General features: G+C 38.0%; 2 protein-coding genes and 2 long non-coding RNA genes across 10 annotated transcripts; 2 read left to right on the forward strand and 2 right to left on the reverse strand.

The window, feature by feature from the left end:
- Nucleotides 1-2126: 2126 nt before the first annotated feature.
- KCNK13 (potassium two pore domain channel subfamily K member 13) lies at nt 2127-51549 on the reverse strand. Of its 3 annotated transcripts, none has more exons than XM_053980350.1 (3): nt 51088-51239; nt 18086-18158; nt 2127-3651 (listed from the first exon to the last, which is right to left on the reverse strand). In XM_053980350.1, the coding sequence occupies exons 1-3, from the start codon at nt 51154-51156 to the stop codon at nt 2759-2761; spliced, it is 1035 nt and encodes a 344-aa protein (XP_053836325.1). In that variant the 5' UTR covers nt 51157-51239; the 3' UTR covers nt 2127-2758. The 3 variants fall into 3 exon arrangements, with proteins under 3 accessions (XP_053836325.1, XP_053836326.1, XP_053836324.1); XM_053980351.1 differs by having other exon boundaries at nt 18086-18162; XM_053980349.1 differs by lacking the exon at nt 18086-18158 and having other exon boundaries at nt 51088-51549.
- LOC128808799 (uncharacterized) lies at nt 21253-23611 on the forward strand. The gene is made up of 3 exons (XR_008437535.1): nt 21253-21290; nt 22040-22142; nt 23362-23611. It is a non-coding gene; the product is annotated as an uncharacterized LOC128808799 (long non-coding RNA).
- A 4438-nt stretch (nt 51550-55987) lies between the features above and the next one.
- On the reverse strand, nt 55988-97208 carry TDP1 (tyrosyl-DNA phosphodiesterase 1). Of its 5 annotated transcripts, XR_008437663.1 has the most exons (18): nt 97135-97208; nt 95876-96426; nt 94924-94967; nt 94214-94269; nt 92146-92242; nt 91022-91056; nt 89866-89958; nt 88101-88271; nt 86448-86526; nt 83357-83542; nt 82544-82592; nt 79314-79380; nt 74403-74510; nt 72780-72882; nt 71924-72019; nt 68902-68950; nt 68169-68228; nt 63892-63981 (listed from the first exon to the last, which is right to left on the reverse strand). XR_008437663.1 is itself a non-coding variant. In XM_053981074.1 (17 exons), exons 2-17 carry the CDS (start codon nt 96420-96422, stop codon nt 56389-56391), a joined length of 1920 nt encoding a protein of 639 aa, XP_053837049.1. In that variant the 5' UTR covers nt 96423-96426; nt 97135-97208; the 3' UTR covers nt 55988-56388. The 5 variants fall into 5 exon arrangements, 3 of the variants coding, with proteins under 3 accessions (XP_053837049.1, XP_053837050.1, XP_053837051.1); XM_053981074.1 differs by lacking the exons at nt 68169-68228; nt 68902-68950 and adding an exon at nt 55988-56462 and having other exon boundaries at nt 63867-63981; XM_053981075.1 differs by lacking the exons at nt 68169-68228; nt 68902-68950; nt 97135-97208 and adding exons at nt 55988-56462; nt 96909-96916 and having other exon boundaries at nt 63867-63981.
- Nucleotides 97209-97265: 57 nt separating this feature from the next.
- Nucleotides 97266-103656, forward strand: LOC128808921 (uncharacterized). Its single transcript, XR_008437568.1, has 3 exons — nt 97266-97625; nt 98289-98386; nt 103536-103656. It is a non-coding gene; the product is annotated as an uncharacterized LOC128808921 (long non-coding RNA).
- Nucleotides 103657-144179: the final 40523 nt, after the last annotated feature.

Raw genomic sequence — 144179 nt, forward strand, 5'->3', positions numbered from 1 at the left:
CTCATTCAATGTTGAGTGTGGCTGCCGTAAGGGAGTTTAATGACAAAGTCAGAGGTCTCTTAGGGACAGGATGATGTCATGGTACAAGATGGCACAGGGACAGAATATGCTAGTCCTTCATCTCTGGCAATTGACATCTGAACAGAGATGATTAGTGCAGCTATTCCCTCATTATCTTCAGTGGACATGAAATCCAACCAGAAAACCAGAGCAGAGATCTTGCACCTGGCAGGCGTGGGTCACGAGGAAGGCAGTGCTTGAGTGAGCAGAAGGTCAGGGCTGATCAATGAAAACAGAGCTAGCGTACACCAAAGATCCCTCACAGCCTTGCCAGGTCTCTTGGATAAAGACTATTTATTAGTCCCTTGCTTTCCTAACCATAGATGTTTTCAGACCTATTGAAAATAGCTGACAAAGATTCCTCTGTGGTGATGAGAAACCAACACTGTACCAGAAAGAATGGAACACAGCAACACAACTGTCTCATGTCTTGAAACCATCTGAAGACCCTCTTAATGGTTACTGAAGCAATGGGTTAAGTCCTATACTATTTCTGTTAGTTGGCAGAGGAATACATCAGTAACAATGAGATCTTAGGATTACAGGCAGTGAACAGAGGTGTTTCTGAATGAATTTGGAAAGCAGGCTACAGAGCACTACAACTCTGTTTTTATAGCCAAGTACTTTTATTCAGTGTGATTAAGACAAAGAAGACCTTGAGATTAAAAAAAAAAAAAAAAAAGTGTAACAGTGTAATAATGGATCTTGGGTATTATATCATCTGAAATAACTCAGTGGCATTTTTTACTAATATCTCCAAAACCACAAATAAGACTGCTTTTCTCACAGAAGTGAGGTTTGGAAGCTGATTCAGATTTTACATGGATGCAAATGTGAAGGGATACTGTTAAGACTATTCCATTGCTGCACAGATGAGTTGACAGATATCAGAATCTGGACTGATGACTTCAGCTTGAAGCTTTCCTTGTAACTAAGAACAGCAGGATTTGACGTTAAATCAGGATTTTTACCCCTAATAATGTAAAAAAAGCTTGCAATTTTTTCACTAGTTAAGTACATTTGTTGAATATCTTGGGTTAGCTTATTATATGAAAGGATTCCAGGCTTCTGTTTTCAAATTCTAATATTGATAAAATGAGTATAAAAATGTTATTCTACAATATTAGAAATGTAAGTGAAAGAACTATAGGCTAGAATGAAGAAAAATAATTAATTCCTAATTCAAATTAAACTGAAGAAGCTATCTTCATTGTTCCATATGAGAGAACTACATCATGATGTTCTAAATTTTTTAATTTTGCAGTATTCTGAAAGGCTTTCCAGCTGTGAGAAAACACAGTCCTGATGCATATACTGTTCTTTTCAGGGGATGGGGTCCTTTGTGACCAGTTCTGCTTATTTATACTCTCATATATTGTTTAGCTTTTATGTGTTGCATATTTAAAGGAGAATCAGGAATTCAGCCCAGTCTTCCTTAAATTTTTGCTAGATTTTATGTTAATTTAATTCCTTATTTCTCTAGCTACCTAATACAAAGGATGATTTCACTGTCATTTAAGATCACTTATTTTCCTGTTTTCATCATCTTTTCACTGTTATTATTCTTCTCATTGAAATTTCCTTTCTAGTCATAATGAGCACTCAGAGCATTTCATTGAGAAAAACAAGGAATTAAAAAATTTTTTATTTCCCTAATCAAGACCCTGTCATTATTATCACTGAAAGCCAGAGAAGCAGATGAAGAATGACAGAGTTGCATGAAAAAGAAAAAGGACACTGCCAAAGTGATTCTTTTATCACTTTATCATTTATAATAACACTCTGGATGCTGGTATGGCAATCTAATTGCATACTAAAGCCTGTTGTGTAAACTCAGTTACTAGTTGCATTACACAATGCTGGTGCTTCAGTCACAATTGAGGCTAATATGAACAGAAATTTGGAAAATCTTTGACTGCTATTGTGGAATAATTCATACCACTCATCAGTATGTCAATTTTCAATTTAATTTGACATTTTTGTAACAGAAAGCCACAGTGATTCAAATCTAGAAGAAAAAGTATTCTTGGAAAAGAATCATGTTTTGCAAATGAAGAGAAGAAAACAAAAGTAAGATAAGTTTTTATTCTATCACTTTTGACAATATCCTATTATAGGAAAGACTAAATCAATTCTAAAGGCAAAATTCTCTCCCCATTCACATTACAATAGCTCCAGAATATACCTACCAACTTTCATACTATTTTCCATTAAATTAGGTCTGCAATATCACAAAGGCTGATTCATCTTTTGGTCTCAGATAAGTCACCTCCAGGAAACAGGCATGATGAGAGTAAGACAGAAAGCTCCAAACAATTTCTGAATTAAGAATGTGCTCAGTAGACACACTTAGTTTCTTCCCATCCCACAGATTTCTTATCCTGAAATCTGTATGTCACATAATGGAGAAGAACAGGACATGGAAATTTTATCTGAAGGCTAAATTAAAATCCTCCTGCAGTAACCTGCTTGAGGAGCAGAATGATGGGGGAAAAGGAAGGCTGGGACTGGTACAATGCAAAACCATTAAGTGACAGACCCCATAAAAGTCAAGAGGTCTTCCATCAGGAATATGTGATCTCTTCACATCATCGCACCCACTGGTGGTGCTCTCTCCCTTGCTATTTCACTTGATTCACATTGTTTCAATACCTGTTGAAATGGTTCACACTGTTTCAGTGCTATTACTGTTATTATTTTACCTATCCACACTTGTCTCTGCCAGTCTGTTATTCATAATTGCTAGGGCTCCAACCCCACCAGAGAACCCATTTTGCTTCGAGTTAGAGCTCATTTGCCGTGGATACCCATTAGCAGTTTCTGACAGCTGTTTCTGCATGATGGCCAGTGAGACTTTATTGGAGGCCAGGAAGTCTTTCATGGAGATCATCTCTCCTGACAGACGGCGTCCGTCCGTGTCACTCTCATTGACACCGTCTGTCTCAATAGAGATGTTCCTCCGGCTGCGCACATTTCCTGGCATCACCACATTCCTCCGTGAACGAAATAATCTCCTTTGGCACCTGTGGCAGCACTTGCAGGCTAGCTTCTTTAATATCCAGTTTATGGACTGTTTGATGACAATAGAGATCACATTAAATAAGGAATAGATGCAGCACACCCCCATGAGTATGAAGACAAAGTTGCCAAAGCGGTAAAGGCCTTGGCTCTCATACCTGATGTTCTGGCTGCTGACCAGATCACCAAAACCAATGGTGCTGAAGGCCACAAAGCAGAAGTAAAGTGAGTCAAAGTAACTCCACCCTTCAATCGGTGTGTACATTGCAGAGGCACAGCAGGAAATGATGAGGGATGCTACACATAAAATTAGCATTACATAGTACACAGAGGGCTTCCAGCCTGCCAGGCTGTCCACCTCAGAGGTCCCCGAGCCCCGCCGGCCGTTGTGAGGGAGAACCCCTTTCCTCCTCAGCTGTCTTTCGTGGCAGGACTTCATGATGTAAGCTATGACAGTGATCAAGCGCTCCAGGAACAGGTTAAAGAACAAAATGGTCCCTGCACATCCTATAAGGCCGTAAAATATCAGAAAAATTTTGCCTCCAACGGTGGCTGGGGTGGTCATACCAAACCCTGGAAGACAAAAAAAAACAGTTGAAAAAAAGAAACCTGTAGGTACCATGTTAGGACTTTCATCACGTGCAAGACAGATGAACTGGTAGCAAATCCTTGTGGTACAGCTCAGCTTTGAAAAAAAATACCTTCTCCCCAGATGTCACCCACTTGTGCTTGACTATGTCTGAGCTGTAAGGGGAAGGAACACATGCCAGCAATTCCTCCAGAATCAGAATGAAACAAAAAGCAGAACAAAACACATGAACAGGAAAAGAGAGTTTAGAGGAGGCCAGAATTTTGGTCTGGTTGCTAGGTTCACTCTTTTTCTCTTTGTGCTTTGGATTGCTTCCAGGCTTTGGCGTTATTGCAGCCGCTTTCTTCTATCTGATGCTTTTCTGCACCATGGCTAGGTCCCAGGGGTGGCTCTTGCCTTCCAGAGACCCATCTGCACCAAATCTTTGAAATACAAGGTGAAATTTCTCTGAGGCTCACTTGACTCGTGGTGATAGTGCAGGTGGCACATCAACCAGCACTCAGAACCCACTGTAGCCTGGCTTTGGAAGCCCAGGCTGGGAGTACACATCAGATGACAGCCCCTGACAGGATCACCATGAACGTCCCAGTAGGAGTTAAAGATGCCCTGCATCTTACTTGGCTGTCTGTCACTCATTATCAACCCCTTTTTAAGTCAGCATTGCTGAAGTTTTTCTATTTCTCTGTGTCTCACTCCATAGCTCAATTCTGCATGTGGATCTTATCAAAAGTCTCCTCTAGTCTGATTCCTTGTCGTGGGATTTCTCAGGCCAGAGGTGCTTCAGTCTACTCTCAAATATTTCCCATCCTAAAGCCTGAAAATAGTAATTTTGTTTTGGTTAAAGCTGTTGATAAGACAATCTTGCTTTAAAAAGATATTGCTAAAGAATAAAAAGATGTCCAGAACATCACTGAGCAAATTGGAGTAACACTCATGACAAACCTTTACTGGTGTTTTATTAAGATTATTAAAGGACTACATAACTGACTAACTAAGCAAAAACGTTTTTGTTGACAGGACAGAAAAATCACAGGATTTTTTTCTTTCTCTTTGTAAGGATGAGATGTCAATTATGAAATAAACACATTAGGCTCTGAGAAACAAAGGAAAATATAGTCAGTATATCGTAAATATAGTATATATATACTATATATATATACACACACTATATATAAAGAGTATATAGTATATAGTCACTTGTACTTCAAAGACAAGAAAAGAGCAATGTGAAAAGACCATGTTTCCAACAGTGCCAAACTGCACCTCTCTTCCTTTCACTGGCAACCTGCTGCCAGCTCAGATTCCTCTCTAACACTGGCCCTGCCTCACAGTGTGAAGTGTCAGCCCTCACTCTCACCCCTCCAGCTCGAGCCCCACTAACACCAGCTGCAAGCGTGGGCTCTCCAGGGTCTGCACTGCACTTTTGCCTGCATCCCCAATCAATCCTCAAGTGGTCCTACAGGAGGCTCCAGCCTCCTCATTAAATTTCTGTGCTAGGGAGAGCTGGACCACAGCTCTGTGGTGTGGAAAACAACATGACAAGTGACAAACCACAGGCAAAGTGTACTTCACGACAAGAACTTTCTCCTGTTGTTGCCTTTGGCACACAAATATTTCCTCTTGCTTTCCACCCTCCCTTTCTGTTCCATGACTTGATCCCTCTATAATTGTAGTTTTAATGCTTATTTTTGGTGCAGGCTCGCTTATATGCAAGTCATGACCTCCACCCTGTGGACAGACACAAAAAAAACAATGGACAAGAGGAATCTCTCAGCAGCTGGTGAGATCAGCCCAAAGAAGCTGTGGGAGGGAAGTGTCCCTGCCCTGGCCTGTTCCTTGAAGAAGGGAAGCAGCTGTAGGCTGGGCAGAGATGGAAAGGTGGGGAGCCCCTGGCACAGGTTGAACAGCATTTACGGAGTGGCATCTCCTACAGCATAAAGCAGATGCCCTGGAAAGAGGAATGCAATTAAGGCTCACACTCCAGAGCAGTTTTATGCCTTTGGGCTGCTTCCCACTTGTCCCTCTCGGGATCCTGCCTCTGGCATCTTGGCCAGAGCCTGAACTCCTCAGGCTGTTTTTTTAACTGACTGGATTTTGTTGGTGGGTTTGTTCTGCGACCCACTAGCAAAGGCTTTACAAAGGCATTCAATAGGCATTCCAGGGAGTCATGGTGAACTATGAAAAAATGACTTAGTGAGCAATTAGAGCACCAAAGTGAGCAATTGAGCACCACTGTGCTCAATGGGACCCATAGAGCACAACAGCAAAAGAACAAGAAGTTACACTGCAGATTGGGAAGCAAATACAAAATGAAATTATAAAATCATATAATACAGGAAATAAAAGCAGTGGCTGACACTTGGAGACTATTTGAAAGTACAAAATTGCTTCTCGTGATGAAGATAAAAAAAAGGACACAACTGCAGGAAAAAAATGCCGGTGATTTTATGATATGAGAGAATGCTGATTAAGTTTAGCGAATTTTATTTTACAAGCTGGGTGACATTTCTTGAAAACACTGTTTCAAGTAGCAATTGAGATTATAGCTAATCAAGTGGAAATCAGATCATTCTGAGTTGGGAAAAGAAAATGTTTTTAAGGTAGTAAAAAGTGTTTCAATCAATTTGTTAGACATGTCTTCAGATATGGCATTAGATTATCACTATTGATAGAAATGCATGACAAATCCTGACTTTACCAGCCCAGCAATGAAGGCAGCATTCTTAGTAAAAATTTCAGGATCCTATTTTGAAATCAGTATAATACTGATTTGCCTCTGTCCCATGATCCATTGACTTATATAAATTAGTGTGATCTTTCTTAATATTCCGTTGAACTGACCAAATACATTCCTTATGCTTCAATTTTCCTCCAAATATTGTGGTTTGTTTTTTCCACCTATTGCTTAAGCAAGAATTCTGGGGTTTTTTTGGTGAATATTCATTTTAATTCTGAATTTCTCTGTAGCAGATATACTTTAATAGAAGCTGGAGGAAATTTAACTCCAAGTAGAGTCAGCAAAAATCTTTCTAAACACTGCACACCTCCTATGGAAAACAAATCTTTAGATTTTGTTTTGGTAGCAAAATTTCTGTTATGAAGTCTGGTACTGCAAAGCACGCTAAAATTCACCTGTGTGTTCAGGTTATATTGTGTGGATATTCCAAAAGTATACACTTACATTAAAAAAACAACTAAAATGGGAAATCACATCAACACTATAATCACGCTTCATTATTTCTTGAAGTAAGTACTGGCTATAAACGGAGAAAAGCGAGCAGCTGTAATTCTTATCAATAGCCAGTTTGATAAGGAGGACTGAGGTGCAACAGGAAGTTCTTCTAAAGCAGATTCCTCCAACAGTAAATAGTAAATAACATCAAGCTAGTATTAGTCTCAATCTAACAGTAAAAAGACTATTTTGAAATCAAACAAGAGGAAATAGACATCAACTGCCTATTCCAAGGCAATATTAGGTAATTTCATCTTTTCTGTTGCAAACTGCTCCAGTGCTATCAACTGCTGTAAGTGTTTCTCCAGGGGCATTACCCACACTCATCTCCCTCTGCCTGGTGACACATGGTTTGGCATTTTGTGCTTTAATTCTGAATGTCCTGACATTCACAAGTTACATTAATTAAACTTCAATATGAGAAATAGTTCATCAGTCCTAATCTGAATGAAGTTTGTGTATAGGGACTCTGCGACAAACATAGAGATTTCATACTTAATTTTAGATCATGCAATTGGATCTTTCTATTGTTCTCAAAAATATCTCTCTTTTCTGAGAGGTTTCATTTCCTTTCTGAATGTGTGCAGTTCACTGCTCCTGCCCTTCCCACATAGAGGAAGTAGGTAGAAAGAGAGGGCAACAATGAGTCATTGTGATGTTAGAAATATAAATATCAACACAAAACAGGCTCCAGTTTAGCCTACATTGAGAACTCTTTCTGATGTTTTGTCTGTATTCCTAATGTAGTTGATATTTATTTCTTTTTTCTGTCAGTTTGGTTTAGACATTCACTGGGGAAATGATGAATTTCCAGTGAAATAGACAATGGATAATAATTGAGGTTCCTGATATGTGTGAACCAAACTAAATAGGACAACGACTTTCAACTACAAAAAAAATCAAGAAAATAGTAATTAGTAAAGAGAAATACAGGAAGACTTAGATACCTGCAAAGATGCTGACCCTCCTTTTTTCAAACACTTTCTGTACTGAACTATCTACATAAGGATGTTTAGTTCTTCTAAAAGAGACAGAAGAAAGAACTCTAACAGAAGCTGTACTTCAAAGGCTTCATTGAGAAAATGTCCTGTACTTTGCATTGTTCCAACAGTGTGCAGACATCAATACTTTGGCAAAATTCTCTTCTGCTTCCTCTGGTGCTCTCTGAGCAGGATAAGTACTCCTAACAAAACTACTTCTGCTGGAGTAATTCTCACCTGTAGAGACTCTTGTAGGAACAGCTAAAGGACTCTCAGATTTGACACATCACTGCCCTCATGACACAGCTGTGTCAGCAAGCTTGTAAAAGTGCCTTGTTCCAGAAAGGAAGGAGGACATGAAGTCCTTCTTTCCAGAAAGAGAAGAAAAAGACTCATTTCTGTGAAGACTTCCACTGTATGAGAGGACACACTGATGGAAGCAGGCATGGTATTGTCACAGTTAACCAATGGCAACTTAGGTCCAATTTCTGATATGAAAAAACATCTTTAGTGTTGTTGATTTTGTTAAGTCTGTGCGGAAAAGCACACACACACACACATGCACACACATGCACACAGACACTTCTGATTTTCCATCAGTGGAAGATCAGCCTCTGAACTGTGCAGCTGGCTGGTGAGACATACATCCATGCATCTTGTCTTAAACATTAATTCAACATCTGGATCTTGTCTCTTATGAGGAAGGGAGAATGAGCTAGCCATGCAAGTTTCCTTTAATGCAACAATTATTTGACAAAGGAATATTTTATCATGACAGTCTGGAGTGTGGTATCATTTATTTAGTTGTCAATGCTGTTTTCTTGTGCAGATGGCTAAGTGGTGGGGAAAGACTCATCCTGCCCAGGAAGGCAGGGATACATAGCTATAATGGCATTCCTTTGTGCTCTATGCTCTTCTGTTTTTTTTTGATTTGTCTGCCTGAGCAGCCTCTGCACCTCCTGCCCAGCATCTCCAGCACTCCAGAGCTGTAAAACCTGGAAATGTCTCCAGGGCTATTTGAGCTGAGCCATAACAGCAGACTGCTATGATGAGTGCTCAGCTGCTTGGTGACCTGGGACCTGCCCTGAGTGCTGCTGCTGCTGCTTCCATCTGTGTCAGTGTGCATCTGCTATGTCATGCACAGGCAGGATGAGAGGGATGTAACCTCCTGCAGACCTCCTGGCAGGGTTCAGTCCGTTCCAAAAGGACAAACACTGATGCTGGAACTAATGGTGTAGGATGTATTGATGAAACAATGCATATATGAGATCTTTTTCCCTCTCTAACTTGTTTGGAGACTCATCACACCTGACAGACAGCACTCTGGACACTGTTTCAGTGCAGCTGAAGGGCTGGTTGGAGATAATGATTTGAGGACAGCACGGATGTCGTACTTGGTCTGTGCCATCCCTGGGACAAAAGCCTTGTCTAAGAGATTGGGTGTAACATTTCTTGCCCTCTGAGAAAAGGCTTCTGTAAACCCAACCCTGTGACACAGATGTAGGTTGGTGTCACACTAAGTGTGTGAATGGGACTTTAAGGTTAGAAATAGCAAAACCTTGGGCTTTCACTGATTTGTTCTGGAAGGCATAAGAAAAACTGGTTTTGTGTTAGCGTGTGAGGCAATGTCTCTATTTAACACAGCAAAGTTCAGCTCACAGAGTCATTGTTAAACCCTCTCTGGGGAGTTGGATGCCTGTTACTGCCCTTCTCTCATTTCACATATGGGAGCCGCATGTTCTGCCTCGAACAGAAACCTACCTTAAGAAAAGCTTCCAATGTTAAGGAATCTAAAAGACATAAATAGAAGGAATGCTAAAGGGACAACATTAAATGAACAATGTCATCAAAAAATCAGTTTTAATAGACATCTTGAGGGGTCTGTTGACAACTCTGTTATCATGTCTGTGTAGTCCTTAAAGAATAGATGACTGTAATTTTCATTATTGCAAAATTTTCACATAAGATAATTTATGGAAACCTTGTCATTCTGTTTTATATAGTTAAGGTTATATTTTATTTAAAGCTCACACGAGATCTTCTATAAGAAATGTACACAGCCTTATTACAGCTGCTGTGTGATCATAAATTCAATGTATAAATGTTTTATGCCTACCTTCAGGTTTCTGTTTATAATTTTTATGTAGTTTTTGATGTTGGAGGTGCTAGGTCTAGTGCCTTTCCATCACCCCTAGATAGATTTGTACCTCTGTACAGCTTTTGTGTTGCTATAGGGATAGAACAAAGTTCAGTTTTGAAATACCTTATTACTATTTTCAAACTTCATAACTTGTTGAACAGTCATTTAAAGATTTTTATTTAGCCTTAAAACATAAAAACATTTATCTAATTAAATAATATACATTGAATTTTAAATACAATTTTTGTATTTAATACAAAATCATATTTTTGTTTTAGTATGTTGTATGAAAAGGCACTTATGCCTACATGTGCCTGGCTCCAAGACAACCTGAAATCCTGTGCTCAAATGTGTTGAACAGCTTCTGCCTTGGTATGGGTACAGTAATACTGATGAGTGGTAGTTCTGTGGACAAGGTTCATAACTGAAAAATATACAAAATTACATCTGAGTCAGATATATATACATATATAGAAGTCTTCTTTTTTGTTGAAAAGAAACATTTCTTTTCTGCTGAATAGTCTACCTTACTAACAAATAGCAGAATTTCAAACCATAATTCATCTTGGCAGGATAATAGTTTATCTGAATTGTGAATCAAATTAACACTGTTTCAAGGGTTTGTTTGCAGTCATTCAGTCTGTGTAAACATAACAACCCCAACTATCATGGAATAGGAACATAATACTGTGTACTCATTAAGCTATAAGCTCATTTACTCTAAAGTTTTCCTTTTTAAATCATACAAAGCTGCCTATATTTCAAGGATTTTCAAAGGTTAGTTTAAAATTGCTTATTGTTACTTTATTGCTGACATATACAGCTTTTCTCTGGAATAAAGTTTCAGCATTTCTTCTCATTTAGGGGTAAAACTATGGAAAATAAGGCAGGCTTTTTGGCCCCCTCAGGAGAAAAAACACAAGTGGTGCCTGCTTGAATCCTCTTGGTAACCTGAGCTGGGGGACATATTGTTAGGGGTATCTCAGTGGAGGGGATTTAGTAAAATTAAAGCTCTTCCCTGGCTTTATATACCAACAATTTTAAACAACAATGTCACTTGTGATTCAACTGAAGCAAAAATATCTCAGCTGTGAGTATTAAGCTCAAAAAAGAAAAGTAAAGAAAAATAAATCTGCAGTATTACAGACTGTAAGGAAGCTGGACACAGATAAGAACTTATTTTTGATAAGTTGAAGAAACAGTACATGTGCAGGTGGTGTCTGTGTGTGATTACATTTTCCTAATCAAGCCTTATCTGGATGTCAGAGAGGAAGTTTGGTAGCCATTGCTACCAGAACCACCACGTGCCAAGGGCCTCAGCATTGCTACTTCCCAGGAAATAAAAACCTCATCCAGAAAATTAGTTTGGCCTGATGCTTGGATACATCAAACTAAAGGACAGATCAAAAGACCATGGCATAAAAGACAGTACAGATACTGCTTTAGTTTCTTGGAGACTGACAAAAAGCCCCAAAAAGCTAAGAATAAAGGAAAAAAAAATCATAGTGCTCAAGCAGGTGCTGCAGGGACTAAAAATATGAAGCAGAACCCATGAGGTCACACCATATAGAAAAGGCTGTTGGTATTGTGTGTAATAAGGATTTTGAAATATTCCATATAAAAGCAGAACCAGATATTAATATTGTAATTTTAAAAACTGACAGATGATGACAGACAACATTATCAGAGATTTCAGTGAATATTCATCACTGGACAATTGGTTATGGAGAAATGACAAATCTGAGTGGTTGTGATGAGCATATGATGATAAACTTCAACTTTGGTTTTATTAACTCTGAATTTCTTATCCATTAATCTGTGTCTCAAAAGCCAGCAGTTATGAAGGGGGCAAAGGCTATTTCTCCTTTTTTTTATATTTTGAAAGCAAACATTTATTCTGGAGTGGGGGGCACTCATGGATGGACACTTGGAGAACAAGTCTGAGTTTTTCAAGCAATCACAGAATTACAGAACAGTCTGGGTTGGAAGGGGGCTTCTAAGTTCATCTCATCCAGTCCCCCTGTCATGGCCAGGGACACTTTGTACCAGACCAGGTTGCTCAACCTGAATAATGCTGGGCTTCTCCAAAGACAATACCACCTACCAAAAAAAAAAGCATTTTTGGCACCAGATGCAAAAATGTCAAGACAAGATACCATAATGAAGAGAAAGAAAATCAAAGAGATGTGACAACAGTAGAAAGCACAGTGAATTTTAGCTCAGTGAAAAGAGTAAGTCATTGCTGAAACCTTGTGCTGTCTTCTATCCACACAACAGCAAAGTGTGTACCTTTGTTTTTGAAATGTCTGGCTTTTTCAAAATGTAAAAGGACTTGCTAAATCCCTGGCTCATGGATGTCCTAAATCTAATGCATATGTCCCTTCCTGTGAGGCCAGAGGTGGCCTAATGGCATCTCTAATGGCAAATGACAGCTCTAATGGCAAATGTCTGTAAGACAAGCATAAATTCAGTGATCAAATCTACTCACATGATTTTAAGAGGTCCAAACATTTATGTAAAACAGGGAAGCCATTTGTAAAATATGACAGGGAGGTTCAACACTCTGCTACTCCAAATCCTCCACAGTAACTTTGGCTTGCTGTCTAAGTGTTGTGCCATTGCAAATGTAAAAACACCCACAACAAAATACCTATTTCAAGGGCTGAATCTCTTCTCACCTATCTGGGTGATGATCAGTACTGCTCTCTGTGCATCAGGCATATTCAAAATCTCAGCATTTGCATTACCCACGCAAACAGTTAAACAAGGACAAGACAGGCATGCAGAGGCGGGGAGAGCTGAATGAGATTACGAGATTATAGCAAGATGTTAAGGAGTAGTTAAAAGCTACAGAGCTAGGCACTTTCTGATATAACTGAACAAGTGATGTGCTATGGGCATCCCAAAATCAGACAGTGGCTAAGGTGGGAAGGGACCTCTGGAGACTGGCCAGTCCAGCCCCCTTGCTCAGCGGGGCCTCCCTTGCATGATAGGTGCCCTGTCGGATGGGAATTCAGGTAGACATTAACAGGGATCTTTGGCTTTCCACTCAGATATTTATGGATTTATAGAAATAAAAATTATACTTTAATTATGTCTGGAAACAGAAATGTTCATATATGCAAAGATAAAACTGCAGTAAATCCTTTCAGAGGTAAAATTATGAAACTGTTTCTGAAACACTTTTGATTAAAGCTTAAATGGCCCATAATAGATTTTGACATCTTTAATTAAAGATCTTTACTTATTTCAAAAAATCTTTCTTTACTTTCGCTCTGCTTTATGAGATTTTTCTCTGCAAGTGGGTTAACTGAATTAAAAGCTTTTGTTTTGCGAGCAATCACTGCGCTGCTGTTGGAAGTGCAAGCCATTCTAGAGAAGCTCTCCTTTCTGCCCTGAGGTATCTGCAGCTACTATTTCCAACAAAATATTTGAGACCGTCCAGGGAAAGTGAGATCTTCTCTGATGACAATCCCTGAATGGAAATGATAAGGCTGAAAAACATAAGAGTAAAAACTTTGTGGGTGAAATGCCTGGCTGAACTTCTGAGAGGTTAGATGCACTCTGGAGTGCAAAATAGTGTGCTGCTCATTTTCTTGAAGCTCGATGGTCGTGTGCTGGCCTTTGTGCAAAGGATCAGGGACTTCAGAAGAGCCCATCTTTTCAAACATTAGTGTTTAAAGAAGGAAACACATTTTAAAATGCACAAAGAGAAATTTATCACAGGAATCATTCTAGAGATTTCAGATTATTTTGGAAGATAGCTTGTCCCAGTCTTTGGGAAGCTGTTAAACCTGGAAGCAGGAAGGTTCAGTGGTTGGCAGCTTATGTATGTACAACACTCAGTTTTGTAAATACCCTTTTCACAGATGTGGCCTAGTTTACTTGATACTGTTAATGCTGATCAGTCAAATAACTAAATTTACTTAAATTGTTTTTCACACTCTGCTTTTTAAAATAGTGAAGCTGAGAAAGCTTTTATTAAATATGTTTATCCAAAACCACAGTTGTATTGCCTGTTTAATTCATTGAGTATTCTTCCAGAGGAAGAAAAAAATGCCCAATTTACTCCAAATACAATCTACTTGTAAATTTAAAAACCCTTGAAAAAATGACAAAATAAAATTCTGGCCCTTTCTAGAAGTTTTGAAGATGCCACTTGTACTAGTAATAGGTTTAAAGACTTCTAACCTCATAGTTCACAGTACTTATCCTCCAGCTGAACAGCATATTTTGCTTTGGAAAAGAAGCACATAATTAAATAATAGGATTTCTTAGGACTCTTAGTGTCCAGTGGCTAACTGTGTGAACAGAAATCTGAAAGTTTTGAGGCCATTTATCAAGTCCTTTCTGCACTAGAAGGACTCTGCTATATTTTGTCTCTCTATAATGGCTTCCTGGAAGTTAAGCCCAAAACAGTTTGCCATACATAAAAAGGCAATAGTGCTTTGATACAGCATATAGTGTACATGCTGAAAAATAGGTACAAAACCCTGTGCCACAAAGGATTCTCTTCTAAAATAAAAACTTTTTAGTGAAGTACTTGAAGAGACAGAGTCTATCAGACTTGTGAAAGAAAAGTTTTTAAATTATACAGAAAAAAATCACCCAGCCATGAGCTGAAGAAATTAATGCTTTCAAAGTCACAGCAACTTTTCTAACAGGTAGAGAAGTCACATTCTCCAAATGAGTTTTAAATGAAGAGGCAAAGATTATTCTTTTATGTGAAGTTTTCAAAAAATTCTCAACACATATGATGAAAAATTATGTAGACAGAGAAAAATTAACCCTGTTTCAGCAGCATAGGCAGACCACAGCTGCCAAACTCCCACAAGTGCAAAATATAAAAAGAAACCCTAAAACAAAAAACACACCAGACTGTTGTCATGAGCATAACATGACTTAAGCATATATTAACATTAGAATGTTGAATGACCAAGTTAGCTGGTCCAGTACAAAAGTATTTTGTGAAATAACAAAAAGATTAAAAATTTGGCTAGTAATTATTCCAAAGTACTCTGCTTCATCAAGGCCATTAGAGCTCCTTGGATGCTGATACTTTAATGAAAACTATGGCTTTCAAAACTATAGCTTTGACCTGGTGATGCCATATTTTACTGTGTGCTGTATTGCTACCTTCCAGGACCTTTGGGAACACATGAAAATCTGTATTACACATACTGGATTTGACAAAATCCACCATTGTCCTTTCTTTTCTGGCCTCCTATAAAATGAAAATTGGCTGAAGTACTTTTTACTCAGTGTATTTGTAAGTGTGTGTATATATATTTATATATATTTATATATATTTAAAGATGTGATTTTAAAATTTGACTTTGAATAAAATTTTGCTTTTCAAGTGTCACAATGAATGTTTTCTAAAAAATGGTTAAATAAAAACTAGCAAAAACATAAAACCAGACACCAGCTGTTTTGCAGTCCCCAGAGTGATGTTTTGCTTACAAACACGACAGTAACATTCTTTACCAGATGTATGTCTGGGCATGCTAAAATGTGGTTTAATATAATCTTGACATATTTATGGCTTTATAATTTATCTTTTTCAAAATGCATTGCTAATAGTTCTCCTAACAGAAGAACTGGAATGACAAGCTTTAGGTAATTCAAGTGACCACTTGAGAGGTGGATCTGTGCAAACTTCATGAAGTTCAACAAGGTCCAGTGCAAGGACCTGAACAGGTCAGGAGGATCCCAAGCACAAATACAGCCTGGGCAGAGAATGGATGGAGATTAACCCTGGGGAGAAAGACCTGGTGGTGTTTGTGGATGAAAAGCTCAACATGACCCAGCAATGTGTCCTTGCAGTCCAAAAAGGCAAACAGATCCCAGGCTGCATCAAAAGATGTGTAACCAGCTGGTTGAGGGAGGTGTTTTTGCCTCTCTGTTCTTGTGAGACCCTACCTGGAATGCTGTGTCCAGCTCTGTGGTCCCCACACAAGAAAGACATGGATCTGATGGAATGAGCCCAGAGGAGAGCCATTAAGTTGATCACTGGGCTGGAACACCTTTTCTGTGAAGACAGGATTAGAGAGTTGGGGTGGTTCATCAGGGAGAAGAGAAGGCTCTGGGGAGACCTTACAGTACCTAAAAGGGGCTTACAAGAAAGCTGGAGAGAGACTTATCAAAAGGGAATATAGGGATAGGACATGGAGGAAAGGCCTCAAACTGAAGGAGAGCAGGTTTATATTAGATATTAGGAAGAAATGCTTTACTGTGAGAGTGATGAGACACTGGATAGGTTACCCAGAGAAGTTGTGGACTCCCCGTTCCTGGAAATATTAGGGCCAGGCTGGATGGGCTTTGAGCAACCTGGTCTAGTGAAAACTGTTCTTGTCCATGGCAGGGGGATTGGAACTAGGTGAACTTTAAGATAATTTCCAACACAAACCATTCAGTGATTCTATGAAATGATAAATCCTTCTGGTTAAGAAATAAAGCATCCAATGCTGTCCATTATTAAAAAGCATTTAAAGTATCTAGTGCAAAATCAAACATAAAATCCATCCTTGTTTGAACATTTAATGGCTATTCTGGTTGAGCATGCATAGTTCAGGGAAAGAGGAATGAAGATGTTTTCATGAGTGAATAGCAAACTAAACCCCATCCATCTGAGTGAATGTGCACTGGCAGATGAGGATATTAAGACGCCCTGCCAACCCAAAAATTTTCTTTTGTGTAAGATCTGTTATTGCCCATATAACACTGATGATGAGGTGTCACCAGACAGAAGATTTGAATAGACTTGAACAACCTTTGACTAGCAATGGCAGCTGTTTCATGTGCATGTTATAGCCAATTCATGTTCTCTTCCTTCTATGCTCTAATCTGCAGTTTTCAATATCAGGACCGTTTCAACATCCATCTACAAGACTCACAACTGATAACATAATGTTTAAAGCTGAAGATGTTTTAGCAGACCTTCTACTGAAGACAGAACTCACAAAACCCCTGACACCTGGATTTCAAGAAGTACCTCAGGAACTGGTCAAGCTGCTTGACCATCTGTGAGTAATTACCACATACCCCAGGCAGTATTTGACAGTACAGAAGGTCTAGCAATACCTTCACCTCCTTCCCAAATCCTGGTATGGGTGGAGCCTGTAGGTTATTCTGTTTGGTTAGATCTTCACTGAACAGGTGAGCTTATTGGAGGTCATATTAATTTCCATTTCCATGCCTAGTAAACTTGTCTTGAAAAAGACCTGCTGCTGGACAAAGGGTCCACAAGCAGAGAAGATACTTTCTAACATCCACATCCAGGGACTGTGGATGCTGAGTGCGTACAAAGGGAATGGACTGATGTCTTTGACCAGGCTTGCATCCCCAAATGGCATCACCTCCTGCTGCTGTTCGAATGGCTAGGGGACAAAGGGGACTATTGATATGGCTTTGCTGAGAATTCTTTTCGTTTTTATAGGAACCCTGCTTCCCTGCTTGCTCTGTCAGAATTTGCATGTTATTCCATCTCTGCTGCACATTCTGTCCTTCCTCCCTCCCATCTTCTCCTTTCATTTTGGGTTAGATGTCGTATTTCTGTTGTGTTCCTTAGCAAAAATTCAACCTCAGAAAATCCTTTTTACCTTGCTTCATTACTTAATAAAGCATGAATATTAGAAAATAACTACTATGAAACTTCTTAGAAACATCTCATTAATCAGCTTCCAGCATTTCATAGAGATTAAACATGACATACTTACTGACACAATAAAAACCAAAGACATGAGGGATGCTGGGCTAACTGACATCATGCACATGATTGAATTTTGGATACCTCCTCCCAAACAAGTTTTGATGTGAGAACCAATCTGTTCTCATAAAATTATTAAGGGATATTAGCAAACCAGATTTACTTTACTGCATGTCAATTTAAATTTGAGAACAAGATTCTGTGGCTAAAAATATATAGTTTGAATGGCAAATTACTGTATTTTCTCCCTACATTATCAGGGTACATATTTCTCTTCAACACAAAATAATCATGACTACATGTATTTCAGTTTTATTCACAACTCAATTATGAAAACACAGAGTGCTCTGTAGATTACCTCCTACATGTCTTGCCACAGTTGAGGCCTTGGAGCTTGTGGGGAAGAGGATGAGCAGTTCTTCCACTCTTGTCTTTCTACAAAAAATTCACAATTTCAGTTTAAGACTTTGCCATTTTTACCTTGGAACTGTTATGTCTGAGGAGATCTCTGATGATTCAGGCAAAGACCATTTGCTTTGCAGCCCATTCAGCACATGGAATTTTTTTTTTCAGGGATGTTGTTCACCTCAGGTTTACTGAAAACATCAATGCTTATAGTATATTACTTTTGGTACATTAGAAAATGCAACATTAAAAAATGCCAAACTTCCACCTTTTATATATCACCAAAAAAAGCACCCTTTTAAGGAGAATGTAGATTTATGCTTCTTTTAGTACAATTTAATATTGCTTTAATTGTTCTACTCAGTAAATTCTGAGGTTTTATTATGGTATCCCCCAATTAATTTTATTTTAAATAGGCTGAAGGGACTGTTTTTAAACTCAGCAATGTGAGGGCAGGTATTTCAGCACAGTCACAACTTACTGATGTGAGCAGGTGTGAGAAAATGACAGATTCATTCCAGTGTTGTATGAGTAAGCACATGCCAACACAGTCTGCTCAAGGATCAGGTCTTCCTCAACACAATGATACAGGCTGATAGAGTATAGATGTCTTTAAAAATGAAATGTGCTTTACTGTTTTGGCTTGTAAAATGTGAACATGTAATTTTAAAACTTCTGCTTTCCCCATTTTATACAACCCTTTGCAGCAGTGCTCTCTTTGGTGTGAGGATTTTGAATGAGTTAGAGACGGGACCTCTGAGTTCCTTTAGCTGATGCGATTTATTTTTCTTATATTCTACATAGGCAGGAAGGATGAGTTCTGCTCACACCTTCACTGTACAGCTCAGAAGGTCACAAGACCTCTAATTACAAGACATTTTAAGGATTTAGTAACCAATAAGACACTGTCAACAAGGATATTTATATTTTTGACCCAGTCCTTAAATATTTTGTCTTATGACTCATGCTGCAGTGTAACCTTTCTTAGCCAATCATGTTAAGACATTCACATGTTAAGACTACAGTACTGTACTCTAAAACTCTAAACTTTACTTAGCTTAACATATCTCTGCTTTAAATTATAAATCCACATTCTTGCTTCTAGCACCTACGTTTGGAAGCCTTCCAAGGTCTCAGATCAAATCCTGCGTTTAATTCTAAGCCTTGGCTTACAGGCCCAAAGTTGTGAGAATTCCCTGCATTTTGGATTCCAACACTTTGGAGTGAGCCAAAGCATACAGTGCTGCCTGTACCGATCCCTGAGAGCTGGGTCAGGCACACAAACAATTTGACAGGCTGAACAAATTTAAAACCTTAAACTATGGGTTCACTGCTTTGAGTAGGAAGGTATCTTGTGAGTAAGCTTTTCTACCCATTGCACTGGTAAAGGAAAATCTAGGTTCCCACTACTGTTTCCATAAGCTTCTCTTCCAAGACTTACACATCTGGTGTGTATTTTCCAAGTCTCTAAAACCCATGCTCTACATGACCAATAGGAATTCACATTCAGTTTGAGAAGCTATAATATACTTCCATTTCACCATGTTTATTAGAGATCTGCCAAATACACTTCCTTTCTAATTTGTATTTGGTCATGAGAACAGCAATAGCTGTAAGAACAGTAATAACTCCCTCCTATTAAGATAAATTAATGGTGATGCACACCAAATAAGAAAATGAAGGCATTATTACCATTGATGGGGGGCAGGCTCGAGGATTTTGAAGCCTCAATGCCCAATTTTAAGCTGTACCACTATTCTGAGTAACAATATGCCAACTTCAGCTGTTCTTGATCAGAGACCTTGCCACATCCAGCCTTGTTAATTGCTGTTGCAGTTCTGCTATTTGGTTAAATAGAATTTGTGTAAATTGATGGATCAAAAGCTGCAGATCTATGGTTTCACAAGAACAAGAATATATTGGGGATGAAGGAAGAAAATAAATAGAATGCAGAAGGAGCTTAGAGTGAGGGTAAGTGACGTGATGTAGAGTGCAGATCTGAGTCCAAACATCCCAAGAGCAATGCTGAGAGACTGGGATTTGAATCTCCAGGAACAGACTTGAGAAATACTGACTCTGTATCAGCACTGGGCACCTTATACCAAATCCTTTATACTTTCAGGTGATGGCAAATTTGAGTGCAGAACTCCAGTGGATCTCACTGTAAGTGGATCCCACCTACCAAGTTCTGCTTGGGCTCTGTTGCTGCAGTTCTGCCAGCATCACCACATAAATACAGAAGTTGCCAGCTACACTGATAAAAACTCATAGCTTTCTCAATTTACACTGAAATTTGATAAGAATTTATCTCAGTGGCAATGACAGCAGAAGCAGCTCTTGCCCACTTGACCCTGGCATTGGCTTTCTTGTGCCAGTGCAGCTGTAGCTTCACATTGATCCAAAGGAGAAGTTAAAAATCACAGAATGACTTGGGGTGGGAAGGACCTTAAAGACCACCTCATTCCAATCCCCCTGCCATGGCCAGAGACACCTTGCATTAGACTGGGTTACTCAGAGCCTCATCCAACCTGTCCTTGAACACTTCCTGGGATGGGTCATTCATAATCTCTGAGCAACTTGTTCCAGTGCCTCACCACCCTCACAGCAAGGAATTTCTTCCTAATACCTAATCTAAACCTACTTTCTTCCAGTTTAAAAATGAACCTTTTGTCAGAGTAAATGTAACCAGTTCAGTCCTGATCCAGCTAATTGCACAATCCCACAAGAAGCAGGCAGGTGTGAGAGAGGAGGTTGTTCTGGGTGTGGAAGGGGTTTGGGACAATGGGGTGCAGCACTGACTCTGAAGAACATCAGGGATAGGGTATTTCCATCAGCTCCTAGTAGGTAAGTGATTCATCAAATGCTTTTGGTGCTGGATATGCCACCCTCTCATTCCTGGAAGCTGTTGCTTTCTGGAGGTGTGTTTCCTTCACTCCTGCTTAGCAGAGGAAGCCCAGAGAGCTGAGCTCTGCCAGTGCTGCTGCTGGCACTGTCAGAGCTCCTGTCCTGTCCTCTGGGGGAGATGACAGCGCTGGGGGCCTTTCCGTGGGTGTTGCTATGGGCAACTGTGTATAGGAGAACGTAGGCAGAGGCTGAGAAACCCAGTGGGATGGAGCAGAGTAGAAACAACAGGCCAGCAGGAGCAGCTATCAGAGCAGGTTGTAAATACTGATAAAACATTATCTCAAGCAGTCTTTAGCAATTCCAAAAAACTACAGCCAATGTGCCAGCAGTCTAAAAGTTATTTTATTGCTCCTGGAAGTACATGTAAGTTTCCATCCTTTCTAAAATGAGGGCACTAAGGATGGGGAGCAGAGAGGTGCAGAGGCACAGCAAAGCAGTCAGCTCTGCAGCTTCCTCTGCTGTTTTCTCTCCTCTTTTGAAAGATAAGGAGAAGCTGACATTTGCAGATGTCAATTTACTACCTTCCTCACATCTAACAGGGCACTTCTTAATTTTTTTATTTTTTTTTAAATTTTGTAACCATCTGGGAAATTCACATTTAGGTTCTTTTAGAGAAAATTAATTTCTCTTGCAGTGTGTGTGACAGGCATTTGTACAAACCAGTTTAACCTGAACAATTCAGCTGTCCAGGAAAAGAGCAGGTTACCCTTCCATTAAACCCTCCATTGAAGTAAGGTTTTCATTCCTTCCATTACCACAAAATGCAGCAGAAACAGCTATTATACATCTGAGTTTAAAAGCTGACTTTTATCTCCAGTTCTTTTGCAACTGTAGTTAGGAGTGTAAAATGAACAGGTCCACGTATGCCACCATGCCTCAGCTTTGTAACCTTTCCATGACTACAGCAGTGAGCCAGAAAGCTCAGTGAAAGCAAGGTAACAGGTATGTATGTCAATGCTACTGCTGGAAACCTGTGACAGTGTTTTTCCTCTGTGTCCTCCAGTTTGCCATTTCCTGTTGTCCTGATCTCTCTTGTGGATACTGGTGCAGGGGAACCAGGAGTGCAATACTGTTGCTTCCATCCCAAAGGCCACCTGGACAATCAGGTAATTGATTTTTCTTATTTTAATAATCCATCCAATTGTTGTTTCCTTTCTTTTCCCAGATCCAAGATAAAGCTTAGATTAGCTTGCTTGCCTGTTTTGTTTTTCCTTAAGCACTTCACTGGCACAAGTCCAAGCCATTCAGGAAGAGGGGGAGGAACTAGGACATTACACAAATAGTCTTCTTTGAGACACACTTGTTCAGATTACATTCTATCTACTTCTGCTTTATATGATGGCAGTTCAGCTAAATCAACCTTTTTTCAAGTATGGCAAATTACTTACTTTTTAACAAACCCAAGTAAGACAAAAGTCTCCTGGGATCTTATTCAGCCAAACCTTATTCATGTGCAGCTTTGAGTTTCATGCTTTATTTATTTATTTCTATGACAAGAGATTCACTGCAAAGATTAAGAAGAACATATCCTGAAATTTGCAAGGAAGTCTATCATATCATATTTTATTTTATTCTTCTATTTCCCAGAGGATAGAATAAAGCTCTCTGAAGAAGTTGTAGCTAAACAGTCATTGACAGTTTATATTTAATTGCATTTTTTTTTCAATAAAGGATGATTTTATCCAAGCCAAACTCCAATGAACTGAACTAAATCACATCAGGAACTGTCACATCTTCAGGTCTCCAAACATTTTCCATCATCATTAAACAGACACTGCTAGCAGCTCATCGAAACCTGAGACAGCTTCTAAGTAGATGCGGTTCTACCCGAACAAAACGTTCAGCTCTCCTGCCCCTATTTTTAATCTTCTCACATATGATACAGGCATAATTTGCTAGAAATCAACAATCTCACATTCTTCACGTTTTAAGATTCACCTCCCTACTATTTATGTGCAGGTAAACTAAGGGATAATTGCAGCTCTGTACACAAAATACAGAACAGCACAAGATTTCCCTTCAAAGCAGATGCACAACACGTGCACATCCACAGATGAAGTGCTGTATTTACCATCCTGGATAAAAGGCAATATTGACACCAATAATTAAGAAATAATTGCTAACATTTCCCACTGTAAAACAAGAGAACAGTTCCATCAATGCAAGCTTGGTCTTGCCAATTTAAAGTAATAAGATGCAGGAAATTGCCACATTTACTCTTCATAGAAAGTTAAGTGTCTCTTCATGGGCAATGGATACTTATGAGTTCTTTTCACACATTCTAAGATTTATCTTTTTCTGACAAAACTTTCTCCTGCCTTCCAGGATGAATCCCACTGAGTGTCAACAAGCAATATTCTACTGCTATGAAGGGATGCTTCATTTTAGCTTGACAGATAGAAATCAGAGCCTTTCAATGGAATGTGCACAGATGGTGTGTGGCTTATGCCTTGAAGACAGAAAACATGAACTTATCCAGTGAAGACAGGAAACATGAACTTCAGCTTTTTAGAAAGAAAAGCAGTTGTTGATGGCATGTGCAGATAAGAAGCAGGTGTGCAATGTGCACAGTGAGGTAGAGTCTCAAAGACTTCTTGAGCTTCTCACCAAAATATGAATGACTGAAAATATTGTCACTACTTTCAAAAACTTGCATATTTGCTTAGTTTATCCTATGGTGAGAAATTGCAGTGCATGGGTCTTTGCTTCAAGAAATGAATCAACCAATGGATGGCCATTCAATCCCATTGATAATTCTTCTCTGCACTTTCAATTACAATGGATGGAACTGAAATTTTCTTTCAGTGATACAGAAATCTGATCTTCTGTGCTCTTTATTTTTAATGGTTTAAACCAATCCCGATAGAGTTATAACTGGATTTCTCAAATGTAACTTTTTCTCTACAATACAAATCAAAACCACCTCAAGAATTTATTTTTCTTCTTCATTGTTAATTACACAGTCATAGACTACTGAAAATGAGAAAAACAACAAGAAGAAAGCATTTCAGTAATTGCCATCTGTGGCTCTTCAGAGGATTTTTTTTTAGTTAGTTTGCAGTTAGTGAAAGCAAGCGAGTTCTTCTTTTACATCTGGGCAGATTCCTGGGCAGCAATATACAATGCCATAATATTTTGGATGTAAACGCTACAAGAAAGTGATGATTTAAAAATATTTCCATTAAATATTCACCATGTCTGCTACAATAATGTGTTTATCAGCAGATGGAGTGGTAATTAAAGGTTAGAGTAAAACATCAGACTAACATTCTTTCTATTATTTAGACTTCTATTTTAGAAGCTGGTGACAAATACCTGCCACAGAGCATTTTCTCCTGTAGTTTGATGCCTAGAATGCAGATATATGGGAGAAGTCACATTTCTCCCTATGTATCACATGAAGTTCAGAAAACATAATAAATAAATCACAGAAGACAAATAAAAAAGCAAAAACTGTTAATGTCTGAAATGAAACACATCATGTAAGATGGGAGATTATGTTTAAAGCAACAAAACTGTTTATATTATGAAACGTAACAGTAGTTTACTTGGAATTATATCAATATTCTTGCTGTCAATACTTCTTGGCATGGGAAAGTAATGAAATTTTCAGCAGGAAAAAGAACCCCTTCTTCATACATTCTAAATGAATTAATCTCTGTCAATGCTGATGGACAGATTCTGCCATAATTCCAACAGCTGAAATGAAAGAAACACTCAAAGTCTAAGCTGGTCAAACTGTACAAACCCAACTGCTAGACTAGCTGTATCTAAAATCACTTTTCTGTTTCTCATGCAGGCACAAAAGGATCACAGCCCCATGCTTTTTCATAAATTAGAATGACCTCTAGACTTTTCTTAGAAAACAAATCTCAGGATACCCTATTATTTCAATTACTTTTTCCTAAAAATTTTATCTTCTCTCTCTACTCTTTGTACATAGCTTGAAGCAAGAAAGACAAAGCATAAACTTGACCAAGGGTGAGAAACCTGCTTTCTGAACATACTTCAGGTGTCCTATTAAAGGAAAAAAAGTAAAAGTGGAAAAAAACAAGCAATGAAGCAGGATATTAAAGACAGTCTGTTATAACAAATGTTTCAGTGCCCCCACGTTACTTATTTTCAAACCAGGTGAGGCACAATTTCCAAAGTATTTCCTAATAATTTTAAACCTGTATGGGGTTAAAATGGGGTATCTTAAAAACCCATTCCACTGGGTTAAATATACAAAAACCCCTGCATTTGGAGTAAAATCTTGGTTTGGCTGAACTCAATGGCAAAGGATCGCTTTGAAAACTGCAGAATCTAAACAAATGATGATTCACAAGGCTTTCACAATGGTATTTGCTTGTATTTTTCATAACTCATAAATGAAAATATTATATTCCATTGGAATGGAAATGGAATGTATATTCTATTGTGATTAAACTGACTCTCACTGCAGTTGTATTAGATAATTGTTTGCCTCATTTGGCAGATGTTTAAAACTAAGACATAGGAGAAGCAAAGTCGATCAGCTAGTGGTAAAACTTTGACTCCTTTTTCTTTTAACAACTTAAAGCACTAATTCCTTGACTTAAACAGATGTACCAGGAGTATAAAATATGTGCTTATCAGGAAAGCATATTAAAGCAGTAGAAGTAATAAAGACACTGCAACTCATAACATCTAACAAATTGATCCCAGTGGCTGACCTCTAATTCACTTCCCATGGACAAGTTACTCTACATGAAAGTGGACATGTGACTGCATGTCCACAGCTAAAGCTGCCCTACGCTGCTGCCGGGGGGGCAGAAAGGATGTACAGCAAAAGGCCATGAACAGCAATGGCCTCACATCTTCCTGGCCTTTCCCACAATTCCAGACTCCCTAACAAGGCAGCATGTTAACCCTGCAGCATAGTCCAGGTTTTTGGCCACTTTCAGTGGCTGCCCCCACCCCTGTGTGCTGTTCCCCAGGTTAGCACCACCTAAGTACTTCTGCACTTCTAAGAGAGGCCCAGGCACTGACAGTCAGACACTCTGCCTGCTACACAGTACAAGACAATATGCTCAGCATGGGGGCTCCTTGTCACCAGCTGGAAAAGATTTTAAATGGCATGAAAAAGCACAAGCATGTTTTTAGAATCATGTTCACTTCACCACTTCAGTGCTACTGGAGTGTTTGGTTTCCCAGGGAATATAGATATGGCATTATGCTGTTTGCATGCCCAACATGGTGTTTCCCACCTCTGAAAATAACCAGGTAACTAGCCTTGGTAAAGGGAAGGACTGCTGCCAGTTGCCTATAAGACAATATGTCTATATAAATTAGAGAGGCATTTAGCCCCCAAAGCATAGCTATTTACACAGCTTGTAAAATAGTTAACTCAATTTGTAAACATTCTCATCCACCCTACACAGATGTTCACAGAGGAAAGTTTTACACCAGCCATAGAGGTTGTCTATGCTATGTCCCCTCTTGCTTACGCCTTTGTAACTCCATTAGAAAAAATCTGTTTATACTGGGGAAACACAATGGTGAGTCAGACATCAAGAGACAAAATTTAGTGACATAGAAATCTGCTGTCAACAACTGATGTAAAACTTTGCACAAATGACTCAGTATCTAGAAAACAAAATAAATATTATTTCATAAGGTTGATAAAAACTGGGGGAAAACACCAAAATTCCCAAATAATTTCAATAGCTTAGTTGAGTAATAAGCTACATAGTCTTTCAGCTACATTACTTTTGTATTACATAGAAAAATATTAAACGATTTAATATGCTGAAAGCTATATGTTGGACTTAGCATTTCTGTTAAAATAAAGTTACATGGTATTCCTGAATTTAAAGTAGAATTCTTATTATATCAAGATTTCTAACTCACTGAAGTTACTAAATTGGCTAAAATGTAACATGGATCTTAAGTAGGATCTGCATAACATCTAACAAAATATCCCTCGTTGACTCATAACATAATCAAGTCTTTTCCTGTGCAAGAACTCCATCTTACTAGAAGAGATGTTATGTAGGTGCCTCTTCTGCTTATGACTGAGCATGTCAGCTCTCCCAGCATCTGCAACTGTAGTCCATCTCACACTCCACTCGGCACAATTAAAAACTTGTAAGGAAATAATAGGAAAATATTCACAAAAATTTTAATTGACTTGCCCATAACCTAACAGACAATCCACATAGCTGGGACACTTAACACTAAGCATCTTCTAGATCACTGCTGATTCAAAATCACAATCTGCTATCTAATGATTAAAAAAACTTCTGTTTTTTTCCCTGATATTTATCTTATACGTTTTCTTGCTTAATATTAGCCCATTACTATTAATCATGCCTTTTCAAGTTAACTAAATCCGCTCTTCCCATAAGGTTATGTTTTCTAAAACTTGTAGACTGTCACCAGTTTATCTTGTACTATCAAATATTTACAGGCTATTACATAAGAGACTCTTACCATGCAATTAAATATTTGCCTTTTTTAAATCCTGTCATCTATTCACACTTTGACCTGCTGGAAATCAGTGTAGCTCTCCCTTAAGCTCTCTTTATTTGGTAACAATTTTGTTTACAATAGGGAAAAAAATAGTCAAAAAGCTCTGTGTGCTTACCCAGATGAAGTTGTGAAAAAGCACTTCAGGGCCCCAAAAGACTCCTTCGCTTTGGCCAGGTGTGTGAGGAACTGGTTGAAGAGGGGAGCTGCCCCAGCTCATTGCCCACCCTCTGGCACCATTTGTCTCTCCTCTGCCTGGCTCTGGACAGGGATGGTGACACATGATCTGTTTGATCCACTGCCAAACCCTGTGCAGCCCTCTGGTATCCAAACAAGCTTCTAGGAAGCTTTAAGAGGCATCAAGCCGAGGGTTTTCTAGAGAGGCTTTGTGCTAGAGAGCTGGCACTGCCCCACTAGCTAAATGAGGGAGGCAGAGCTCCCGACTGCAGACATCTGCAGAGCAAGGAGAAGGGCATCTTTCCTCTCCTTCCTTGTCACCTTCACAAAACTCAGTGAACTGACTAAGCAATAACTGAGTTTTCTGGTTTCTAGAAGTACAGTGGAAATACATAATCTGACTTGCAAAAAACAATTGCATTTTCCTTGCCACTAAAGCATTTATCATGAGGACATGCCATTAGTGCTTCTAGTGATTGTGACTCAGAGAGGGAAGGGAACTGTTGGGTTCTATTTTAAAGAAAATACTTCCTTAGAAGAGTGTGGGCTTATTTTTAGAAGTCTGTAAAAGTAATTTTGATTCCTCAGAGTTCTTTCAAAATTACTGGAATGTGTGATGTATTCATACTACAATAATCACATTAAGATATTTGTTAGGAAACTCATGCTTAATAAATACTGTTATTTGCTCTAAAACTCAATTTCCATTGATGCTCATGTTCTGAACAATTATCTGTTAGAGTTAACTCAGGGCAGCTCTAACAAGCACTGAGGAGAAAAGTCTGTATGTAGGTCCCTGTTAAAGCTTGTGGTGACTCTCCAAAATCCAGATTTTCAGTGGTAAACAGTTAGCAGTAAATTTATCCCTCCAAATATCCTGTGTTATAGATTAAATGGATTTTTTTTCAGGTTTTTTTTCTGATGAAGACAGACTGAATTAAAACTTTATTTCTAAGCATCTATTCCAAACCACCATTCATATTTATGTGCTACAATGACTAACAAGGGCTACTTCAACTGTAGCCTTTCTGATTTCATTATATATTCTGTCCATGGGCAAAATTAAAAGGCATACCAAGTGCTAAAATGGCAATAATACAAAATAGAGAGGCTGAGTTAATTTTATCACTAGCAATTTTGCTGTTACTATGGCAAGTGTGAAAGCATTCCCATTATTTAAGGCAGGATTTTGCAGTGCTACAAGTCCTCATCTCAGAGATACTTAAACCCTTTTTTAATATATTAATTACTTCTACTATCCACCTTTGACTTTTCCCTTGTGGATAAACTTTGCCAACCCATGGCCTCATTGGTTGCAGCTTTCAAGACACTTTCAATACAGCATTTGGATCTGATTTTGTCTAAAACTGCATACATGAACTGGCTCTGCTTCTGAATTTATCTTTGGCCAGGGAGACCACAACTGGACCTTGAATTTTGCCAAGAGAATGGTTCAGCAAAGAATCTCCCTGAAGAAACAAAAATCATCAGACTGTTGGGGAAAAAAAGGAAAATATATATGGAAGAAGTAGCATAAAATATATAAAAAAAACCTATTTTAATGCATCAGTGTATGTAGGTCTCTCAACTAGCAAATTATTTCTTTAGCAAACTATGTCCAGCCTTTCCCTGAGAAGTCAGACTCCATGGTTTGTCTTCCAGGGAAATAATCACAAAATACCTTCCCCTAATTTTCTGGTGCACTTGCTCATTTTCAGTGGACAGCTTCACACTCTTTCTATTGTCTTTAGTTTCCAAGTGATTAAGTGGCTAATCCCTAAAAAGCAAGCAGCAAAGCCATCACAACAGGTAAGGAGCAAACCTCCTAATGCTCCAATTTGTCTTCTTACCTGTTGTTTAAGGGAAGACTGTGAAAAAAAATGCTTCATCCTTGCATGGGAAGATGTGGGATGACAACCTCATGAGATAGAACACTATTCTCCTGATTTCTTTTTACCTTGGCAGAATATCACAGATGATTTCTATTTGTTGTATAGCTTCTAGAAAAGTAGGGAAAAGTAACGCCAGCAGACGATTAATCCTACTGTGGTAAAGGCTGGGAGCTTAAATCAACAGCATTCATTTATGCACTCTGCAAAACATGAAGAATGTGTGTATAACAGCCACGTGTTCACCCCTCACAAATGCATCATGAACAATATATACACATACATAAGTATAGTATCTTGTGTATCTCATATATTACATCTTAAAATCATACAAGCATTTTACTCCTGCTACATTTCTGTAAGGCCTCATGCTGAGACATTAAGCCAGTGTTTCTTCTATTCATGCATGGTTGCTGTGGAAGCAGGATGTAAAGATCCAGCAGCATTTAAAAGGTGTGGGGAAGTCTTGCTGCCCTACCCATATCCCTATCTCCTTGTCTGCCAAGGCATTCATTGCTTTCACTCTGAGAAGGGTATGCCCCAAATATCACTGTGGTATGAGATCAATTTTAGAAAAACAGGAAGATCTGCAGGAAAACATTACTTCAAAGATAACAAACCACTAATTTTCAGTAGCTGGCAAATCATTCCTGACTTACATAAACAGGAACTCCAAGGTGACTGAAATTCAGATTATAGCATAGTCCACTTTAATTTTAATGTTCAAGACCATCTGTAACAAATTGACAGCAACACCTTGGCTGCCACATCTGCTTAAGTGTGAGAATTAATTTTAGGGTCTAGTCTCTTCTACTGAGATAATCAAGTCCATATAGTCCAAAAGGGAAATTTTATTCTAATTTCCTACTTAAAACACCTTGTTAAGGAAGGCAAATTAGCAAGATAACACTGTGTGCAGTATTGTAAAGACCTTAATCAAGTCACCCCTTTGAGCAATATCTGGGAAGTGTAGCTTGCTGATTTCTTGGCATTTTTCCCATTCCAAAGCACTGAGCCAATCTTAAGGTATTTCAGGACTAAATACAAATCACCACACCTAACACAACTGGATGCATCAGCATGAAAATATTAAGTTACCCATTCCTTAAATACATTTCTTTCCTTCCAGATCCGTGTTTATTTTTAAGAACAAAGCACCATTCCTCAAGGAATATATCCAGTAATGCAGAGTTTGGGGTAAGGAAAAAATACATAATCCAAACCCACGTAGGCGAGAAACCGAGATATGTACTTTTCTCCTTACCTATAATAAACTGACTAGCAAGAAATAAATGTGTTGCTGAGTTCTCAAATTCAGGACTTTCTAGGCTTAGGTAATTACCATCAGGCTTTAAACTAAGAAAATAGACCTGTGACTCAAACCACACTCAGTTCTCAGTGACAATCAGTGGCATTGCCTCTATAAAAAAGGAACTAAAATCACCATTAACAGCAAATTTCATATCCCTATGTGCAAAACAAAAACATTACGATTGTAAAAGGTGCAATCACCATTTTTCCCCTAATGGCAGAGCAACTAATTTCATTGCAATATGGCTCCTGAAGTGAAGACAGAAGTCTAAGGATGATTTCATACACTCACATTATTAGCAATGCATTAGCAGTTATTTTTCCTAGCAACTGACAAAATTACAAGGACAGCAGGCTTTCTTGCCTATGGCTGCAATACTGTTCTTTCTAGTTGGTATGTTATGTTGGTTCTAAATGGTGGTTCCATATTTTAAAAACTATAAATATCTGGGTGAATTGGTGTATTTTTTCCATTCTTTACATTTCAGGGTTTATTATTTGTCCTGGATTTTTCCTACTGAGTACTGAAAGCTCTGATAATTTATGAGCCTGAGGTTTATACTGGGGGATGGAAGAGTGAAAATCTCCCCCACAGAATTTCCCTCAACTGACTCAAAGGCTGCTTTCTCTGGTAACTCTTATCTTACAACTGCTGAGGAAGATCCATCATACTTTTGATTTTCATTAAATGTGATCATGAGCAATGTGTAAGAGTGAAAGATGATTCACTGGATTTTATGGAGGAGAGAAGCACAGCTGTTCCATTTATACACAGCAAATTTTTTCATAGTCCCACAACAATGAGGAGAAATGGAATATTTCAGCAGAAAAACTGATGAAGGTAACAATAAGGATGCTGTATACTGATTTCTAAAAATGAAAGTAAAGTTCCATCTCAGTAATTTTCATAAAAGATTTCCATTTCATCTTACCCATTTCTGCTTCCAACTCAGAAGTTGCTCAACTTTTAATCCAAGTATATATGAATATCCAGTCTAAATCCTTCCTTCTTATCCTTTATATTCTAGTGTATTTAGATTATTATTATTATTTACAAAGCAAAAATATTTTCAGACAAAGATCATAGTTTCCCTGACTCATTCTGTCATGAGAAGCCTCCCATAATTCTTTTGAACCTATGTGTGTACATTTATATACTACATGTGAATGCAAAACTATTCTTTTCATGCCTAGCTTTGTATTATAAAAAGTAATTACACCCACAAATATGTTGTGAAGCTCAAAGCTCTCAGAAATCTAAAGAAAAGCTTGGCTTAGGAAAATCCAGTACTGATGGCATCTAAAACAACAACAAAAAAAGGGGCATATTTGCAGTTTTACTCAGGCTTTGCAATAAAACGGAGGTTATGTGCCCACTTGCCCCCTTCTCTCTGATTATCTGTCAGTCACACTATGCTTCAGTAGTTTTTGGAGTTGTTGATCAGTCTCTATCAAATCTCCAAGATAATTATGATCCTACACATTTTCTGACAATATGAGTTTAGGTGACAGACAGAGATGCTAATTCATGTTGTTGTAAAAAAAAAAGCAGTCTGAGAAAACTTCTATATATTATGTTTGACAGAGATCAGCATATTCACATTGCCTAGCATTTAGCAGTGTAACTTCATAAGACACAGCATGTGCTGACTTTTGTGAAATGAAGGTGATCAGAAGGTACTTAACAGTTTCTGTAGAGGGGGTTGGCTAAAGGAATGAAAGGAATAAAAGGAATAAATCAAAGGAAACTCAGTTCAAGTAAAAATTAAATTTAAATCAATACAATCTTAATCAGGTTTCAGTAGATCCTCACAAACACCAGGCCATTTGGAATGTTAACACATCCACAGTCCATTTGAAACATGAGTTACAACCCTACTCTCTTTTCTGAGGTTATTACCAGATGTGTGAGTGCATCAGGTACAGATAGAACTAAAATCACTAAACTCAGCTCCTCTACAGGGATTTGACAGTCATTACTAATGTCTGTATGACTTTGATCAAGTACACACATTTTCACATTCATTACTCCTGCATTTTGATTGCTTAACAAACACAGAAGTCATCTACATGATGCATATCGTTTCTACATGAAAACATCCTATCTGAAAACCAGAAAATCTCATATCAAGTACCATCACAGCATATGTTGCAGTTGAGATGGGCACAATACACAGAGTATCATCACACAATTTCAGAAGGCTTTAAGCATTCACCCATACAGAGTAACATCACATCACATGGCTACAAGTATCTGCCCATACAGAGAAACATCATGGCACTTCAGAGGGCAGCAAGCATCTACCATTTCTTGTTCTTCAGCCCAACCTTTTATGCCCCTCATGCTCACACATTGCGCCTGTGTGCCCTCTGTTCCCTTTGGGGATTGCTCAGTGCACCTGGGCACTCCATGGCTCATTGCTTTCAGTGCTGCTCACCTGCTTTTCACAGCTGTACCCTCTGGGGATGAGGCTTGGCCACAGCCCCACTCCCAATTACCATAAACTGTGTACCTACAAAATACTGATCAATTTGAAGGCGGATTTGCAGGTTTGGTTCATTTTTATGTATTATTTCACTTTCTTGTGTAGATGTGTAAATGAATGCAGGTCTTCTACATTGTGCCATGTGTCAAAAACACATTCACACAGAGGTGTCACAACAGCCTGGGTAGCCCTTCTCTGTAACTTCAGCAAGGAAGCAATCTGTAAGATTAGAAATCTTCCGTGCTGATGCACTGAAAAAAGTAATTTCTGCCCATGACTAAGCCAATCACAGCCCTGCACCTGCAGATCAGCACAGTCTACAGGCATGGAGGCCTTGGCACTTTGGCTCCTGGTGACACATTCAGGCACCCTTGGCAGTGCGTTGCCTTGTGATAAGGGCAGAAAGGCTCCCAGTTTAGGCTTCACACTTCAGGCACAGGCTTTGACTAATGACCATGAAACTGTTATTGCCATGGTTCATTATGTTATGTCAAAGGGGACAATGACAGTTTTTCCAACAAAATGCTCTTGATTTAATGAAACTAAACTGGTATCAGTTGCAATCCAGAAAGGTTCAAAGGACATAATAATCTCTCAAGTGCTGCAGGGTTGTTATTTCAATTGCTAATTTGTGCATATTTTGACAGTAATCACTGAACCCTGTGATGGTCCCAGAGGTTCCCATAGTGCTGCTATAAAAAGTTTTGGCAGATTCTGCAGTCCTCAGACCAACACTAGGAGGATTCACTCAAGAGCATATACTGGGGTTTTTAATTTGCTTCACACATCAGAACTTCAAGCCCATATATTTTTGCCACAATACTTTGAAATTTTTAAATGTAAAATTAAAGACTTGAAATTAATAAATCTAAAAAATAGCTTCTTTTTTTCTCCAGAGATTCAGGTTTTACAGAACACCTCACTTCCTCTTCTGTTTCACCTTGCTGTAAAAATGCCAGTATGAAGAAAATGAGCAATATTTAATTGTACTGTGGAGAAACTGATGGAGAAAAAAAAGGCAAAAAAGAAATTTTAACTACATTTTTGTTTTGTGTGTAATTGCAGAAGAAAAAAAACAAAACTCATTTCTGCAGAGACCTGTTTATATGTTTTACTTACCCCAAGTAAGAAAATGAGTAGTTGTTACTTCAGGGTCATTACTAAGGATGCATAAGATTAACCATTTGCATAAATTCGGACTGTATTTCAGACTGTATTTCATTGTTCCTCCATCAAGTACCCAAAGCACCTAAATATCAGTTGCTGTGAATAAGCTACAGCAATTCAGCCAGACTATCCAAATCCTGCATGGTAGGAGTCATGTAGAGAGATGTCCAAACTCTCTTTGTATCTTTGACTTGTATTTGTTGACTTTACTAGGCACTGGCAGTTATGGATTCTATTCAAAAGCACTAGTGGTGTTGCCTGAATTTACTGTATTGCAAGGACTGAAATAACCAAACACCTGGGAAGTCAGAAGCTTCAGCTCTAAGTCTTGCTTGGCCACAGGGAGGCTTCAAGCATTGCTTTCATTCCCCAGAGCACTACCTAAACAACCAACTTGAACACAAGGCTGGGACTGAGCATTTTCTGTTCCTTCTTAGGGAACCTGTGCCATGGTGCTAACTTCACGGGAGGAGACATGGAGCATGGACACAGAGCTGCCAGGGAAGGTAATGATTGTGTTGCCTCCTCTTTCATTTCACCTGTATAGCGAAATTTTGACACTGACTATAACCACTCACAAATTCTGTTAAGAGGTCATCTTTCATCTCTGCCCTAGGAAAATTAGGTTCTTCACATGAATCTGCTTCTGGAAAAACCATTCCTGTCAGCCCCCTAGCTTATTCCACAAGACAGCTGGCTCAGGTAAAGCCTGAGGGAGCTTCTCCAGACCTCTGTCCTAGAAAAGCACTCTTCAGGGAAGCCAACATCGAGTTCAACACAGCCTGAAACCCTCAGTCATGCCTGTGTTGTCATCAGGGGCAAGGTAATGGTCAGGAAAAAACAAAGAAGTAAACAATGATGGGGGAAAAAGGAAGATTGAGGGCAAAGTCTGTGGTTGTTGAAAGCAATTTCATATAAAGTGGAAAAACCATTCATAGCAGCGTCTGTTGAGCTTCTGCTGACTTCAGGTGCCACAGCTTTACTGAGTCCTGAAACAAAAGCAAGACCCAGGAAGGCTCTGAGAGGGATGTGTTTCTCTAAACAAACTAATGGCAAACACAACATTCTCCATTTTAGAAATAAATTTCTGAAATTAAAAACCCTACTACTACTGCTGCTATTTGACACAAAAACTGAAATTCATTATTTTAGGAAACAAAACAACCTATGTTATTTCTGAGTCTGATTCAGTGTTTGATTATGCATCTACTCTGCTGAGTATCTTTTTGCTTCATATTACTTAGTTTTGTGGTGTCTTGCATAGATTTACTTTTTTGGATTTCCTCTGAAAGGGCAAGTGCTGAAGACAGTACATGGCTACAAAAACAGTAGTCATATGCTTCAAAAGTATTCGTCATTCTTTTGATATAGCTGTTATTCCCGGTACTTAAAAGCTGTCTTTGATGTAGTTGAGGATTTTACTCCTCTCTATCTATAGGGCTTTTGATCACCTCCTAATTAATGAATTAATGACAACCAATTATATTTACATCTAACACAAAGCATATTGTTAAAGTTTGTCATTACCACTTTCCTTTCTTGCATGCTAACATAATGTTGTAACCCTAACATTTTCTGCCTCACTGCTGCTGGGAGCATCAACCAGTAAAGTTATTTATTCCATTTTAACATTTTTATTAACTGGCAATTATATATGAAGAGATAAAATGTCAGCATAACTCATGACTCTCACAATGCTTCTTTCAAGCCAAGTAAAGTTATTTCTTCCATTTTAACATTTTTATTAACTGGCAATTATATATGAAGAGATGAAATGTCTGCATAACTCATGACTCCCAGGATGCTTCTTACAAGTCAAGTTTTCAAAATACTTAAAATGTATCAGGATCTTATTGTTTTGCTCTAGACAAAGCTTCATTAAACCTATGGGAGGGAGCTACACACCTCTCTGCAGATCTACATCCATGTTTTATCACTGGTTTCAATTATCTAGTCTGAGAGCTCTGCAAGAGCACAAGCCTCAGAAATGGTGGGGAAGGCTGACTTCACTTTCTTAAATTCATGTTGATCAGCACTGTCGGGTTTTTTGCCAAGGAGAATTTGAATTTGGTGATGTATTTAAGGCAGAGGTTTCTGACATCCTCTATGAAACAAAAAAGTTTGTTTGCTTTCTCTGGATTTAAGTAGGATTCTGCTGGCCACCACAGATGAACTTCACCAGGCAGAACAAATTGACTTCTTACCAAGTCCCATTAATAGTTACTTGACGTGAAGAAAAGCCCATGATGCCAGTGGCTTGATTATTTTCTAATTCTAAAAATAGAGCATCTTTGAAAAATGAAAAACAATAAGGGAACAAAGAAAGAAAATTACTTATATTAGAATTGTTTCTGTGTAGTAGAATAAACTAGGAATTTTCTAACAAAGCATTTTTTCATGGGATATAACAAAGCTTCAAACCCAAGTGATTCACAGAAACATTTTGGTTTTGACATATTTTTCCCAAAACAGAAACAGGATTCTGACAATTGAGCAGCCATCATCCTTAGTGGTCTGCTAAAGAGCCCTGGTTTCTTTGTGTGTGGGTCAGGGACAGCCCCACTCTGTGGCTTGTCCAGTCACAAGTAACTCATAAACCCAACACGAGTTTGTCACAGAGCCAAAGGTCCATGACAGCCCAGCTCTGCTGGCAGTTCTCAGACACACAGCATTTCTCAGGCTCCCTTTGGCATGGGGAGAAACTGTCCTTATTCCAGGAAAAGGTCCCCAACTGTCCCAATACCAGAAAGGTTCCAGAAAGCACTCTCTTTTTTAGATTCAGCAAGTAGAGTGTAGAATCCCTGGCATTACATATCTCTCTGCTCCATGCTGCTTTGAAAAATGAGAAAAAACATATATTCCTGCAGATAACTTTTTGTGTATGATCTGTAGAAACTTTCGGAGTCTTTGTATCTGAATGGTATCTTGAGCCTGAACTAGCTCCATGAGGTCACCTGCTTCCTGTGACTCCTCTGAAGACAGTGCTATGGCAAACTGTCCTGTGGTACTCTGAGCACCAAAACTGTGCCCTGCAACAGTTGCAGAGTTGAGGATTTCACTGGGCCAGTTACCAATTACCAGCCAGCTCCTTCCTCTGTAACTTGAGTGTCTGCTTTGTAAATACTTCTGCTAAGAAAATCTTCCATTTGATACCCTTATCTGTATTATGCAGTAGCACTTCAAAAATGAAGTCTCAGATATTCTGCAGCCTAATTTGCCTTAGCCAGGAGGAGAATTTTCTGCCATCAAGATAGATCCTACCAGTGGCACTCACGGTGTAGCTGCAGCAATGTGAGCTGTATCTCTGCAACAAGGATTGTGCAGAATCTGCATAATTTTCTACATCCTTAGGAAGGTTCCCAGCATGTTCAGGACACCACAGGAGAAGGTTCTCAGCAGGAATGCCAGGCTGAAGCTGAGACAAGAGGGAAGTGATGTATATAGAGAGATAATTTTTATCCTAAATATGTTCCTGGATCATGTTAGTTCCTTGTTCAAGAAATTCTTACAACAGCTATAGGATGGATTTCTCCCCTATCTGTACATGTAGATGAAGTTTTAAGTTCAGAGCTCTTGTTTACAATGAGATGATGCCAATTTTAAACCTTTGCCACAGTCATAGAAAACACAAACTGCACCTACTCCAAGTGATGATATTTTGTGCAAATGCTCTAAGGGATTAAAACACTTCCCACTAGAATGGTGAGAAGAAAAACAGGCATTTCCTGTGTGAAATAAATTATATAATTAATGAATGGATCCTTTCATTATGTTAAAGGTCTTTTCCTCTTTAGAAAGTCAGCAACAAAGGCTCAAGCTCAAGGTAATTAATAAAGAAATTAAATGTTGTAGGAGTAAGCACCTGTGCAATACCCTACTTGTCATGTGTAAGGACAAAAATCTATCTTAGGACTGATTATAGAATCACAGAATCATTTTGGTTGGAAAAGACCTTTAAGGTCATTGAGTCTAATTGTTAACCAAACACTGCCAAGAGCACCACTAAACCATTACAGCAAGTAGTCCAGGAATACACAAGGCAGAAGGTTTTGGAGCATAGATTCATTGTCAAAAGGCAAGTGTCCACACTAAACATGTTCTTTATCCAGGCCTACGACTTCAAAATATCTGAAGCACCTGTGAATTAGGGACAAAGACATTTAACCTGGATAATATTCATTGGCACTAAAAGACAGCTAGATCACTTCAGTTTGAGCGAGGCATAGTGAGTACATGTGCTGCTGCTGTAGGTCAGCAGGTGGCTCTAAGCCTGTGATGCTCATCCTTAACACCTGCCTGCCTACTGGCCCATTACAGGGAAGTCCTTTTTGTCTGCAGTTGCCTTGATCACCTCTGCTTGTCCTTCCCTCCTAATTTCTGCCAGCTTGCTGCCCAGGTGTCTGCTTAAAAAGAGTGATGATATCCAGATAACTGCAGCTCTGCCTTTAACGTGGACAGAAGATTGAAAGCAGGATTTACATATGCTTTTATGATGTGATATTTAGGCTGATGAGCCTCAGTGATAATGGGAAAGAACTTTAGGAAGAGCAAATATGTGAATTAGTATTAATGGGTGATATTGGATGTTTTTATTTAAAGGAAACTAAATTAAAAGTGCAAGTTTGTTATAAAACATGACTGTAAAATCACCTAGTAAAGCAGATCTGTGTGTATTTTGAGTCATTCTAATGTTTTCTTCAGGGTGAGAAGACTCTGCAGACAGGTTGTATGAAACAGTATTTATCCCTTTGAATGCTAGTAAGATTAAAAAATCTTCAAAATATATGCAATAACCTCAGTGCAACAGTGTTGCAAGATAAAACATAGACTTGAAGACTAAATAAAATCTTACTTCTAAACTCAGTATTTTGTCCTTGATTTGAGTAGCGAAACACTTTACAATCTGTATAGAAGTACAGTGCAATAGATGACTTTTAAAGTGATTGAAAGTCACCCACTTTGTTATTTACTTGCTCAGTTTTAAACACATCAGGAAAATGGTTCAAAAGTTTCTACAGTAAAACCTCATCCAGTTAACTTCTTTTTCCAGTACTCTCCTGAATCAGCTCTTGAGGCAGGAGATAATTCATTCTAGGGGAACAACAGAGAAAAACCATCTCTAGTAGGAACCTTTCTCCTTATAAAAGGACAATTTGCAAAGCTTTTTTTAATGCAGTTTCAGCTGCATAAATTACAAAATATTTAGTATTTTGTTATGACAAGCCTATTACCAGCTACCTTCTATTGTTCTGCTCTTGTGGATTCCAGACAAAGGAATTGGAAGGAACAAATGTAGAAACATTGAAACTATCACTAATGGACACCCATGAGTAAATATTTTATTTCTTTTTGCAATACTTCAATACTGTAACTTCTGAGAGTTTTACCCCATGGGGTACAATATGGGTGTTCTCTGTCAGAGAATAGCCAGAATACAATATCCAGAAAAAACATGGCAAAAATTCCTTTTATGTACCTTTACCTGAAGGATCAAAATTAAACTATGGGCAAGGCTAAAGTTTTACAGAGGGTGCCAGGACTCTTCTAATATTGCAATGTTTTGGTTTACAGCTTGTCTGAAAGGCAGCATCTCCTTCAGCACAAGGATATTTATATTTGTGGTGAAAGAGGAAATAATGGCCAGCACTGCTCCCTGGAGCACACAGATAGTCTTAAGAACCTTCTTATTAAGCCACAATCCAATTGGACGTGCTGACTTGACAAACTAGGAATATTGCTGCCTGAGAGGAACGAGGTAGACTCTAGGTCTTTGAGCAGATGAGAATTTCTATTTAAAGCATTACACATGAAAAATGAAAGGAAGAAGAGCAGCCTGTATAACAAAATTAACTCCTACTTAGAAAAATTAGAGAAACTGTCCATTATAAAATATTTTTCTTGGAACAAACAGCAAAACAATGCCAGTACATAGCATACAGGGAATGGAAAAGAGATGTGATGTAGGAAGACTACAAAAGGAAGACATATTATAAAAAGGAATTGTTCTGCAATATGAAAGAAAAGTTGCATATATAGAGATGATTTTACCCTAAAAGCACTATTCTGTTTATATTTTTATGGAAATAACTTCAGAAAAAAAAATATTTCTGCCCCTAACTGGACTATAATATATCTTAATTTTCCATGCCATTAAAGGAACATGGTTTTGCTCTAAGTGGTTTAAAATTTTTGAGCTTGACTATATTAAGAACATCATGTGTGTGCATAAAAATATGGAATTCAGTATTGTGCCCATTTGGTAGGCATTATCCTCTACCAGAGAGAATCAACAAAGCTCAGCTGCCCTTACAGGCAGGTATGAATGAGAGAATCACCAGCACAGATGTGCATGAGGAACAGTCTATTTTAGCAAGAAGGCTGAACAGCTGTTGCTGTGAAGTTCTGACCAATTACCAAAAAAAGAGTCTTGCAGAAAAATACAAAATGGATGCAAATACACGCTTAAAATAGGAAACTGGGATTTTTAAAGTCTGCACCTGCCTTTTAGTACTTTTAAATTCAGTGTTTTGCTACTCAGTTTGGAGTTTTTTTGCAATGTTACATTTTTACACTAAAGGAATGCATGCTTTCCACTTCTTTAGTTTTCTGATAACATATTTTTAGCAGAACTACTTTCTGTTAAAAACTGTCACACTTAAAATAGGCATATTAGTTCTATGTGAATAAAATCACAGAGTCTTATTAATATTCTCACTGTGAGAACAAAACCACCTCAAACTCAAAACCAGTTTGAGGTTGCAAAAAGCCTGGGCTATATTTGCAATCAACAGTACCTACTAATATATTGAATTTTTTCACTTGTCAAGAAGTCTGAAACACTTCCATGAGCCATATTCTGCCTTCAGGGATGGCAGTGTGAAATCAATGGAACACTGAAGTCTCATGAATGCTATAAAAATCTCCATGCTATAATACTAAATATTTTTCCTGGCAATTTAAATTATAAAATAATATTTCACTATTTAGCCACAAAAGTTCTTTTTTTTTCACTTTTAATATTGAAATAATTCTGGTTTTAAGTATTCTTAATGTGCTGAAAAAGCTTTAATATATGAACAGCTGGTATACCAGTCACCTGAATCTTTAACAGTAGAAATAATTCCACTGGACAAAGTACTATCTATGAGTAAACATAAATAGTAACAAAGCCTTTATTTTCAGTATTTTATATCCTGACCAAATTATTCTAAAACTCAGTTAAGACAGTCAAAGTCAGTCAGTACAATCAATACTGGGACTTAAGTTTGCAAGCCTTCCCCCAGCATTTATGATACAATTTAGAAAAAATTTCTCCCTCTTTGTATATGTGGGTTAATCCATGTCAAAATAATTATTTATATAATTATATTAATAACTACAATATATATCATTATTTAAACTGACTAGTTAATAATCACTTAAGTCAATATAGTCTTTTTTTTTTTTTTTTTTTTTTTAGCCTCACTATTCTGCACACTCAGACACTCTTTGTTCCTAGAATTCATCCATGGGCCAAATTAAGACTGCTGTAACCAGCAAGTAATTTGTTTAAGTAAGTGTTTTTGTTTTCTCCATCCAACTTATTCCACTTCATGGCATGTCTAATCTTCTCAGCCCTGATTAAGCTTCTGCTTTCAATTAAAAAAGCAAGTTTTCCTCCAGGAAATAGGAAAATTGTGTCACCACTCTAGTCAGAAAACCCTCACGTGCTGAGTGCTTCAGTCTGTAGAACTGATCTCCAGCTCAGCCTGCAGCAGGCTCCTTAGGGAGCTTTTGGCTTGGAAAATGAGAGATACCTTAGAAGTAAGTGTTAGGCAGCAGCAGAAGGATCATAGCAGGGCTATCAGTTCACGAGGCCAGTAGGCTGGAGAGTGGCTTGGCTGGGGAATGGATGCATTCTCCAGTTGGCCCATCTGGAGGAAGGCAACACCTCCTGGAGCTTTCCTTGGCGTGGTGTTTGTATGCCCAGTCTGCCAGGGAGCTGCAAAGGCCCTGATTTCCTCCCCTTTCTGGCAAGGGCTGCAGTGCAATAGCCTGGGGATGGAGGCTCCTTCCAGAGAGCTGACAACATTTCATTCAGACACACAGGACTCCTACATGGTCCCTGCTGCATGTCACCTGAAAGACTACATTCAATTTTCAGCAGCGTGTTGTGCAAAAAATGGACAATAACAGTACTTTCCTCATGCTCTTTGTCTCCAAGTCATACTAGTATATCAAACACAAGAAGAAGGCGGTACAGCTGCCAGAACAGAGACTTCCAGCAAAGTACTTAATTCCTTGCAGGACCAAGTTCTTCAAAGTAACATTCTGTTTATTTTTAGCTGGTTTTCTTGATGACTATTCTTCCATCCAGGTTTTTGTTTTTTTTTTTTTTAATTCCAGCAGCAGTAAATATATTGTTATATCTGATTTCACTGCTTTAATTAAGTAAGTACTTTTCAGTCCATGATCAGTTCTATTTTGGGCTGGTTTAAAGTTTATTTAATTTGAGACATATACCAACCAGGGTAGCATAATGGCACATCTCAAGGCCTGCTTGATCCTAATATTAAAATGCTGTTTCATTTCCTGAAGGTAAAAAAAAAAAGCCAAAAAAAGAGTAAGAAGTTCAGTGTAAATTTGTCAAAAAATACTTTTTATCTGCACTCTAAAAATACAAGTAAAAAATGGCCAAAGAACAAGACTCTATATGCAGTGTGATTAACACCCTGCCTTTTTTTTTTTTTTTTTTTTAATTAAGGAAAACAGGAATAATGAACACATATTATGACTGAATCTGGGGAATAAAAGCCCTGGCAGAGGCAAAAAAATGTCATCTCATCCATTCACTGCACAATGAGGGAATTAAGGAGTCTGCATAATTCTTGTGGAGTGTCTGGTTAACCTGAGTGTAAAGGACTCTGGTGATGAAATCTCTATGTCATTCCTAGGCAGACTGCACACTTGCTTCACTTCTTTTAGAAAACTTTTTCTCATATACAATCGGAATCTTTGTTGCACTTTAAGCCCATTCTTTTTTATTTCTTCCTGTCATCATTCCTTTTTTAAAGTCTGGCAAAATGTTTGTCATTTTAACTTACCTGGAATTTCAAACCCTTCTATGAGTTGCAAAAGTGCTCATCATTGCTTTAGTAATTTCTTTGAATATTCTAGAATGCAGTTGAGTTACCTTAAATGATTATAAAAGATCTGACAGATTTAGGGATTCTAACCTATTCTTTTACTTTCCCCTTTCTTACAAGTGTTAATTGTACCACACAACAGTTCAGAGTTGACCTTTTCAGAAGACTGATACAGAAAAAGCCATTACACATTTCAGCCTTCTTGGAATCATTTGTTGAGAGCTCTTCCTCTTTTCAGTACAGCAGACCAATGTTTTTTTTAGTCTTTCTCATCACTGTTGTGCTGATGAAACAGCATGATGCCCCTTGCTAACAGCACAATTTTGTTAGAATATGTTTGTGTTATTTCAATTTTATTCCTTTTATTTGTTTTCGCTGATCTAATTTTCTATCCATTTTCTGTATGCTTTCTTCTTGTGACAGAAATTAACTTTAAATTTTTACATCTGTCTTTTACTATAGTTCCTATCCTCCTCCTATATTTCACATTTGGATCCCTTGAGCCATCATCACTCATATCTTTTGTCCAGGAAACTGAAAGTCCCCCTTAAATAATTTTTCTTTAGTTTTGGTTTCTCTGAGATTCCAAACTGCAAATCTGTATTTAGAGCTTTGCTCTCAAAATCCCCTGGTTTTCTGTACTTCTTCCTTTCCCTCTGAAGAATAAATGAACTTTGCCACTGCATGGTCATAGAAATTGCCTTCTACACTTACTAGGCTAAAGTCAAATTCAGAAAGGTTTTTTTTTCTTAAGTTGCTTACATATTTCAAAAAGTTACTAGGGAATTTGTGCTCAGGTCCCAGCATATTCACCTGGAAACAGAGATACACCCATATTATTATAAAGTCATGCCCTGGAAAATGCCAACTCCTCACAAAAAACCTAATCCCGATCTTCTTAAAAGAGTGTAACTGATAACATGACTTCCTTTACAGAGTTAAGTGCTTTTAACTGCTTAGTGATCTCATTTCAATGAGAGAGGGAGAGAACCTGTGGCAGAGAAGTTACAGTCAGCACTGCCAACAGTGGCATGCTGAGCTGGTTCTGCTGCTGCCTGGGTGTCCATCTGTAGATTGATAGGGTGGGATTTATTTCACCAAAATTTCAACACTAATAGTAGAAGTATGAACCTTTGCACTTGGCACATCAGCTGTTTTATTCTAGTCAGGGAACAGACACATTAAGACATATAAATTCATGTGATTTATTTTAGATATCTTCTGTAAAACTGTAGTAACAGTTTTACTGCAGTTATAGAAGTAAGAAAATTTACATGTGAGACTGGACCTGGCCTTTCTCCCAACCTTGTGGATTACAACCATATGGCTTAACTTTTATTTTAACCAGTATTCAAGAGAGAACATGCTAAGCTATCACATGCTTGCTTATTGCAAGATTTCCAGGTTGCTTTAATTTTGTACTTCCTTTCTACAACATGATTTGCTTTAAGTTTTCTACATTGTTCTGCATATAGCAGAGACTGGTGACAATCCTGTCATTATAACCAATGTTCTCCTTTTCACGTTTTCTCTACATCTTTGCTTTACACAGATCTGTCATACATTATAGAAAGCTTTTGGCAAAGTTAGGGTAGACCATCAAACTCATCTTTCAAAGGTGGGAAATGTTCAAGTTTATTAACAGATGCAATCCAAGGCTGGTGGCACTTACAACTTCAGTGAGTTGACAACTACAAGGTAGTCTCTATAAGGCAAGTAAATGGCTTCAGTTTACCTGCAGCTTCCCTAAAAAGCCTTTTGCTCTAGAGATGCCTTTTTTGCTCTGCTTATGGCTCAATGGCTAAGGCAGGCAATTTTGAATTATTGGAGCTGTTTGCAGCTTGTGTGCAGTTTTGGGCTCTACAATATTAAAAAGACATTAAGCTGTTAGAGAGCATCTAAAGGAAGACCATGAATATCATGAAGGGCCTCGAGGGGAACTCTATGAGGAGCAACTGAGGTCACTTGGTCTAGTCAGTCTGAAGGAGACTCAGGGGAGGCCCCGCTGCAGTCTACAACTACCTCGTGAAGGGAAGGGGAGGGTCAGGCACTCATCTCTTCACTCTCATGACCAGTGACTGGACTGAGAGACCAGCCTGAAGTTGTGTCAGGGGAGATTTAGGTTGGATATTAGAAAAAGGCTCTTCACCCAGAGGGTGACTGGGTATTGGAGCAGGCTCCCCAGGGAAGTGGTCACAGCACCAGCCTGACAGAGTTCAATAAGTGTGTGGACACTGCTCCCAGGCACATGGTGTGACTTGGGGCTGTCCTGTGCAGTGTCAGGAGCTGGACTTAATGATCCTTGTGGATCCCTTTCAACACAGGATGTTCTACAATTCTATGATTCTAAATACTTCAGGCATGGTACTGTTAGGTAAGGGCAGATCATTTGGTCTCAGTGACACCAGGAGTAAGCTTAGCCATGGCCCCAGGTGGAGCATTTACTGCAGCTGCCACTCTTTGCTCAGTCTATACACAGGAAAGACAGGGTGACCTCAAGGCTACAAGCAGTAGTCCAGCTCTCTGGGTTTAACGGCCTTGGTGGTTTGCTGGGCATTATCACACACACTTTTGCACAGCTGTAACTCCACTTAGCAGGAACTGCACTGACAGGTGAAAATGAGGAAACAGGCACTTTCTGACACTTTTCAGAACTCCTTCCTTCACTCCATGACACGGCTGTAACATGGACACTGTGGTTGTTTCACCCCATACAGACTTTCCCATTAACAAACAACACTTCCATGAGCAACCCTTTCTATGAGGCTGCTTAAAGAAGATGCTATGACTCCTTCTATTCCTTCAGTACAGTACACCCTGTGGTTGGTCATTGCTGTCTATTGTAAAAATCCCAGCCTTCACTCCAGGCGATTTTATCTTTTGGGTCTCAGGTAATGAATCAATTGACAAATTTATTTTCTCATCTTGTATCAAGACTTTACACCTCCAGCCCAATTTGCTGCAAATTTCTGCAGAGAGGAAGGATGCAAATTTTAACAATTTTTCCAGAAAATGTATCTCATTTTGTGAAGATGATATAATTTCCTCCTTTGCCTCACTGCTCACACAGTTCACATAGAGAAGACAAGGAGCAACAGGTTCAAATTGAAATACTGGAAATTCCATTTGAATAGGAGAAAAAAACCCTCTTGTAATGTGAGGTTGGTCAAACACTGGCACAAGGTGTCCTGAAAGATTGTGGAAGTCTCCACCAAGAGAGATACCCAAACTCCAACAGGATGCAGCCCTGAGCAGCTGACTGTCACTGACCCTGCTTGGAGTATGGGGGTTGGACCAGACAATCTCCAGAGATCCCCTCCAACTTCCAGTGGCCTGTGAAAAGGGCAGGAATATCATAAGTCAGTTTGAGAAGTTGCTTCATGTTATGTGTTTTTAACAAGATACATTTTATTCCAGCTCCCTACTTCTTGGAGGCACTACTGTGCCAAAGTACCACAGAAGTCCTTGGATATCAGAGCACCTGATGATGACTGTGACCCTACAGTCTGATGCTGCTGAACACCCAGTGCCTATCTAAGGTAGTATGTCTCTGTGTAAAACACATAAACATTCACTGAAATGCAAATTGGTACTTAGATCTTGTTTTATTTTTTGGTCTGCAGATGTTTTATTAGGCCATGCAAAGTGGAATAGTTTCAGCAGAAAACACTGAGAGTCCCGCCTTAAAATGATTGCCCAGCGTGGTGGGCAGGGCACTTGGATGAGACACAGGAATTGCTTCAAGTCCTGGCTGAGAAAGAAGGTGATTTCTGACCACTTGATTTCTAGGCAAAAGGGACACTACATTATGTGACAAAGGGTAGATTGAGAGCACAGTGAGCTTTTGAAGGAACCCACTGGACATGTGTGGATTAGTTAGGCACCTGCCTTAATGAGATTGAGAGGCTTTGACACCATCTAATTCATTGGGGTCACTTCCTGGACAGTCTAGGTAGTCTCCTAGTTGGGCAGGTATTTGTGGTTATGTTCCTTCATTCCTAACGTTTCCCTTACTGCAGAGGAAACCTTAGGACTGGGTCACACTGGACATCACTGCTCAAAAGATGCATCAATATTAGAGGTTACAGGCTGAGCACTGATAGGAATAAACACTTTTATGGAACAAACCCTTTAATTAGTAACCTGATAAATTAATTATTTTGTACTAATTCAGCTCTGTTTAGCTTTGTATTTTCTTAACAAATGAAAATAGGCTGGTTATATTTAATTTTGACTTCTTGACTTGATGCACTGATACTATGTTCCAAAATCCATGTATCAAACATTTAATGCAAATCTTAATTAAAAAGACAGGATTATTTCCTGAGTAACTGCAAAACTCTACTTTCCTCTGAAATATATTATGGTATTTCTTTCTAGCTAAAGTACAGGAAGCAGTTGATGTGACAAGTAACATTTTACTGATGCTTTAGCAGTAAATCAAAATGGCTAGGTTCACCTTATTTACTGCAGAAGAAATAAATATTCTGGTGGAGTAGCAAAATAATTCCTATTATGCAAAAGAGAAAAAAACCCCATAAAGTTTACTAAAAAAAAATTGTTTTTACAGCAACTTACCTGCTAAATATAAAGCTTCTATACCAGCACATAGTACTGAGTGTAGAAGGTGAGCTGATATCAAGAACATGTCATAAGCACCTATTCTAAAAAACTGTTTTTAACTGAAGACATCAAATTTTGTTTAGCTGTAGGAATGTACAGAGCCACCAGAAGTATAGACTGAAAAACACATTAAATAAGCCTTCATACTTTCCTAAGATTTAGCAAGGTTGCAGCTAGAATAATACATTAATATTGGAGCACTGTACCGGGGCATAAAAGAAGACATGGACCATTTGGAAAGGGCTGAGAAGAGAGACAAAATATTGATTTTAGAGGTGTAAAACAAAATCTATTATTAGGATGCCAATATGGTCGATACTGTGGTTGCCTGCAGGAGAACACTCCTGAGTGGCACATCTGAGGAGACCTGGTCGAAGCACAAGCCTGAGAATGCCTAGAGAGCCCAGCCTGCAGCGCAAGCTAAGTCAAAGCATTGAAATGCACAGTCAGTACCATAAAGCAGAAGTTCTACTGAGAAGATTAAAAAAGAGACATGCTATCGATATGATGAAGTAGTGCAATGCCACTGACTAGATTAAGAAAGAATGCAATTCATAAAACCCACTGATAAAGTGTCATCACTGATAAGATTGAGAAAAGCAATGTCAGGTCAAAAGAAGGGACAGGATGTAAACTGCCAAAGTCTCTAGACCATACACAGTCTGAAGGAAAACGGAGTCTTGAGGACATTTCTACAGAAACATTAAGGGAGCTCATTAATGGAAAACAGCAAGTCATAGAAATTACCAAAAAGTATGAGTGGGTAAGTGGATACTTGCGTTTGTGATCATCTGCAGTTAACAGGATCACAGATACACTTCTCTCCTTAACAATCTTACTTATATAAGACATACATTAATGTAGAAATACAGGCATCAGTTAACACCTGTGAAAAGTAACTGTATCACTGCAAAAGGGGTTACAACACTGTGGTTTTTCTGAACTGAAAGAAGGCTGAAGGGACATACTGACAATGGTCTTTGAGTACCTAAGAGGCCATTCTCTGAGTACAAAGGATGGCAAGACAAAAATAACGCAAGTCACTGAACTGCAGTAAGGCAGACATCGGAAAAACCTCAGGGTAAAAATGTACAAGGATGCACAAGGCTGGATTCCTTGTTGAAGCTGCGGAATCTCCAACACTGCAGGTTTGAAATGGCATCTTGGACAAACATCACAAAGAAAAGGAATAGGATATTCTTCCTCTAGGAATAGAGGCAAAGCAGGTGGAACTTTTGAGATCTGGTCCAATCTGATCTGATCTTTTTACTATGATTTTATGACTGTAGCAAATGTTTGCATAAACTCTGCTCATTTATTTTAAGCATACAAGAAGCACACTTCAAGGGACATGTTATAATGGCAAACAAACTACAGCAATCCACAAAAATGGACTTAACAATGTTATAAATTACTTTCAATTGCCAGTTCAGCAGAACACTGAAGCACAGTTCTTGGGTCTTAAAGACTTAAAGTCTAAGGACACAAACCACTCAATGTTTGAAGCCCTGACGAACTACAAAACCAGCCCAATGACACTTTTAACAATAGAATAACCCCAGACTTAAAAAACCTCAGTATTAGAGAGGAGTGTGCTGCAGGACAGGGCAAACTCTTATACATCCCACATAAAGTAAGGCACCTCTAATCTCCTCTTCAGAAAACAACAAACAAACAAACAAACAAAAACCCCCAAACAAACAAAAACAAACAAACAAAAAAAAACCCCAACAACAAAAAAAAAAAAAAAAAAAACAACTGTAAGCAGAGATTTCCTGGAGAATTAAATAACCATACCTCAATGGACATTTCATTCGTGGAGAGAGACTGATGTGAACTGTCTATACCATTACTAAGATTTAGTGATCCCATTTGTCACAGTGATAACTGCATACAAATTGCCTGTCTTTAACTAAAGAAAGCTCCCTTCCTCTGAGGCTTTTAGCTGTCTGCAGATGCCTAAATGAAGAGTTTCTGTTGAGACCCATGGGCTCCCTGGGGTGCTTATGTCAGTTCCTGGTGCTATCCCTTTTCATCTTGATGTACACCTGTCAGACTGCTCGGAATTTCTATTCAGTATCACCTTCCCCTGAAGGCTCCTTCAGCCTGAATAAACTTGGGTTTATTTATTACAAGTGCAATAAACTGTGCCCATCGACTTGATGGTTCTGCCTTGAAAAGCCTGAAGGAGCAAAAAGCCAAGTGGTTTGAAACCAAATCTTTCCAAGTTGTACACTTTGCAGCTGGACACCACAAAATCCATTTAAGTGTTCTCGTTAAGGCCAGACGATCCTCAGAAAGGGCTCTGAGAATACAGCCTATGAAACTGTCAGATCTAAGATTTTCTATAACATTTCCCAGAATTTAAAGACATACAGGATCGTTTAAAGCTTTCGGCTTTGGATGCGACTGGTCGCTCACGAAGTCTACCACCGTATCCCGAGCACAAGTTGATCCGTGCAGGTAAATGACACCCGCGAAGAGCATCCTTGTGTCCGCTGCCCTGCCTGCCCGGAGCTCGGCCCCTAGGGCCGGCCGGGCTGCCCGCAGCCTCCGCGGCGCTCCCTGAGCTGAGCGCTTCCCGCGAGAGGCGCGCCCGCGGCAGCGGCTCTTTGACAGCAAGAAGGCAAAAAAAGGAGCAGCGAAGAGACAGGACCATGCCCGGGCACCGACACCTGCCCGCTGTGAGCCCGCGAGCAGGCGAGGAGGAGACGAACAGCGCATCCCCGGGCCCCCAGCCCTGGCCGCAGTGCCCGCCCGGTGCCCGCGCGTCCCGCCGCTCACCGATAGTAGAAACGACGGTGCCCACGAAGTAGAAAGCGCCGGTGAAATCCCATCGGGGCCGGATGTCATCGACGCGGATGCCGGCCCCGCTCGCCTCCTCGTATTCGCGGAGGAAGTGCCGGAGCTCGGCACGGCTGAGGTTGTGGCGCCGGGTGAAGTTCTCCAGGCGTTCCTCCCAGCGCTCCTTAGCCTCCCGCTCCGTGGGCAGCTCGATGGCCGAGAAGACGGCGGCGCCGCACAGCATGTACAGCACGATCAGCACCGCCAGCAGGAGGAACCGCGCGTTGTCCGCGTTGAGGCGACCCGCGCTGGAGCAGCAGCAGGCGCCGCGACACGCCATCCTCCGCCCGCGGGACCGGGCTGCCGCGCCGCCACGCTACGTCGGGGCCCTGCTGCCGCCGCCGGGCATCACGGCGCCGCCCGCCAGCCGTACGCGGGGCCCGGGGCTCAGGGCGCCGCGGAGCCCGGCGGCGGCGAGCGGCGCTCCCGGGAGCCGGCCGGCACCTTCGCCCCGTGGGCAGGGCGCGGCCCCGGCACGGCCCCGCGGCGGGCGCGCTTCGGGCTGCCGAGCATCCTGAGGGCGAGGGAACCGCTCGTCCCGTCCCGTCCGGCAGAGCCCCTCAGCCCCAACGCCCGCCGCGCGGGGCTCCCGTCCCCGCCACTTTCATATCCCCTTCCTGCCCCCGCCCCGAGCACGTCGGAGCGGGGCGCAGGGACAGGCACCGCCAGGCGCCTCCTGCCTGCCGGGGGGGGACGAGGCGGGACCGGTGGCAGCTCGCCCCCCGCCCTCCCCCTTCGCCGCGGGGCTCCGCCGCCCGGGCCCCCGGGCCGCCCGCACCATGGCCTCGGGGAGCCGCAGGCCGGGCCGGGCCGGGCTGTGCCCCCGGGGGCAGCTCCTCCCAGCAGAGGCACGGCCGCCGCCTCCGAAGCTCAGCGCCGGCAGCGGGCAGGGCGGGCTGGCAGAGGGCGGCTGCCCCGCGGCCTCCAGCCCTCAGAGGGACCGGGGGCTGCCCCCCTTCCTGCCCTCAGGTACCCGGCCCCGGGCGGTGGGGCCGAGGAGCGCCTGAGGCAACCGGGCGTCTTAGAGAGACCGGGCATGAAACCCGTCAGTCGATTATATGCCCCCCATCAAAGCCATAAAAATTAGCGCCTTTTGGCAAAAGAGGGCACCTCCTTCTCCACAGGTCTGGTTACCCACTGCCGTCCCGACAAGGTGTTATATCTCTGTCCTCCAGCGCATGGTAGTTGAAGGGACATTGTTTAGGGAAGAGAGAAGCAGCCTCTCCAGCTGCAATGTGGTTTTAAAACGCGTTATTTGCAGGTTCAAAGCCCAGAGCTGTCGATCCAAATCTGCTGGAAATATCATTCTCACTATAAGAAGAAAAAGCTAAATTCAGCAATATCTGGTAGTTGCTACAGTGCTGCATTCTACTTTTAAATAAATGGGGGCTGGAATTCAGCTCTGCTAAACATCATAGTATACAAGCACATTCTCCAGGGAAGGACAACCTACACATATTTTTTTAGAAAGCAGGTTAACAAACTACCACATCCACTTCCCTTCCCCCCCCGCCCCCCCAATTTTCTAATAATTGTGTTGAAGTCAAAATGCAATGGGAATGAACACTACGATCTTAGAAATCTCCCTTAATGGCAGATAATTGTACAATCTGTGTAAGAGCCATTGATTGCCTCACGGCCTGAGGTATATTTGAGTATTGGTCTGAGCCCCAAGGGTGCACTGTGGGCAGTTCCAATGCCAGTGTTTGAGAAAGGATCACCTGTGTGGCAACAACTGCTAGAGCAGGAGGCACGGGGAAAAATGAGTCCTTTTCTTATTTTGCATAGTAAACCAGCAGCCAGGGATAAATGGGAGCTGTGTTTAATTTTTTCCTATTTGTTGTTATTCATAGGTGATACATCATGCTGCAGTTTTTATTCCCTCATAATTAGTCTTTAGCATAGACTTTAGCATGGAAATTAAAATTAGCAGCAATGCTGGAAGACATTAAATAGCCAAAAATAGGAAGATGAGATGCCAGCCAAACTAAACAGACTGTGCTAAAGGTAACCACATGCTTCCATAAAAAACCGCTGGTGTATCTTTAAAAATGTTGGCAGTTTTAAATCTTTAAAATTATTGGCAGCTCCTATTAGAAGAAAAAACCAAAACCCAACCTATACTTCCCTGCTTTGCCAGTCAGAAGGAAGACAGAACTCAGCCAGTGTACGCTCAACCAGCAAAGGCAGCAGAACTGAGTGAGCACCCTCTGTCCACACCAATGGCTCCATCCATCAAATCTGTTCAAGTGTGGCTTGGATTAGCACAGTGGGAAAAGGAGCCTTTAGCTGCTTGCAACCATGACATCAACCTGACTGCCCAAAGGAATATGAACAACAGTAACACTATTCAAAGGAATATTCAAGGCAAATTATTCAAGGTTATTGAGTTCTTCGTTATTTACATATCATTTTGTTAGTGTGGAATAGTCATTTTTGTATTTGTCTTGGGCATAGAGATAGTTATTGCATTAAAGCAGGTAAGATCATCTGGCAATTTTGAAAGATACGTGTACTACTGTCATTGATCATCAAAAATTGCAAATTCCCTTAATTTGTCAACTTTGATCTTGGCAGTGATTTAATCATCTCTTGAGAAGGTGGCTTTTTAAGGATATGCTCCCTATTAAAGTCAAGAGCAAGTTGATATTGACTGGAATTTTGAAAAAGAAAATGAGAATATGGCTTATTCTAAAGAATACTTTGTTGCAAAACAGGTCACCATTCCCACTGCTCTTGGGTAAATAGCTGGAAAAACTGGAGTGTGTGGAGAGCACCAGCAGTGTAATCAGTCAGCCAAGCATAACATTTAAGCAAGGTGGAATACAGAAATGCAGTGTATTCACTGGCATAAGAAAAAAAAAAAAAAAAAAACAACATTAAACATATTGCTGACATTTAACCCCAAATCAAAGTGAACATCTTGCGAGCCTGAGCCTTGAATGCAATGCCGTTACCCTCAGTACAGCCACTTGGCATCACTATCAGGAAACATGCTGTTTTCCCTACCCCTCAGCACCACAAGCACACACTCCCTAGTGTCAGTGTCTGCAGGCATTTGGTGACAACAGATTGGTGGTGGTAAGGCTTAGCACAATTGTAAAATAATAGGAAAGAAAAATTAATATATTTACCAATTCTGTTGATAATATTTACTGTCAGCCCTGTAATTAAGAAAGCTAACAGTCACTGAGTACCCCAATAATGATCACTACTATGTGTCTGGTCAGAGTAGAATTATTATTAATGAATCATGAAATTATTTGGAAGACTCATGCAGAGGTTTTGTTACTCTCACTGACAGTGTCAGTACTTTTTAATTAGAAGTCTCCTTTAGAAGTGATTAGTTGGTACACCTAACCAAAACTTACTGCTTTTCTTTAGTGAAGCTATAGAATGGCTGCAATGTACTCCTGAGCCAACTTTTAAGCCTAATGAAATATACTGACAGAGAAGCAAATAAACCAGCCCTCTATTACTTATGTTCCTCTTCAGGAACATAATAAGCTTGACACTAACAAACTAATTTGAACCAAAAAAAAAAAATACAAAACTTCATGAACATGTGAAACTGGGCATCTAGAGTAGGCTAAACTTTTCAACATCCCTATTGCTTTGCTAGGAGTTTCAAAAATATTCTGTCTTTGGGAGACTCCTTTTGAATGTGAGGTAGGGAATCACAGAAGTATTTATTGTGTCCAGTTCTGGCCCCTCAGTTTAGGAAGGACATTGAGACACTTGAGCGTGTCCAGAGGAGGCAATGAGGCTGGAGAGGCGCTTGGAACACAAGCCCTGTGAGGAACAACTGAGGGAGCTGGGGTTGTTTAGCCTGGAGAAAAGGAGACTCAGGGGTGACCTTATCACTCTCTACAACTTCCTGAAGGGTGGTTATAGTCAGGTGGGGGTTGGTCTCTTTCTCCAGGCAGCAACTGACAGAACCAGAGGACACAGTCTTAAGCTGCACCAAGGGAGATACAGGTTGGGTATTAGGAAAAAGTTTTTTACGGAAAGTGATAAAAGTTCTGGAACGATCTTCCCGGGGAGGTGATGGAGTCACCATCCCTGGATGTGTTTAGAAAAAGACTGGATGTGGCACTCAGTCCCATGGTTTAGTTGAGGTGTTAAGGAATGATCTTGATGATCTCTTCCAAACTAGTGATTCTGTGATTTAAGATCATTTAGTCCAAACATTAGCAAAATACTACCAAGTCTACCACTAACTCATATCACTAAGTGTTACATCCACACATCTTTTAGTAACTCCAGGGATGGTGACTCCACCACTTCCCTGGGCAGTCTGCTCCAATGCCTGACAACCCTCAATGACAGATTTTTCCCTAATATCCAATTTAAACCTTCCCTGGTGAAACTTAAGGCTCCTCTTGTCCCCTCACTTGTTACCTGGGAGAAGACGCTGATTCCCACCTGGCTACAACCTCCTTGCAGGTAATTAATTGTAGAGAGCAGTAAGATCTCTACTGAGACTCCTTTTCTCCATGCTAAACATTCCTAGCTCCTCCAGTTACTCCTCAGAAGACTTGTGCTCCAAACCTTCCAACCAGCTCCACTGCCCTTCTCTGGATATGTTCCAGCCCCTCAATGTCTTTCTTGTCATGAGGGCCCAAAACTGGACACAGCACTCGAGGCGTGGCCCCCCAAGTGCTGCGTGTGGGGGGACAATCACTGCCCTGGTCCTGCTAGCCACTCTATTTTTGATACAAGCAATGTGTTCTCTATTAATGGGATGCTGTCAATTTTATAAAATACCTGGGAGTACAGTTGCAAGATACAAGTTCCAACCCAAACTGAAACATACACATTTAGAAGATAGAACAAAGGATATATTAACAAGATTGCCTTTATTTTAATTTGAATTTTGAATATAATTTTTATTCCAGCTACTGGGGTCAACTGACAGTCTTACAGAACTGTAATTTTTAAATTAATTACAGCTATAAATGCAGAGAGACTCTCTGAGAACAGTTCTTATCTTGAAAACCACATTAGGAACCACAGGAAAGAAAAAGCATATAAAAAGGTATTAAAAAAAGCAGGTTCACTTGTAATAATATGGTTGCAGATTCTCCAAGAATCTCTCCCTTATTAACATTTTAATGTTTCAACTACAAATTAGCCACTACAGCAGACATTATAGCTTACAGAACAGAAACAAGCAGTTTTTCCAAGTAGCACAGCAGGCTCAGTGTCAGCAAGTGGAACATCCCAGAGTACTGGAAACACTTATGATGGAACCCACATATTTCCATGTGTATCAGGAGCATCAGTGTAAGGAATATTCCAAATCCATGGTTGATCTGTAAACCAAAAAGAAACATACTCATGACAAATTAATTTATCAAATACAAAATTTGGTTCTCTTCCTCTTTTCCCTTTAGGGGAAGAGGAAGGTCAAAATTCTCACTGATTTTCAATTAACACCATGTGCAATTTCAGTTTAGTGGACATTTTTGTTGTTTTCTTTGTTTAAACTGTAAGATAAAGAGTTTTCAAAAAGCTTTGCTTTCCCCCCAGATATTATTTTAAATATAGTTATAACCCAACATGCTCACCAGCTGTATAAGAATTGTATTTCAGACAATATACAAGTACAGTAATGCAGCCAAATTTGATATGGCCTGGTGCCAGCAAGTTTTGTGCTGCATCTCTCTTAACCCAATGTAATTATAAATAAGCACTGTAACATATTAATATTTTTCACAGGGACAGTAAGAATTCAGTACCTAAGAATGACACTGCCTGACCTCTGAAGAGTTCACATTTACCCCTCACTTCTTCAAACATTACATCTTCAGATGAGCAACAGGTTTGCACCACACAGTTCCCTCCCTCCCACTTCTCAGAATACAGAAGCTCTTTCCACTCTTGGGAAAGAGAAAAGGCAACACCAGGAGTTAGCTGCTAGCTCCACAACCTGCTCTGTGCTCTTCCTCCTACCATATGTGTGGCAGAAATGCAGCTGTTCTGTGAATCCAAGGTATTATTCTACTTCTTGTAGGCTACTCTTACTGAAATAGAGAAAAATCCTTTAACCCTTTTTTCAGTGAGTTTTCTCAATGAAGAAATTTATATAAATCTAGCCTGCTTCTTCTCTCCATGTACAAAATGAGCCCTGAAGGAATACAATTACATCAATCTGTAATATGCATAGATTAAACTGAATTGTACCTAGGATGACAGGAATAGCTATTGACTGAGATTACTTTTATCCAATTTTAAATTTACAGGACGCAATGACAACTCTGACAATATAGGAAGTGAGAATTACTGTAGCAAGGAAAGGAGAGTAAGAAAGTGACAAAATCAGTAATGAAGGGTAATATAAATTACACAACAGCACACTGTGACAAGTACCATGGCAATTAAACATGGGGCAGAGGGACCACTGCTACTAAGTACTCATTATTACTCACTACTAGAGTGTCCTTAATTCTCATACTGTAGTTCCGAATGTTGCAGTAAAACATATCCCAGCTACACAGATGTTTTAAAATGTGTCTATTTACAGCAGGAAGAGAGCAATAGGTAATTGGTTTTTTTTTTTTTTTGGTTTGTTTTTTTTTTTTTTTTTTTTTTTGTTACAGTGGACAGGTGATTTCAAAGCATATAAAAAATAAAAGGCATCAGAAACTGGAAACAACTACAGCACTTAACTCACAGTGCACTGCCAAGAAAGCTCTCTAAGGTTTCTGGCTCAACTGCAGGACATTTAGACTTTGAGTCATCTCTTAAAAAGAAAAAAAGTAGCACCATTACTTCCCTAAGCTTGTTTTATCAGTCTCTTGCTGGAGAGCCATGTGTACCTTTTGTATTTTAGGTGAATACCTTACCAGATAGTAAACATTAACAGTTAAAAAAATGGATACAGAATAAAGTAAATGCTGGCAAAAGCACTGAGGATTTCAAACATACATTCAGATTTGAATACTGACCTCTATATATGACATCAGAATAAATCCAGTCCCACTCAAGCACTGGAATCTGTCACTCAAGAGTACATTATGCAGCTTAGTTCTATCCATCTTCCCTACTTTCCTACCATATGGCAGTTAACTCTGCTTAATTCAGCAAAACATGCAGGCAGAGGAAAACTTAAGATGTACAGAAATAACTCCAGTCACCTCCTTAAAGCATGCTGAGAGGTCTCAATACCTAATTTAGTTCTTTCTAATTGTAGCGATCTAAATAAAATTTGCTCAAGGTAGCTATTATTGTACTTGGAACTTTGTTCTGTTAATGGGATGCTGCTGATTTTATAAAACAGCTGACAATATTTTAGTAAGTCATGTGTAGAACCATTGCTGATACAAATTATAATTCAGTTATTTATAAAATGTCAGATTCAATTTTAAATTATTCATCACTTTTAATAGGATCTATAACAGCAAGAGAAAGACAATGACTATGTACAAATACTGTATTATGGCAGCTGCTTACTGTTGTACACAAAAATGACAGCCAAGCTTCTCAAAGTTAATTCCTTTGATCTTCTTGGGGGGTGGAAACAAAAGCCTCATTAAATAACTTTTAAAGTGTCCTTACATACCTACCTTCCACACATTTCAAGATCAGCACTTCATTTCTGATACCCCAACTTTGTCTCAACAGCACCTCATTGGAGTTAGTGTTACCTGCTAGGCTGGTACCACAGCTTTGCTCTTGCCTCATTTACAAGCAGCAGAACTCCAGCAGTAGAGTCAGCACTCAGTAAAATAAATGGGGCCATTCCAGCCCCACTGCTACTTAAACATTATCTGAAAGCTCAGGTGGAGCACTATTTCAGTTATACGCAGATTTTTGAACATCCCCTCACAACTAAATAGACAACCACATTTTACTTAAAGGTAGAGAGGCTCTGGAGAACAAGATAAGTTCTTTTTGAGTAACACCTGAGTACCACTCAAAGAATCCATGCTGGCAGGCCACATCAAGCTTCCATGTTCTCACAAATATGACAGATGGCAGTACAGTCAAAACTAGGAACACACAATTGAATAGCAAAGTATAAAACACAATGAAAGCGCCTTTGTGATCCTCTTCCTATGGGTGTCTCTTGCACTGCGAGTGGAGATCTGGATGAGAGAATTCCTGGTTGATTTTTAAACACAGAGACTGAATTCTTACCTCCACTTAATTCAAAAGATAGCTTCAAGGCAACAAGTATTCACATATATAGAAAGGTTACAAATAAGCAGACTTCTTCAAGCCATTCTACATAGCAAATTCACTCCCCGCTGCATGAATTTGGAAAGTTCTTCCTTAAGCATTTGCAAAAGGTGCACTCTACACTTCAGTCTCTCTTGTCCCCTCCCTCTGGATGAGCATGGCATTTGAAAAGGAATGAATCTCGTTCTTCTCAATGAAAAATCATACTTAAAGATCTCAAGGAGTAAAGGCAGATGAGGAATAGATGTGGGATCTATATGAATATTCACAAACAAAGTGATGATTTCTGAATGCCAGGACAATGACCACTTGTTTGGGGAAAAAAAAAAAAGATAAAAAAAAATCACAACCCAGTACTGCAGTTTTAAATAAATGATTTACTTTGTTTCTCAAAGTGCTGATGTGATGAGGGAAAAAGTATTTTACACTTTTCTGAGATCTCCCCCAAATTGTTATTAAAAAACCTTGATATACTTATGAATTAGAAGTTTCAAGTTCCCTCCACACAACAGATGATTTCCTGTAGTCAGTGTAATACCTAAATCACAAATGAAGTAAAATTCCTTGAATACAGTAAGTAACTTGTATTGGCAAGAGAGAGAATAGCAATACTGCAACAGAGATATGATGATGGGAGCTCAATGAGAAGATAATGTTACACAATAAAAATGCTATACAACAAAATCGCAGTACTCATTTAAAAGATTCTACAAGAAAATAAAAATCTGAGTGCTGTTAAAGATACAAAGAAATTTTATTTATAAAGATATCTTGCTAAGTAAGATAGGCTATTGTGTGCATGATTCCCAAATACCAGACTGGATAATTTTCAGCTTCCCTTCCAAGGAACTCTCAAATCATAATGCTGGTCTATAGGTTTCACTTATATTCGTATCATCGATACATTGAGCTTTGCAATAGTCTTTTTTATTATGACAGCCTGAATCCGTTAGAGAGGCCTTCAGGAAATTAATGTATCTATATGATTTATTTATCTAGATATTGAGTAGTACTGTCAGCTAACAGATTTTTTTTTTTAATTCTTTAAGTGTTTTGCCCTAAAGATACATCTGCAGACCACAAATGGCCTTCTGCTGTTCAGCTGACTATTGGAGGTGATCAACTGCAATTGCTCAAAATAGCAATGTGAAAAGAGTTAATAGTGTACCTGTTGCACACAACAAATGTTATCTGCTAAAAATTAATGAGGTCCTTTGTCATGTTAGAATAGGAATGACCTCATTCTTTATTTTAAAACTGCCAGATGTAAAATATGCATGTTATACCCTGCAACAAGGAAGCATGCAAGCTATGTGTATCATGCATAATCTAACTCTTTTGTGCTGGTAATTTAAATCGTTTGTGAAGAAACAGTCTACAGGAAAAATGCCTTGGTAAAAGTCCCCTGTGCAACCTTAACTCTGATCTGTCAGGATGTCATACTGTTGATTTCCTCAGACTTCAACTACAAATCTTGCACGCTGCACAAGATGGCCCAAATCACATGTAAGTTCCAAAACTAGACTGGGCATCATACACCTACCCTGAAAAAGAATACCCAAACCAAAGTGCATTTTAAAATTCTTGAATTGACCAACTATTGAAGAAAAATACTGACCATCTGGTGAATTTGCCATCTCATGACAGTGCTCTCACCTAATAATCTGAAGCACATCTCCTTTAGCCAAGCATGAGCTTTGAGCTCAAAGAAGTTGGCTGGTAACATGTGGCAAACCAGATAGTCAAGTGGCTCCTTCTGGTCTGCAAGTATGCAACCCGATCATAACATTACACAGAAGTGGCCAAACTAAATACTGACTCTCTAACTTGAGTTTCTTCTCATGCAAATTGTTCATTTCTTTACAGTCATTCTAAACAGCTGGGAGAACAAGTGTACTCAAATGTTACACTTGGGCTCTAGGAGGTCTTCTGAGGCAGTGTCTGGTGTCAAGCTGCATTATGAGAGCTTCAATCTCAAACTGCAGGTTTACCAGTCAATAATAATGCTTTTGGTTCTGCTGAGGAAGGAAACTGAGACCAGCACAAATGAGAATGGTTCCAACCCTGGCTTCCTCACTGTGGGCTATGATTTACAATGACAATATACAATATACTTGTTGCTTCAAAAATTGAAAACTAAACTTCTAAACATACTTTGATTAATATTTACCATTTCTCTGAATGTTAAATAAGTGAAATATTTTCTGATCAATGTATTAGAATCACTAGAAACTGGACTAGCTTCTAGTTGTCATCTACTAAAAAGAATGGATTTTCTCTTAGACATTGTACCATACTAGGCAAACTGGACGTACTTGAAGTTCTCTAAAAATTTATACAGGATGTTGCTAGTCTAGGTCTTTCAAACCCTAGAAAGTATACAGGTTTCAAGCAGCTATGCAACATTAATTAGAAAAAATGGGTAGTTATTGAAAAATATTAGATACTTTCCCAGAAGTCTTCTGTCTTAATTTCTTCAAGAATATTTTAACTGCTTAACTACTTATAGAACTTAGAAGAAGAAGCAAAGGTGAGAGAAAGGTGGAGACCACATACACTGACATTTTTCCAGAACTTACACGACCTCCTGAGAATACAAGTTTTCTCAGAACTTACAGGACCTCCTGTGAGGGAGCTCAGAGTAACAAAGAATTCCTATAGCTTTGCTGGACAAGACACCAGTCTCTTCTTTTAAGCACTGTGCCACTAGCACAAAGCAGGGCAAATGAAAACTCTTTCAACTCTTTAAGTAACAGGTTAAACACAAATACCTAAGCCTACCAGAGCTGGAGGCAAATATGCCATGAAGTCTTTCTTCCTTTTATCCAGCACATGTTATATGTAATAAATGAGATGCAGTGTTACTATAGTTTCCTGAAATCACTATAAATATTTACCAAATGTAATTTTACCATACTCCCAACTCCCACTCATTGAAAATCAGACAAAATATCAATCACTGAATATACAAGAAGTTACAAGAAAAAGGTAATTTGCTTTTCCATGTATCTGTGGCAGCGGAACACTGAACAGTGAACAGGGCCCTTCACAAGGGAGAGTGCCATTCTTTGTGAGATGTGTTAAAGATCCTTTTATGCATCCTTAATGAAATCACAACTATCAGTAGCTGAAAACTTCAGCTAGAGAACTAATGAATTAAGTGGACTGTCAATTTCTGAACAATACCTGAATTTGTATTAAAGCTAATTTTCATCTCATTCCCCTACCATTTTTCTAGCCTCCTCACCATTTTTCCAGCATGAGATTTGACAGCTTTAGTCCCCATTTACCAAGGGTAAAATAGATTTTCCCATAGGAACATAATGAAATACATCTTAACACATTTTTACAAGTTGTGAGAGTTGTTCAGGAAAGAAATCTTCAACAAAGGGCAAAACAACTAAGGTAATTAATGTAACTGGCATGTAGAGAGACTATTATGTAGCTTCACTCTAGATTCATCTCAACTGAGATGGAACCTGTCTTATTTTCTTGCATACAAATTTATCTTCTATATACTATTAATCAGCTAATAGTTCCTCTCTTTGATCTCAATATATACACTTCAGAGAAAATTAAAGGAGAAAAAAATTGTTTATTAGAATGCATTTACCCCCCTATTTTATAGGGTTCTCTTCCAGAGTGTTTAAGAAGTTTCAGAGCATTTTGAACTAAGAGCTCATTCATTAGTTCAAAGATTTACTGAAACATTTGTGTTTCAATAAACTATGTGTGTTACTCCTATTTCAAGCTCTGTCCTAGATGCTGTCTTTCTTAGACCAAGGCTTCTCAAAAAGAAAGTTAGTTTTGACATCTTTTGACATTTCTTTTAAGGACAAAAACATAAAAATTTACTCTTCCCAAATATTGCAGGTTGCACATCAACATTATCCTCAATATATTTTTATATATTTCAGCCATCACCCCCCAGCTGCACGCTCTTATCGCTTTCCTGATTTGCATGTTCTAGAGATGATCTCAGAAACTAAGACAGTTGAGATTTTGTACACCTCTTCAAGTGTTATGAAATATAACCTATGAAATACAGAATGGAGCAAAAGCAACTCTTCTTTCTTCTGATTTACATAAATACTTTCACATCTGCACTACAGTATTTCTTTCACATTCCATTTCCAGAGGACTGTTTTAGCTCATGCCTGCTCTCTTCCAAACATTCCCTTTTCAACACTCTTTTCCCTATTAGTTCTGCAAAAAAACATTTTGATTCCATAAAGAACATCTATTTTCTTAATGCATGTAAGAATCACAAAAGAGGAATAAAAACTAGCATAGAAGTTACTGATCCAAAACTTAAACAATAAAGAAAAATATTAGAATAAAGAACCTTATAGTTAGTCGCTTTCTTTGAAGTCACAAGCAGAACACAGAACTGATACCAAATGGCACACAATCACACCACAAAAACGTTAAAATAAATCTTTGGAACACAGCAGTATTCAACTGACTCAGAGTTACTCAATTAGCTTGCTTCATGTAGAATACAAGCCTACTTTTCTTCTGAAGTCACACCTTACCTTTGCTTCCATACTGTTCTGGTGGGAGGTCATAAGGTACAGGAAAATATGTTGCTGAATCTTTCCTTTCTGGAAGCTTTCCCCTTCCTACATGAAAGTAACCTTTGTCCAATCCCTATGAGAGAAGGGAAACACATAGAAGATTCATTAGTTTCTGGGGAAAAAGACAAACGTAATCTACAATAGATGCTTTCTCAGTGAGCTATTTTAATGAACAAAATTTTCTGCCTCCTTTACTGAGATTAGATACTTCATGAAGCATCTTCATGTCTTAAAAACTCAGCTTTTCTTACGTCTACTATTTCAGCTCTTCTCTTTTTATTACATCTATTGGCTTGGCCATGTGGGTCCATATTGGATATATTCTGCCTTCTCAGGCCCCTACACATACACCAATTTATTTCCATGTTCATTAGGTGAACTCCTTCAGTGTTTAATATTTAACTAAAGTGAAAAGCTTCTAAAAATTTCTCTTTGCTGCTTAGTTTCATTCTGACATTAATTGGATGCTCAGTATGTTTCATGGACTAAACTAGAAATCACTTTGTGTTACAGAAGCAAGTCTTCAAATCTGTACTTTTCAGACATGTTGAGTAACATCATCCACAGAAAAAAAAAATTAATGAAGATTTTAAACTGCTTGCACAACAGCTTCAAAGACTACACTTATAGAATGACAGCATTACTGTCAAACAAGGTTAAGGACTATAAAAATAAAAAATGCAGTACAGTACAAAGGTAGACAGATTTAAAGTAATTCAAGTAACTTGGGCAGGTGGTATTGCTTAGCTACTTCTCCAGAGAAATTGGATCCCAACTGTAGCGAGTTACACAAAAGCAAAATCTCTTAATTCTGAGATTTCAAATAGCTTACTGTCAATCAAGTAGAGTTTGATTAGAACAGACTAGAAATCAAAAGGCTATCAAGTTTCTTTCTTTATTTATAAGATATTACTGACAACTACTTTTCTTTCTAAAATCATAGAATAGTTTGGGTTGGAAGAGCTCTTCAAGAGTCATCTAGTTCAATCCCTGTACACTGAGCAGGGACATCTTCCACTAGTAACAGATTGCTCAGAGCCCCGTCCAACCTGATCCTGAATGCTCCCAGGGATGGGGTATCTACCACCTCTCAGGGCAACCTATGCCAATGTTCCACTACCCTCACAGTAAAGAATTTCTTCCTTAGATCTAGTCTAAATATACCCTCTTCTAGTTTAGAACCACTGCCCCTTGTCCTGTCCCTGAAGTTCCTATTAAAAAGTCTGTCCCCACCTTTCTAATAAGCCCCCTTTAGGTACTAAAAGGCTGCAATAAAGTTTTCTTGGAGCCTTCTCTTCTCCAGGCTGAAGAACCCCAAGCTCTTGTCTTTCCCCATAGGAGAGGTGCTCCAGCTCTGACCATTTCTGTATCTCCTCTCTGGACTCAGTCCAACAGGTCCTTCCTGTGCTGGGACCCCAGAAGTGGATGCAGCACTGCTGGTCTCATCAGAGCAGAGAGGCAGAATCCCCTCCCTCCCTCCCTCCCCACTGCTTTGGATGCAGCCCAGGACGCAAGTGGCTCTCTGGGCTGTGAGTGTGCACATCGCCAGCTCATGTCCAGTTATTGACTTACACTTTATTCAAACTCTATGGTCCACCAGTCTGAGTTTCACAGCATTACTATTTTGTGATAGTACAAGCAAGCATCCTAATTACCAAAAAATCCTGTGGTATACACACACACTGTCTGAATGGAGAGTCCCATCTATACACAATACTGCAAGTCTTTCTTCACTGGAGTTTCACACTATCAAATGCTATCATTTTAAGTTGGAGACAGCAACATCCACGTGACCACACAAAGCACAGGAATCAATGCAGCCTTGTGCCTTTTTCTTTAATATTCAAGAAGAATAGTAACCTACAAAAAGGAGAGCTGCCAAAGACAATGTCAGACAGTAGTCTGGGTAAGTCAGTTCAAGAATCTCCTTTAGAATATAGATGCATCTTTCGTCTCATGACCCAAAGTATGAGCAAACTATAGGTTATGCAGTAAGAAACATTATATATTATTTCAAGGACTAGGCAAAAGCCACTGCCCTTTAAATGAAAGAATAGAGGAAACAAACAAACAAGGTCCATGCTAAAGGACTGTGTGAAAGAAAATCCAGTTTGAATTTCCCTTTCTTATACTATTTCAGTCAGATATTTTGATAAATCTGCATTAAAATCAGGCTACAGCATTTTGTGGAGCTCAGCCTTGAGGTAACAAGTAATATGTTCAAAACAGACCAATGTAAATATGCAAGATTATTTTTAAAAGCTCATAAACATTTAAGGGTTTGAAAATGACTGGAAAAAATTCATAATTACTTACACAAAATGCAACAATCAAGTTGTATAGCCTTACTTCCAATAAATTTGAATCACTCAGGGATTGGTAGAAATGTCATGTAAAAATGCAAAAGCCATACTTCTGTTTGTAGTGGAAAGAACGTGAAATATGCCAGGGATTCTAGAGCTCACAAACAACAGGAACTGTGTAAGTGATGGTGGTGCCAAGAGATTTTTTCATAACTCACAGCAATCAGGTTGCACTTGGTAGGAGGGTCTGGGTGGTGTATATTCATAGATACTACTCACAAGATAGCATGTAAATTGTCAGCATGTATGTGACATATGTGACATTTGATTGCCCAGACATCCTGTGAGATGGTTCTTAATGCTACAACAAACTTCATACACCTGATGGAAAGCACCAAAATTACAAAGCTGCTGCCTGTCACCATCTGAGTTGGACATTTGTGAAACCCTTACTGTCACAAAGCACCGTGTAAAACACAACCTACTTCAGCCTCTACCTACAAAGTAAGGACATTTTTAATTTGTTTTTTTTCCTCCCTGTTATCCATTGTTTTCTTCAACCTAGCAATATTTTTGTTTCTACTTCATTTCTTCTACACTCCATGCCCTGTTATTTCTTTAGCATTTTTCTTTTCAGGCATTTTGCTTCCTTCTCTTCTTCTACAACTTTACTCTTCTCTGTCTTCTTATTCTTCAGTACTCAGCAATTATATTTCTCTTTCCTCTGAAAGACTCTGATGCTGTCCTCCAATACTGCTTGACTCTACCAGTTCATCCCAAAACTGTTTTATTTGTCTGTCAGAATTTAACCTATGGAGATCCTCCATTCAGGAAATATTCACCTAAGAAAAGACATTTGGTTTTCCTCAAAACACCCTGGAGTAAGTGTCTAGTTTGTGGAATACATTCTTTAACAAGTCTCTCTGAGGAGATTCACATGCTTTTAAAAATAACTCATGTGTCTATCTTCACACAGAAATTGAAGTAAGTCACACACTTTGTCTGTTTTGAGCATTTCCTGAATGTTAACAGCTCTCATTGCTGTTTCCAAAGAACAAACCAGCAGGATCTTGCATAAAATAATTTTGTCTGACTTGCAAATTATCCTCAGCCATATTCTATTCTTTCAGAATTTTTCCCTTAGCAGCTTTAATTTGCTCTTTGACTGTTGGTTACAGCAATACATTCTGAAATGTTGATAAATAAATATCTTAATTGGGAATTTTTTTTTGTACTTATAAAACTTTAGGTGCTGATATGGCTTCTGTTAGTGCCTTAGCATCATATATTGAAAAAGCAGTCATTAGGAAGAATGGGAAAAGGAAGTTTAACAGCTTTTGAAATACTCCCTTCCAGTTTTTGAGTGTTTTTTGCCCCAAACACAAAGCAGACTGCAGGCTATTAAAAAAAAAAAAAAAAAAAAAAAAATCACATAAGATAAAGGTAAGAATTGCTAGCCCTACTGAAGTGGGAATTCAGACTGATACCATTACAGCATTTTGATCCTACCAAAAAGTAGCTTTTAACAGGAGACAACTCATTATCCCACTGGATGATTATGGGATTAATGTTTCCAATGCTAGTAAACAGAAAAATAGTCCTCTTTGGTAAAACTATTTAAAAACATGCTAGTTTTGGCAGCAAAGAATTAAGGATGCACACAAACTCTACACTGGCCACACTCATCTGGCCAGCAGAACACACAGCAAAATCCTTTCTCAGCACTGGGTACAATTATTCCAAAGAGAGCTTTATCCAACTGTACTAGAAGATTTTCCTTTTTTAAAGAAGCTCACAGTCACAAACTTGGGTATCTAAACCCAAAGTTTCTTGGTTTGGAAAACATGTGTCTGGGTGTCTTTAACACCGGAATTTGAAAACCTTGTGGCAGTTCTGTGAACACTTAAAGCAAGGCTCAACATCTTGAAGTCTACATACAAAATCTTGGTTTACTTACACTGTATTAGCTTTCCCACTCCCACTCCATTTTACATGGGATGAAAGACTTCATCTAAAACTAGAGAAACCAAAGAAGAAAGTGCTATTACATTGCCTTGGAAGTTGATGTTACAGTCAAAGAGCTTAATTGACTTGATTTTGGTTCTGCTCTAAGCTGAGCTATGACTGAAGGTGCCGGGCTCAGTTATTCAAATGCAGCAAAAATTTAAGCAGTTCACATGCATAATGCCTGGCTGATCTCTAATCCAGATTCAGTTCATACACCCAGACCCAGAGTCAACTACAAAACAGTACTTCACTCCAGTGAGTATTCAACATCAAATACAGCACTTCAGAATCTGAAATACTGTTGTTAGTTGTCTGGGGTTGATTATCTAGATATAATTGCAGGATTTGATAGCACTAGGTAAGCAGTTATGGGTAGGTTTTCAGTTTAATAGCATCTGTTATATTTCTCTGAGCTTATAGTTCTAAAAGCTGATTGAGTCAGTACCATATTCAACAAACCTCTAGAAAGATTTAAGTATTTCACAAATTTTTATACTATTTTACAGGTCAAGCTCAATTTATCTTAGCATCTTATCAGACACAGAAGCTGTGAGGAAGAACTATTTACTTAAAAGGCTTTCCATTAGCCACTTCCAAGATATTTCAAACAAAATAATTACTGGAACATGAACATCCCAGAACTCCATGCTTTTTGGTCATTGCCTTCTCACTATATGTTTTACCTGTTAAAGATGCACTTTATCATAGCCTCTGGAAAGGAATCCCCAGCAGCTGAAAGAGCAAGTTGAAGAAGAGAGAGTGTAGATGTAGGAGGTGAGAAATAGAGATGGAGATGGAAAGGGAAATGTAGTTCAAACACAGGACAATCTTATAAACATTATTTTTTACTCAATAGAAGCTTGTGATCTAATGCCAGCATCAGCTGATTTTTCCCTAAACACTAAAACTGTAAATGTTAACAGCTGCTGCTTTATTGGGAACAACCATTCAACATATTTCTGAGAGTCTGTATTAGCACACGAGGCCAAGACCCAGCCTCAAAGCATAATTCTGGAAGCATTTGTTAAAAAAGACAAAAACTGGCAGTCAGCTGATAGCAAGTGAGGAACGATCCACTTCCAAATTTGTATTCAGCAGAAAATAGAAGGCACAAACTGCAAAGCTTGAGGAGTTCTTAAGATAAGTGACATTAAGTGTGTGCTATGCAAATACACCAGGGTAGTGTGGCCAAGTAGTCCCAGGTGCTGGATTAAGGCTCCAGTCTCTTCTGGGACATGGGTTCAATTTCCATCACTGCCAGGGATATTTTAATGGTTGGATTATATGATCTTAAAGGTCTTTTTCCAGCCTAAATGATTCTGTGACTCTATGATGCTAAGTCTTAACTTCTACAAGAATACATGTCATGAACTTTGTGATAATACTGCATGAAACAACCTAAACAAACAGAACTATCAGAAACTGGCAGCATTAAATCAGCATTCTGATAGCTACAGCATGGTGAGTCCCTCAAGGCCTAGGAAAGCTCAGTTATGTTTCAAAGCACTTCATGTAGCTTATACTTTGCATAACTTTAGTTGTAAACATGCATTTCTGTTTCTAAAAATTTTAGACTATTCCCAGTTCTGTTATCTTCACTTAAATCTACCCTGCCACATAGTATTCTAAAACCACACTGAACCAGTGTGACAAGCAGACTAATTTATCAGAGAAGCATTTTTTAATGCAGTTAATTGCAGGGCATATGCATAAGAAATTCATAAACTAAGCCGTGCAACTTGAGTATCAGATGACTGCATGCACATAAGCCCAGTATCAGTATCTGTCTGAATATGTCCTTGCTACCAAGAGTCTCTGCAGGCACTTCTCAGTAAACAAAGAAAAGCAGCTGCAGTGTCTCTCCCTGCTTTGCTCCCACATACACCATAGGATATCACATCCATGTGATAATCAGGTGACTCATTCTCTTCTGGTTGCCAGTCTTCACAATTAATTATCAATATATAGGCATCTGGGAGAAAAAGAACTAAGTATTCTCTCCCAAAGTATGTACTGTTACATATTCTTGCAAGTTTTAAATAAGCTTCAATTAAGTTGTGCTCTGAGAGGTCTGAAACTCAAACATAAGACTACCTCGTGCACACTGACAGGTTTTAGTACAGCCATCTAAAAGCATAGGAGCTTTCTATAATTCACAAAGACAAGAGAGCTAAGAGCTGTAGAGAGAAAGCATTGTATTCACACCATGGTTAGCTAACCTATTACACACCACTTTGTAAAAATACAGCAGGCCAAACAGACCCAGTGAGGAGAACCCTGAGAACATCGTTGTGTAATAGCTTTATATCTGCATCTGTTTCTCTAGAATCATATTTGCATTTTAAGTACAACTTTTGTCCCTCTACTTATGACTCTCCCAACTCAAATGATACAGAAGGAAAAAAAATGAGAAAATAAGTAAAAGTGATCAAAAAATCTCCCCCCTAGGAACAACTGAGAAGGATAAGGACTCTTCAGTCTAGACAAAGATAAAGGTGTCTGGAAAGAGAGGTATAAAAAGAATGATTAGGGATCACATGGTTCTTGCATCTTTCAGTGCAAGAGGAAAAAAACTTCAAATGAGTAACTTTCAGAAGTGCTTCATGTGACACTATTATGTTGTGGAACTCAGAGCAGACTGTGACTGCTAAAAGCCTACAGACATTTAAGAGCAGATTAGAGACGCTCACAGAACAGGCCTCTAAGTCATGAAATATGCAGAGACAAACTACTACATAAATCCCTGGCCATTATACTTTCCTAGAAGTGGCTGCTTTTGACCACTAAATTTTGAGATGCTCCTTTGATATGATAAAGTAAAGCCTTCTACTCCCTCAACAATGGCTATTTTGAAGTAACCAGAGTGACAAAAATGGAAAGAGCTGGAAAGCTTGGCTCTACTTCATACCGCACATCATGTTTTCTTACCCAGATCCTAGCCATTTATTCCTATTTTCTATCCAAAACTTCACAGACCATCATTCTCCATAAGTTCTGGTTCCAGAGCCAGGCTGAAAGAAAGGTATCTCAATATGATTTTCCCACTCACCTTTCTGCCTGTTGAATTTGTCCTTCCTACTCTTTCCTTGCATTAGCCCTCACCTGATCATGTCGAGCTGGTCCATGGAATGACTTTGGAAACCTGTCCTGTTTTGTTCTGGCCAGTCTGAGCTGGTTTAAGGGATAAGGAATCCAGTCAGCACTGATGCCAGTACAACTAAGGGAATGAAGACAGCCAGAAAGTTGTGGTCAATGGTTCTGTATCCAGGTGGAGGCTGGTGATAAGTGATGTCTCTCTGTGCTGTCTTGGGACTGGTGCTCTTCAGTACCTCCACCAATAACACAGACAGCAGGACTGAGTGCTCCCTCAGTAAGCTTGTCTTGACATCAACCTGAGTGGTGCAGTTGACACACCTGAAGGATGGAATGCCATCCACAGGAAGCTGGACAAGCTCAAGGAATGGGCCCACAAGAACCTCATTAGCTTCAACAAAATCAAGGTCAGGGCAATGCCAGCCAAGACGATAGACTGACAGAAGTCACTGAGAGCAGCCCTGTGGAGGAGGACTTGGGATACAGGCCAGACATGACCTGGCAATGTGCACTTGCAGCCCAGAAAGCCAAATGTGTCCTGGGCTGCATCCAAAGCAGGGGCCAGCAGGGCAAGGGAGAGGATTCTGCTCCTCTCCTCTGATGAGACCCCACCTGCAGTGCTGCATCCACCTCTGGGGTCCCCAGCATGGACCTGTTACAGCAAGCCCACAGAAGGGCCACAAAGATCAGAGGGCTGAAGCACCTCTCCTACAAAGACATGCTGAGAAAGTTATTATGTTACATGACTCTATCATCTGGTGGTCAGTTATGTTTATACAAAACCCATCATTTACTAGGCACAAATATACCAGTACCATAAATTCTTTGCCTCACAACACCCAGAGAGAGCCAACTGGAAGTCAGAATACCCAACTTCCAAGAACATTAATTCATCCCTTTCAAGTCAGTTGCTGTTAAAAAGTCAAATTTTTGCACAACTTTGTTTGCCCAATGCTTCACTATTCTGTTATTAATAGTTGTTTACACAAATGGCGTTTCCTTTTTTTAGAGCTCATTGATATAAAAAACAATGCTTCCTACTCTAAGAAGCTGTAGGATTTTTCTTGTTTCACTCTCTGATAAACACATTTTCTTCCACATAATTTTCTTCCACATTTTCTCCATGCTGGAGAAAAACATCTCTAAGGTTCATGATATCAGAGACCTCACTAATATGCAAATTCATCATAAATGTCAAGAGTGAGATACAGGAATTCTTCAGCTGCAGTCAGAAACCATCAATCTTAATATGCAATCTCAGGAGACTACAATTATCCAGTTATGGTAGGCAAACATTTTTACAATGTCATAATATTAGAAAATACTTATTTGGGACTACATAACTAATCAGCAGAAATGACAGAACATGATGTGATCATCTGTGAACATTATTCAGTTATGCTTGTATTCTTAAATATTTGCAGATTTTCCTCATATGCCAGGATTTTTGCTTGAACTATGGACTTACAAATGCTGAAGGCAAGAAAAGAACTCCAAGTTCGTAAGAACGGATCATCAGTTGGCTGCCATTTTTCTCCAGAGCTCCCCAGGCTGCTTTAGAGAGATTGGCACTGTGAAGAGAAAGCATATTAGTGAGGCACACTCTTCAATGCAGAAAATATTTAAATAACATAGCATAGCAATGTCCTTCTAACAGGAGAACTTAAATTCAATCAGAATAGTCTTCTCACAAAAAGTGACTTGGTTGTTATTCCTTATTGCTATTTTTACAGCACAGTGGGAGCAACAGAGACAATATGTAGAAAGGCATTCATACAACACATGTGGATAATTATACAAGCCTATTTCTGTCATACAGATCTACAAGACAAATTCAGCCTTTTGAATCTTCTCCGCACATTTCAGAAAGGAATTTGGTACTGGTAAATAGCTTCCATTTGATGACTTAAGAAGATTAAAGGCTAGCTCAGTTATGACTAGTTACAATACATTCAGTACAGAGTGGGTTTGCATTTTACATTTTAGTACAGAGTGTTAAACAGTATCTTTTGTTCTTGGCATTTTGTTCTTGGATCTATTTATGAAAACAAATATTTATCAAAGAGGTTTTGTTTCAATTTGCTATTCAGCACCATGGTGTAGTTAATCTTTCATCAGTATCTACTACAAAGTAGATCAATTTGGGAGTCAAAAATATATGCAATTTTGTTGTTGAAACCTACTTCTACAGCACAATACAAAATTTACACCTTATGTTTCAACTGGATGCTGTTTGGTAAAAGCAAATGGTGGAACAGAAGAAACATAAAAAGAAAATAAAGCAATTTCTGTATTAGATGGCGTTAGCATCACATTTAAATGACTTAAAATCTTTTAAAAAGGTTAATTAATCACCAACACTATTGCAAGCAACAGTATCAATGAGTGATGAAATTTAAAGAGACCAAGTATAAAGAGAAAAAAATATTAACGTAACTGAGCATTTAAGAGTAAGGACAGATCATAATCTGTAGAATATAAGGCTGCATAAAAGTCAGTTTTGGCAAAACTGAAACATATCTGTATTTTTCACTTACAAAAAGACATTCTCCCCTCAAGTCAAGAAATTCTTGCTTCCTCTTTTGGCTTTTTTAACTACTAAACAATAGAAATAGAAAGTTTATACTTCAAGGCAGACTGCTAAGCAACTCAATCTGACAAAAGATCAGATTCCAAATTCTATGTATCTGTATGTTTTATTACAGTAGGGCAGCTGAAAAATAACTTCAGCTAACCCAAACTACCTATTGTGTAGAAACCAGCACATTTATACAAAACCACACCATGTCTTAAAGAAACTTAACCCAAATTTAAAAATATCCATCACTTTAGTTGGTGTTGAACCCCAAAACTGGCAGTCACAACTCAGACAAGATTTTAGTGTGATTATCAACAGTTTCTGACATAATCATGTCAATCTGCAGCCTCAAATGGGGCAACACAATGGAGAAACATTTAATATGGACAAAAATTTGTATCACTAATTGAAGTATTATGTGGGTTATGGAAGTAACTCATCTGGGCTTGCAGCTGACAAAAAAAACCCATATATAAAGTTCTTAAGTGAGAGCTGTACTGGTTAGATGTTTACCTTGTTACCAAGAACCAAGCAATCTTCTGGAAGTCAGGAGAGAGTCTCATGTATGTCTTAATGTGAGGTATAGCATGAGTTCGACCCGTGACTTCTGCTGACCATTTGCTAGAAAAGCAAAAGGAATTATTTTTCAATATGGTTTTATTTTGTGGTCTAAAAAATACTCATCAGATGACAGCACCATGATTTCAGGAACACTACTTATACTTGTCACACTCAATACTTATTTCTCCTAGAGAAAATCTTAAAATACTACATTTAACTGAACTGTTAACAATTCTAGAAGTCAGAAGGGCAATGGTTTTTTTCTTTACAACCAACCCAGAAAGATATTTTCCTCAGTGTGTTAGTTTCTCCTAACAAGTTTTTTCCACTTCTCTGTTCCAGATAGCACTCAAGGAACTAAGTCTAACCTTCTGGACAATTCATTTTCTTTGAATACTATCAATGTTTATGACTTCAAGCAACTGAGTCTGGCACCAAACTAAACCTCATAGAATTCCCCAAGTTTATTACAATTTATTATCCATGACAAAGGCAGGGAGCAACTGGTAGATTGTTGCTGCTATTCCCGTTTCTGTGCCTCTAAGCCACTGAGAAATTTGAGAGTTTAAGAGGGCATATCTACACATAAATAAAAAAATTAGATGAAAATGACAAGCCATTGCTGGATTAATTCAGCATCAATGTTACAGAACTAAAGTGTAAGCAAGCAGTAAATATATGTACATAACTGAAGGTATGTAGTCACAGCATTATGTTCACAGCTGTTAGTCCTCACCCAAATTCAGGAAAAAAGCTTCTTAACACACCTTCCTTTACCCAGAGACATTTCTTTCCCCAGATTTGAAGAAGATTCTTGCTTCAGTTGTCACAATCCTATTTCCCTAAGTCAGCATTCTCTTCTAATAGGCAAATCAAAAGGATCAATTAACTCTGGAAAACTTAAGTGCACTGTGCTCCTCTAAAAGCCTGAGCACACTGACTTGGAAGGGCTGGAATCATTTACCTATGTTGACTTTCAGGACTAACACTTACATACAGTGCACTTAAAATTAAGAGGCTTTGTATTTCCTGGGTGAGGACCTAGCTACTTTCACAGCCATATCTCCCCTGACAAGGGAAAAAAAAACCTCTGAGAACTGGTCTTGTATTCTTAAAGGGCAAGAGGTGAAACATGGCACATTTGATGCAAACTAGACTTCTTTATATTTTGATTTAAGCAGCATCAAAGTCTTTTTCTATAGGACAAATTAAGATACACATGATAGAGAATTAGCTGACTAAACTTGTCTTTCCCTACAAACTCCACACTTTCCATACATACAAACTATAAGGCTTAGTCATGACTCAACCACCCTGGTTAATAGCTTTTCTCTCACAACTGACAGTTTAGACAGGCATCTTTAAGTTTATGGGACAAAAATAATTAGGGAACTCCAATAAAATTGTAAAAATGAAAAACAGGAAAAATAGTAGAACTGGGAATTTAAAATTTATTTTCTTTAGATTTACCTCACTGCTTTGACCTGGGACAAACTTCTCCCCTCACCACTAACTGCAGTTATTCTGAGATACTATCTCAATCTACTGCCTTTTTGCCTCCTTATCTTAAGACAGATGCAAGCAGTGTGCCTTAGCAAGAGTAATACCACTTCTATCTATCACCTACAGTACTTTAACTGCAGTTTGATTTCATCAAAAGTGATTAAAACTCCTATTTTAGAAAGTTAAAATCAGAAAGAGGAAAATATATTTTGGCCACGTTTTCCCTAGGAGGACAGCACAAACATGTAATGACTAAAAGGGGAAAATGCATGCCAGTTTTGGCTGGGATAGAGTTAATTTTTGTCATACTGGCTAGTATGGGGCTATGTTTGGATTTGTGCTAGAACAGATATTTCAGCTGTCACTTACACACCATTTTCTGCCTCTCAACCCACCCCACCAGCAAATAGGCTGGGAGGGGACATGGACAGGACAGCTGACTCCAGCTGACCAAAGGGATATTGCAGTCCATACACCATTATGCTCAGCACATGAGCTGAGGGAAGAAATGGTGATGGGGGGGGTCATTCAGAGTGATGGCCTTTATCTTCCCAAACAACCATTAGGCATGATAGAGCACTACTTTCCTGGGGATGACTGAACACCTGCCTGCCCATGAGGTGTGGTAAACCAACTAATTTTGCTTTGCTTGTATGAGTAGCTTTTGCTTTATTAATAAACTGTCTTTATTTCAACCCACAGGTTTTCCCATTTTACTCTTAGGATTCTTTCCCCTATCCCACTAGGGGGGCAGGAAGGAGGGTGGGGGAGCCCAAGTAAATGGCTTTGTGGTGCTAAGCTGCAGGCCAGGACTAAGCCATCAAAGTCCAGGAAATTTAACTGTACAGACATATCCAATTCATAAACAGACAGGAATAACTAATTCTCTACAACATCACCTCTTTCAGCATTTAGTTCTCTTACTTCAAATACTGAAATATTTTTCTAAAGATACTGGCAACAACGCTTGAGAAGAGTTAAAACAACTCATACCATTAGTTTCAGCCTAATAGAACACTTGTGATCTCTGTGTAGATGCTCTCCCATCTTTTGTGATTTTAGGGGAACAACACTGTACTTCTGCAAACTGAGAAGAAAACTCAAAACTTATGCAAAATTTTATAAATCTAAAGAACATGCAAAGCTTTAATACAACAATCATTATGGACTTATGTCAAACAAATAGGCCTATGTCAAACAAATTCTTGTCAAACCAACTTCTTCCACTCTTTGAAAACAAAAATTTGACAAAGTAACTGCACAAACATAAGGCACACCACATTAAAAGCAAATCAACTAAAAGGAATGTTAAAATACAATACTATTAAAGTTGATCAAATGTTTTGAAAGCAGCAATTAACAAAAATTATTAATAGTTGCAAATATGTCCTCATAAATTAGTAATACTGGAAGGAAAAATAAGCAATAATACCAGAGAGAAAACTCTGCAAATTACTCTGTTTACACAGTAGCTAATCTAACAAAGCAGTCTAGTCATCATTTGCTACAATCAGAAAAGTAAAAGCAACATTAAGTTTAGTCACACTATTTTTTTGAAAAATTAAAGTTCTGAGCTGTATTATAGGTTAAACACACTCAGCTGGCAGAAGAGAGAAAAAGAGCCCACAGACATAAAAAGTTACATGCCTGGGGCAGACATCCTGCCTCTTCAGTTGAGAGGCTGCAGGACACCATCTTCCAACTCCATTAACTTCTCCCTACTTGCAAAAAGGAGTTATTCATTTTCCTTTACTGTAAGCATAAAAGATTTGGGTTTTTTTTCCTTGCAGCTTTGGTAGAATCCCTAGTCTCCTGCTGGTTTCATGCTATTTTCCAGTTTGAAGAAGAATTTTCTAAATTCCTCTAATCCCTCCACTGCCCAAAGATCTGCATTATAAGAAGTCTTTCAAACAGCTCATCTTATATTTACATCTACTGAAACCTGCTGTTTTCTGTGTGCCCCAGGTTCCACAGATAAAAAGCTGCAGCCTATCTCTTGCCCTATTGTAAGAGTTTACATGCAGGCTCTCCTCAAGGGCTACTGTCCTGCATTACTGCAGGAGTCTGCATCTGGGTAGTCGCTACAGAGCAATTATGCAGGGCCACTGCCATCTGCAGCCAGTTCCAGAGATGAACTTGAAACAGCCCTTTTGCTGCCAGAACAGGTCCCTGTATGTCCAAGGAGACAGGTATGTGGGCATTTTCTCATTGAAAAGGAATAAATAAATGAATTATATAATTATTAAGTAACATTTTGTGTACTAAATCAGAGACTAACTGAAAAAAGGTTACATCTTTTTTCTAGTAAGATTCTCATGAGGTATGACTACAGAAACCGAATTAAGACTGCACAAACACCCCCAGATTTATGATGGTTTTGCTTTTTGAATCACGACTGAACAATCTGAAAGCTTCAAGTTGATTGCAGCTTTCTTCCTTTGCTGAATGTGCTCAGAAGACACAGTTTAAAGGTGGGAGACAAAGCCTCACGTGCTTTCTGCCCAAGTTCCATTCCTTAGACATTGACCAGCAAGGTTCACAACAGCAATCACCTTCACTCTAGAATGGAGGATACTCTGTGCCACTAGCAATTCTATTTCAGTCTCCTGAATATATACCAAACTGAACTAAATCTTACTTAGTAAATTTTCTTACCAGAGCAACTTCCATCCAGAAGAGTTAAAATTTTCTGATGAAAGGAATGGGAAGTTGTGGTCTTGTAAGAGGTTACAAGTTCCATTAATTTTTTTTGATCTTTGCAAAACAACTTTTCCCATTGTTCTCTAAACATGCGTAAGTTTTTAACGATTCAGCCTGAGGGAGACATCTGGCATGGAGTGTGTCAGACTTAGAATTTGGCACAACTAGTAGCATATGAAAATAGAAATTCTTAATAGAAAATGTCAGGCATCTTTAACAAAAGATATTGCCACAAGGGACTGAGAATTTTTGCAGCAGGACTGCTGTACTTAGAAGAAAAACATAAAGCAACCACCAAAAAAAGCCTTCCTAGTCCTGTTGTGGCTCAGTTGAAATTCCATTAATACAGAGGCACAAGCAGGGAAAGTGAAATGCAACTGGAAGTTAAAAAGGAGTAACATTATATAAAAGTTTACAGAAACCTAAATCCAGTAGCAACATTATCCCATAAATTTTTTAAAGGTAAACAGCATGTTTTCTACCAACTGCAGGAGATAAGACCCAGCAGATAAGGAACTAAAGGCCTTTAAGGAGTTTAGGAAATACCATACTTGTAACCATTTCCACTTATTTGCTTTTAACACTTAAACATTACAGGACTGTAACTTTAAACACACAGTCTGAAATTTAAAAAAACCCAAAGAATTGAGTTCTACTTACTGAAAATAGGAATGCAACCACAGCTGTTTCTGTGCTGTCTGTATACTGTACGGAAGTGAGCCACCAGCTTAAGGAAAAAAATAGAACATGTACATTTATTTTTTTGAAAGACATTCTAAAAGCAGAAAACATCTTGGTGAATAAGCTATCTCTCCTACCGTCATAAGTTACTTTCAGGAAATTGTTAAGTGCTCCAGTAGTATAAAATGGTATATACTTGCTGGACTTCTTTCCATTCTTATAATTTAGCAAGTTCCTAAACACTACACAGCACATTTACAAAGAAAAGTCAGAAACTGTATATAGGGAGAACTATGGGTAGTTTTTTTATATGATCTACTTAATATCAACAGATTGGAATCATTACCCATACAAACTAGAGGAAATAAACCAAGCAGCTTTCAGAAGAAAGAATAAACCTTCCAAATCCCAAACAATATTATTTTAAAAAGAACTTCTATGATGAAATTATATTTGTATTGATTTGGCCTTGTGCAATGCACCTTGTGATTTCTTGAAATGGATTTAAGAAGAATCAGCCAGGCATACTGAATTATATATATATATATATAGTGTTGTGTAGTAAAAAGCATGATGCAAAGCCTACTGTATACAACATGTCCTAGAAGACATCAAAATAACCCTTTACAAAAGCTTTACTACGCTCAGGAACGCACTAACTGCAGGAGTCTACACAACTGCTCATTTACACAGAGTCACGTAATTCACCAAGTGTAGTGGGTCCCACCCACTAGAATTATTTACTCATTTTCTGCTGTGAGATAAGGACTAGGAAGAGAGCAAAGCAGGCTCAAACTTTAAAGGGCAAAAAGAAAACTTTATTAACAGAATTAAAAGAAAAATAATAAGAAATCAGAATAAACCTTCAGAACACTTCTTCCCCCATACCCTCTTTTCTTTCCCACTGACAACATAAAAAGGCAAGATCCCCTGACTTTCAGTCAGTTTAACACCTCTAAAATAGTCTTTCTTCAGTTCTCTTAGGGAGAAGAGTCTCTCTTGCCATGCCATGGAGACTTCCCCACGAGAAACAGTTCTCTCGTGGCTCCAATGTCACAGCGAATCAACCGGCCAGGAAAGGAAAATTACTACGTATGTCCAAACACTAACAAGAGGAAAGACAAAAACTTCTGAAAACATTCATGCTAGCTCCATGTTCAAAATCCACCAGCTGCCAGAATTCAAAAGCTACTCTCGTGCACAGGAGCATAGGTATCCAGCTTGGAACAGGAACACTTTTAATGATTCAACAAAGCCAAAGAACTCCTGAATTGCTGAAGTTGACAGCATCCTCTGGAGATCATCTAGAGTAACTCCACGCTCAAAGCAGGGTTGAACAAAGCACACTGCTCAGTAGATTGTCCTGTCAGGTTTTGACTATGTTCAAAAACAAAGACTCTATAGCTTCTATGAGCAACCTATTCCATTTAAACATCAGAAAACAATTTTGCTGTAAGGATGAATTTAAATACAGGAGATTCCCATGTACATACCTTTTGTTCTTTCCCTGGTCACCACCCATACCATCTGCCCCTACTTTGCATCTTCCCATAATTTATATTTATACACACTGATAAGACTTCCCAGGAAAGCATTCTTCTCCCAAGTTCTAAGAATTATCCAGCTGTCTCAGCCTCTCCTTCCATGACAGATGCTCCAATCCTTTATTCATTTGTGTGGCTTTCTGCAGTACTTTGGTTCAGTATGTTCATATCTGTATTATACTGTGAAGTCAACAACTAGACACAGCATTCCAGAAGCAGTCTCACCAGTGCCAAATAGAGAGGATAGATCACTTCCTGGCAATGTACTTCCTAACACAGCCCAGGATTCTGCTGGCCTTCTTGCTACAAGGGTGCATTGCTGGTTCATCTTCAGCTTGGAAGACCATCAGCACTTCCTGGTCTTCTTCTGCAAAGCTGCTCACCTCTGGTTAATCCCCAGCGTTCACTCGTGCCTGGGGTTACTCTTGCCCCAGCTCAGTACTTTGCACTGCCCAAGGTTGCACTGCAAGAGGCTGCTGCCTGCTCATTTCTCCAGCCTGCACAGTTCCTCTGACTGACTGCACATCAACCACTCCTCCCCAGTCGGCATTATTTGGAAACTCCCTAAGGTGTACTCTGCCCCACCATCCAGGTCACTGATGAAGACATTAACACACCACCCCAGTATCACCCCAGTACCACGCTTGGCACATGCCACCACTAGTGGATGACCTCCTGCTAGCCTTTATGCCAACGCTCACAGCCTCTGAGGCTGGCAGCTCAGCCAGTTTCCAAGTTGCTCCACTTTCCACTCATCTAGCCTGTACTTAATCACATCATTGTAAAGATGTTAGACAAGACAGTGTTTAAAGACAAAGGTAAGCTAAACAACATCTAAGGGCACTCCCTCCTTCATCAAGCCACTTATCATAGAAGGACATCAGGTTAATTAGGCATAATTTCTCCTTTAAAAAATCTACACTGACTACTTGCAGACACCTTCTTTTTTTCCATCATATGTTTGGAAATATTTCCAGGATTCCTTGTTCCATTACCTTCCTAGGGATCAAGGTGAGGCTAGCAGGTCTGTAGGTCCCCTTCCCACAGACAGGAAAGAATTCTTTTCTTTCAGTACTCATGAATCTCTTCCAATTGCCTTGTTCTTTTGAAGACTTGTTTTTGAGTAACAGAAGCTTCCCTGCATCAGAATACTACAGTACCCATTTCTGTTTCAGGTTGGCTGGGGCTATGCTTTTACAAATACGACTTAATGAAAATAAACATGGGAATAATGAACACTACAGTTGTGTATTACAATATTACAAAAAGACCAATAACACCTTAGCCTCCATTTTATCTGATGTGCAGAATCATATTGCAATCACAACAGAAGGAGAACATGACACACTCAAACCTGGATTTTCTGCCAAAATTAAATGGTAACTGGAGTAAAAGTAGTGGGCAGGAGCTGTTGTTTTCCAGTATAATGACATATGAACATGACTAGAACAGACAAGTGTTACACACCAATGCCCACAAAACCTTATCTATTCAACCACAACAGGAGAGCTGGAGTCAGAGCTCCAGCAAAAGCAATAAGATTCTACTGCCATCTATTCTACCACATTATCAGCAAGATGAGAACTTCATGTTAACATTAACCACTGAAGTGATTTTGCAGGACATGACCACAAAAAGCAAATAAATGGGGATTCATCTGCTTACCAGGATAGCCTTCTAGACTTTGCCTCACATTGTTCACAGTAGGATAAACCTTCATGGAGGTAGAAAAAAAGTAACTTTAATAACAAAGCTCTCTGAATAGACAAGCTATCAATTTTCTAACTAACTCCTTAAAGAAAACTTGAGAAAAAAACAAATATTAAAAGCTACATTTTTTAGAATAAATTTACACTGCAGCTTACAACTACAATTGTGCCAGTTACACAGAAAGTCTAATATTTTCACCACTCTTACAGAGCTAAACAAAACTAGCTATCAAGTCTCAAGTAATACTGCTTCAGCCACTTTCACAGCAGCCAAAGCTAGTTCTTAACATTATTTTATGAGACTTTAGTCTCACACCTCAAATATGAGATATGAGTATGCAGGGGCAATTAGCACATGGTAAAGGCATAGTCTGACCATCATTTTTCCTTGGTTTAACAAACTCCTGCCACTAATTTTTCTGCTCCTCCCCTTAATTGTGCTAATAACCAAAGGTGTTAATGACTAAGGATTCAGTTACATCTCAGTAGGAAAAGCAGCTGCATCTAAAAAACCCAATGGAAGACAAGCTACAGAATGAGAAGATAATTTTGATGAGATGATATATAATCTAGTGTCATGCAGACAGAAATTATGGTACATTTTTATAGCAAACCACACACAACTAAACAGCTTTAAGTGGCATATATATAATTTCATTATGAAAACTCCATTACTCTCTTCCAAAAGTTAAAAGCAAAACAATGACTAAGATTTCCAAAACAAATGATTAAGTTTTAAATAAAGGTCACCAGCATCTAAAAGACATACCAAATGAATTGGGACATCACATTTACGGAAAGTTGTCACACTGCTGCCTGCAGCCACCAGGCTCTCCTGGAACTCCGAGCACAGCCATTTGGATCCATCAGCTCCCATTGAACCAATGCTTGAGAACTGTCCCACAAGAGGCCAGGATTCCTGTGCTGGTATTGACAAAGCATGCTCCTTCAAAAGCTGATGAGAGGAATTAAAACACTGTTAGACTTCAACACACAGAGAATACTTTAATCAGTTTGATGTCACTTTTGATGTAATAAATCCTCTGTAATTTACTTCTGATAATGAAGGAGACTAACATTCATACTACACATTTAACTTTGCAATTAAAAAAAAAATCATCAGGCTTTCCAAATAAACTCTATTCAAGAGAAGATTATACATCACAAGTTTTATCCAAAAGCACCAAAGCCAACCCATTAAATAATGGGTGAAAAGAATGTTAGCAGCTCTTTGTAGAAACATGAAACATTAGATTCAGAAATTCCAATAAATAAAACAACTAAATATTTGTCATATTTGGTGGTTGTTGGCCATAAAATTCTTCTTGTATCCCAAAACCATGACACCCAGCTACAACAGAAGTCTACAATAAGAGGGGAAAAAAGAACAATTGAAGAGAAAACTGAAATGATCCTTTTTTAGAGGAATTCTTCAGCTGTGGATGGAATTTAAAGTCACATTAAAATCAGACTGATATAAACAGATATTAAATTGTATGTAGTTGCCACCTTTACCCCACTCTAGACAAAACACACAATCTAATGGTTTCAGTCATCAATGGCTTCATCAACCATCAGTTCTATCTGCATTGTCACTAAAAACCTTTTCAAATCACAGAAACATTTGCCACAATATCATCTTTCTCCCTTACAAGCTTTTTCTGTTTTATTTTTTCTTCATTCTATGTCTAACTAGGCAAAAAACATCAGACAATGTGTACTAGAAAGGACAAGCTCTTAATGAGCAAAGGGATGTCCATAAGAGTAACCTCATGTTGAAAAGCAATGTGATACATAAATATTCTGTATGTTACAGAAGTTTGCCACAGACAGCATTAGATTTCCATATAAAATTCCTGACAGTATTTGAAATAATGCCACTTCAGCAGGAGGTACAGGTCAAAAATTCTCCAATTATGAGAAATATTTAATATATGACATGAAATACCTCATCAAATTCTGGAAAACAAACAACAAAAAACACAAAAAACCAACCAACCAAAAAAACAAAACAAAACAAAAAAAAAACAACCCACCAAAAAAGAGAAAAGAGTCCAAACCAAACAAGAAGGGTCCCTGCAAACTTGTTATATGCAATCTTGAAGATTTGCCATTACTGCTTACCTAAATAAACATAAGACCTCTAAAGGCAAGAGAGTTCAACTATTGGCATAATACTGTCATATTCACCCCTAACCATATCCCTAAGTCCTATACCTGTACATCTGTTAAATATCTTCAAGGATGGCGACTCCACCACTTCCCCATGGCAGCCTGTTCCAATCCTTGACAGACTTTGAAGGAATTTTTCTTAATATCCAAATTATACCTCCCCTGGCACAACTTGAGGCCATTTCCTCTTGTCCTATCACTTGTTACTGGGGAGAAGAAACCAACCCCCAGTCAGCCACATCCTCCTTTCAAGCAGCTGTAGAGAGCAATAAGGTCTCCCCAAACCCTTTTCTCTCCAGGCTGAACACCTCCAACTCCCTGAGCTGCTTCTCATCAGCACCATGGTCTAGGCCCTTTGCCAGCTCTGCTGCCCTTCTCTGGACACACTCCAGCACGCCAATGTCTTTCTTGTCATAAGAGGCCCAAAACTGGACACAGCACTCGAGGTGTGGCCTCACCAGTGCTGAATACAGGGGGAAAATCCCTGCCCTGGTCCTGCTGGCCACACTATTGCTGACACTGGCCAAGATGCCATTGGCCTTCTTGGCCACACACTGGCTCATGTCCAGCTGCTGTCAGATGGCACCCCCAGGTCCTTTTCCACCAGTCAGCTTTCCAGTCACTCTGTCCCCAGCCTGTAGTGCTGCATGGGGTTGCTGTGACTCAAATGCAGCACCTGGCACGTGGTCTTGTTGAACCTCACACAGCTGGTCTCCACTCATTGATCCAGCCTGTCTAGATCCCTCTGTAGAACCTTCCTACCTTCCAGCAGATAAACACTCCCCTCCAACTTGGTGTGCTCAATAAGGAGCCCTGGGGAACACCACTTGTGACTGTCAGCCAGCTGGATGTAACTCCATTCACCACTCCCTGAGATCAGCCATCCAAGCCAATTTTCTACCCAGCAATGAGTACCTCCATCCAGACCAGGAGCAGCCAGTTTCTCCAGGAGAATTCTGCATTAAGGTTTTACTAATGTTCAGGCAGACAAAATCCACAGCCTTTCCCTCACCCACTAGTCTGTTATAGAAGGAGATCAGATTAGGCAAGCAGGACCGGCCTTTCATACTCATGCTGATTGGGCCAAATGACCTGGGTATCCAGTCAACTGTGATCTCCCCAGCTAGCCAGAACAGCTGATAAATGATTGGAAATGCCTCAATGAGCACTTTTGTCAGCTCCCTCAGTGGATCCCATTTGGTCCCATGGACTTGTGTACATTTCAGTGTTGCAGCAGGTCACTGACTGGTTCCGTTTGGGTTGTGGGGGTTTCATTCCACTCTCTGTCCCTGTCTTCCAGCTTGGGAAGTTGGACACATGGAGAACAGGTCCTGCTGTTAAAGACAGAGGCAAGGTAGGCATCAAGCACCTCAGCCTTTGCCTCATCCTTTGTCACTATGTCTCCCCCTGCATCCAGTAAATGATGGAGATTCTCATTCTCTCATTCTCATTCTCTTTTTATTGCTAATGTACTTATAAAAGCATTTTTATTGTATTTTTCATCAGTAGACAGATTAAGTTAAGTTCTAAGTTGCAAGCCTATATATGTTATTGCTAACTTTAACTGTAACAATGTATTAAAAGACTTATGATGACAGCTGGAAAAATTGGAAGGAATTGAAGGATTCGCTCCAAAATTCTATTTATATTTTAAGGGATATTAACAATAATGGTTACAGTTTTGGTACCTTTCTGAGCCTAAGATGGCCCCACTTTTCTTTATCACTGCCTTGATATCGTCCAGGGGTAGAACCAAGCAGATACACTCTAAAAAAAGAAAAAACCAACATATTTTTGTAGATCTCAAGTGCTTTGGTTTGTAAAGTAGCAAGGTATTTAAGTAAAACTTACTAGCAAGATTGAACACTCAAGTGCAACCAGAAATATTTAATGTCTCTCATGGGATTTATAATAAAAAGAAAAGTGGATTTTCAGCTGTATAATTTATTATCAGCATCCTATATGGCTGTCATATATCACCAGGCTGTTCTACAGCAGAGACAAGAACTAGATCTTTTTCAGTGTGCAAAAATGCAGAAGACAGATAATGCTAGCAATACACACAAATAGCTCTTTTGGTACATAACTGGGCACGTAATTTTGAGTAAAGCCAATCTACTGCTACATCCAAATCAGCAGATTCAGGTATGAGTTTTCATTTGGGCACCTAATAGTTCAGATGCAAAGTACAGCTTTCTCAACACTTCCTAATAATGGATTTAGTAACCTATTTGACTTTGTCCTCTAAACAGGGAAGAGACCTGCCTAAAGTCACAACAAATTGATGCTTTAAGAAGCTGTTCCCTACTGCATACATCTCATGCCTAACTTTATCCATGACTGAATGCCCCCTACAGAACATCAAATGGCAAACCTTATCCTAACAAGTGACTCTTTCCTATCACATGCATAAATTCCTATCAGCTAGGGCTCATCTGTTTAAACTCATGCTGATGGTCAATGCAATCAGAGCAGCTGTTAGCTCATCTGATTATAAACTACATACTTTTTTTAAAATACCCTCTGTAATCTTTTAAGACTCCTTGTAGAGATAAAAGCACTTTTTAATGTATAAACTAGACAAGGTTTCAGTCTCTATTACCACTGCAGTATATGACCATTTTCAGCTTTTCTTTTCAACAATTTTTGTTCAGATTATAAAAGAGCAATTAAGTTGCCAGGGAGATTTACACTTTCTGAAGTACATGCTCATATTTAAGTGCAACTATTTATTAGAAGTAAATTAAGCATCCTGAATTATTTTAAAGTAATATCAGCAATGTGATATTAGAGAAGACTATTCCAAGACCAGTTAGACACAACATTGCCCACCAAAACCAATCCATGCCTGTTATAGGCAAAATTCTACAGATATGTATGTTGATTAAATTCTGCCTTACAAACTGATTCCTACTCTGAATAAAAGCCTCATTCCAGTAACCTTTGCTTATATGACCACTCTTACATGACAAACCCTATACAACACAATTTTTTTCCACTGGTAATATTACTGGAGTAAATACTTGAGCCAGACTGGCTCAAATGAAACCAAGCCCTTAGTACTTTTTAGCTACCTTCTGCAAAGTTGCTGCTGGTGCAGCTTTCTTTCTTCTTTTAAAATGCATGCTTATAAAACTAGAAGTTGGTCTATTTGACATAATCTACATAAGAGAATTTTTTATAACTATATAAAGTCATGTTTGAACACTCAAGCCTGAAACAAGACTACCTTACAAAATAAGCATGAGGTCTAACAGATCCTAACACAGATATCTAATTTCTAGGAAAAGAAGAAAAAAACCCACATATGCAAGTTACAAAAAACTTAAGATTATATATACCTTGTTTCTGATAAATCATGTTCTTGAATCAGATCTATCCATTCCTTGAGTGCAGGAGAATTGTAAGCTGCCAAGTAACTTATTAGGTCAGACTTAAAATTAGTCACAGATTCACCAGCAGAACCAGATGCTCCCTTAGACAGCCTTGGATATAAAGGGCTTAGCCATATTCTTAAAAAGAAAAAACATCAGCCATTTAAACAAGCACATGCATTAATAACACACGGGTTTAGTACAGGAGTAAAACACATCTGAAGGTCCTAAGCAAATACTTGACAGATTAATTGTGGTACTAACTATAGATGTTTGTCTTTACATCTACAGAATCCGCTCATATTTGAAATCATAAAACTAATACTTTCAAATGAAATCAACATTCTCATAATTTATCCACACATACATTTACAGCTTTCACCACTGTTGAACTGGTCAGGCTCAGACTTAGCAAGCATCTGTCCTTTCATCAACATTTTCTATAGGAATAGAACACTGCAATGTGTTCTGCTAAACTACTGGTTTGTGCAACTGCATAGAAAACCACCAATTAAAGCATCTGAAAGGTTTATACAGTTTGAAGAGTAGCCCACAATATAGGTTGCCTCTCAAGAACCTCCATCAGAGTAAAAGAGGATGGGCACCACACAGGGAAAACATTTAGCATTTCTTTCCAGTCACACTTTACTGCAGCCATGGGAACCAAAGATTCTGCATTATCGACTTTACAATGTGTTCATTCTACCCTTTGAAATTCAGAACCACCACATTGTGATCCTGCATAACACCACAGTATCCAAAAGCTAAAAAAGAAAACTATTTCTCATATTTGACAAGTAGGGGAACTTATTAAGCATCCCAACAGGTATTTTCATGCCTTCTTAGCTTTCTGAAAAGCTAACTGTCATAAGATACTAAAGCCACCCATAAGATTTAAAGGCAAAAAACAACCAGTGTGTAATTTTGCCACTCAAAGAGCTTGTATCAGACAAGTAAAGTCTCAAAACCCAGCCATATTTAATGGCAGCAGAATGAATGTCAAAGTGACAGTAACCTCTGAAAAGCAACTTTCCATTAGTTTGAAGAAATTTTATACCCTGATTTATTGTGGTCATCTAACTAAAAAAATGCTCCCATAAAAACAGCCAAAAAACTGAAGAGTTGAGGACCCTTATATTAACATGCCACTTCATCCTGTTTTTTTGTGCTCTCAACAAAACTATGTCCTAAGCTGGTCATTAAGTTTAAAGACTTCTACCAAAAAAATAAAACAGGAAAAAAAATTCCTTCCCAGGAAAGGATACTGGGTGAATACTAGGTCATCTGGTATTACAGAACCAATAATGCCCAATATTTGTCAGACTACATTCTAGATACAGTCACAACAAAACCAGAATATTTGCACATCCATATTATTTTTGCAGTATTAAGATAAGTTTTAAATAGATGCTTCAGTTCTATCTAAACAGTACTTTATAACTACAAAGTTTTTTCATAAAGAGACAGCACAGCATAATAAAACTTTGTCTCAGTCAGATTGATTTTAAACTATCCGCCAACTAGGAACATAGTTTTGTTTACAGGAGAAAGCAAGTTCACACCCAGACAGCTACCAGCATTCTAAGTCAAATTTTTAAAATTTTTGTTTTAGAATAGCTCTATTTTAAGAGTGTAAGGCTTGCAACACTAGATCACCTAATATCCCATCTCCAGCAGGAGCAAATACCTATGGAAAATATTAAACATTCACCTGCTAGAGATTGTTGCTTACCCCTGAGTTTTCTGGTACCAATCTTCAGCAATAAGATTGGATGTATGTATCACAACTCGAAGACCTTCTTCATACAGCAACAGCATCATTTTCCTTTAAAAAAAGATATATAACTCTTCATTTATAAGTACACTGAGAGTAGGAGATAAATCAGCAATTCATTAAAAGGCTCCAAGATAATTATTTTCAAAAATACGTTCTCATTCACGCAAGCACTTAGACTTCAAGTGCATGCCAAGCTCACATGACAGTCATTAGACTATCCCCATAAATTTTATCCCAGAGTACAGCTTAACATCTCATGCAACTAATTATCCACAACAAAGTGAATATTTGCAGAACACTTCCTATATTTGCACAGTTCTTTAGATACTTATCTCTTTGGAGATAGTCAGAAAAAGCACTAAGGAACACTGAAAGACCTTTACTTAAAACTGAATTTATTAAAACCTAGTTACTTCCTCTTAAATTGACTTTTACTTTAAAAGAATGTATTTACTTATCATAACTCTTAACTCAAGCTACAGCACAAAGGAATTTTAAAAATAGTAGCTGAGATAAACATACACATCTGTATCTTTTGTAAAAAAAATCCTCAAATTTTCATATCCAAGTTTTCATTACCTGTGTAAAGGCAGCATGTGATCCCAAAGGATGATATCTGAAACCCAAACTGAACTCAAATGACCTTTGGTAAAACATAACATCTGCTCTTTTCTGTAGATTTCCATCTACAAAATTTGCTTTGAGACACTTCTATTATATCCAATTCAAGTTTTTTTCTTTGAGAAGAGTCCTAGATTCACTAGTTTGTCCACATGAACTGGAAAATGTCACAGATTGTCCATGTGAACTGGAAAACATGATCAGTAAATGAGTGTTGTGTTGGTCCTGCCTATGACTGAACAAGTTTGCATTACACTTTTGGTATTAAGGCATGAGGTAAGAGCCAGGACCTGCAGTCCACCTGTCTTAGACCAGTTCAACTTCAACTGTAACCTGCACATCTCATATCTACTCAATAGCTAATTTGTCTCATAAACTAGAACAATCCTGTCATCTCTAAATAGAAGATGTTTATGGAAGCTTTAAGATTCAACAATTTCTATGAAACCCAGTTTTGCTGCAGACCTTTCTGCTTCATAATGTTACTTACGTATGGTGAGTTCCAAATGCAATATCCAGTTTAGCCTACAAAATTAAAAGTTGATCATTAAAAATTGCTATTGTACATTGCTTCTTATTTTGTGTAATTTCACTGCTCTCTGGTGGACAGATCACAAAATACATGATCTTCCTTCTCCGTAATTCTAACGCACTTTCCACTTTCTACAAGCTAGATTTTAAATGGTAATGTAACTCTTGCTGGAACTGTTACAGAATTTGTGCCTCTCTTACTAGCAGGATTTTCAGAAATAATTGCAGAAAATAACTCAAGATACCAAACAGAAGCCAGCAATGTGCCCTTGCATGAAAGATGACTAACAGGGTCCTGGCCTGCATTAGAAGGACTGCTGCCACTAGGTCAAGGGAGGGGATGCTTCCCCACTGTTGAACACCAGTGAGGACACACCTGCAGTACTGGGTCCACATTCAACAGGAAACTCAGGATTATCAGACTGTTTCAAAGAGAACAAAATTCCAAGATCATTCTCCTTCTAACAAAGAGAACAGCATCCCCATGATCATTAATATACGTCACCTGGCAAAATCTTGAAACACTGGGAAGCTGCCATAGCCACACCCTCCCCCACAATGAAGCCAATGTATTCACCACTTAGGGACAGCAAAACAATGAATATAACATCAGAGATAAAATGGCACGTGCCAGGAAGTGTGCTCACAGCAATTTTAATTGTATCATGGAGATTATTTGTATCAGCATTTTCTTGTATAGAACATATTTGGGAAATAATAACTCTTTAATGAGATTTAAGATTATAGTGACACTAAGTTCTGTGCTTTACACAAAAATAATGCTTCCTTTTCAGCCACTGTAAGAACTTGAATGTAACATGTTAGTGGAGAAGGTGAGCAGCTCTTCTGTGAGCCCTGTGGCATTTCTGTGGGCAGCTGTTCTATACAAACTTTTGTGGGTGAAGCCTACCATTATCACATCTGACCAAGATCACTGTTACCATGTTCCTATGGTCCTGGTATGTATATTCCTCAAAGCTTAACAAAAAACTTCCCACATGAGGTATGTCTTCATCAGTCACAAGACTTTGAGTATAAGAGATGGCTTAACTTCAGCCAAAGGATGATACAAATGTTAATTACCTGACAAAAGCTAATATTCTCATAAGGCCGTGCTTGTGCAATTAGTTCAGCTTTGGATTCTCTCTTCTCACCGTGAACTATCAGCAACGGCTTCTTCCTTAAACAAAAGGAGATTACCATTAAAACATCAAGTGAATCAGCAATTAGCCTAAACCATTCCTTCATGTAGCTATGATATCTGGCCCCTAAATCTGATAGTCCAGCAGAAAGATGGCACTGAAATCAATATGCCTTATTAACTCACTCAAAATAGCAGTAACTACAATAGAACCTCTAAAGAATAGACAATGGAGAACTTTAACAAAAAAAGAAGGGAAACAGGAAATGTGGAGTAAAACAGGCACCAAAATATAAACTCTTAATAAAAGATCATGAAAGGAACTCTTGTCTCTATAGCTCGAAACAGACAAATGTAAGCTCTCAAAAACACCGATATACATAATGTGGATCTAAGACAATTTAGTAATTATCTTACAGAGAAGGTAGAAGACTGATAGGGAAAAGGAGGTCTATTCTGGCAGTACTTTGGTGTTCACTTCCTAAAAGTAAACTTCTGGTCCTGCCAAGCAGATCTAATCCATAGGGAGGTGTGTTGCCTCCCTGTGGTCCAGGTAAGAGACACCACCAAGAAAACTCAGCCCACTGATTATTATGGGTTTTTCAAGTGAGTACCAACAAAGTCCCAACAAGACTGCAGACAAGCAAGAGGGACCTCAGGGCCTTGGGACAGCTGGTCAAGACATCTGGAGCACAAGCTGTGTTCTCTTCTCTCTTGCCAGTTACAGGGAATGATGGGACAGGATGGAGATAACTGCACAGAGTACAAGCAGCTAAATACATAACTACAAGACAGGACTATGGGGCATCTCTTTACACCTCCACTGGGATACCAGCACACTCAAATACTTCCATAAAGCACCTGCATACCATAGTACAGGGAACAAACAGGAGGAACTAGAAAGCTGTGAGCAGTCACAGGGCTTTGATATCACTGCAATTACAGACACATGGTGGGATAGCTCACACAACTGGAATATTATCATGAAGGGCTACATGCTGTTTAGGAAAGACAGGAAGGTGCAGTAGTGGAGTTGCCTTCTACATAAGGCAACACTTGGAATATATCAATCAAGATATGTTCCAAGTGTTATGGGAAGTGTATGTGTTCCACTGTTATGGGTTAGGATAAAAGACAAGTAAGGGTGACACTGTTGTGGATGTTTGCTGCCTGCCATCTGATCAGCAGGGCTAAGTGGATGAGGCCTTCTACAGCAGCAGTACAAGCAGCCTCAGACCCAGGTTCTTGTGGGGGACTAACTACCCGGACATGTGCTGGAGAAGCAACACAGCAAAGCATGAACAGTACAGGAAGCTCCTTGAAAGTATTGATGACAGCTTTCTGACACATGCAGTGGAGGATCCCACAAGGAATGGTGTGCTGCTCAACCTAATGTGGTCCCTTCCAACCTTACCCACTCTGTGATTCTGTGAACTCTGGTTCTACTGCACTTCCAACAAAACAAACAAAAAAAGGCACATTATATGCTCACTTCATCTGCAGGACTTTGCAATTTTCAGAAAGGAATTTCAAGCAAACAAGAACTGCTTTTATGACAATACCTATCAACTTACTATATCATAGCCATGAAATCATCCTGATCCTTTTCACAGAGTTTTCTTGTGCCCTTGGTACATTCTCCCTTTTTTCTTGCACTATCTGGCTCTTGACTCAGTAAACTGTATGGCAAAATGCTTCTTGTTCCATCTTTACAGGTCATCTACTACCACGTCATTGAGGCCCACAATGGGACCTCCTCAGTGTTAACTAATAACGATCAGAAACCAGCTATCCTGAACTCTGACTATTTTCCAGTCTAGAAAAGAGATAAGAAATCAGAGAACTACAGCTGTGGAGTAAGAGAATAAAGAAAACTAAGTCTGTGCATATCAAATTGGTAACAATCATCTGCACTGCAAAGACATGCTTATCATTCACTTATAATGGGACCTTGTACAAACAGAAATGACCTGGAAATTTCATCATTTCACCTTCGTAAAGTAAACATACCTGAATTCCTGCGGGTACTGTCTTACAAGCCATCCCACATCTATACAGTAGTTAAACTTGTATGCAAGAAAAAGAAAACAGACTCATTAAAAATAATAAAACAGCTAGATAAATGAACTACAGCAAAAGCCTTTTATATTCATCACATTTTACTATGTACCTCATATATAGCACATTCTAAAAACAGGTGTATTTTTGACTTTTATATCCTCTTTCTCTTTAACAATTCAAGAATGAATTTAAGTTTCTCAAAAGTGTGAATTAGCGCTCATAAAATTTACTATCCAGGAAAAAAAGAATCACATGCACATAATGTAAAAGCTTAGGTTCAAGGATCATCTCTTTGCCATGTGTTTGTATCATGAATGATAGCAAAACTTCTAGGCAATAACAAAGATATTATTCCTAGACTGCAAGGTGTTCTTTCTGTCAAAAAACTTCATTTATATGAACATAAATACACACTTCTCATTGCACTTTCCTCAAAAACAGGAGACAGTAGTCTTATAAATGCCTGAATTCTACAGCAGAACATAGCATGGTGTTTGTATTTCAATAAATTATTCAACAGTTGAAAACATTTAAAACTCCCTCTGTATTTTAACATTCCCTGTTAATATCAGCTACACGGCACAAGCATGGATTATCAAATTTAAGATTAATGAAGTGAAGCAATCAAGTGAAATCAGTTTAGCAAACAGGAAACTCACCTGGGCAGAAGATATGAGAGTTCCAAAAAGAGGAGACAAAATATCTATTAAAAATATTAAAGCATAAATAAATAAAAAAGACTTCAAGTAAACATTTTGCATCTTGAATAGCTTGATAACTACCACAGCACAAGGGCCAGATTGTTCATAGACCTGGTGTAACAGAGGCATTCACAAGTTCAGTGTTCCAAGTATTCAAGTCATTGACTCTCCTGCGACTCATTTAGGATCATATGCTTACAAAAATTCATAATCCTCTTCCTGCTTTATTTTGTTGTATTTCTATCACAATTCTCTTACTAATACTTGTTTCTGATTCTGTCTTGTGATATATAAGATTTTATTTCTAACTACAGGGATGTTTAAAGGTGCACAAAGCTCTTCCCCCTTACATCAAATGACAACAGAGCATTCCTAAAGCATCAGTATTGTACACTAAAGGCTCCAGTCCATCTTGACTGATCGACAGCTCTTTCCCAGCTGAATTTAAACTGATGCATGAACCCCAGACAGAACTCCAGAAGTACTTCATCTATTAATAGTGAATTACTAGGTCCAAACCATTCAGCAGCACAGAGGCAAGTGCAAACAACTACTCAGATAGTTATGCACCCAAGAAAAGCACCCCTTTAAGTGCCACAAGTGGTCTTCCCCAGACTAGCTCACAAGGAGAGCAGCAATAAGAAGCAGCATGACTTGGCTAAATACACATTATATTTCTGCAGCCTAAGTCAAGTTACAACAAACTATCAGCAAATAATGCTTTATACACTATACTTCTAAAAGAGAAAGGTTCAGATAACAGAAACAATTTCTACAAACCAGCCCATTTAGAATATGAAATATCAGCAACACCAAGAAATACACGCATTTAAAAATACCCAGAAACCAAAAATAAGCATTCTCTTGCTTTCTCCCAAAAGCCCTCTTCTAGTAGAAGCCACTTGTTCACCTTTTATGTGCAGGGCTCCAGAATTATAGTTCTGTTCAATTCCACTGACTTTAGTGAGAAAAAACCTGAAAGGATTGCCTCCAGTCACCAAATCCCAGGTATCCTGGGCTTCACTGGGTGTTACATTATACTCCTCTTCTTTCAGATTCTCCAAGAGTTTGTCATCTTTGCAAAGATTCAAAGGATGCTCTTCGGGCACATCACATTTTTCTTCTTTCACTGCTTCTTTGTGGATATGCTTTTGCTGATCTTCAGGCTCTTCATCACTACTAGAAAGGCACCAACCTGAGCCTTCTTGGCTTGGTCTCTGTTTTACTGCTGGAGGTGCATCTGTAGAAAGACTTTTATCAGTGAGTTTCAGGGGAGAAGCTCTTCTCTTGTGAGCAGCTTTCCTAGCTTCAGAGCATGGATATTGTGGTCCACTTGTTCTACCACACGCAGGATCTGACAGTGAAGATGTACACGGTTTTTCACTGTCAGAATTTTCCTCGGCACTTTCATCGCTGCTAGATATTGTCCATTTACCGTGTGCGCCTTCCTGAAGCATGTTCCTAGGAAAGAAAAAAAAAAAAACAAACAAAAATTGTACGTTTTTGTTACGCTCAGGTCTGTCTCCCTTCCTAGCTTCTATTTGTTTATTGCTAAAGAACCGTGCTTCGGTATTTGGCAGAATCTCTGGGAAGCTTCATAGTGTACTACGCTTGTTTCTGTGCCCGGGAAACAAAGAAACACGTGCAGTGGTGGCAACCATCAAATAGGAAACAGCAAACGTGAAAACCTGCACATGGAAAACGGGCTAAGATAGAGACATCTATGGGAAAGCATTCTAAAAACCAGAGGTGTGAGCTACACGACACAGATATTTCCCCACGGCTGAGCGATCCAGCGCGCTCTGCTGAGCGGATTCAGGAGCAAAGGGCCCAGCCGGGGCGGCGCTTTCCGGCAGCCCCCGCGGTAACACCGCGGGACCGCAGCCTTCCTCCGTCAGCCCCGTGCTCCCCGCCAGCCCCTCCGTCGCGCCTCCCTCCTAAACCTCGGCGGCAGATCCCGGCCGCCGCCGCCCCCAGCGCGCCGAGGGCCGTGCGGCCGCGGCTCCCGCCGCCGCCCCACAGTGAAGGCAGCGCCCGCGGCAGGGGGAGGCGCCGCGCGGGCCACGGCACCAAAGAGCCCCGACAGCCGCTCCGGGGCTGCAGTCCGCCGGGCCCCCCGCCACCGCTTGCCCTAGCCGCCGCACTCCGCAGCCGCCAGCACTCACTCACCGACCCGCCGGCCGCCCGGCAGCGCCCGCGATGGGGAGCGAGAGCAGGCCCAGGCCCCGGCCCCGGCCCGCCCTCTCCGGCGCGGCCCCGCCCCCGAGCCGCTGCCGCGCGGCCGCCGTGAGGTGGTCAGGCGGCTCCAGGGGGCTGCACCGGCAAAGCAAGCGCGTTCCAGCGAGCTAAATTATTCTAACGAGCCTTCATTGGACCTTTATATTAGTTATGGGCAGGTGTGGAATTTGCATAATGGTTCGTTCGCCGCGGTGTTAATTACTGTGTCTGAAGTGCCCCGCTAATGAGATAACTGCGTGAGGACTTCGGGAAGGAGCGGGAGGAAAGCAGGTGTAAAGTTAATCAAAGGAGGAGCGCGGCCCGCATCAAAGCGGGCTTCGGCTGCTGCGGTGAACCGAGCGCTCTGTTCTCGTTATCTAATTTATTGTAAGCTTGTGGCTGCAGTTAACAAATTCTGGAAGTACCAACACACAATGAAAACGGTAGGCTACTCTAGGAAAAGCTTTCCTAAAAATTCAGCTGGTTTGTGTCATTCTCAGTGCTTATCCGCAGAGTTGTGTGTGACGGTTTTCCCTGAAATGCTCTGTGGATAAACCCTTTGCTACTGTAAGATATGATGCTGTATTATCAGCCCTTCCGAAGGTGTTCTGTGGGAAAAGCTCTGAGGAACATTGGATGGCTTTGTATGTTATGTGTGTAGTCTCTTCTCTAAGTATAGGCTCTGGAAATGTTTTTTTTTGTTTTCTACAAGTACCTCAGAAAATTTGATGGCTTTTGACTACGCTTTCATTGCACTCTCTCCTCATAGTTCCTGTCTGTGTGGTGACTTAACTGAGAATTAAAGCTATCTGGCATTTTTCAAGAAAAAAAATGTATGGTCTGATAGAAGGAAATTTCATGTGATTTGTTTCCTATAAGTCTGTACTGTGTATTCTAAGTTTGCAAAAACCTTTTTCATCATAAGCACATAAAATGTAGTAGTATGAAAAAATTTTATTTTAACCTAAAATCCCAAACTGAATGGACTTGCCCATTTTCAGTTTTACTGGAACAGACTGGGTGAATAGAGGTGATTCAACAAGTGCCTCTTTTTTTCCCTAGGTTAGGTTTATTGGCTTTTAATGCAAATCACTTTCTTTCTGCAGGATTTTGAAGTGTGCAATGAAGATAGTAAAGGCTATTTAAGCAGAGAAGACTCTACAGTTGGTCTAATAATGGTTTTTTTTGCTAGAAACGCTCAAAGGTATATACTTTTCCATTTATGTTCTGAAGATCCAGGTTATAGATGTCTCACTCTTGAGAACACTATGTACTGATTGGTCTACTCTAATTGGAGTGGGTTGCTGTAGGTGTGGTAAACAGAAATACCTACAAATCCTAAAAGTCATTTTCTAATTTGCACGTATTTCTTCCAAAAGAAACTAATCAAACCCCTGGCTTTTCTGTTGAAGACTGATGAATAGAAGGTTGTATTGTATTTCATATGTGTACAAGATATATAAAGTAAGTGACTTACTGAGCTTGTTATTGGTTTTTATCAGTAGTACATTCAAACAGTAGTGGTTTCAGTAAATGTGAAACTGCTACATGTCCCAGTAATAAATGTGTAGTCTCAAAAACATATCTGGTTTTGATTTCATGTAATAGTTGGACATTTTTAGCCATGACTTGTCAAATGTAAATCTACAGCTCTACAGAAATCTTAAGAAAAGAAAGATTAATTGAGAGAAATAATGTGTTTCCATACTTACAGGAAAATACAGGATATATTGTATGGCTTGATGTAGTTTTAGAAGTAATATTTTTACTCAAATAAGTACAAGTGAATTAAAAAAGAGTATAAAGAACACAAAAGATTTCAGAATACACACAGTGTATCTGTGAGTCTGTTTTTCTCATGGCATGTCAATAAATGAGACTAATCTACTATAAAGTGTATTATATATATAAAGTATAGAAAGGCTGAATCATCTTTCTTCTCCAGCTTGAGCAATCTTCTTCCCCAATGACTGCTTGCGACTAATTATTATTATTATTATTTTTAAATTAGACACATATTTTACAAAAACTGTCTTGATGAGGTTGTAAACAAAATTGTGTCTATGATAATTTAGAGTAAAACCCACAAAAATATTTTAGTAAACTATGAAAGTAGTAATTTCTGATGCATTTCAGCTGTGGGTAAACATTTTTTCAATGAACTGTGGCCGGATCTAAAAATTCTTAAGGCTTCTAACGTGAGTCCTAACTGCTGAATTATGAATCTCAAAATGCTCGGCTTCTTTCTTACCTATCTTCTCCTAGCTATTTTTACCATATAAAAATGTTCTGTCAAATTCCCTGTATGTTTCTTCCAGCAGGAGTACTCAAAACATGCTTAAGGCATTTAAACAAGAGCAGGCTCTGTGCATGAGTCACTGATGGCATCTCCTTGGAAAGAGAATACAAGTAGAGGACTGCTGGGATGACAGGAGATGCAGGTTTAGTTATTTCTTCCTGAAAAGGTGCCAAGTCGCACCTGCTGTGGCTTTAGGCATTACTGTGACCATTTGGTCTGTGCAGCTGCACAAAAATTAATTAAGAAACCTTTGTTCTAGGGCTGATTCTGTCATCTAGTGGTTTTGCTGGCTCCTTAAGTGGGCCCAATTCCAGCAACTGTTGCCCTTTACCCAGTTACTGCTCATTGTGAAGATCCCTAAAAGGTCCCTGGGGAGGCAGATACTTTTCTTTGTGTCTTCTGCTAGTGTTCATTAGGCAAGGTTTGTAGCACAGCCACATGTTTTGCTTTTGCTGATGATTAGGTCCTGAGTGTGTTCCTCTCAAAGTGTGTGTGGTTTTTAATCTGGTTCTGAGAAACACAACTTTCTCTGTGCACCAGAGAGGAACCAAATGCAGATGTTGCAATCCTAAAAGTTAATTGTTAGGATCCAGTTCTTGAGCATGTTATTGTGCATATTGCTTTGTTGTCAAAATTCACAAAATCCTAGGCTATAGGAACAGCCCTTCTATTTTTTTGGAAACTATTAAGAACAGCCCTGGCAAGGAGAGTCCTTTCAATTGCTTTTGCAAGACATGGGGAATAGTGTATATACATTATTTCTTAAGGTGAAACTGTTTTTCAGCTGCACTACATACTAATATAGTTTTTTCAGTAGAAATGGCAATTGCTTAGCATCATGAACTGCAATCAAGCAATTGAATTTTTAGTAAATTGTTGCTGCTTTTTTTTTGGTCACGTTTGCATTTATTCTATAAGTTAAAAGTAATACTGACTTTACCCGCTAGATGTCATGAATGAACTCTTCCTTGGAAAAGGTGAGCTCTACGAATTTGAATCACATTCCTACTCCACATGATTTTTCTAAATAATTTGTTATAACAATGCTATATTGTGAGTAAAATACTATTTTAGTGTGGTTATTAATATAAATTTTGAACTTTATGTAATTTTAATGTTTAAAATTAAACTTTCTGAGGCAAATAACTGGGAAAAATGTAAACAGAGGTTGAATTCATTGTTGAACTGATATTGTATGTATATCTGCATATAAATACTGTCATTTCTGGGAACTAGCAACGTTGTAGGAATCATGTCTATGTGATTTTTTTTTTTCATTCTCTGACAGTTTTTTCTCTTTTCCTCAAAATTATTTCAAGTCATCTAAAATGCTCTTATATTTCAGCAACCATTCAGCTAACCAGTTGCTAGCATTTAATCTTCCAAATGAAAAGGGGACTGCAGGAATTGTAGTCATTAAAATACATCATTTCCCAAGCTGAAGTTTCCTTCCTGGTACTTTACATTTAGATCTAGCTAAAAGCACTTTCTACAGTGTTCCTGGGAGGCCAGGTCCCCGATGTCCAGTCGTTTCCTTGACCCAACGCTGTACCTTCACAGGAGGACACCAGCAGGTCAACAGCTGCTGCTGAACAAGATGCCAGCAGCAGGACACCCTGACATCCAGAGTAGAGGAGAGCAGTCTGAGCTCAAGGCTGCTTTCAGCTGCTCTCCTGGCACATCTTATCAAAGCTTTCTAGACAAAATCCCTAGTCTGTTTATGTATCTGACATGGTCATGGGGAAAGTGTTGCAGGCGTGGTGGAACATACAGACTTAGCTTAAGTGGTCTCATCATGTTTGGCTTGTCCTTTCTCCAGAATGGAATAAGCTTAGGTTGCTCTGGAATGTGCTCACATCCCCTCAGGTGGCTGTCTCAGTGCTGCAGCTGTGTGCAGTCTTGTACTCTGACAACACAGATCTAAGAGTTCAAACTCATGAGCATACAGTCCTGTCAAAAAGGGAAATAATATAGCTCAAAGTGGACCTCTCTGCTTTACTTGGCTATATTCTCCCTTTCTGTTCCTTACATTGTTCAAAGATGTTTTGCAGGGGTCTCTTGGTCACCTCCTAAATCAGTTCTGATTTTTTTTTTTTTATTGTTTTCATCATGTAATTTAGCTTATTGCTTTTGTACTCTAAATTAATCCTGGTAACACACTAATATTAGTGAGTATTAGTGAATCATGGAAATTTGCTAATCAACATGTAAATGTTGCTCCAGTGTTCCTGTCAGATAAAATTTTGAGGTAAGAACCTGCTGAAAGGCACTAAAGGAGATATATAGTACATAAAATAAGATGGGTTTCAGAAAAGCTGTAGAAGCATAAATGATGCAAATATCTTTTGCATTTTTTCTTCATTTTTTCTATATTTTTATTGACGTTTTTATTTTAGACAGATTTACCAAATTAATTTTGATCCAGCTAGTCTTCAGTAAATATGGTTTCCAATCTGAATATTAAATGAGAAAGTTCTTTCATTGTTTGGAGGAAATAACAGATGTGGGTGCTGATGCTCCAGAAGTTAGATTTAAATATTACACTTCCTTTGTGTATAAAGAACTCAAATTTCTATGAAGTTAAGCATCTTTGTTCAAACATACTGAGTTTGAGATTTTAATATTGATTAGGACTACGTATATATTCTTTTTTGATAAGAGGGTGGTTTTATTTTAATTAGAATGAAATATTTTCTTACTTAAATGCCATAGTTGCTACTGTTGTATAATATATCCTAATCATGAAGCTGGTGAGGGGTCTGGAGATCAGTCATAGGAGGAATACCTGAGGGAACTGGGGTTGTTTAGCCTGGAGAAGAGAAAGCTCAGGGAAGACCTTATTCTCTACAACCACCTGAAAGGAGGTTGTAGCCAGGTGGGGGTCAGTCTCTTCTCCAAATAACCAGCAAAAGTGCAAGAGGAAATGGCCTCAAGTTACACCAGAGGAGGTTTAGACAGGATATTAGGAAAAATTCCTTCACCAAAAGACCTGTGAAGCATTGGGACTGGGGAGGTGGTAGAGATTCTGGAGGTATTTAACATACATGTAGATGCACTGCTTAGGGACATGGTTTAGTGGTGAACAAGGCAATGGTAAGTTAACAGTTGGCCTAAAAGAACTTAAGGGTCTTTTCCAACCGAAATGATGCTATGATTCTAATATTTGATTCTGTAAATGAGCTGACCATGGCTATTAAAGAGATTTCATACAGTTTTGTAATACTTTTAGTGCTTCTATGTTATGCTTAGCTTGAACTTATTCTTGCCACTCAAAGTGGCATTTCTTAATAGCAGCATTGTATTGATTAATGAATTTTTTGATAATGATGCACTATTAACTTGGGAAAATACTGGAATCCTACACCATAATTCAATAAATAGGCTTCTCATTTATATAGTCCTTCTTGGGTTTTGTTGTTCTTGACATTACCAATTTACACTCAAACTTCTGTTTGTGGGGTCATGTGGCAAGTCTTATTGGATAAATTATTCATATTAAAAATGAAGTTGCAAAATACTGAGGTTGCTTTTATTGCTAAATTCTGTCTTTGCTTTTGCCACATGGCTCCACAGGTATTTGTATCAATATATTTGAAAGGCATTATGGAAGCTGATCCTGTTTATTCTAGTGTTGATGCTAGAACACATGCTCATTAAGCCACACCCATTCTTGTAAATCTTTAATTTAGGCAACAAATACAAAATAAAGATTGTTTGGTTTGGGATTTTTTCCCAGGAGAAAAACCACATGAATGTCTGAACCAGAAATAGTGAACTAAGATAAAAAGGTAGATCATGGATTTGTTAATACCTAATGGCTTTTATAATTTTTAAGTTGTCCTTTTTGTATGTTGACATAGCTTTGCAGCCTGTTCTAGTAGCACATGAATCGGCAGCTCTCCAAATCAATGAATAGGCGGGACTCTATTATAGGAGTCATTCTATAAAAGGAAAATTGTATGCTCTAATTTTCTGGGCTCTTGTGTTACTATGAAAGAGAAGGAGTAGATGGAAGGAAAGCTTATACTACTTTTTTATCATTTCACTTCCATAGTTATCCAATTGAATGGAAAGCGGCTCATGCAGGCAAGTTCAGCATGTTTGGGCAACCTCTGTTATTATAGAAATGGTGCATGTACAGAACATAGCAGTTGAAAGCAGCAAGACAGTGTAATCCTGGAAACTGAGATGGTAATAGTTCTTATTATATGATTTTCAAAGAAGAAGTAAGCAAAAAGGCACTGGAAATCTGTATACTGGTACACAGATTTGAATTGAGACAGCAGGTGGAGCTGAAGGAGTTGTGCTTTTGAACAACTGCAGAAAGAGAATATGAATGAATCAAAAGAAAAAGTGCAGAGCTTATGTTATGTTATTAGATAAAGGAAAAATTCCTGTAGAATACAGTCATCTTCTCAAGAAAATGGATTTGTTTAAAATGAGCATACATAATATCTCAGAAATTATGAGAAAATAGTATTAATCTGTGTTTACATATTGAGCTGAAGTGGGATCCCTTTTTCAAAAAAACCCCCATGCATCTGGTGAATTTTTGTATCAGGATTTTTGTATGTTTTATGGAGAGGCCTTAACTTTTGGGGATCATATTTTTATTTCTTACTTTTTATGTTTTACTTTGATTTTAGAAGAAATGGTCAATTAAGAGCTTACAAACTAGATTTATATTTTAATTTCTTTAATTTTCTATTCATTAGAAAGGTAAGATAAATGTACAAGACTTTCATACAGCATACAGAAGGAAAAATCAATTTAGTTTTTCACTCAGTTTTTTTATGGGTTTCACAAGAATCTCTAGCTGGGGTTATACATTATTTCAGACTTTGCTTCTGGGAATGATGCCAGATAGATTGTTTATGCAGCATGGATCTTTATCCATGGCATGCAAATGCTATTGGCTTAGAAAAGTCCAGGTTTCTCTCCAGTGTAAAGAAATATGAGATGGCAGGTAACAAGAAAAAAGTAGAGGTAAACAGAAGCATTATACTCAAGTATAGAAAATATGTGAGAAAAAATTAACTATATGGAAATGTTTTCATGGTTATTCTCTATCTTTGAAGGTTATTACTTCAGTTTTTTTAAATTTTTACAATTAAAACTATTCATAATAAGTAGACCTTAGTTGTACATATTTTTAAGGATGAAAATTAAACTGACTTTTTTTTTTTTTGGCAGGGAGATTTATTTAATTTTACATTTTTCTAGGTCCATTATTTGAAAAATTTGTTAAATCTTATGAGCACAATGAAGATTGCACAGTTATACAGTAACAAAACAAGTAAATATTTACAGCTCTTGATATGCAACATAGGGATGTTTTATTCTTGATATTTGGAATATTAATTTAATTCTGAAGCAATTAAGCAAAACAGAACACCTGAAGGAAATAAAAAGACAAGATGTCCTGGATGCAGCGAAGTTAAATGAAGCAGTACTAGACTAATAAAGATGGTGTTGATGTGACTATGAGTAAAGTCAGGGTCAGTGGGCTGCCGTGTTCTGGATTGCAGCTTTGTCTATGGTAGCAGGAGCTCCTCCAGCTGTTAAAGGAAATCCCTGGCCATTCACCTCTCCTAATTGCTGTTACTGCCTCTCATTATGTCTCTATGGCTCATATTTCCCGACTCATTCGTGCCACAGGTTTTACCAATTTACTTGGTTTTGGCTATAGATTTTTTTTACTTCTCAGAACAGTCCAAGGAAGGGAAACCAAAGGAACAAGGGTTTTTTTCTCATTCTCATTGGGAAGTAGATGTGGAGATTCTTTCTCATTCCTATTAAACAGCAGAGGATGTCCCATCACCAAATTGAAAAGGGGAAAACTTTATCAGGAACCCCTGAGCTGATGGATTTTCAGGTTTTTCTGCTTGATCTCAGACAGGACTATGGTCCTGGAAAAGAGGGAAAGTGAAACATATGGCAGATCAGATGTTGGGATGATCTGATAAGCATGCATTCAGCTTTTTACCATGAACTAAAAGTAGCTTTTCAAATGTTATTTTTAGTGGGTTATTTCAAAGGACTTAACTGTTTCAAGCACTGTGCTTTTTGTTTGCCTTGCCTTGCTATCTGCTGCACACAGTCTACAGAAGCCTTCTTTGCTTTACTTTCCAGATGACTCTGGAAGTGAATTCATAACCTAAGTGATTGATCAGCTGATATTGCTCTGATGTAATGCATTCAGCAAGATTAAACTGAACTAATAATTTGAATAAGTGGATTGTAACATTTGTGGAAAAAAAAATTTGAAAGACAATGTTCAAAATACCTAAGTTGTCGATGAAAATGGTAGATTTGAAAAGTAATTTTGAATATCTTACAGTCTATATTTTCAAAGCTTTGCAAATTTGAAATTTTCAATTTGTTTGTTCAATTTTTCAAAATGTCTACTTGTAAAATGGAAACTTAAATAAGAAAATTGTAGATGTAGGCACATTACTTTTGAACAGAGTTCACACTGGCAAAAGGGAATAGTCAGTATAAAATCTGTTTTAGATTTTTCATGTTTATATAGTTGCCTTTCTAAAACATTTTTCTAATGCAGTAACTTAGAATGTATCACCATTTCAAAACTGGGAATTTATTAGCTTACATGCAAACATTGTATTAAGTAGTTTTAAAAAAACCCCTAATTTACATTATTTTTCTCTTGCCTATTCTTGATCTAAAAGATAGAGGATTTTTGGCTTTTGAAGACTTCAAGAGAGCTTTCAATTCTAAGTTATCTGAAAAAATAATATTTGAAGTCACCAGGTAAGATTAACAAATTGATCCATATTCCTGGATAGCAATCTTTTTGTTGTTTCAGTTAATTGAAATTATTTGATTCTATCATGCAGCTGAAGATAAAAGCTTCAGCACCCCATTACTGTTTCAGTGCCTTTATTAATAAAGATTAGACACAAATTAATGTGTAAATAATGTAATAATTAATATAAATTCTATAAATAGTACTTAATAAATAACAGGCACAGAAGGAAATTTGTTGCCCATACTGTTTCTTAAGAAGCTTAAAGCTATTTGTTTTTACATTTTCCTCCTGTAATCAGGAAATCCGTGTTCAAGAGGTGTTTCAAAAAAATTTAGTAAAACAGGAGTGTATATTGCAAGGTAGTAGTGCTGAGTTTTCTTACAAGGTGAGATTGGCTCAGAGGTATGAATGTTGAGCTTTATTTAGGGATACAGAGTTAAGACTTTTGTCCTAAATTGATCTGTACAATTGGATTAAGACTGTATGAAAAGAAAGCTGTAAGAAATATTTTGGACACAGATATTTGTGAGAAGTTTCATGTATTTGTGACACAGAATCTATATTACAATAGATTGTTGTAGCAAATGAAGCATATATATTTTCATATTTATAGATATGTTTCTTGTTCTTCCCTCTTTTTACCACAGAGATCAGAATTAAATTTTGGGACGGAACATAATTTAAAAATATTTCTTTTATGTTAAGTAAAATAATGTATGATACTTAGAAGACATTTAGGGTTTTTGAATGTGATGGCTGACCAAATGTGACTTTTAAAATTATCTGTGTATTAGCAATTAATACAGCACAAAGGGATCAGGTCTGTAGAGCAAGGACTTTATGATGGGGACCCAGTATCTGTATTGAGGGGGTTGCTATGCCTAATTCTAGTCTGGTCAACAGACTGAATGGTCCCTAGAAGGTGGAGTCCTTTGGGTGCATGCCAGGAGCATATCCTTCAGTTTAATTTCATCTGGAATAAATGCAGTTTGTATACTGTGAGCACTGTGATGTTCCCCATAGTACAGTCAGTGATGAAGACAGGGAAATTCAACATTAAAAAGCATTCCAACTCTAAAGTAAAACATAGGTAAATATTGAGACAAGGGGGAAAAGCTTAATTTGTATATTTCAGAGCTCTGTGATATTGTTAAATGAAAAGGGTTTTTTATGTTTATTTTTAAAAATTTCTCTTTGGTGGAAATGCTGTCTTCAAACTGGTTTCTTTAATTTGGAATGCATTGTTGCATGCATTATTTTCTTATACTTTAAGTAAAATGTTGCAGAATAAGCGAAGTCTGTGGCTGGTGTCACAAAGGCAGGAATGGGAGGCAGGTAGGAAAAAAGTTCAAGGCACATTCATGATACTTAGCTTATCTACTTACTATACAGAGCAGGGAATTTTCTGCTATGGAGTGTAATTCTCAACATATTCTGAGATGTAAAATTGAAAACAAGTGTATTCAAGCTATGCAAAACACAAGGAAGGAATACTACCAGTAATTAATTTGCATGAAGAGTGAAGGGCCCCACCAGAGTCATTTAGCTTTGACTCAGGTAGACTTGATTTGTAGGTATTCAAAATACTCATAATAAGGGCATGTTGAACTAATTTTAACAAATTTGCAGCTTGAAAATGGAATCCTTTTATTTATCATTCATATATATGCATTATTAATATAAAAAAAAATCTTTAAATGTTCAATATAATGTAGCAAGAAAGAATAATGGATTATTCTGGATTATTCTTCTAACCTACATGTAAAGAACTTCTATGCTCAAAGTCTTTATATGGCTATAAAGGAGATCCACTTGATACTTAAAGCCAGTATTTATCTTTACTACATACTAAAATCTTAGCTGTCTAATTAAAGAACTATTTTTAGTACAGATTTAATAATCGAAAAAAGAGAAGGATAAAAAAAAATGTCTCAATGCAGTTATGTTAGGTACCTCCTACTACCTATCCCTTTCTCTGTGGTTACTCTCAATCTTCCACTGTCCCTCTCAGTCCTCAAGCTGACAGGTTCAAGGCAGGCATGCTAGAGTGAATTACCATTATACCAACTTTTTCGCCAGAGGAGTATAATATTCATGTTTTCTTCTCTCTCTAGCATCTGCTTTGGGTTATTTAATTATAAAGTTTACACCTTCTTCTTTCTTCTGAGGTCTGCAAGCCCACATTGCATTCTAATTTCCAATATATGGCACAAAGTGCATATCTCAGGTATTTGTTCTTTGCTCTGTCACCTATAAAAATATTTTTGATCAGTTCCTGTGTCTGCATGTCTCTAACTGACCATAAGTGAGGTTTTTAGTCTTGGTCCTCCAGTGTTAGCCTGTGCCCTGTGTCTTAACATCCCATGACTTTGCTACTCCATTTGACATGTCTTTATATCTGCTGTCATGCCAGGCCTATATTTCTCTACATAAATACATAATTTTACATAGAAGAAATTCTTGTTACGACTATCTGTGTAAAGCTATGTTTATCCTGTATAAAATTAAGAACAAATTAGACATAGTCACCTAGTCCTTGAAAGAACTGTTGTAACAGATAAAGCAAGTAGAATCTCCAGGGCAGGTCAAAGAAGTTCAGACAAAGCCTGAAAAGCCTCAGTCCTTGCAAACTCACTGCAGAGTTTGTGGCCTGTTACTTGGAGTGGCTGTACTGAATTTACTGAAATCTCTTGAGGACCATATCTAATCTCATCTCATACTGATAAAATAGTATTTCATGTAGATGTTCTTTCTCCTCAGAGGTTGTTTTCTTACAAATGTCAGTAATATACTGCACACAGCTGTTGCTGAAGTTTGGAGAATGTGGACAGGTTTTCAGTTTATATTTGATTGTATTAACTGACTGTAATCTTGCCTGAACAACATTTCAGTAGAGTAACATTTGTTTCTGATCTAATATTGCAGTCATATTCAACAAAATAATCAAGGGTTTATTATACACCTGATGTGCACCTGATTAGAATTCAGTTGTTCCATAAAAACTCAATGTTCTTGCCACAGGAGTTGCAGAAGTTAAATGGTATGTTCTTCCATGGTGGGGCTCTCTGTAATGGGTAGCCCACAGAAGAATTGCTTTATAATAGTGCTGCTGATCTTCATGTAGCTACAAGTATATGAATTGTGTCAAGTCCTTTGCAGTAATTATTTGTGATAAATGGCCATCTGTAAGTGAACATGTTGTCTTTTAAAGTGGGATTCAAATTCTTAAAAAACTACTTTAAGTACTGTTTTTCTTTTTTTAATGAATATGAATGTCATATTTGAATTATACTATATTATTAATTACAGATGCTGAAAAAATATTTGTCCTAGCTGTAACATTTGCTCAGAAAAATAGTTTATTTGTATGTTAAAGCCCCAGAGCATAATGGGAATAGTAACAGAAGTAAGCTGAAAACCAACCACATGTGAATGTGGATGAACCTATAAATGATGAAAAATGTCTTACAAAACCAAAAGTAGACAGAAAATTCCCATACAGTCTTTAAAGCTAGCAAGCATAACTCAGATCTTAAGGAAGAAAAGAAGCCATTCATGATTCGCTTTTTATGCTACTGTTCCTTTAGATTGATAGTATCTCACAGTAGAGGTATATTAGTACTTTTGTATGTGTTGGTACTTTCCATACAAAAAATGACCTAATTGTCTCATATTTCTTTTATGTAATTATCCAGTAATGAGAAAATAACCTGTTTTTCAGAGCCACCCCATGGAAGAAATCTTATGCTCTTCTATGCAAGTTTGATTTATAGACATGTACTGCAGAGCACAGTGAATATGAGACATTCATCTTCCTATGGCTAGTTGCTATGGAAACATAGTACACAGTACAATGTCATTCCAGCTCTGGTGATGCCTGCAGTAGTTTATCCCTTTGTTGTTCTTGTTTCTTAAGCAACTGTCTTGCAGCCTTTTATATTATCACACTTCATCACCTATACAAATCTTTTTCCTTATCTCTTGAAGACCATATCTAATAGAAAAGATCCATTTTTTTTTTCTAGCTGTGCACATCAGTGTTGTTTTTTTGTTTGGTTTGGTTTGGTTTGGTTTTTTTTCCATCATGGGTTTAAAGCTTGTTCTGTGCCCAAAAATAAGATACCATTGACCTAACCTTGGTAAAAAAAGAAACAAACCAGACTGCACATCAGAATGTAAGGGACATGTGTCAGCATCTTTATTTACCATTTCCTGTCAGGGACTAGAGTTAAGAATTATTTCTAACCAGTATCCCACCTGAGGAAGACAGAAAGGAAAATTAATCAGACTGTCCTACCTGTCCTTAGCTGGTGTTTGTGAAGTGTACAAAAATCCAAGAGCTGTCTCAAAATACCCACTCTGTTTCACACTTGTGAGGGAAGAATTGGAAGAAGTAAAAGGAGATCCTCATAATTTACCTAAAAAAATACTAAGGGTGTTATGGGGAACAAGAGTCAAATTGAATGTTTATTGTATTGAGAGGTTGTACCCTAACACAAGTTCTTTTTTGAGGCAGTATCTGTTTCATAATTTGTTGCACAGGGAACCAACACATTAAGTGCATGTGTCCTAGGTTCTGCATCAGTGGGGTGATACTTTGCAAGAAAACTTTTTCAGTTAACACCTAAAGAAAGATGTATCTTTTGGGTAGTAGTAGTACTAATGAGTTTTGTTTTTCTTTTCCTCTCTCTAACTCTTGCCAATTCTGTCATCCAATTACTTAACAACATACTTTGCTATTTGTGGTGGCTTGACCCCAGCCAGTGACTCACTGACTGCCCCCACAGTGGGGCGGGGGAGAGAATCAGAAGAGCGAGAGCAAGAGAACTCGTGGGTTGTGATGCGGACGCTTTAACGAGTGAAGCAAAGCTGCGCATGCAAGCGAAGCAGAATACAGAATTTATTCACTACTTCTCATCAGCAGGCAGATGTTTAGCTGCTTCCTGGAAAGCAGCACAGCTAATCATTACTTTGGGAGATAAACTCCATAACCACCAAAAGGAAACTTCGCTTCCTTCCTTGTCTGTTCCCTAAACTTTAATTGCTGAGCATGATGTCAAAGAATTATAGACTGGTTTAGGATGGAAGGGACCTTTAAGTATTGTCTAGTCCAACTCTCCGGACATGGGCAGGGACACCTTCCACTAGACCAGGTTGATCAGAGCCTTGAGCATTTCCAGGTGTGGGGCATCCATAAGTTCTCTGAGCAACCTGTTCCAGTGTCTCACAACCCTCACTGTAAAAATTCTTCCTTGCAGCAGATCTAAATCTACCCTCTTAATAGTTAAAACTATTGCTTCCTATCTTGTCACTACTACTATAGATAAATCTGACACCAAATCATTCTAACAAAAATTTTAAATATAATTTTTAGTGGTTATAACCCAAGTCTGTCTGTTATCCCAATCCTACAGAAAATTCATTAAAAATCTGACCTTTTTTTCTTATCACTTTTTCTGAAGAAAATTTTGCATAAGTACAGGTATGAAACAAATGTTTTCAGATTTGAAAGCAAAATCTAGCATGTGAGTGTAATACAATGTGCCACACACATTTATCCCTTCTAAATAGTTCATTTGAGCAAAATTACTACATGAAATAAATATTTCAATATTTCAATATTTGAAGTTATTAATTTAAATTAAGTTCATATGTAAATTTTAAATTTTTTTTTTTCTATTTTTGAGGGTATGTCCAAACAAGTATTTAAAATTATTTTAGCAAATTTAAATAAGTCACTAGTTCCTACCTCTTAGTTGTCATTCCTGCCTTTCACACTGGCCTTCTTTCATTGGGCCTTGAGCTTCAGCATAAATTGTTTCAACAGAGACCATTCTTATTTAACATGAATCCTTTTATTTTGTATTGCTGCAAGTAGAGATATGCATGTGGTCAGTTGCCATAATACATTCATGGTAATACAATTTATTAAAATATGTTAATGCCATAGGAAGTGCTTAGCTGGTCATATCCTCAGGATTCTTCTTTCAAGCTATTCTCCTTCATATTCGAGAAAACTGTGACACAATAAAACTATTAGAATGTGGCAGCTATAAAATAGACATCAAAGATTAATTTGTATTATGATTAATATCTGTGGTAATAGCAGTACACCTGCTAACATGCCTCAAATGTCAATCAGTTCTTTTAAAATAGCTTATATTTATTCAGTTTAGTGATGTCTTTACAGGGACTACCCACACAGATGTTGATGATTTTTTAATTGCATTGGATGATAGAAACTGGAAAAAAGACTGACCCAACCAAACTCATTTCAAATAAACTATTGAACAGCCGTTAGATGACAACAACTCATGCTCATTTTCATCTGAAGCTGAACCTTTACCCTAAATGGAAAATTATTACTTAAGTTCTTTCAGAGCATACATTTTATTAAAAGCAGATTTTTCTCCAGAATTAAGAACACAAGAAATTTCTTTTCAATATAAACTGCATCTTCTGTTTGAAGTATAATATTTGATGTATGCTGATAGACTAAAAACCTGATCCATCACCTCTCTAGGAAACCCATTGCAGGGTTTGATCACTGTCTTGGTAAAGAATGCCCAGTCTAAAGCTCCCTGATGGAGCTCTGAACCATTGCAATGTCCTGGATCACAGGGAGAAGGCTTCAGCACCTCCCTCTCCATTCCCCATCCTCAGGGAGAAATGAGGCCATCCCTCAGCCTCCTTTTCTCCAAACCAGACAAGCCCAAAGGCATTAGCTGCTCCTTACAGGACATTCCTTCCAGGTTTTTTGTCCTCTGGACACATACAAAGAGTTTCCCATCATTCTCAATTGTGAGGCCCAGAATGGCACACAGAACTCAAGGTGAGGCCCACCACTGCTGAGTACAGTGGGATAACCATCTCTATTGAGCAGCTGTTTGTGCTGGGTTTGGGGTACCCCAGGATGGAGTTCACCCTCCTGGCTGCCTGGGCACTTGGCTAACTCACACTGAGCTGCTGCCAGCCAGCACCCCAGATCCTTCTCTGCTGGGCTGATCTCCAGCCACTCCTTTCCCAGTCTGTACTAGTGCCTGGCCCTACTCTGTCCTCGTGCAAAATTCAGCATTTTGACATGTTAAATTTCCTCCTATCACTCATTCTCCAAAGCCCCCATCTATCTAGATCCCTCTGCTGATGTCTTCTGTTCCTCAAGAGAGTCAATAGCACCTCCCAGTTTGGTATCATTAGTAAACTTGGTAATGGTGCATTCCAGCTCCTACATCCAGATCATTGAGGACTATATTGAACAGACCTGACCCTAGAATTGTACCTGAGGCACACCACTGGTGACCAGGCACCAGCCAGATGCAGCCCCATCCATTACAACTCTTTGAGCTCAGCTCTTCAACCACTTCTTCACCCAGTATGCAATGAAACTGCTCATCCTAAATTGTGAATTCTACTGTTGCACAACTTGTCTTGAAGGAAGTTGTGAGGGACAGTATGAAAGGCTTTTTTAAAATCCAGAAAAACTACATCTACTGCCTCCCCTTCATCCCCCAGGTGGGTGACTGTATCGTAGAGGGATATCAAATTGTTTAAACAAGACTTTACCCTTTGTGAACTTGTACTGACTGTGCCTGATGACTGTGGTATTCTTTAAATACCTTTCAATATCCTCCAGTATGATGGTCTCAATAATTTTTCCAAGAACTGAGGTTAAACTAAGTGTAGTTTCCTGTGTCTTTCCTCACAGCCTTTTTATAGATATGAATAACATTGGCTAGCATTCAGTCAGCAGGGGACCTCCTCAGACTCTTAAGATCCTTAGGAGATGACAAAGTGGGATCCTGCCATAACATCTGCCACTTCCTTTAGAACTCTGGGATGAATCCCATCAGGCCTTGTGTACCTTTGAACATTCAGCCAATGCAGCTGATCCCTTACAATTTTGTGTCCACAAATGCAAAGTCACTGTTCCCACACTTCTGGTCGTCCAAGCCAAGGGCCTGAGCAGTCCAAGGTCCACCAGTGTAGTTAAAGACTGAGGCAAAAAACCACAGAGAGTACGGTAGAATAATATAGTACGAATAGTATGAGTAATATAAATAGCAATAACTTCTTTGCAGTAGCAAAAAAGTGTTTGCAAAGTCCACAGTCCCTTTATAGTAGGAAAAAAACATGACAAAAATAAAAATGAGACAGTCTATGGCATAATAAAAGAACAGTCTTATGTCAAATAGTTAACTAATTTTCTTTGGATTTAGATTTTTTTCTCTTCTCTTGCAGTCTCTGCTGCATTTTGAGAAAATGAATCAGCATCAGAAATGTAACACAATTAAAAAGAGGATATTGTAATGCTACATCCTAACAAAACTTAAACTAACTAGTTTAAAAAATACCTGTTTTTTAAAAATACTTGTTTTTATCATCACAAAGTAAGTTATTATGTAATTTATTAAATTTAAGTGGAAACATGTACTCTTTATAACACAGCTGCATGGTGTCCATCATTAGTATTTTGTTTAAATTAAGGATGTTATTAATAGCATTTAACTGATCTATGTGCTCTTAGCAATCCTTATATTCCTGAACTAAACAAAGTTTATTAAAACATTCCTGTTTCAACTTTACAAGAATTTCTGTGAGATTTTTAACTGTCTTCTTATGAGACTTACAGAATAATGGGTGTCCACTTACTGATACCTGTGGAGTTTACAGGCTGGTTTCAGTGAGAGCTGAGATCAAAGAAATCATTTTACTTCTGCAAGTTTTATAAAAATAGGTGAGCAAAGAAAAGAGAAATGCTGCAATTGCCCCAACAGAGGAAGGGATATTATATGAGTTAATGAATCTTAGCAAGCATCACAGAGTCTTCATGGAAGCAAGACCTCATGAAGACCCAACTGTGGAGAAGCTTTAGACAAAGATTTCATCCGACTTGATACTTTGTCAGTCATAACATACAAATATACAAAGAATCAGGAATTGTTAGTAAAACTATTCCCAAAATTGTTTTACATGATCTATAACTTTATGTTCTTTTCTTGTAATATTTCCCTCAGAAGTTTGAAAAGCATAATGCCATAAATCCTGAAAGTTTAAGACAATATCTGTATTTTTGAAATGCATTCACTGATTTTTTCCTCCAAAGCTCTTATACCGTGTTCAAATTCTCTTGAAATAAACATTGTCAAGAGAAGATTCCCTTTTAATCGTAGATTCCTAGAAAAAGTAAGATTACATTTGCACCTAAGCACATGCTGCATCTTGTGCTTTGGTGCGTTGATGATACTACAGAAAAGGAGTCTTCAGTACGTGACAATGCACCATGAAAGAGGCAGTGTGTACACGTTGTGTCAGGGAAAATTCTGGCTGAATGTGTGCAAAAAATCTTCATTGTTGAGAATAGCCCCACTCTAGATTTCCTTCTCTCAGATGGAGCCAGAAATTGAGTCAAATTTCTTCAATGTGTTTATACACTGCAGTCATTGTAGGAAAGGTAGTTAGTTCACACTAAATTCTCTATTCCTTTGCAAAAAAGATCTTTCATGGCAATTCCTCACCCTGTTGGTCTTTGGTTTCTAATGTCTTAAAATTTTTTAGTTCTTCATCCCATCCTACACCCTTCCTATGAATTCACAACTGTTTTATGATATTTATTTCTTTGTCCATTTTGGCTATTAACTAGGAATAGGAAAAAATTTGTTAGAGAGTAAAGTGCTCCATAATTATTCTTTATTTGGAACATCTGATGATGCCCACTGTGATAGGTGGGTAATGGGGCAGGATGTTACTTACTCATCAGATATCCTGTTGTTATTGTTATATTGCTGTTGAAAAACATTCTTTTCCCCCAGCTCCTCAAAATTCCATTTCAGTCAGGAACTGCCCCTGTTCAGGTTCTGTACCCTAGATTTGAACAACAACTGAAATTGTATTCTCTGCATAGACCCTTCTAAATCAATTCTTATTATTTATTTATCTTCAGGCCCTGCCAATGCTGTTGAAGGTTTAAGTTTCCAGTTCTATCACATGATATGGCATGGGATTAATCTGATGTAGCCTCATTACTTAAATTTGGACCGAGATAGATATTAACAAGACAAAATGAACCTATTATAAAAATCTGATGTACCACCAATGCTCTGGGTCATCTGTCAGGACTACTAGGCATCACATAATCTTTCCATCTTGATATGGGATATGCCTACTGTATGAGTACTGCAGGTGTATTCCTGCAATGTTTACCTGTGTTTAACAAACTCTAAATTCATTCAATAATTTAGATTTGGTTTTTTTCTCTTTCAAGATGTTTTCCTCTAAGATAATAATCAAGTACCAATAGGCTTAGAGCTTTAAGGCACACTGCTGATACTCAGACTGCTGGTTAGCTTAAAAGCAGAGATTCCCCTCTGTTTTTCCTTCTCAAGTTCCAACTGGCTGCTAACAATCTAGAATTCACCAAGACTTCTCTGATAAATAGGATTGTGGGTTTTAGCCATTGTGGAGCCTCTTATACCTGTTCAAGTATTTTCTTTATAGGATTCGATTATAAGAATTACAGAATAATTGGTTTGGGAAATTTAAACCAATTTCAAGAAAACCAAGGTTTTATTTGTCATGTTTCAGTCAATTACTTGATTAACTGTTGACAGCCTGTTGTCAGAATTAGTAGAAGGCATTAGAATGTGTGTGCACTGTTCAAGCAGTAGAGAACAGCCCTGGGGTTGCTCAGACACACACAGAGGTTATATTTCTACACTCAAAAATGCACACGGAGACAAATTCAGATCTTACTAGCAAGACAACCCAACATTTCATACTCCCAAATGGCCTAGAGAAACAGGTAAAGAAATTATTTCGAGTTCTTCATGATTCAAAGTCTTATTCTCCAAGCTATTTATGAGTCTGAAAGCAAGCCAATTCCCATATTCAGAATGCAGTTTTGCTGTTGAGAAAGTGATCAATTATCTCTGTAATTTGACTAGTAAGTACATTTACCAAAGCAAAATAATGATTTTTTGTAACTACCTTGTATTAAGGATTTTTATTTTTTATTTTTAGCATATTCTTAGTCATTCTTAGCATATTCTGTCTACTGTGTTATATGTGTGTGTTTTTGTCTCCTGATTATAAACTCCTAGTACAGTTAATCTCTTTTGAAATCAAATAATTCTAGGAAATGAGCAAATTAACAGCCCTTGTTTTCTTGACAGATAGCTTTGATTTGTCTTATCTACTGCAAATAACTGTGTGTCTTGCTTAATCTAATAAATACTAAGATGTTTGTCTTACACATCTAAATCACAAACTTGGCAGCAAATCTCTTCTTCCTTCTATTGGTTTTTATCTGCTGGGTTTTTCTCCCCTGAGTAACATAAATATGGTATCTGCACTACAATGCCAAATGTAATATTAATTTTTTACCTAAGTAGGGGAATGTAAATACATAGTGGCACTGTCTTCTGCTTATGCATAAATATACATAATACACTATGACTATAATTTTTGAGCATGAGTGTTATTCCCATTTAGGGACCTAATAATTTTTTAAAATATTAATATTAATTTTATTATGAAAAATATTAATTATTTTTTAAAAGTAGCATTTTAGTGTAATTTTAAAGGGCGTGTTATATTTTATTTGAAAGAAGGAGAACATCTACTCTTTGTTCTTTTCCTCCCGGCTTCTTATGTTGGAAGATTATTACATTCTTCAAACAAACATTTTTATGCTGTCAAACTGTGCTTCATAAACACTTCAAATGGAGTCATGTCTGAAGTCATCTAGTAAAATGGTCAGTAAGGAGTCAAAGATGCATTTCAATAACAAGACTTAATTAACTAATTTCTTCTCTGGCCCTCACCTTAGTGTTATTTTTTCTGTTTATCTTAGTAAATATGTGCTATGCTTATTTTCATGGATGTATGTAGCACAGCCATACTGTTTTACAGACACATACCTCTATTTCTCGTGTTTAAAATCCTGACTGTTTAGGACTGCAGGATTTTCACCATCAGCCCTCTCTCATAGTGAATTTCCTTTTGCTGAGGTTCATCACTTAGAAAAGAATAAGCAATAGTCATACCTCACATATATGCCTGCAGATAACTCAGGTTGGTATGAATTTTAGTAGCTTCTGAAGTCAAGTGACTAATACTATCAGTACTCAAAGATCATTGATTTCCTCTGAGCAGTGGCCGTAGTTAGACTTTAATGGATTTGGAAAATGCTGTTCTTACATGTTAACAGTTCTTCATAGTAATGGCTTGTGATAGTGGACATTTTTGTATTTTATTTGCTTTATATTTGCACTTTTAGGAGTGGAATATCTACACAGAAGCTGAAAATAATGTCTTCCTATTCTTTTGATGAATTAGTTTTTTGTAACAACTAATTCTAATTTAAGTCCAGAACTCAATGTCAAGGAATATGGTGACAATGCCATAAAACTTTATCCAAAGGTTTTTATGCAACTTGATTAGGATTTTTTTCACTGGCATGAGTTGAAATGATGTTATCTTGCTGAACTGAATGCATAATGAAACCTACAGAGGCACTCATATGCATTTATTGCTTATTTAGTTCATTTGTTATTTCATTTTCAAATGTTCATGAATGTTCAATGTAACAAGATAACATATACGGTCTTCTAGCCTCATGTGATCTCCTTCATAGTCTTGTGACTTGATAACTGTCATGGCTTAATTCCAGCTGGAAACTAAGTGCCCCACAGCTGCTTGGTCACTCCACCCTCAGTGGGGAGGTGAATCAGGTTAAGTATAGTTTGATTATTGAAACAAAGTAAAAGAATTATAATAATAATAACAAGGAGAGAGGGATGACACAGAGAGGAACAAGTGATGCTCACTACCCACAGAGTGACGCCAAGGCTGTTCCCCAACAATGATTGGCTCCTCCCAGCCAATTCCACCAGTTTATATACTGCCCATGATGCTCTATGGTATGGAATATCCCTTTGGCTGGTTCAGGCTCCCTGTCCTGGCCATGCTCCCTCCTGGCTTCTTGAGCACTGCTCACTGTCAGATCACAGGAAACTGAAAGTCCTTGACTTAGGGCAAGCACTGCACAGCAGCAACTAAAGCATTAGTGTGTTACCAACATGATACTCATACTGAATCCAAAACACAGCCCTGTACCAGCTACTAGGAAAAAAATTATTGCTGCCAAAACCAGGCCAATAGTATAAGATCTTTTGAATGTTACAGAATATATTATCTACAACTGCAGCTTTAATAGGGAATAATGAAGTGTTCTTGATAGTTTTTGAGTTCATTTAGATTAAGTGGGTTTAAACTTTAGAAAATTCAGGAAAATACAGCATGATGGCAGATGTCCAGGCACATCCAGCTGTGATTTACCTTTGGTGACCAAAGGGATACGGGACCTTTGATTTGGTTGGCTTGTTTGCTGAAGCTGGTGCTGCCAAACTGTATTCCCATATGGATGGTATAATGTATTAGAGAAAATCTTAGGAGAAATTGTTGTATCGATGGAATTTCTGGTTTTCTACTACCTCCTCCTCAGTCCTTTTAATGTTTTAATGCTTCTTAGTCCCAGGAAGACATGTATAAAGTGGAACAAGATTTTTTGAATAAATAGAAAAGCTTCGTTGAGATGAAATTTCATGCCAAAGAATAAAGCTTTCTTTTTTGTATTAAAAGAGTGATTCAAGACTGACATATCATATAACTGCAATTTATTAAAGACCTTGTGCATTGCCTGTGGATGGTGCCATTTGGCCTGCTTTCAGAGAGGGGTACAGAATAGTTTTGTCAGTGCTTGAATATAGTATTGATTTAAGAGGTCAGTCTTTATTGTATAATTCAGTGCCAAGTTAAAGGAAAAGTTAGAAGTCCTGTGAAGGGACTGTGTATGTGCTGACATGTAGAAGAAAGACTTAAGACTGGGTAGCTGCAGCAAATTGCAACATGCCTGCTCTGGAATAGGGGGACACCTTGGCTTTTCATTCTCTATGCTGATTTTTGATCAATACTAACTCTATTTTTTTCTTTCACTGTATACAATTCTAGTTTGCTAGGGAAGCAATTCTAATGTGTTTACACTTTCTGGCTATCCTGTCTTAATTATTTTTTAACACATTGTCCAATTTCAACTGAATTAGAGACAAATAGAGGATAAATCTTCCTAAGTTTCTATAATTCAGCAACATGTATTGTTTTCCAGCTGAGGCAGAAATTCAGTCTGAGAAATAGAAGCAAATTATCTGTTAAGCCTGTATTTATTAATTTCTTGCATATATATAATTATTAAACATAGCTAAAGCTTCAATCAGTTATGGCATATAGTTAATCAGTTATGGCACTAACCAAACAAGGAAAAAGAAAAAGGTGAGAAGCATGAAGAGAACCAGAAATATTGTAAAGTGAGAAGTCACTGAGGAGTCAGGTTATTGTGGTAGGTAGATGAAGCAAGTCTGCGGAAGGCTAGATGAATTATTTCTCCCTTCATTAAACAACTTGTTTCTACTCCTCTAAGTAATTTTTTTTCTAGAAGAGAAAATTGGATTGATGCTGACAGCATCTGTTATTGGCAAGGCTAATTCCTTAGGACCTTATTAACCCCTTTCAAGACTGCTGTAACCCTGAGTGTCTTTTTGAAGAGCATTTGTTAAATATTCCATGACTCTGAAAGAATGTCAGAGAACAAAAATGAATAGTTACAGGAGACTGAAGGATGGCAGATGATTGAATTTCTTTTATATTCTGTAATAGCTTATGGCCAAGATTTTTCAGTTTTTAGTGTTAATATGAATGCTTGAAAGCAGACACCAGTGATGTCTCTATAGGAAGTCTTAACAGTCTTCCAGAGAAAGCTTACTGAAGTTAACCTGTTTGCTATTCTATGTGTCTTAAAAGAAACATACGGTACCAAAGTCTTCTGTTTCCTAATGGATGAAGCAATTGGTTCATCCAAAACATCCTATGTTTTAACTCCTACATTTGCTCCTGTGTCTTAACTACATCAGATTTACTCTCTACCTCCATGACTGTCATACTTATGAAACAAGGTCCGTCTTGGGTACTAGCTCATGGTGTCTTCTACCTTTCCTGCAAGGTCTATTTTTGACGTTTTTTCTCTTTTTTGTATTCTTGACTTTGCACCTGTATCCAAGTTAAGAGATACATTCATCATACAGAATATTTTGTGCATTATCTTTCTTTTTAATTAAATAGAGATAAAAATCAAAGAAATACCATTAACACTGCATACTAAACTATATTGGCTGTTTAAGAATTATTTTTAAAAGTCTATGGGTATTCTTAGGCAAGTTACTCTGAACAAGGTGTGAAAAATTGTGGAAATAACAGCAGGATGGAATGGGATAAAATACTGGAAATGAATGACACAAACAGGAAGTAGAATGTGTTCAAAGATAAATGAATGTATATCCTAATGTTATGCATGTTGCTTAGCAACAGGCAGTAAAAGTGTGGATGAACAACTGAGTACAAAAAGTAATTAAAGGAAAAAGGCATGTGCAAGGCATGGTATGGATAATAACCAGAAATACAAAAGAGATGAGAAAAGCAAATATGGAGAAAAAAAAAACAGATGTAAAGAATGTTGAGAGAAATATTGAAACTTTTTTTTATTCTTTGTAGACAGATTTTTCCCCTGTAACATTAGCTGGGAAAAAATAGGCAGCAATTTCCTCTGTAATAATGCCTCATTGCAATATAGCTTATTCTAAGGAAAAATAAATTTGAAAATGTGAATTAACTGTAAAAAAAAAAAAACCACCATAAAACACTCCCACAAAATAATAAAAGTTTATTTGGCAACATAGAATTATCACAGAGTTTTAATTACTTAAGTTACTTTGGAAATGAGCATTTGAAATAATAGCATTCTTTTTTAGCAAGAATCCAATTTGCCTGTCTCTGAATCACTTCTCCAAAGAGTGTGTCCATATTTTTTCATCTAAAGCCTTATTTTCAAATGCTTAGACAAAATATCTTAGAGTGCAGTTGTTCACTTAACTGTCTTCAAGTATAGTTAAGAATTTTTTATAAAAAGTCTATCAAATATTAGCCTTTTTTCTTCTCTGTAGTGGAAGATAGAGTATTTTTTAATCAAAGGTAGAATAAGGTATAGTTCTGGAGAGCCTGATCAGTGGAAACTTCATAAAAAATACCTGATTAGTATATAGTACTTCTCATCAGCACATCACAAATCTCTTTGTATAAGAGAGAGTGTCATTCTTTCATTTCATACAAGTAAAATGTGGTGATCTCATGGTAAAATATCTGTCATTTTTAAGTGTTTTAAGTGTTCTTTAGATGAAGAAAGTATTTTCTTTTGCTTTGTTTTTTTTCTCTTCACTCTTGCTTGCAATTTTTGGAAGGTGTAAGATTGTTATGCTATGAACGTTGAAACAAAGTTTCTCCGTATTTGAGGATCATACAAGGTCTTTGAGTTGGGAGCTAGCTTTCAGCTTTCCTGGATATAGTGAGAGAATGGCCAAATGTCAGCACTGACATAGATAAGACAAACTCATAGATGGGTTGTAAATAATATTTTCTATAGAAAACTTGGTGCAGTTGGAAAACCTAAAGTTTTTAAGATGTAACAGCTTTTATTGAGGGCAGAAAGCCAAGCCTTTCTTTATAAGTCTTGTGTATAAATTCAATCTTTATCTGAATTTGTGCCAGAATTCATCAGTTGTAAATGGGTACCTAGTTGCTTAAGCTGGGCTACCAAACCTTAGCCATCTCATACTCATGTTGTTGCCTAGAGAAAACAGCAAGTAGAAAACTGTTCTACCGTAGTGACTGCCTGGTTTGGATTTGACTTCTGATCTTGACTCTTCAATCTTTCTTTAAATCTTGTACAAATATATATTTCGATTGTAGGCCTGTACATAGATAAATCAGTGATGCACTCTTGACTGAGATCCATTGATTTTAAGAGCTGCACTGGTGCTTCAGCATATGCTGAATCAAGAATCAATTGGTTAACAAATGCTGCTCTGAACTGGGCATTAAGAAACACGGGCAAGACTCCAATTTCACAGGTACACAATAAAATACCTTTGGCTTAGGTTTGAGGTAAAAATTCTGTAAAGTATTAGTTCTTACAGAGTTTATAAGAAGAATTTAGACTTAAAGCACTTCCAAATCCTCACATTCTCTTTCATTTGACTTTATTGGTAATATATTTTTTTACTAGTAAAAATCTTTCCAAAAGTAACAAACTTCCTGTTGTAGAGGCACTAGTTCTAACCTGAGAAGAAAGAGATTCCTTAAAAATATGTTTGTTAAAGCAGACATAGCCAAGCTTTGCTTGGAGGGAGTAATCTCTCTTGTGATAATTGCAGCTTATAAAAGTCCTTACCAAAAACAGAACTGTGATGTTTCTGTGTCCATTCCTGGACCCATGTGATGGCTAATTTTTCTGCTGTTGAACAGGAAAGTGGCCAGTGAAGCGTTGGGTTTTGAATAAGAATCCAATTTTATATTACTCCCAGAGGGTGATTTCAGTATAATATTATCTTAAAGAACTCTACCATGTACATGGTATACCAGGTTGGAAGGGACCTCATGGGTCATCTGGTCCAGCCTTTATTGGCAAAAGCATAATCTAGGTAACATGTTCCAACACTCTGTCTATCTGGATCTTTTAAGAGTCCATCACTGGGAAATCCACCACTTCCTTGGGAAGATTATTCCAAGGGCTGATTTTTCTCGTTGTGCAAAAATTTCTTTTTGTGACCAACTGAAATCTCCTTAGGGGTAACTTGTACCCATTGCCCCATATTTTTTCTATGTAATTCCTTGTAAAAAGGGAGTCTCCATCTTGTTTGCACCCGTCTTCTATATACTGGAACAGGGTAATAAAGTCTTCTCTAAGCCTTCTTTTCTTAAGGCTGAACAAACCCAGCTATCTCAACCTTTCCTCATGTGGCCAGCAATTCCAGTAGCAGAAGGCAAGTAATTAGTTCATTTTGGTTTTAGAAACACTTGTCATTGGTCAGATTAACATATTAATCTCTGTGATAACCCTCAGATAGCCTATATAGCTGAGTGCAATGGTGTACCCAGCCACTAAGCACATCCATAGGCATGGCTCACCATTCTCAGAGAATGTCTTCAGCATACTCCTCAGGCCCTTGTTGCAGGCTCGCAGGATGATGTAGACATGTAGCCAAGATCTCTCCTAGCAGCAGCACTGTAAGTGATGCTAGTGAGACAGTCCAGTGAGATGCAAATGTCTCATTTCCAGATCTGGGTCAAAACCAACCATCTGTTTTAAATTCAAGGTCACATACCAGCAATGAAGCGTAAGTGCCCTTGAGAGTTCCCATCTCATGTAGCTTGGACAAAAGGAATGACATTTTGTTATAGTTTTAATAATGCTCTTTGGTTAACAAGTTTCTGAAGTGTCTGCTATTCGTCTTTGGCTCAAAACTGAGCTTTCTGTATCATTATAAAGTACCATTAGTATTTTTTATAAGTTATAGGAAAGACCATGCTTTTTACAGCTACCATTTAGAGGTAATATGAACTATGACAGTATATCCAGATTCTTTACATTGTTATATTCTCAAATGGAATTATACCAGAGCTGAGGGAAATGAGAAGGAAAATAAATATGGGGTTTAATTCTCGTTTGACAGATCAAAAACTGAGTCACAGAAATGAGACATACAGAAGATAACACATGAAATCTGTAGGTGAAACATAAACTGAACACAGAGTTTATGAGAGCTGACAGATGTAGGGACCGCAAAGTCATTCTCTTTTCCTCGGACAGGTCTTTTTTCCCCATTTAACCAACCATTACAACATCCATTTTCAAAGACATTCAGCATCATAGTTCTGTTACTCAGTGTGCATGGATCTGTGTCCTTTAGTGAAAGGAAACAAATTCAGAGCAACTGCATGGTTCCTGCCATCTTTTTGAAATAATTACATGGAGGTTTGTGTTTCGCCTCAGGTTCTGTGTGTGCCTCACCTTCATTAACTCTAGTCAGAAAGCAAAGTAAAGTGCAAACTGAAATTACTGCACCATAGCTGCTAAAATTAGGCAGTTTGCAGTTTTGTCATTGGAGACCTGGTACTAACCTGCAGTTAGTCTTGCTACACAGTTACATAAAGGTGGGCACTGAAAAAACCTAGAGACACTGAAGACCAACAGAAAAGGAAATAATTACCAATTTTTTATGCTAACATTGAAGAAGTAGAGAAAAAGCCAGCTGCCTTCTCCTTCCATCTTCTTCTCTCTGCAGCAATTAGTAATAAAACACAGTTCTCTCCAGAGAGTCCTGAATCTTAAAACATGTGTTGGCAGGGTTATAGGTGATATGGTAATTATTTAAAGATGAATCAGTTATGGACACTGAAGCTGTAGGCAACATGTTACTTTGACTCATATTTCAGAATTTTCCCAATTTTCCTTATAACAATTGGTCATCTGATACCCATGATATGAATAGATTCCAGAGTTTTTTAACAAGAAGTAAAACTGTGATAACTTGATCTTTAGCTCTGGAGGTCAAAAATGTAACCTTTTTGTAGAGCTCATTAAAATGAACATGATAGATATGTGCAACCATGTAAGTCCAGAAGACTTTGTCAGTAAAAAGACTTTCTTTAACTAGAATCCCCTACCTGCCCTGTATGTGTACTTTTTCATGATTACCTGACAAGACTAATTATCCTACCCGCATCTTCTCTCTCATAAAGGTACATAATCAGTAGCAGGAGTTCTGCAAGATACTTAAGAAAAATATGGAGCCTGAAGCAGTTTCTTTTACATGTACTGGGAATGGCTGAGGATCTTAAGTTTAATATGTGAAATTGTCCTCATAAACCCATTAATATCTTGTATTTATGCATTTTTCTTTTTTTCTGTAAAATAAATAGTGGGAATGTTAAGGTTCCCCAGAAGCATTACAATTTAATTCTTTAAGTGGTTAAAACTGTACAACTTTTATGGACTCTGCTGATCCTGATAACAGCTTGAAATTCTATGCTCCAGTTTTGAAAATTAAAAACATAATGTTATTAATGGTCAGAAGAAGGTGTTTCAAACCCATGTTCCTAGTATACATTCCTTAGACACTACCAATATTTTATCATAGGAATCATGAAATTATTAGGATTAGAAGGGACCTCTGGGGATCTAATCCAACTAAGGCACTGTCACCTAGAGTAGGAACTCATCCAAGTGGGCTCTGAATGTGTCCAGAGAGGAAGACTCCACGGCCTCCTGGGCAGCTGTTCCAGTGAGTGCTCTGCTGCCCTCAATGGAAGCAAGTTTTCCCTTCTCTTGAGGTGGAACTTCTTGTAGTTTTTTTATGGCCATTGCTCCTTGTCCTGTCACTGGGCACCACTGAAGACAGTCTGGCACCATCCTCTTGGCACCTGCCTTTGAGATATTTACATGCATTAATGAGATTCCCTCTCTGTCTTCCCTTCTCCAGACTAAGCAGGCCCAGCTCCCTCTGTCTCTCCTCATTAAAGAGATGATCCAGATCCCTCATCATCTTTTTGGCCCCTGCTGGACCCTCTCCAGTAGCTCCTTGACTTTGCTGTACTGAGGAGCCCAGAATTGGACACAGTGCTGCAGAAGTTGCCTCACTAGGGCTGAGTAGAAGGGGAGGATCAGCTCCCTTCACCTGCTGGTCACATTCTTCCCAGTGCACCCCTGGATACCATTGGCTCTCTTGGCCACAAGGGCACTACTGGCTCATGGCCAGCTTGTGTCATACAAATCAAGCAAAAATAATCCACAGCTCTTGTTTCTTTGTAATCAAATTAAATATTCAAAAGTAATTCCATAATCTCAAATTATCCAAGTCAGAGCATCTCTGTCTCTTAGATACTCAAGATTTTGCAGGAGCATACAGAGATGCCACATATATATGGCCATACAGAGAGACCATATCTAAAATTAGACAAAATTATCTTTAACTGACTTGTTTACTATAGGTATAGTTCAACTGTGTTCTGTTCTATACTGCCCATTTCTTGTACTTCAAGCCTAGGCTAGTGGAGCCCATTGTAACAGTAAGAAAATAATTCCTTTTTGTGCTGATTTTATCACTTGATTTCTGTATTTTCCTGGCTTTTACCCACTAGTTTCTTTGCTGAGACTGCACATGGAGCTATTGTAAGTGGTAGGTTTTTGGCAGAGGCGTTAACTTGTAAGATACTAGATAAATACTGTAACTGGGTAATAATTGGTTTAATGGTTTTAAGAATTTTAAAGAATATAGATAAGATCTGGTAAATTGAAGGTGGAGTCCTCTGTCCAATTACTAATCTCTTTGAACAGAGCCCAGTTCCTCCAAATATGCAGTTATTCAAAATACTTACTAGTGTGAAGAGTAAGAAAAATGGCAGAAATTCCATACTTTGTTTCATTTTTTAAGTTTCTTTGATCAAAATTGTGTTATACACAGCAGTGTCAGAATTTTTTGCTTTTGGAGCAGATTCTATTTTAATATGAACACATAAAAATTGCTACATGTGAAAAAACATCCATGGCTAATTCCATCACAATTATTAATTCCTATTGTATTTGTGGGATGGGATTTCATCCAAAGACATGGAATGGAATCACTTCTGTTCTCAGTAACCTCTCTTTAGATAAGCTTGGGAAGTTCTTTCCAATTTGTTTTTGTTGTAATTTCTATGACAGTTTCTAGTGCTTTCAAGGTCAGCTTACAAGAGGGTCTATCATGCTGGAAATCATGATTAGTGGAGGCAAAATGAACATGTTCTCATCTCTTGGGATCATAGGTGTTTTTTTTTTTACTTCCTTTTACCAGAAATGAAAGTCATGTTCCATAATGTACTTCCTTTTGGTGTAAGTTCCATTTAGATATTTCATTATGAAAGTCTAGATTCATAAAAGAATCCTACATATTTCTACTATGTAGTTGCAATCATTTGGTCTAGTCAATGCAACCTTTTACTCTCTTCCTGTTCTTCTATTTAATTTTATTTTCTTACTCCCCATAGATTTTGAGCTTTGACAGGTTTTTTCCCTTAAAATTTAATCCCAGCTGTTCTTGTATCTTCTTAGTGAGTGGTCTATCAAAAGCTCCAAACAGCTAAGAATATATGCCTTCAAAAGTAGATTTGCCTGTTCTCCAAAGGCAAGAGGCTCCTCTCCACACTCACCATACCCCATGTATAAAAATATATCTACAGAACAGGCCCATTCAGCTATTGCTGCATTCTGTTTCTTCTTTGACTGGACCTTTCTCTAAGCACCTGAATTTGTAAAAGACAAGCAATGAATTTATGTGCTATAATGCCTAGAATAGTCTATTTAAATGCTTTTCCCAAAAACCTGTCCCATCAATGGTTAAAAAGAGGAAGCATGCAGTTCCCTACCATTTCTAAAATCCTTATTGAAAGTATTGCTTTTCTGAAATTGTTGTTTACTATAAAATCAGTGAACTCATGTTTCTGGTGAAGCACAGCTATTTAAATTTAGGAAGACTGGTACATGATTTATATAGATATTCTATAGTTTGATTCTCTTCCTGAAGAAGCTGTCAGTATTAATATCCTCAGAATTTACATAAACAGATACAGGAGTTCTGACTCTTATCCCTACATGTGTAATCTTGATTATATTTTCTGTTATTTCAAATGTGTATGTGAAAGTAATATTGAAGTGTTCATTTTATTTTTACAGATGTAACTGAAAAGCAAAGCTGGAATTCAGTTTTTGGTACATTAGTAACTTGGAATTATGTATGTTTACAAATCTTATAAAGATTAGAACATTTAATTCATTGCCAGTAGCTCACTGCTTTTCTTCTTGAAACTGTTTTTTACATATTCTGTTGCACACATGAAATACATTTTTCAGAGTGTGTGATTCTTGCAACATGCTGCTTTCCATGTCTTCCTCATATTTACATAAAAAGTTTTCCCTGACTTGGGTGTATCACCCATTTATGACTAAGGTTGGGGGATTTTTTTCACTTAGTTGAAAATGCAAGCAACCTGTTTCCCCTGGAAAACATATTTAGTGAATTACAGTCTTGTTTGCCATATGGTGCATCATACAGATGGATGATTATTATGCAAATCTTTTGATTAGTGAGTTTCTGCCATTCTAGGAATCATTTGCTTTATGTGTGTTGGCTTTGTACACAATTAGTTCCATTCTTAGGATGATCTGGGACTGTGCCAAATCTTTGATACAGTTTTTTACAACTTTATACTTTTTTCTTGTATTTATGGTTTGTCTATTTTCTTTGTTCATCAGGCAGAAGAAGTAACTTCTACTTCAATTTACCATATGAGAGATACAATGCAAGAAACATCATGCCATGCTGAATGACATCAGTAGCAAAATTTGCATCTTTCCCTCGTAGACTCTGCCTCCATGGTTATAGGCATGTGAGACTGATGAGGGGAGTAGTCAAATAAAATATTTCATTCTGTTTGCAACCAGAATCTAATCTGATGATTCCTACTAGCTTTTCTCCAATAAGCAAGTTTTGTAGTTAAGCTCTGGACAGTTTGATATATAGTGCTAAGAGTCTGGGGTTTTTCATTTCTACATGGTTCACAAAGATTCTGGGTAGGAATTGTATCTTCAGTTCTTCATCTATAACTGTGGAATTGTATGTGAAAAGTTTGTAGCTAGGGTGGCAGCTAACCCTACTGTTAAATTTATATTCCTTAGTTACAAAGGGGCTAAGGTCTGTGAGGGATGGAATACATTCAGTATATGTTTAAGTAAGGCCCTTACTAACTTAAACTACTCTGTATTGCAATTTGATTCACAAAAAAAGAATCAGAGGTTTTTCCACTGTCTCAAGCAGGTATAATGTTAATAAAAATTTAAAAGCATTCCTATATGATATCGTTTATGAGCATGGACAGAAGAATCTGATTTCTTATTTCTTGTGAGAGGTAAAAATTAGCCCTTAGTACAGCTGAGACCCAGGGAGGTATGAGTGGTCATCTGGGCTCTCCCACAGAGTGGTAAACTGCTCATCACAGGATGTGTTCCAGGGGTGGATTTTTGTAAATTAGGCTTATCCTTTATTTTTGTCATAAAACTTTCTTATGAGTGAGTCTCATAAACTGAAATTTAAGTTTTTAAATGTTTTATTATTTGCAATATATTGACGTTGTGGGAATATCTCAGACATAAACAATATAAAATGATACTGTTGTAACTTAACAGTATAAAATGTAAATGATATTCCTTAAATATATAATTCAAGGTTATAGTGAAGGAGATGGTTTCCAAGACTAAAACAGTATTATATGATCAAAGCCATTGCCTTTCATCCATTTATCTAAATCAGCTCATTAAAACATTTAATGAATATATAGATACCTATCCCATGGAAAGCAGCTCTTATTTCTTCAAAGCTTGCTGAAAATAAAGCAGTTTTATCTAAGATAAAAACCAAAATTGGCTAGCTGTAAAGCCAAACTGAGTAATTTACTTCATCAGAGGCATTATTGGTTGGAAATTTCAGGGCCTAGATGGTTAGAGCAAGCCATTTTAGTTTTAATCTCATTCATCTATTAATAATCTGTCTTTAACCAGTTGCATTTTAGAATTTTTAAGCAACTGCAAGGTAAAAGACTAATTCTACTGTTGTCAGATAAGGAATCATTTGAAATGCTATGTTTCTGCATTTTGAAGAAATGAGTGTAGGCCATTATACTTATGTGAAATAATACTCTTAATTCAATTCTGAAAATGTGTTTAGATACCTAGTAATATAAATAATGGAAGTGTTCCAGAAGTGGGTCCTATTTTGAGAGAAAATAAAACCTTCTTGGACCTGCTTTTTCAGTCTTATTTTGTGCATCACAAATTTTGTCACTTAAATCCGAATATTTATCCCTTTTCTCTCTCTCTTGAATTTTTCACTGCCTCAAAATGATGTATTTGCTTTAATAAGGACCTTCTAAATATCCTATCCAAACACTAAGCATAAAGAGCAACACTGATAAATAAATAAACAAAATCTCTTGCTAAAAGGTTCACTATCAAATCACTTAGAATTCAGAGAATTTCTTCAGTAGGGAAGTATACAGGCTGCATGACTTTCTCTCTCAGCTGATGAGTGTCTCAGTTTCTTCTCTTAGCTTTTAGATCATGATTCCTTATCCCTCCTGGTTGCAAATCTCAGTTCTGCTGTCAGTTTCTCTTGACTCCTCTTGACAGTTCTATCAGTAACCCTCAGTTCTGGTGCAGCATGTGTCCTACACTCACATGTTATAGCAGTAATCTGTAGTTCCTGACAAGGCTTACCTAGAATAGTGTGTAGTGACTGCTCAGTGTGTAGTCAGGATTGCAAGGAATTCCATTAGCAACTGAAACATTTCCTGCCATTAGGATCCTCATAATAACATCCTTCATCCTCATAATAGTATAGGAAGGAAGGCAGGCAGGAAGGAAGGCAAGGAAGGCAAGGAAGGCAAGGAAGGCAGGCAGGAAGGCAGGCAGGAAGGCAGGCAGGCAGGAAGGCAGGCAGGAAGGCAGGCAGGAAGGCAGGCAGGCAGGAAGGCAGGAAGGCAGGCAGGAAGGCAGGCAGGAAGGCAGGCAGGAAGGCAGGCAGGAAGGAAGGAAGGCAGGCAGGAAGGAAGGAAGGAAGGAAGGAAGGAAGGAAGGAAGGAAGGAAGGAAGGAAGGAAGGAAGGAAGGAAGGAAGGAAGGAAGGAAGGAAGGAAGGAAGGAAGGAAGGAAGGAAGGAAGGAAGGAAGGAAGGAAGGAAGGAAGGAAGGAAGGAAGGAAGGAAGGAAGGAAGGAAGGAAGGAAGGAAGGAAGGAAGGAAGGAAGGAAGGAAGGAAGGAAGGAAGGAAGGAAGGAAGGAAGGAAGGAAGGAAGGAAGGAAGGAAGGAAGGAAGGAAGGAAGGAAGGAAGGAAGGAAGGAAGGAAGGAAGGAATTTAACAGCATTGAAGATTTAAGCAGTCTGGAAAGATTAATACTAATTTAGAGAAAGGAAAAAAATTCAAAAATTATAATGGGAATGGGGCTGCAAATGCCACTTAATGAATGGAAGAGAACCAGGTAGTGTGTATCTTCAAACTATTATGAAATTTTAAACATATTTATATTTTTATTAGTTTGCTTATTTGCTTTCTGGACCATTCATACATGAAAGATTGTTTATCTTTCTCTAAAATAATTAATTTTAAAAATTATTATTTAAACAATGTTATCTGCACAGAAGTACTTAATAAGTACTGGAAGTATTGGAAAATATGGTGAACTTAGGACTTGTGAACAGTCTACTAATCAGTAAGGTCACAGTTAAGGACTAACAGTATTTTTTTAACATACCTTAATGTGTATGTGAATTTAGTTTCGTTGTTCTTTTTCATAGTTATCAGGTTCAATGTGTATTGTGATGCCACTATCATTAAAGTTTCAATAGGCAGAACTTTTCCTTCGATACAAACAAATTTATTGCTTCATTGGTTTGCATAATAAAAATGTGAGAATCTACAAATTAAAAGTATAACTCGCCTCTATAAAAAAAGTCATTGGGTGGAATGAAGGTAAATACCATTTACTACAAATGTATAATGTTTATCTTGCATAATTACCCACCTGAATTCATAGACAGCTATATGCTTTTCAGCATTTCAATGTTTTGTTCTATTGGACTGATGATCTTTGAAAGTGTAATTTCTAAAACACTAATTGCGCTATGTTCTGCACAAATGGATAAAGCTGGTCAGATGCAATGAACAGAATTACTTTTGTAGAATGAAGGTAAGCAAATATTTTTCCTTCAAACATTCCACCACTATTGTCACATACTAACAAAATAAAAATTCAAATGTTATTTCTTCATAGAAATTGAGAATTAGTATCTTTATTAGCTCTAGTAAGAGTTGCATAAGTCAAATATAGTTGATTTTTTAACATTTAGACCATTATTCCATTATTTCTCATTGTTTTTCACTGTAGCTAAGCTTTTTATGTACCACAGCTGTGTAGATGTGACACTTAAGTTTCAGTGGTGGCCTCCAAATGTGCTAAAATCTAGCATGTGCTACTTTCATTTTTAAAATTAATTTATTTTTTAAGCTCCCTTTTATCTTTCTTCTACTAAAATTATTATCTTGAATTTAATGTGTGTGTGTGTGTATAAAACTGAGTTTATTTAAATAAAAGAAACAAGATTTGGAAACATGGATGCCTGAAATCTGGCCTGATTTATCCAGCTGTCTGATGAAAGATACTATCTTTTCCCATAAAGTTTTCAGGTTTTGGACTATCTCTCTTAGGACAATATTACACTGATTTTATCATAACTGATATCCTGAAGCTAAGAAGTTCTTTGTCTTATAGCAACTGAATGTTGGAGTTCCAAATTAAAAAATCTATCTACTCATTTGGAAATGGAGGGGAAACTATTCTTCTATAAACATGAAATTCCCTTCATAACATGTCTAACTTTCCAGGAAGAATTAGGCAGCCTAGCCATTCTATATTTACATATACTGCCTTTTAAGCAGCCGATCAACAATGAAGAAAAAAATGAGAATGCACAAAAGCTGCGTTCATTTTCTATAAATGTCTTCTCTTTTGTCATTAAAAACTATGAGCAGTTTCTTCTATGAGCACAAGAAACCTGCCTGTGAAATTCAGAAAGTTAGTTTTCTTGCATTTTTAATGCTAAGATTAGGCTAATTCAGGCTATTGAGTTATGAATTACCTTAGTGTTGACTGTCATGAATTTCTTAGGAACATTTATATCCTCAGGCTATGATCTGAGTACCTTCCAGCCACTCCTAATGTGTATAGTGAGAGGGGTTTGGGGAGGGAAGGGTTGCATTCTCTCTGTGTGGTAAACAAGAAGGTTGAAACAGAAAATAGATGAAATGGCTTGGCCAGTGTTACACATGGAACAAACAGAAGCACCGGTAACTGAACACAGACCACCAGTTCTAGACTAGGCCATCTGTTTGCCAGCCGTATTTCTTCTTTATGATTCTGTCTATGATCAGTTATTAAATTCATATATCAGTTTTTAAAATGGAATGACACATTCCACTGTTCATGCAGTGCCTTTCCAATTCTATGATTTCCTTTGAGAAACAGAAATTTACCTTATTTCCAGAACAACTACAAACCTTCATGGGAAAGAATATAGTATCTATATCTAAATAGTATAATAGACATTAATTACCGCTCTGCTTTCATTTGACTTTCTTTTTTGCTTTTAGTGCTGTTGACAATTGTTAGCAGTATTTCAGCATAAAATAAACAGTTGCATCTGATCAAAGAGACTTTTTGTCATTGAGAAAATAAAATTCTAATAAAAATATAATTATAAATAAATTTACATATAAACGAATCATACAATATAGTAGAAGATTTTAAAAAATTTCTTAAACATTGATCATTTGTTTGTTCCCACCCTTAAGGGGATGGGAGCAACTAAGATTCATAGATGCTCATGGTTGAAAGGAATTGTAAAAGTCAGAGGGTCCACAAAAACTCACAAAGTCTTATTAGTAAATTACACACTTAGCATAGAATTTTAGTCCCTGACTTCATGTATTAGCACATGGCAGTGGGTTTTGGATTAATGGGTAAGGGAAAAAAAAGAGAGAGAAAGAGAGAGGGAGAGAGAGAGGAATAAAAGAGGAGTAGAGAAAAAGGGGGAAAGAGTGGAAGAAGAGAGGAAGGAGGAGGGGAGATCACCAGTCCAGGCTCCAATTTTAATCCAGCTGATGGGATGTCCAGGGTCCTGGGGGGCACCCTCCAGGCTTGGTGGGGATGCCTTTTCAGAGACAGGTTTTCTCTGCCTTGGAGAAAGGTTTCTTGTTTTCTATGCAAACTGTTATCATGTGCAGTCTGCTCTTTTAGACCTGTCTGGAAATGGGCCTGAGGGCTTCAGGGCTCTTGTGTGGTCTTGATCCCCCCCACAGTCCTTGCCCACTTCTCAGTCTCATTCCTGTGCTTGTACTGGACTGTGTTGTGCTTATCTCCAGGAACAAGAACAAGGACGTTTGTCCAGGAGAAATGCTGCCCTACCTCCACACAACCCCTTCTCCAGCCACATCTTGTTCTTTCCCACAACAATCCTTGGTTATTATCAACAATCCTTGGATGTTATTACACTCCATGGCTGGCTTCACATCCAAGCAGCTATCGCAATTTGGGACATGCACATCAGCCTCTTATCTTCTGGGCTTCTACACCATTGCAGATTGTCTGCCTCCTTTTTCACAAGATCTTTTTACATCCACACTGCTAAATTATGGGATCTCATTACTTTTCTTGGGACTTTTGAGCATGGGGAAGCCAGTCTACCTTTCCGCTTTTATGTATTTATTTTAAAACAGTTTTTACCTGGTCTTGGTAGATGTAGAAGGAGAAGAAGTGCACTTACATTCAGAATGGGACTTGAGGATGGAAAAAATATGTTTCTTTCCACAAAGATGCTAGAGATCCTCTGTGGACATTTTACCTTTTGGTCCATACAAACTTCCATGTTGATAAGAGCTTTGGGCACTCTCTGGAATAGGACCATGCCTATGTCTGGAAAACAGAAGTGTACACACATGAGACTTGAATAATAGGATGGCATTTTATTAAATCCTCTATTTTTAATATCAATTTATTAACTGAATAGGGGAGAATAACAAAGTTACTGCTCAGTAAAGAATGTCAGATAATATATGCTGGTTGAGACTGTGTGAGTCTATCAAGATATCTAGTGGAAACTTCAGTGCAAAATAAATTGTTAGCCCAGTGTGAGATGAGCACCATTGCCTACAGAATTAGTGTTTTTATATAGCCAAGGAAATGGTTTGCAATAGTCATATGCATTCTCAATTCTAAATTAATTCAGCAACTCCCAAGGAAATTACGTCCATACCGTCATAGATGTGTCATTTAATATTTCTGCTTGTGTTCAGCAATATCAGAAATATATGGAGATGTTGGGAAGTAAAATGAGCAAGACAGAACCAATGTTGGAATATTTGTAGTACAGCGTTGTAACTTGTTGTTATTCCTTTCCTTTGGTTGCTCCATGTGGAAAACTGATGGTCTCATCTCTCCTCTTCTTTTAAGAATTTTTTACAGGGAATGATTCATCCCACCTATTGTAGATGCCTGTTGCAGAATGGGATCATTCCCTCTCAGAAAGTTCCTCTCCCTCTCTTCAGTGGCTAGATAAAACTGAGATAACTGGTTTCAGCTATACAGAGCTTTTTTGATGACAAGTTAGGCCACACATATTCTACCTCCTGGCTTGGAAGGGGTTTGTTTTTAATTGAACAATTACAGAAATAGGCAAAAATAATTATAGAGGAGGGCAAACTTGCATGTGAGAAGAACTTGGAAAGATTGGGATCAGTCATCTTAAATAAGAGATGAATAAGAGCAGGCATGATTAAACTAAACAAAAGAGAGGATGTTAAAAAAGTCAAGGAACTCCAAAGTAGTACTTATCTTCTGTTGTAATAAAGCTACAAACACCAGCTTGTGAAAAAAAAATGCAAGGAGGCTTGCACAAACACAAAACATTTAATATGAATTCTAAATTCAGTAGTAGAAAGGGCTCAGGTCTTTTACTCCTATGAGTACAAGAAGTTATATTAACTAGATTTTTACTTATATGAGAAAATAGGAACACTTAGAGTAAAAGGGAGCCACATATCAATGAGCATTGGGAAGAACAGTCATCTCTAAATGCCTGTGTCCATTCTTAGAACTATTGACATGTATATTTTCTTGAAGTATCTGCCATTGATAACTGTCAAAGGCTGGGTACAAGCTAAAACAGTGATTTGATCTAGCGTGGCAATTTTTGTATTTACATTGTTTCAAATGTGAATACATAAGGTTAAAGGGAAAGCTAGTTCAATTCAGATGTCATGCAAATGGTTAGGTTTTGCATCAAATCCTCTTATGATGTTAGAGGGTGCAGTTGTACCAGAACATCTATCCATAAAATGTGAAGTAGCTTTCTATAGATTCTGGTAGGAATGCACAAATTTTGTAAAACTCTGAAGTGCCAGTGAAAACTTACACTGAGTCTAATCAGATTCTGGTTTTGAAAACTTCATCCTGTTATTTTTACTCTTTCCCACTACCTTTCTTATCTATTAAAATCATAGCTATTAAAAGCCAAATACATAACAAATTACAAAATCTCATATGAATGCCAATGTTTTAAAAAGAGGTCTTGTTGACATTATATTTTTTTCTAATAGTGCATGTAAGAAAATGGTCACATTCTTCATTTTTTTTATAAAGCAAAAGTTCTGTGTCTGAAACTCAAAACTGAATCTTTAAAATAGTATTACAGTTCATGCATAGTTTAAGAAATTAGCTATGTAATACTGAGGGTAGAAGATGCAGTGTGATAGGTCTACCAGGTGAAGTACTAATAGAAATCTATTATAGCTCTGTCTCTGGGCTTCAGTAAAGAGGTACTTATTAATTCCAGCTGCTGTTAATGCATGGCGGCATTAAGAACCTGAGCTCTATGATGATTACTGTTTCCTTAATGTAGCACAGTAACTGATATTAGTTCCTATTTTTTCCATTGGTTTTATTTTGTTCTTTAAGGAAATTATGTTACGGTTTGAAAAGAATGCCCTCTGTTGAATGTTGTCGTCCCTAGATCACTATTATAAAAAAAGAAGTTGTATTAGTTATAAATATTTGGTAACCTGTATACAAAGCAGATCTTAGAAGTCAAGCTTAATCAAATGTTGCTGTGCTAGTTGCATTAGTGGCATTTTTACTGGTCGTTTAGACTGTAGGCAAATGTGATTCAATTGCAATGTTAGCTCTGTGTTTATTCAACCACTAAAGAGCATCTGGTTAAAACATTTTATAACATTTCACCGTAGTAGACAAGTTTCTCCAAAGTATTTCAAAATTGAAATTGAAAATGTAAAGACAATCTCAGTAAAAACTACTTGATAGAAAGGTTACACAGTAATTTTCATGGTCTTTTAATCTGTAGGAAAAGGAATTCCCTGTAGTGAGTTATTTCTGAAGTGTGTTCTGCAGCTCACCATGGAGGAAGTGCTAATATTCCATGGGGACAACTCTTACACTTCCTGCAGACCTCAGGACATGCCAGACCTGCCTTTTCTCTTTGGCTCCATCCCAGTCTGTAAGCAGCAAGGAACTCCAGCAAGATGACAGGAAGGTTGTGCTTAGCCCAGCATCCTCAGTGGGTGCTTGAAACTCCCTCTTGAGCGACTGCACAGCCTTTTCCTGCAGTCCAAGTCAGAACTGCTTGTGTATTCACGTGTCACCTGCTGCACCTTCAGTGAGGGAACCACAGCTAGGATTTAATTTGAACGTATCAGGGAATGTGCAGTCAGTACCAGTCCTGTGTGCATACATTCTCAGCATCCAGGATTGGCAAATAGGTTTTAATCTCTGTGACATGAGATCAGAAGCTACAAATCCTTACCACATCTGATGCTATGAACTTGTCATTGCCAAGGACTGCATCGACACACTCATCTAAGACTCTGTAATTCATTAAGACTGTGATCTGTTCAAGTGGTCCATTTTCCTGTGTTGCTTCTTTTGAAGGACTTTGTGTTACTGTGAAAGTTCTGTTGCTGGAAGCATAATTTTCCTTATCATTATACTTCTTTTCTAGCTGGATTGTAGCATTCTGGAATACTGTTGTGGACAAAGTGAAAAGCTCTTCAGAATAGCTGTTCTTAAGGGATTAACCGATTATCATCTCCGTCGCGTTTCTTTCATCTTATAATCAACTTCAAGATGGTACTGGATAACTCAGTTTGAAGTGATTAGATATTTGAATTAGAAAGTATTTGATCTCCTTTTTAACTGTGTTTAAACAGGTGTATTTCTTTCCATTAATGTTAATATACTTCTGGTTCCTTATAACTGTTCCCTTACTGGAATATTTTAGTGACATTTAGAGCATAAATCTGTCTAACAGAAACTGATATGCTAGGGGAAAAATATCAAGCTCTCTTATTTACATTAATACTAATAAATAAAATTAAGAAATTACAAAATGTTTCTGTACCTGAGTTAGGTATAGAGAATGGAAGCTTAGTATTTCAGAGAAGACTTAATGGGAGACAGGACCTTTCACTTAAATAATCACCAGTTTTCAAAAGCTTTTTTTACATTGTGATTATATAATTGTTAATGTTTCTAACCTGAATTGATTACAGAACAGTTTTTATTGATAAAACCAATATTTTAGTTAATATTATACAGCTTCCATTTTGCTAATTTATACAGTGTTGCTAAGATCCATATATCCCTCAAGAAATTTTCATTTATATTCACTCTTTGCTGAATATAGTGTTTCTAGATTTTCAGTCCTTTAAAAAATTTAATCTTCGCACATGAGATGTGGCATAAGAAATTAATTTTTTTATATAATCTTAAATATATTACGGTCTAATAAAAAATAAATGGTATTATTAAAAATGCCTAAAACATGCATTACTTTCTTGGTCTGTTAGGCATTTACAATTCTGTCTCACTGAAAATAAATTACACTTTGGTCCTCAAGCTTTTTAAGTGTTTTGGAAATTTTTGCTACACTTCCTAATATTTTGGGTTTTTTTCCTGAGGGTTTCTAAAATATGTTGCTGTCATTTGTAGGATTTTTTTTTTTTACAATTAGATTAATCATCACTGACCTGGAATATCCAGATTCATGTAAATCAGGGAGTGCTACTACATTTGGAAGAAACAGTGAATTCTCTTATATTCAGATAGTTTAATGTGCTTTATTATTTTTGTAGCTGAGTCATTTTCAGAACAAATAGGGGTAACACTTAAGTGTGATTCTGTTGTCCTTCATTGGCTCCTATTACAGCAAGAAAACCTTGCTGTATTTTTGTCAATTTGTTTCAAACTGCTGTGTTGTTATTATTACTACAAAGGAGCTAGTTACTGAGATTAAAATCAAAAAAAGTACTTCTTTTACTCATTAGCAAGAGGTCATGCTTTGGATGTTAGGCACATTTTCAACATTCAACTGCTTAAACTCTTCTCTCTCAAATCTCTTATCTGCTGCACAAACTAAGTTTTGTCCTTAATGGAGCTGCAGGTTCTCAGTTGATCCTTTAGGTGTTCTGCTCCTGGATTATTGGACAGACAGAGACATCAAACTTGGCCCAGTATTTCATAGGAGCCAGTGTAGAAGATGAAAGCAGATTTGAGGTGCTTATAGTCCCCTGGGGTGCAGAGGAAATGTGCTGCTGTGTTCTGTACTCTTTTGAGTTTCCCAAGGGCTAATGGCTCCATGCCCAAGATATTGCATTGCTGTAGTCCAGCTGAAAGGTGACAAAGGTATGTACTACAGAGGCCAAATCATCAACAGTAAAGATGGGATAAATTCTTGTACCTATTTCATTATCAGAGAGAGATGTCCAGGAACAGTTCTAAATTGCAGACTGACTTGTCTAAATGGGGTTGTGTAATATCAGCCACAAGCTCTTTGAAGTGTTTCTTCCAGCTACCAAGTGTAACTTATCTTTTCCTCAGTTTCTGCCTCCACTTTCTGCTTTTTATCCATGAGCTCAAGTACTGGGGCAGTCTGCACAGTGTTTTCAGTGGAGTTAATGACATCTTTCTAGTTCTTTCAGTACTTGTGTATTTTAAATAAATTTGAAGAAAAAGAGAACCACGAGGAGCATTTTCCTACTGCTCCTCTCTGCTTATGACTCTCTTGAAATGAACTGTTTCAAATCAGTCAGCCACTTTTACATGCTGTTCATAGTTCATTGTCTGTGTCAAATGTTGTAGAGGCGCTGAGTAAAAAGGAGTGGGGAAGACTTCAGTGCTCATAATGTGGGTTGTCTAACAGTGACAATAATGCCCTTTCTAGCCCGTGTCCTGAAATAAATTCAGACATGACAGGTGATTGGTAGTACCCAGTTGAAAGTGTAGGCAACAAGAATATAATAATCGAGATCTAGCGAAAATATATTTTGAATGTGACGTTGGGTTCAGATGTGTGCTTATAGTGCTGTCGTAACTTGTGAAGCTCAAAGCATAAACTCTGCTGCACAATGGCAGCTGCACAGCAATGAGCAGATGTGCATTTGAAATCATGAGAACCAAACAGGGTGTTCACAAAGATAAACATTTAAGACAGTGAGAAAATTGAAGCGTTCATCAGAGGACATTTGCCACTTCTTCGAAGTTTGCACCATGGGTTTGCAGCCTTGGACAAATAGCAGAACTCAACTGACCACCTCTCAACCTATTTGTGTGCCCGTAACCTTCAATATTCAACTTTTGATCTTTTTATAAAAACAGAATCATGTGTCACGGAGTATCTACTTTGTCCATTCTAGAACATTGTCTCAAGAATGACTTAGAGGAACAAGTATTGTACCACTGGCAGGACTCTGTTCTTCTACAGAATATGCATTTTATTTGAGTCTTTTCATATCTTACTCTATGTAGCTTGCAAGATCTGAGTGCAGCTTTAAATAGTAAGGCTAAACATGAAATATATAAATGTGTGTGTGTTTTTTTTCCTAGAGTCTGCAAGTCAGCTAGAGAATAGTATTTTTTTTCAATACTAGAATAAAATATATAAAGATATGAAGGAGGCAAAGATTATACACTGTCTAGCTACACTGAATTTAGTTGCTTGATGTTTAACTATTTGCATTTCTCCAGGGAACATGGGGAGATTGCAGATGATCATCTGCTCAAACTGGAGCTTTAGGTGGGTACATGCCCTCCTCTGAATCTACCAAAGCTGGGTGAGTGAGGTAAACAGCTGTCATAGAGTGGACCCTTGGCTCAACAAAGTGATAAATAAGGAGCAGACTTAAAGATCTGGCAGCACTGAAAAGCAGAGTGAGCATTTGCCACTTGGAGTTTAAGGAAGTTTTAAACTAAGTTCCAATTTATACAGCACTTCAACTCATCTATTCTACTCATCTATTTTTGATTAGGTTTTTTCATGTCTTTTCTTATAGGTATGTGCTCATTTCTTTCCCAAGTTTTGTCTGTTGTATTTTATAGTTTCTTGTTAAATGTAACCTCAAGCTTGACTGGAAATTTAAGGCAACAGCAGTAGATGAATACTAATGATAAAAATAGTTAACTGTGTGAACCATGAAGTAAAGCATTTAATTTTTTCAAATCTATTCATAAGAGATAATAGGATAAAAATATGAAAAACTTTATATATATCTAAAGATTTTATTTTTAAATTCCTGTTTTTTTTCCACATCAGACAAGTTAGTACCAGGGAACAAATAGTTAGTCTCTGAATCAGCCTCAGGGCTTTTACTGAATAATTAAAAGTTCTGAAATTAGTTAGGCATCTAGTTCTCAGCAAGTATGATGGTTTTAAAGCAGTTACACTTAGTGAAATGGGAAGAGCTGGGGAATTATATGTTATTTTGACCTAAGTATAGTGATTAAGATTTATTTCAAGATATTAGCTTGAATATTTGTACATTATAGGCTATATAATTTAACTCATTTTTTCCTAAACATTTTTGTTTATTCTTCATTTTATCTCCTCTTAACCTTTGTTTCTGGTTCTTGTTCAATAGCTCTTTGATATTAAGTAATAACTCTATGGAGCTACACTATGGTCATGTCAGAATGGCTTGATGGAAACAGTAATTTCTATTTCCAGATGATTTTTTAGCAGGTTAGGTTTCTGTATCACCTAATATTTTAAGTACTCCTTTTTAAAGAACAGATACCAGGATTGAAGGCAGTATTCCAGTGTTGGTGTTTTACAGGACATTTTGCATCTGCAGCATAAATAACACTTCCTCCTTATTTGTGTAACTAAAAATGGGTTCACTCTTTATGTCAACATAAGATTCTTAAAAGCTCATGCCAGGTTGTTTTTCCAGTAAGATTCCAGAGCTCTGTATGGTCACCTTTCTATGATAAACCTTCCATTTGGAACAGATTTCTTTTTTCCAGGCTTCTAGTTTTGACTACAAAAAGTATTTTGTTTGAACAGACAAGTTTAATGCACGATTCAGCCTATTGTATCCAAGTACCATGCCTTCCATGTTACATACTATTGCATCATTCTCTGACTAATCCATAACAAATATTTTTATAATATAATTTTATCATTATACAGTTATTATATTCTGTATTACACATTAAATATTACCTAGTGAGAATTATAGAGTGTATTATAGATTATGTGGTACATACAATTATATTATTAGATATTATTATAATGCATATATTATTAGTTCTATTTAATTCCAAATCAGGGATTAAAATATTTATTAATGATATTGTTCCAACAATTGCTCATTAAATAAATCCACCAGAAGCACACGTTTGGTGGTGGTTCCAAATGGCAATTCTTTCTTGAGCTCTCCAAAGCATTTCTCGTGTCTATAAAACCTGGAGATCCTTGTGGATTTCAGTAGATCTGGTCCAAGGGTCAGAAGATTAAGAACAAGTAGTAAAGAAGACTCACATAAACAAGGGTCATTTATATTCAACACATCAATGGATAAGGTATATCACAGGTAAAAAATAGGGCATCAAGAACAACGTGTACTGAAAGCAGTAGTGAGGGAGCACACTCATAAAAAAAGGACAGTATTTATTACAGAGAAGAAATAACTGAAGGTAGTCTATATTGTTGGTGGAGTTCTCCCCTCTGTTAGCAATTCATTTGTTGTCCAATTTTCAAAACAATTGCAAAAAAAACTGAACAGCATTGAAGATAAAGAGAAGTGCATTTTTATCTTAAAAGTAATATAATTCTGTGACAATTTAAATGCTTCCTGATGCTCTCCTACCTAGCTGAAACTTCTGACTGCCATTACTCTGATAGCAGGTGCTGTTTCAGGAAGCACAACCAGGGGGATTTTCATAATTTTTCTGTGTTCACTAAAGATCAGAATGGATTTTCTCAACATTTAGGTTTTTAAAAAAGTGAAATTAATATAAACACTAGTAACAAAGCAGCTGTGAAGCTCTGCAGGAATCCCACC

Source organism: Vidua macroura, chromosome 6, assembly GCF_024509145.1.
Source record: "Vidua macroura isolate BioBank_ID:100142 chromosome 6, ASM2450914v1, whole genome shotgun sequence".
Lineage (NCBI taxonomy): Eukaryota > Metazoa > Chordata > Aves > Passeriformes > Viduidae > Vidua > Vidua macroura.

Excerpts from the sequence above, each read along its gene's own strand:
- KCNK13 (XM_053980349.1), bottom strand. The coding sequence starts at position 51,427 with ATGGCGTGTCGCGGCGCCTGCTGCTGCTCCAGCGCGGGTCGCCTCAAC. Across the intron at positions 3,652-51,087 it reads CACCGTCGTTTCTACTATCG|GGTTTGGTATGACCACCCCA; the intron begins GTGAGCGGCGGG and ends TTTGTCTTCCAG.
- TDP1 (XM_053981074.1), bottom strand. The coding sequence starts at position 96,422 with ATGCTTCAGGAAGGCGCACACGGTAAATGGACAATATCTAGCAGCGAT. Across the intron at positions 89,959-91,021 it reads GCATTTGGAACTCACCATAC|GAAAATGATGCTGTTGCTGT; the intron begins GTAAGTAACATT and ends CTTTTTTTAAAG. Across the intron at positions 88,272-89,865 it reads TGGTACCAGAAAACTCAGGG|AATATGGCTAAGCCCTTTAT; the intron begins GTAAGCAACAAT and ends TTTCTTTTTAAG.